The sequence below is a fragment of the Pogoniulus pusillus genome, chromosome 11, assembly GCF_015220805.1.
Source record: "Pogoniulus pusillus isolate bPogPus1 chromosome 11, bPogPus1.pri, whole genome shotgun sequence".
Lineage (NCBI taxonomy): Eukaryota > Metazoa > Chordata > Aves > Piciformes > Lybiidae > Pogoniulus > Pogoniulus pusillus.
Window position 1 is genome coordinate 2,261,330 of NC_087274.1, and position 122,552 is coordinate 2,383,881.

At 45.0% G+C, this 122,552-nt stretch overlaps 7 protein-coding genes across 14 annotated transcripts in view; 5 read left to right on the forward strand and 2 right to left on the reverse strand.

Moving 5' to 3' along the window:
• Positions 1-402, reverse strand: part of UTP6 (UTP6 small subunit processome component) — a 10,341-nt gene extending 9,939 nt beyond the window's left edge. Inside the window, exons 1-2 of the mRNA XM_064150530.1 lie at positions 277-402; positions 115-199 (exon numbers count right to left, since the gene is read on the reverse strand). Coding sequence (XP_064006600.1) covers positions 115-199; positions 277-368 — 177 coding nt within the window. The 5' untranslated portion in view covers positions 369-402. The remainder of the gene's footprint in view (positions 1-114; positions 200-276) is intronic.
• A 10,743-nt stretch (positions 403-11,145) lies between these two features.
• SUZ12 (SUZ12 polycomb repressive complex 2 subunit) lies at positions 11,146-37,224 on the forward strand. The gene is made up of 16 exons (XM_064150531.1): positions 11,146-11,639; positions 14,414-14,460; positions 14,563-14,627; positions 19,975-20,043; positions 21,617-21,666; positions 22,697-22,782; positions 24,228-24,459; positions 25,518-25,620; positions 26,776-26,881; positions 27,755-27,932; positions 30,529-30,620; positions 31,063-31,206; positions 32,195-32,352; positions 33,123-33,321; positions 33,795-33,874; positions 34,685-37,224. The coding sequence occupies exons 1-16, from the start codon at positions 11,324-11,326 to the stop codon at positions 35,028-35,030; spliced, it is 2,271 nt and encodes a 756-aa protein (XP_064006601.1). The 5' UTR covers positions 11,146-11,323; the 3' UTR covers positions 35,031-37,224.
• Positions 37,225-38,085: 861 nt separating this feature from the next.
• CRLF3 (cytokine receptor like factor 3) lies at positions 38,086-52,446 on the reverse strand. Its single transcript, XM_064150533.1, has 8 exons — positions 52,108-52,446; positions 49,330-49,537; positions 48,471-48,558; positions 47,842-48,019; positions 45,762-45,984; positions 45,021-45,153; positions 41,323-41,435; positions 38,086-41,032 (listed from the first exon to the last, which is right to left on the reverse strand). Exons 1-8 carry the CDS (start codon positions 52,234-52,236, stop codon positions 40,779-40,781), a joined length of 1,326 nt encoding a protein of 441 aa, XP_064006603.1. The 5' UTR covers positions 52,237-52,446; the 3' UTR covers positions 38,086-40,778.
• Positions 52,447-52,947: 501 nt separating this feature from the next.
• On the forward strand, positions 52,948-70,665 carry ATAD5 (ATPase family AAA domain containing 5). Of its 2 annotated transcripts, XM_064150534.1 has the most exons (23): positions 52,948-53,158; positions 54,021-55,798; positions 56,105-56,192; positions 56,809-56,973; positions 57,476-57,608; positions 58,004-58,088; positions 58,557-58,738; positions 59,671-59,828; positions 60,116-60,269; positions 60,762-61,052; positions 61,224-61,320; positions 62,238-62,320; positions 62,420-62,565; positions 62,656-62,806; positions 63,341-63,499; positions 63,934-64,052; positions 64,792-64,885; positions 65,099-65,163; positions 65,746-65,926; positions 66,550-66,737; positions 67,021-67,838; positions 68,971-69,135; positions 69,317-70,665. In XM_064150534.1, the coding sequence occupies exons 1-23, from the start codon at positions 53,093-53,095 to the stop codon at positions 69,393-69,395; spliced, it is 5,445 nt and encodes a 1,814-aa protein (XP_064006604.1). In that variant the 5' UTR covers positions 52,948-53,092; the 3' UTR covers positions 69,396-70,665. The 2 variants fall into 2 exon arrangements, with proteins under 2 accessions (XP_064006604.1, XP_064006605.1); XM_064150535.1 differs by lacking the exon at positions 63,341-63,499.
• A 2,693-nt stretch (positions 70,666-73,358) lies between these two features.
• Positions 73,359-82,007, forward strand: ADAP2 (ArfGAP with dual PH domains 2). 5 transcript variants are annotated; one of them, XM_064150538.1, is made up of 11 exons: positions 73,359-73,601; positions 74,734-74,864; positions 75,518-75,609; positions 75,744-75,829; positions 76,150-76,259; positions 76,912-77,058; positions 77,762-77,845; positions 78,232-78,294; positions 79,533-79,610; positions 80,141-80,355; positions 80,494-82,007. In XM_064150538.1, the coding sequence occupies exons 1-11, from the start codon at positions 73,508-73,510 to the stop codon at positions 80,582-80,584; spliced, it is 1,191 nt and encodes a 396-aa protein (XP_064006608.1). In that variant the 5' UTR covers positions 73,359-73,507; the 3' UTR covers positions 80,585-82,007. The 5 variants fall into 5 exon arrangements, with proteins under 5 accessions (XP_064006608.1, XP_064006609.1, XP_064006610.1 ...); XM_064150541.1 differs by lacking the exon at positions 73,359-73,601 and adding an exon at positions 73,802-73,864 and having other exon boundaries at positions 80,494-81,132; XM_064150542.1 differs by lacking the exon at positions 73,359-73,601 and adding an exon at positions 74,538-74,571 and having other exon boundaries at positions 80,494-81,132.
• A 106-nt stretch (positions 82,008-82,113) lies between these two features.
• RNF135 (ring finger protein 135) lies at positions 82,114-88,214 on the forward strand. The gene is made up of 6 exons (XM_064150537.1): positions 82,114-82,892; positions 83,717-83,803; positions 84,358-84,549; positions 85,825-85,984; positions 86,768-86,869; positions 87,491-88,214. Exons 1-6 carry the CDS (start codon positions 82,545-82,547, stop codon positions 88,024-88,026), a joined length of 1,425 nt encoding a protein of 474 aa, XP_064006607.1. The 5' UTR covers positions 82,114-82,544; the 3' UTR covers positions 88,027-88,214.
• A 718-nt stretch (positions 88,215-88,932) lies between these two features.
• On the forward strand, positions 88,933-117,906 carry RHOT1 (ras homolog family member T1). Of its 3 annotated transcripts, XM_064150545.1 has the most exons (21): positions 88,933-89,105; positions 92,963-93,021; positions 95,666-95,747; positions 96,943-96,986; positions 97,778-97,831; positions 98,592-98,644; positions 99,166-99,274; positions 99,853-99,954; positions 101,321-101,419; positions 101,787-101,895; positions 102,829-102,949; positions 103,611-103,695; positions 104,804-104,949; positions 105,527-105,627; positions 105,871-106,001; positions 106,308-106,391; positions 107,119-107,238; positions 108,145-108,347; positions 109,689-109,811; positions 115,162-115,305; positions 116,732-117,906. In XM_064150545.1, the coding sequence occupies exons 1-21, from the start codon at positions 89,069-89,071 to the stop codon at positions 116,847-116,849; spliced, it is 2,124 nt and encodes a 707-aa protein (XP_064006615.1). In that variant the 5' UTR covers positions 88,933-89,068; the 3' UTR covers positions 116,850-117,906. The 3 variants fall into 3 exon arrangements, with proteins under 3 accessions (XP_064006615.1, XP_064006613.1, XP_064006614.1); XM_064150543.1 differs by lacking the exon at positions 115,162-115,305; XM_064150544.1 differs by lacking the exons at positions 109,689-109,811; positions 115,162-115,305.
• Positions 117,907-122,552: the final 4,646 nt, after the last annotated feature.

Here is a 122,552-nt window from a genome sequence, read left to right on the forward strand (position 1 = left end):
CGCACTGGGGCGCCGGGGTGGGGAGCCCACAGGCAGCCGCCTGCTGCCCACGGGTGTCACTGCAGAACCTCTTCCGACACGAGCCCGCTGGCTCTGCTCACCGGTACGGCCTACCTGAATATAGTTAACGAAGTCCTCCTTCCGAAGCGCCCTCCGCTGTATTTTGTACTCCAGAGCCGACGCCTTCCTCAGGATGGCCCTGCGGGAACAGGCAATCAGCGAGCGGAACAAAGTGGGCCGCGCCGCCAGCTCACCGCCCCCGGCCCAGCCCCTCACTTGATCTCCTTGTGCGTGAAGAGCCCAACGCGCTCCAGCTGCTCCAGCTCCGGGACGCGGTCCTCCAGCCGCTGCTCGATGCGCTCCGCCATGGCCGCGGCGGCAGCAGCGGCACCCACCGGCGCTCACGCGCCCGCCCGCCCTGACGCCACTTCCGGCCGCGCCGCACCGAGTTCCGGGGCACAGCCGCGGCGCCGCTCTGCCGCCCCCTGCCGGCCGCGGGGTGCGTTCCGCTGCCGGTGGGTTCAGCTCCCGCGGCGCAGCAGGAAGCCCTTCGCGGCGCGGCGGTGCAAGAGAGCAGTTACTGGAGCTGACTTTCATGAGATCATAGAATCACGGAACTGGAAGGCACCTCAAAAACCATCTAGTTCCAACGCCCCACCGTGGGCAGGGACCTCTCCTCCTAGACGTGGTTGCTGCAGGCCCCATCCGAGCTGGCTTTGAACACTTCCAGGGTTGCAGCATCTGACCAGATGCAGTAGTTGAAACCAATTCTCCTGTAAGCCCACAGACGTTACTAAAACAGGACTTAAAGAAGACTAGACTGGACGTGAAAAACAGCTTACTGAATGACCGAGCACGAATGAGATGGGAATTACTACACTTAAATGTTTAACTGGATTTAGTTTGCTGTTGCTGTGTGATGTTTGTCCTAGAAAAGAATTTTGTGTTTAGAGCTTATCTGTTCTGGTGCATTTGCATCACAAGATACCAATGAGAACACCAAATGCAGTGTGGGAGCTCAAAGCTAAAGGTTGATGTCAGCCATTACCTGGAAACCTCTGGGACATTCTATTCCTGTCTTCGTCTCCTCACTCTTTAAACACTGAGCTCCTTTGGCCGAAAACCAGCAGTACCTACATGAGAGACATCAGCAGAAACAAGACTTCTCCTGAAGCTTTATGGTGGGGTCATTCTACCAATCTGAAAATACTGGTTTCTGATCAACCTTCAGAGTTCTGCCTCCTGCAGTCAGTGAGGAACTTCGAAGCTCAGAACTCCACAACTTCAGTGATATGATGGAGAAGTGTGTGTAGCCTAAGGGACAACAGCAACCTCTGCCTTGAGTTGTGCCTCCAGGAAGAGTTCAGCATATGCATCAGCAGATAGGTATCTCCTGATACACCAGCAATACCTATCTGTAATATTGGACACGTGAGAGTTATTCTCATACTGTCCACACACCCATAACAATGAGTGTCCCACAACGTGTCTTGGGGCATTAAATCCCTTGTTAGCACTTGTCAAAGCACCACAATGTCACCCCATCCAGGCACAGAGGCACAGCACAAACCACTCTGCAGGACCCAGCCCTGTGGGACTCAAAGGAAGAAAGAATGGTGTGCACCAAAACAATAGACTCCCCAAGTTTCCAGTTTAGGGGCCCAGTGTTTCCCACTCAAAACCAGAGTGAGAAGCACTAAGATTTAAAGTACTGAACTTGTTGCTGACCTCAGAGGATTAGAAATAGATCACAATCAGACTGAAAACATTTTCTCTTCCCTCAGATGTCCCTCCTTCCCTATAGATGAAAAAAGGGCCGGAATGCCTTTCCTTTCCTCCCCCCCAGCAAAACAATCCTTAGAACAATTAACATAACGGACTGTCAGAAGTGCTCAACCCAAAGTGACAAACGCAGTGAGTGGCAGGCGAGCCCAGCCCGACCCACCAGAACACTGCATGCTGGATTTGTCATGCAAATCAAAATGGAACCTGACATGCTCTTTGTTCATTTTCCTTTCAAAAAATCTACTTTAAATGCCTCCCATGTGCCTTGTTTTGGAAGCTGACATTCCAAATGCATCAGCACAAATTAAGGGAGGGATCCATTACCAATAAAGACGTTGTGAAACGGAGAGTTTCAACAAATCTTATTGGGAGGACTGGAGGGACAACTGCTGCAGTTTGCACCTGTAGGGTCGTGCAAGTTTGCTGCTTTTATGATTTCTCTTCAGAAAAACTCCACCAGGAGGTCCTTGCAGAAGTCCTGGCAAGCTGTCTCAGCTTGGTGCTTCTAGCCTGCAAGCAATGGATAGATTGTGAATTAGGAGTAAAACCAGCAGGTTTGCTTTAACCTTGTCTGTATCCAGATGTGTGATGGTTAATGTGCACAAGGCAAACATTTCCATTGTTTAGCAGCATCTAGATTGATTTAGATGTAACTTATTTCTCTCTACCATTTTACTGCCCGAGTGCATAAACAATTACCAGATGTACAATGTTTTACAGTTAACTTATACTGTGTGGAGCTGCCTTTTAAACAATGAGAGTGATGTCCTGACCTCATGAGCATTGGGAAACTTCCAGAGACTTCAGCTGAGCCAGTGGATCATCCCTGGGGACACATTTTTAACAAAGCCTTCATAGCATTTACTGAGCACTCAAAAATATATGAAGGAACACATCTGTTAATAAAGCAGCTTGGAATTTGCTCTCAAAACTAGGCTAACCCAAACCTGGGACTATATTCACTTCCCTAGCTTTCTAATTAAAACAATTGCCACCACGGTTTGGTTTTGCCTCTGCCAAAAGCAGCACTCATAAATAACTCTGCACAAGCAGTGGTTTCAGCACTGCAGCTCCACTCTGAGCCTCCAAAACCATCTCTTTAGGACTATGCAGTGGGTCACTTGGACTGCTCCATGCCCTCACTAATGCTGGTACATGTCTTCATCCTACACAAAGGTGTTTTTTTCCATCCTGACAGACAAATGGTTCCTTTTGCCAGTGCATGGCTTTACTCCTGCAGCTTGCTGGCCCTGACCCTGCAGCATCAGATCTGAATAATTCCTAGAATTTCATTCACTCAATTTTCTCTTCTTCAACTACTGGTCAGGCCACACCTTGAGTACTGTGTCCAGTTCTGGGCCCCTAAATTCAAGAAAGATGTTGAGGTGCTGGAACATGTCCAGAGAAGGGCAACGAAGCTGGTGAGGGGCCTGGAACACAAATCCTATGAGGAGAGGCTGAGGGAGCTGGGCCTGTTTAGCCTGGAGAAGAGGAGGCTCAGGGGTGATCTTATTACTGTCTACAACTACCTGAAGGGACATTGTAGCCAGGTGGGGGTTGGCCTCTTCTCCCAGGTAACCAGCAATAGAACAAGGGGACACAGTCTCAAGTTGTGCCAGGGTAGGTATAGGCTGGATGTTAGGAAGAAGTTCTTCACAGAGAGAGTGATTTCCCATTGGAATGGGCTGCCCAGGGAGGTGGTGGAGGCACTGTCCCTGGGGGTCTTCAAGAAAAGACTGGATGAGGCACTTAGTGCCATGGTCTGGTTGACTGGCTAGGGCTGGGTGCTAGGTTGGACTGGATGATCTTGGAGGTCTCTTCCAACCTGGTTGATTCTATGATTCTATGATTCTACTATAGGCAAAAAAGAACTCCACACTTTCAGTCAGTGCCTACACAGAATTGTTACCAAACAGGCAAGACCTTTACTTTCTTCTCTGCATCTGCTCTGAGCTTGTATCTACATGAATCATATTTTTCCTCCTACTCATTTCAAGGCATTCTGTTTCTTCTCAGTTGCCTCAAGACCTAACATTTACACACGTGGAAATTCCGGTGAAGGGGAATGATGCCTCTGGAATGGTTTCCTTGCCAGTTCACATCTGGTACTCACTTCAAGATCCATCTGCTTATTGAGGATCTCCAGGGGCTTGTACAGTCGTGGCTATAAGGATGCCTTTTAATTTGATTTTGTCACCTGGCTGGTTGGTAAGGAGCTGACAGTCTAAGTGCAGCAGAGCACTTAGAACCAGTCAGTCATCATCTCCTATTTGTCAGTTCATAATCCAGGGGAATGCCAGTCACACTTCAGCAGTTTAAATCAGTCATCTCCTACATGCTCCCAAAGTGTCAACACTATGAAGAGTGTTGCTTAATTACCTTTAATTTTAAATTATTATTTCTTGCACATACGTTTGCACTTAGGGTTGTTGCCAGAGCTCTGGAGAGCAGAGTCATGCTAATCATAGTTTACCTCCCTAACCTGTCTGGGTTTGAAAGAGCTGAGACTGAGGCCTTGGGTGACTTTGCTGTATCATAGGGAGGTAAAGACAGAAACTCTGCAGAGCAGAGCCTCCAATCTTTGAAAGGCAAAGACTTCTCAGTACTAGCACCAATTAAACTGGCATGCCAAAAGCATAAATTATGCCATATAAAGATTTATTTCTCCTTCCAAAAAGTGGGATTGTGACTGGTCACAATTTACCCCCTGCTGCCTCTCACCTCTTTCTCTAAAAGCACTTTGACCACAGTCACGACAATAAGTGAACCATGGAGCATGGAAGAGACCTCAGAGATCATGGAGCATGGATCACTCAATCTGCAGGATCATAGATTCCCAGCAGCATTCCTAACCCAAGATAAACTCTGGTAAAAGCCTTCTGAAGCAACCTCTATCTTATAAGACCACAGATAATGTGTTCACTTTCATATGAAACACTGAGGAAGGTCTCCTGTGGGTGAGTTCTGTATCGCTGTGCTAACTGGGAGACACTGGGACTGCAGTTTCTGCCCTGATATTCCTGTTTAAATAATTGCTGATGATACAGTTCAAAATTCTCATTGCTTGGTTTAGCCACAAAAGAATCAATCCCTGTTAAAACTTATCCCCTACTTAAGGCTGAAAGAAATGTATTAACCAATTAATTAGAGGTTTAATTTTGCTATCTATTGACATAATCTTTGATCCTCCTGTATTTTCGTTTTGCTTGATTGACGCTTTCATTCTTGCACTGTCAACAGACCTTTTGGTGAGAAACTTCTATTTACAGCTGTAACTGACTTCATTCTCACCTTGTCCCAGCAGGTTCTCTTTGATCTCTGCCTGTCTGAGTTTAATCATTAAGTTTACATCAACAGTTTCTCAGTTGCTGTATCTTTCCTAGTTTCCGGGGCTCCGTTAAGAGAACACAATTCCTCAACTTCACTTAGGGTTATTTCTCTGTAGTGTTGCAGTGACCACTCCTCGTGCTGCAGCTCTGAAACGACTGTAGGAACAAGCATGATTCCAGTTCCACTCCCATGTATGAAGCACTTAGATGTCAAGACTTGGCTCGTTTTGTGCCCTGTGCATTTTGTTCGGAATCATACATTAAACACATTGTAGCCTGGGTGGATGTTGTGAATTCACCATATACAGCAGGTCTACAGATTTGCTGTAATAAAAGGCAAACAAGCCTGAATTACATCCTCTGCTGTGAGGACAGGCTGTGGGAGCTGGGGTTCAGCCTAGAGAAGACTCCAGTGGGGACCTTAGAGTTGCCTTCCAAAACCTGAAGGGATCCTACAGGAAGGCTGCAGAGGGACTTTTCATAAGAGTGTCTAGCAATGGACATGGGAAAATGGTTTGAAGCTGGGGGAGAACAGGGTTAGACTGGAGCTGAGGAAGAAGTTTTTCAGTACATGGGTGGTGAGCCCCTGGAGTAGGCTGCCCAGGGAGCTTGTGAATGCCTCCTTCCCGAGGGTGTTCAAGGCCAGGTTGGATGAGGCCTTGAGCAGCTAAGTCTAGTGGAGAGGTTTCCCTGCCCATGGCAGGGAGCTTGAAGTAGATGATCTCCAAGGTCCCTTTCAATCTAAGCCATTCTGTGATCCTTGGAATTAAAATGCTAAAAGCATTTTCTGTTCTTTTCTGAAGCTCAAGTTTAAAAAGTGGACTGATGACAAAGATCCATTTTCTCTCAGGACAAAAGGGACAAGAACTTTAATACAGCTCACCTCAGGCACCCTCAATTTTTTCAAACAATTACAAACTTGATTAAGATATTCAAAGTGAAGGGCACAGATCAGCAGACAAGCCAGATAAGATCCGATCTGAGTGCTGTGTGAGCTCAGCTGAGCAAGGACTGTCCTTCTGCACAGACTCCTTTTCCCACCTAGGGAGTCCTTAGTGATACATGGACTTTATTTCACATTAACAGAAGTAACACCACCTTCTTTTCTTTCAACAGGCACCTCCTGTTGCTTTAGATCTGATCCTAAAAGACTAAAGAGCTTGGTTTCAGTTTTGTCTTTAAAACAAATGGGCTGTTATCCTGCACTTAGGTTTTTACATTAGAAACCCTCAACTTTGTACCTCATCCTATGAGATGTGCCAATACGTTTCTGGGCTTAGACTTGAACCATCTTAAGAGCTGTCCTGCCATTCTAGAGCAAATGAATATTCCAGCCTGTTTTAGAGTTAGGCTTAGGGTTGGGTTAGGGTAACTATAAGCAACCTACTGGCTGAGAGCTGCGCGTTCTGGGTGCATTAAGATTCCCTGAGGGCCAAGTCCCTTGAGTACTGGAATACATTTGAGCAGCTCTGTACAAAAGCAGGCCCCAGCCAAAGAGATGAATGAGAATCACAAGTGGCTGCTCTGTCAATCTCCTGCACATACCACATTCATGGCTCTACATCAGCATATGTAGGTGGCTGGGTTAAGATCTCAGCACTTCCTTTTTCTGTGCTTCAGTACAGTTGCTCCCTCACAGTAAACTTATTTTCTATTTCCTTAGTTCCCTGCTAATAAAACAGGGTAGCATTAGACATTAACATGCAGAGATGCAAACCGAAACCGAGAGTTGCCACCCCAACGACAATATGATCCTGCCATACTAAGCATGCCCAGCACTATGCCAACCCACTCCTCACCCCCAAAGCTGTGGCTACTCCCTTCCTCCAGCTGCAATGTTCTGCAGCCTCCCTTTACAAGAGACTGGGAAAACACAGAGTGGGAGCTGACTTTTGTTTTTCCAAGTATGTAGGGAAGAGTAGATTTTCATTTCCACGTCTTGTTGCTGCTGATCAACATCAAATCAGGCTGCAAATTCAGAATGTGAACTGAAAGAAGAACTAATAACTACTGCAAATTAAATTAACTCAGCATCTAGGGAAGTTTATTTGTGTAAGCGAAAGAAAGAGGTGCCACTGGAATGGATCTGTATTTGGAAGACAGCAATACAGCTGCAGGACCCACGTATCCCCATCTATGCCTAGAGAGGTTTTGTTTGTCTGGGTAATACAGCATTTGTGCCTCTTCACTTCCCTCATGGAAAACCTGGGTTTGGTGGGCTGGGCAGAGAGCGGGAAGGAGAACCTACATGGATGGAAACAGAAAGAAGTAAAGTTTGGATGTAATCACAGAAGTGGAGTGTGTAAGGTCTTTTCCATGCTGGATGCCTTGAATCCCACTGCATGTGCTCCAGGCCAGAATAAAGAAGTACAGCTACCCAGAACACTTGCTGTGGGATTGTTATGCTTAGCAACACCCCAAAGAGCAAACTCCAGCTCCTTACCAGTGTGATATCATAGTGCTCCCCAATAAGCACTGGCCTTGGCTTTGGCCTGAATCTGTAAGGAATGTTTAGAAAAGATTGATCCAAAGTTTACATACAGTTAGTGAGCAGCAGGCTTTTGCTCTGAAGCTGTCTTTAAAACGAAGTTCTCAGAAGTTAAGATAGATCTGTGGTAGTATTTACTTAGTTACAAACAACCTACATGGACAGACCTGTGTTCAGAGAGGAAAAATTATAACTATACTGACAGAACTCTCATTTAGACCAAGTTCCAAGAGTACAGCTATTTACTTGTCCTTTAGAAATGAATTTACTTTGTAAATATTCTTGTGCTGAGTAGTTTTCAGGACTGGAAGGTGGAGAGTTAAGTAGCTGCAGGGGTACTACAGGCAACCAGGAAAAACAACTAACTGTGAAAGGAAGAAAAAAATCACCAAGCCTGCATGCCCTTTTCCATACATACCTCAGGAGGTAAAATCTGCTGAAGTTTAGCCTTTCAGGATGACAGGAATGCTGCAAAAAGCCTTGAGAAAAAGGTTTAGGAGTAGCAGATGTTTTTAATCTGCAGGAAACAAACCTGATATTCTGGATTTCAAGTGCAAATCCCACCAACAGTATGTGGAAACAAGAACGGATTGGCCATCTCAAGACACAAAATCTGCCATGTCACAAAGGCTCCTCTGCCAGCTACTCCTGCTTTACTACCACGGGTTTGCTCCAACAGCAGCTTTGCTTCACAAATGCTTGTTTCTTCCATTTGTCATACTAAACTTATCAAACTGCCCTTTTTGGCTTTATGTTAGGACATTTTCTATATTTACAGCGAAAGAAAATACACTACTTGTCATCATCTTGGACATGTTTAGTGTTACAAGTTGATACCCATTTCAGTAAGGTCCAGTTCACTGCTTGTTCACTGCTTATTCAAAACACATTTTCCCTGCCTTTGCAGATCCCCTGCTGTCTGCTAAATGTGCCCAGCTTCTTCCTCTTGCTTGCTATATATCTAGACACAAAATGTTTAAATTACTTGGCTTTTTAATAAATGCATCTGTGACATCTATAGGGGTCTGTATTACCAGGCAGGTCAAGGACACAACAGCCTCATGCCACAGCTTATTTCTTCTGAAAAAAAAACTCAACCCATAATGCTTTCCAGCTTTCTAAAAAGCAGTATTTATTTTATTGCCTCTAAGTGCACTAAATAGATGAAAGTTTCTGGCTGGTTTATGCCCTGTGCTCTTTCTAACCATCCATTTTAGTTTTGATACAGATAAATTCTGGTATGCACTCCCATGCACTAAGTACTTAAAATTCAGTTATCTAGGTTGTTCAGGAAAGAATCATAGAATCAAGCAGGCTGGAAGAGAGCTCCAAGCTCATCCAGTCCAACCTAGCACCCAGCCCTGTCCAATCAACCAGACCATGGCACTAAGTGCCTCATCCAGGCTATTTTTGAACACCTCCAAGGGAAGGCAACTCCACTACCCCCCTGGGCAGCCCATTCCAATGCCAATCACTCTCTCTGTGAAGAACTTCCTCCTAACATCCAGCCTATACCTCCCCCATCACACAGTGTCCTCCTGTTGCTGGTTGCCTGGGAGAAGAGACCAACCTGGTTAATACAGACTTTATTAGAAGAAACTTCTTCTCTGAAAGGGTTCTCTAAGACTGGAATAGGCTCCCCAGGGAGGTGGTTGAATTCCCACCCCTGGTGATGTTTCAAAGAGGCAGAGATGCAGTGCTGAGGAACACGGTTTGGCACCAGCCTTGGCAGAGTTAGAAAAGGGTTGGACTCAACGATCTTAAAGGTATTTTTCAACTACATTCCAAGTCCCCAATACAACAGTTCAGAGTTGTTGAGGCTCTTGCAGTTGAACACATCTCAACAGCACTCTGTACTCTAAGGACATAGAAGCAGCTCAGAGCAGAAGATCTAAACTCAGAAAATGAAGTCTCCGCCAACTAAGGAAAACAAGACTCAAGCTGTCAAAGCTCTGCTGCTTGACACTCAGTCCGATGCTTCTGTGAGGCTTGTATTCATGCATTCTGTGTTGCTCTGTCCTGCCCCTCACTCAAGGCTGGACTCTCATCCTTAGTTCCTCTACTCACAAGCAGATATGGCTCCAATGCACGGAGATTAATTGTCTAATTATCTTTCTTACTCCTGCTTAGAAAGTTGCCCTCTGGCTCCTCCTCCTGGTTTTGAGATTTAGAAGGATGAGCCACCAGAAGCAGCAGAGGATTGTAGACAGTAAAGTGGAAAGAGAAATGGAGTTTAGACAATAAGCAACTCCCAAGGACAGGCCTTTCTCACACATGCTGCAGTATTTGTTACCTTTTGTCACTCAGCACAGGGTATCACTGACCTCTCAGCCTCTGGCCACCTAAAGATGCTCTTCGTGTGGTGCACTGTTGCTGTCAAGTCTAGGAGTTCAGAAGACTGGCAAATGCTCAGCACTCATGCCAAAGTCCCCTGGTGTGACAAGTGAGGTCCTCAGAACGCACAGCGCATCAAACCCTGCAGTCTCCTGGATGCCTCCTCCCTGGGGCTGTTGAGGGCCAGGCTGGATGGGGCCTTGAGCATCCAAGTGCCCATGGCCAGGAGGTTGGAGTAGGTGATCTCTGAGGTCCCTTCTGACCCAAGCTCTGCTTCTGTGAAAAATCAAGGCAGTATTTTGCACATAGACCATTTTTTAGCCTACCTTGTACAACTGCTCTCCAACAGTCTCACAAAAGCAGGCAAAGGGAAGAGGATGGCTGTTGAAGTCTTTCATGTATTGAGCCTGGTAAGGACTCAGTTGAATACAGCCAGTGCTGAATTTTCCCACTGCACAGTGGGACTCCATCATGTTTTATCCCATACATGGCTCAGCCTGGGAGCTTACCCTGAAGTGCTTGGGCACAGGCAGGCAGCTGTCGGGACACTGAAGGTAGCTACAGCAGCACAATCTTTATTTCCCCAGGAGATTTGTGGGTCCTTAGTGAGCAGAGAAAGGGGGAAAAATCGGTGAGCAACATTTTGCCTCAGACTTAAGTCTCCCGGCACCAATGGGTGGTTTCTTGTGCTGCACTCTAAGGAAACCTCATGGTAATTAAAGCTGCAGGATACCGACAGGACTCATTTTTACCACAGAACCGGCACCGGTTTGCCCCCAAGCGTCTACTTTGGCTAATCTGACTCTTTCAACGATGTTCCCGCGGGCCGCAGAACGGCCCCTCAGCCGTGCGAGAGGCGGCTTCCCTCAGGCAAGAGACACATCAACTCTGTGTGTGGCCAGGCAGAAGGGGCAGGCCAAGCCCCGAGCTGCGAGCGGGCAGGAGCGGGCAGCGGCGGAGCAGAGCGGCGGCGAGGGGCGGGCGGGGGCGGCGCGCTGCACCCAGCATGCCCCGCGCGCGGGGCGAGCGGCCCTTTCCCGCGGATTCGGTTCAAAGGCGGGGGAGGGGAGAAGCGCCGAGCGGCGCCGCGGCGCCGACCAACCACTCGCTTCCAGAACCATCCGTGCGTCACGCGGGGGCGGGCCCCGCGCCCGCCACTCCGGCGCTGCGGCGCCATCTCCGCAGCCAATGGGCGAGTAGAGGAGGCGGGCGCGTCGTGGTCGTCGGGTTCGGCTGGTCGCAGCGCCGAGGAGAGCGGAGCGGAGGAGACTTAGAGGAGTTGGAGCTCGGCGCTTCCCCTCCCCCCGCCTCACCCCACCCGCCCCAGCCGCCCCCTCCCTCCCCGCTCGGTCTCCGTCCTGCCGGGGCCCTCTTGGGGGCCAGGCCCATGGCTCCTCAGAAGCACGGTGGAGGTGCGGGGCCCAGCTCGGGCTCCGCTGGCGGCGCCGCCGGAGGAGGAGGAGGAGGTGGCGGCGGAGGCGGCGGTGGCGGGGGGTTCGGGGGCTCCGCGGCGGCGGCAGCTCCCGGCGGCAAATCCGGTGGTGCCGCAGGCGGTGGCGGCAGCGGCGGAGGAAGCGGTTATTCGGGCGGTTCCTCGGCCTCCTCGGCGACGGCGGCAGCGGCGGCGGCGCTGCCCCCCGCGAAGAAGCCGAAGATGGAGCAGATCCAGGCCGACCACGAGCTCTTTCTTCAGGCCTTCGAGAGTGAGTACCGGGCCGGCAGAGGAAGTAGGGGCCCGAGCCGGCGAGACCTGCCGGGGCCGCCGCAGAAAGGGCGGGAGGAGAAGGAGAGGAGGGCTGTGGAGAGTAGGGGCTTCCGGGGGTAAACATGGTCGGGGGAGGGAGCTGGGGTCGGAGAGGAGAGCGAAGGGGAGCGGGGCTGGGGGAGGAAGGGGGCACCGCCGGGCGGAAGCGCGGGGTTCGGAGCCGGTGTGCGGGCAGGATGGCGAGAGGCTCCCGGGGCCCGCAGGGCGGGGGTGTGTGTCTGCGCCCAGCCGATGAACTTGGGTTTCTCTCTAGCAGTTCCCATCAGGCTTTCGGGGCGGCTGGTTCCTTTCGCTGCTTCAGCAGCCCTGGGAAGCACTGGGAGTTGGGAACGAGAAGCCTCTTCCCTCTTTGGTAACTGCCTTTCGAGCCCCTTTCAGGGGCAGGGTGCGATAAAGGCTCCCCTGTACTTGGTTTTTCTTTGTCTGGCAATAATTGTTGCTTAGTTGAGATTTCATATTGGAAAATGACCTTTGCGACCCTCCTGTCACCCTGTGTCAGTTCCAGAATGGAGGAGAATCCCCTTGGATGCACCAGAAAGATGAAGTTGTTTATGGCAGTCTGCTTCAAAGGCAGACTGTAGTAATGAACTTAGTGCACTAAAAGATTTCTGCGCAATCGCTAAGCATTTGAAGGAAATTTTTAATGCCCCTACTATATGCATGATCCTGTCCTGGGGTTGGTGCTGTCATTGCTCACACTTGCTAGAAGTGGTGACAGTCTTTGAGAGAGAGTGTGGGAGTTCTTGGTGGGGGTCTCAAGTCCTTATTAACTTGGAGCTCTTCGAACCTTAGCCTTGGTAACAAACTTTACGTTCAGCAAATGCTGTACTGCAAATAGGTCAAGTGGCAAACGAATTTTAAGAGGTTTGTGCAGTGTCCGAGATGAGGAGAAGAAAATTATTTTGCTCATTTCTCACTCTGTCAGACCAGGGAGGCACAGAGCTGTGCAGGTAGTGATGAGGAGTAAGTTACAGCCTAAATGTGTCACAGCTTGTTAACTTTGCTCTGTGAATCCATGGGAAAACTGCAGTGAGTAAATATTGGATTGAAAAAAAACCTGCAGTGCACATAGCATCGAATCTCATTCTTCGTGAGTGTTTTTGTCCCTTTTCAAGGTCATGTGCTAGAAAAAGATAAAGATTTATTTTAAGCTTTTGTTGAGTAACAAGGAGTTGTGAAAGGTCTGCCAGTCTGCAGGGTGAAAGGTGTGTTTCAGGGGTTTTCTACTTGGGAAAGCTGCAGTTGAAGCAGCAGGGCAGTGTCTTTAAATTGCGTTGCATCCTCGTGAATGTGATTTAATGTTTTCACACGTGTCTAAATTGTGATTATGTCATGGGATTTGGAGACCGAAAAGCCTGGGATGTTGCTTCAGGAGTTGTGACTGCTCCATCTTCACTTCCCAGCAAAGTACATGTTTCTTCATTTCTGTTCTGTCTTTTATCTCAATTTGGGAATACATATTTATATGATAACCAGCAGCGTTTTACTGAGTTTTGTCAGGCTTCTGAAAGGAAATATTGGACTTGTTTTAAGATTCCCATCTCATAATAGTACATATTTCTGAGAGTTGATTCTTCAGGGTCTTGGATTCCTAAGTGTAAAAGCGAGGCTGAATCGTATCTTTTTGAAGGGATAAAAGCTATAAAATGCCGTCCCTTTTCACTTCTAATTGCAGAGCTCCATAAATTGCAGCTATTTGAAGTGCATGTTTTGCAGACATAAGAAAATAAAAGCTCAATATTTCTTAAAAAATAAAGAGTTGTTTGTTCTCTTTCTGTGGGAAATGGAGGCAGTGGTAGCAGCCTTAGCATGGCCATCAATGCATTCTCCCTTCTCTGTCATTTTCTCTCTGCTAAATTTTGTTTTACCAGGTCATTTCCAAGCTCTTGCTGACATCACCTAGTGAATCTGGCTGTGTTTCAGTTAGAGAGGATTTCAGCTTAGATTGGCGTCCTTATTAGATACAACCTGATCCAGACAAAAAGGCTTTTTGTCCTCGTTTAACTGAATTGGTTAAGACCAAACTGAAGGTCCTCTTTTCCATAAGCAAGTCTTGATCTTCTGAACTGCAGTTATTACACCTCTTTGATGTGATACTACCCCTTCCTGTCAGCGGCGTGTATGGCTGTGTTATCCCCCTTCCCTCTGTGCTTTCAAATAGAGTTGCTTTCCCAGAATCAACTCTTTTTGTGATCCTATACATGCAAACTGTTTTGGAAACCAATTTCCTTGCTTAGAATGATGGCTGATGTGTCATAGTCAACTGACAGTCTCTGTTCTTGTTTTGGTACCTTGTGTGAGTGACCTTGGTACTTTCCAGAAGGAGAAAACAATCCAATACCAAATAGTCTAACTCTGTAAATTCGTTGTGCTGCTTTGGTGTCCTGTCATTGGCTTTGTGAAGAAAACTTTCCTATTTGACAATAGGTTGAAATATTTTCTTCTGCACTTTCATGATGTAAAACCTGTGAGAAACAGATTTTGTGGGAAGCAAGAGCAGTCATAGTTGAGTCGTGACTACTGATTCATGTAGCTTAAACAAGAAGTTGCTTTGTGTTGTACAGTAGATGGAGAAACCTTTGACTTGGAGCTGTTTGGACGTTGTGATGCTTCACTTAAATGATGACTTTTGTGGTAATTTTGTATCATTCTAAGGCTGCCTTCCTGGAGGTATGAGTTTTTTTTTGGATAACATCTCTGTCTTTTTCTTAGAACCAACACAGATCTACAGATTTCTACGTACACGAAACTTAATAGCAGTGAGTAATTTGCTCTTTATTGCTCCTTTACTTTGGACTTGTAGGAAATTTTAATTAAAGCATAACATTTATCTTACCTTTCCTTTTTTTTTTTTCCTACAGCCAATATTTTTGCACAGAACTCTCACTTACATGTCCCACAGAAACTCCCGAACAAATATCAAAAGGTAAAATTGTTTCTTGAAAAGCAGTCCTAAAATGTTAACCAAGTAGCACAAGTCTGAAAAATAGTGAAGGGTGAAACTCCTTTTCTCATGAGGTGTGTCAAGATAACCTTTTCTTTTGGAAGACCTTAATGCATAAAGCACTTTGCAGTTGTAAGTTGAGATGTAAGAGCTTTTCTGCAGCGTTAAGGATATGTGTGACTGTACACTTGTGACTTCTGTTGATTCTGGGCACACTACAAGTGGTTAACTGTCTGCAGAATCCCAGCTAGTTCATCTGTTTGCATTTTGAGGGGTAACAAAAAAACAAACCAAAGTGTGTAACGTCCAAGCTCTTGTAATCAGTGGGGCTTGGGCATAATTGTGTGAAACATTTAATTCTAAAATTATAACCTGGAAAGAAAACAACAAAGCCAATAAGAAAGAACAAACCCAAAGACAAAATTATTTGGTTTGTTAATTAGTCTTGGAATGATTTGGTAATTATTTCTGGAATTGTTTTACAAGCTGGAAGCTGAAGGAGGTTTATAGTATTTCACCAAAAAAATAATCCAGCAAACACTTCATAAAGGTGGCTTTGAGCTGTGGACAGCACAGAACTGGGCTTCGGTTTTACCATCGCAAAACAGCCCTTCCTATCATGTCAGGTGCTACAGCTGTGTGTCAATAGACTTTGTATAAATACTGCCGAGTGGAACATGCACTGTGCATTACTCAGTAGCAGAATCACAAAGTCCTCTCAGTTAACTTCTCCCCTCACTAAAAAGAATTTGTTACACTTTGGGATTTTTTTGTAGCCTGGACACTTACTTTGAAACGATTTAACACCAAAGTTCTTAGCTCTTGGAAACAGTTGCTGTGGAACTGGAGTACTTAGTTGTGACTGCTTAAGGGAGAGCAAGAAAATCTGATGATGCAGGCAGTTCTGAGTTAAACTGTATTTGTGTCTAAAGAAGGTAATATTTGAATGACTCAAGCAGTAGAATTTGCACATTTTTATTTAAAGCAGCTGTATTTGGCCTTCTTGGATCTCTTGGATATTGTTTAGTGTTCTTGCCTTTAGCTTTAATGCTGCAGGATAACTTTTTGTTCAAACTGAATCCATAAAATATGACTTCAGGTCCTTAGAGAATGATCAGATTTGATTTTGTTTTAAACTTGAAGTTGCTGCTTGCTTTTTCATACCGAAGTTCCTAATGTGAATTGTTTGCTTATTTGAAAATAGGGTAGAGCCAAATATAAAGCAATCGTGTTCAAGTGGTTTGAGTTTTGATTGGTTTTTTCTTTAACTAGAAGGGTACAACAGGAAGTTCTTGCTTTTACCTTCTGTTAACTGATATGTGATCGAGTGTGTATGTTTTCACCTGAGTCTGTTTCTTTGAGCATTGGCTGTAGTTGCTGGGAAGAAAGAAATGTTTCAAAGTTGGCTGCATGAGCAATGATTAATTTCTCTTTGGAGCACAGTGGTTTTTATTAGTTCCCTTGACCAGTTGGTTTAGAACTGTGATTTTTGGTGCTCTAGTAGCAGGTTAATGGCCGCTTCACTCACTTGCTTTTCTGACAGTGCTGTCTCGTTGAAATCATTCTGTTGATTAGTTCTAGGATGATTAAGTAAAACATTTCAGTCTGTGTTCTTCATAAAAGCATAATAACACAGCAGAGCCAGGGTAGTTAAGAGTGGGGAGAGCAGAAACTAAAGTGCAGTGTTCTCCATTGGGTCTTTAGCTTCCACTTCTCCATGCTCTCTCAGGGCCTTCTCTTGCAGCCTGGTTAAAACCACAGAAGTTGAAGGCAGTTTGGCCTACTTAGATGCAGTGGCAAAACAATCTCATGTGAACTTCCCGAGGAGGTTAGCAGGAGAGTTGTTTGCTAATCTGTGCTGGTAGACACTTTCAAATGTGCGCCAGACCTTTATTGCCATCATTAATTGCCATCCTGTTCACTAGATATGATTGAGGGAGATGATCCTGGTGGAAAGGGGCTTTTAAAAGAGGAAAGATGCCCCAAATAGAGAACATCTTAAAGCTTTTATATATATGAAAAAGAAAAAAACATACCTAGCTTCAGTATAGTAAAAATAGTGGAGTTCTCTTTACAAAGAAGTATATTTAGGAACTGCCTCATTGTTAGCCTGCTGATGTGGCCCATGACTGTACTTGTTGGTCTGTCTGTTCCTCTAGAACGTCTTAATTCTGCCATTTAAAAAATGCTGATGATTATTGTGATTGCCATTTCAGTAAACAGTGTCACATGTTGTGGTGTTGAAGCTGTGGAAGTGTTCAAAGCCAGATTACATGGGACCCTGAGCAACCTGGTTTACTAGGAAGCATCCCTGCCTATGGCAGGGATTTGGAAGTAGATGAGCTTTAAGATCCCTTCCAACCCAAACCGTTCTGTGATTCCATGTGCAATGTAAAGAGGTTATCTTCAAACCTTAGAGACCTCCCCTATTGCAGCAGTTCCATGGGGTTTGTCTTTAGCTGTAGTCTGAGAAAAATGTTAGACAAATTTATCCCTTGGAGATAAGGCAGTGAAACTACCAAGAAATTATCCATTGTTCTTGGTCTCAGTATTTAATACTGAAAGTTTATAAAGGACCAGAATGAATCACAGAATGTATCTGGTTGGAAGAGACCTTTAAGGTCATCCAGTCCAACCCTCAATCCAGCACTGAAGAGTCGCCATGAAACCACATCCCTAAGTGCCAGGTCCACTGTTTGAACACTCTCAGGGATGGTGACTCCACTGCTGCCCTGGACAGACCATTCCAATGTTTGAGAACCCTTTCAGTGAAGAAATATTTCCTAATACCCAGCCTAAACCTCCCCTGGTGCAGCTTGTAACAGTTTCCTCTAGTCCTCTTGATTGACACCAGTGAGAAGAGGCTGCCCCTCCCTTCTAACCTCTCTTTAAGTGGTTGTAGGGATTAATGAGGTCTCCCCTCAGCCACCTCTTCTCTATACTGAGCATCCCTAGCTCCCTCAGATGCTTCTCGAAGGTGCTCCAGGCCCTTCATGAGCCTTATTGCCCTTCTCTGAATATGTTCCAGCCCCTCAGTGTTCTTTCTCTGGGCAACCTGATCGCGTTGAGGATGTCCCTGCTGACTGCAGGGGGCTTGGACTAGATGACTTTCAGAGGTTTCTTCCAACCCAGACCATTCTGCGATTCCTGTATTAAGAGCCCAGAACCAAACACAGCACTCCAGGTGTGGCCTCACCCAATGCTTAGAGAGGAATGTTGATAGGGAATAAGTATATGGGAGCTTGGGCTAAAAGTTAATGAAGTTGCTGCTCATCATTAGAGAGGTGAATTAGGCTTTGGTCAAGTGATAAGTGATGGAGAATGAAGTGGGATTTCCTCCCGTAGGGCTGTCTGCAGGTGCTGTGATGTTAGTTGACCAGATGATGGTGTTGGAAAGAAGTTGCTAGCTCGATAAAAGTAGGCTCCCATGCAGTACTTGGATAAAGGGATCTTTTTTGTAGTTATTGGCAGGCTAATGGCATGCTCAGATGTGACTTTAATACTTGGTTAATTATTACTGGGCTTGACTGGAGTAGGAGTGGGTGGAGAAAGGAATGCGCAGGATGCGCAGACCTGTAGCACAGGTAAGTGCTGGTGTGGGGATGGTTGTTACAAAACCTTCATTTTGGCTGTTCTGTTGGGGGGGGAAGCAGCTACATAAAAATAGTACTTCCATTTAAAGGGATGGCTGTGTTTGTGTTCTTACAATTTGCTACCAAGAGGTAACACTCTTGGTGGTTTTTGTTTGCTCTATTTAGTTTTTCTGAGAGATTTTTCAAGAGCACTCTTCTTTGTCAGGACTAACCTGAGGCTGACATTAGGAAAGGTCCTGTTGCTGTTCTTTCTGCACTGGTGATGCTTACAGATACTAAGCTGTGGCAAACGTTGGTGTGTTTCATAAAGGAGCTTTCCCCCATTCCTGAAGCATGTTCATCTCTAAGCTGATTTCTGGCTGCTTTCATGGGTCACAACTTTACTCTAGAGCTGTTTTAAGCTATTCGTTAGTCTGAAGGAAGTCCTCTAAAGCTAAGCATACTCCTTACTGTTCTGCAGGACAGTGAATGATTTAGGTGAACTTGGACAAAGTGCATGCAATGACTTTTTTACCTTAGGATCTGAAACTTTCAACAGATTCCCTGATCTTAACATCTCCAGTTTTAAAGCTGAGTGAGTCATTTCTTGAATCTGTCTGTGTGAACCTTAGGCTGAGTAGAGCTTTGAATCAGTGATTACTTAATACACAAGTCATTCTGTTTTTTCTCTGTTAGCTGACAGCAGCCCCATACTTGTGTAGGGTTTGTAGTCTAGTGTTGCTTTTCAGCCACCCCGTGGTTCGTAGCTAAGTCATCCAGACGCATGAGGTGCTGCGTGTAGGCAGTGTGTGACATCAGTGTTTCTTCAGTCAGGATATTTCTGTAGATGCTGCTTCCCACTTCCCCAGAGCACCTTGTTGTTCCCTCGTGAGAAATCCAGTAACTGGCAACAGCATATGTTGTTCTTATTTCATTTTTCTAAGGTGGCAATGTGGAAAAGGGTGGCCTGGCAGCTCTGTTGCTGTCACTCAGTTCAGTGCAATTTTGTTGGCATCTAGGTCCAAGCATTTGATTTTCCTTTAAAGAAAAGTTGAAAGGCTGCTCAGTTAACCACTGAATAGCTTCTGTTCACGAGTGAACTGTATCTAGGAATGAACATTAAACTGCATGTGTGGTAGAACAGGCTGGACATATGAGCACGAACATACTGATGTATGGTTTGAAGTGACTGTTCCCTGTGCCATTGCTATTGGTCATCATCCCCTCCCTTGGTTCCTCTGAGTGTACTGCAGAAGTAGCTTCAGGATTTGTTCTTAGTATTGTGTCTGTAATAGAACTTGGTGGAGAAGGCAGGAAATTTTTACAGCTGGTTCTGAAACAGTTTTGTCAGATAAGCTTTGAAGTGTTTTTCATTATGGTGATGAAGGTTCCAGTAGTACTGATGAAAGAGCTGGTGCTGAGTTCCTAGCTAAGTGTCACTAAAGGGGGAAGATTTCCTCTGCCCAAAGCTGATGTGTGCACTGGGAGGTTTCAGCATGGTACTGTTAAGTGACACCTCAAGAGCAGTAGGATTTCTTCTGGGTTTAATTATTTCTATTACTCTGATACTGCTTGAGAAGCTGTTTCACTCCAACACGACTGTGCTACATGGCCAGAAAAGATGCTTGCTGAAGAGAAGGCTGAAATTGTGTGCCTAGGCACTTTAGGAGTGAAAGTCAAGTCAAAGTTTACACTTGACTGGATTTTCTGGGAGTAGTGGCTGTGTGGAACTCTTCTTTTCTGCTTTTTCTTCACAGGAAAACATTCAAAGTAGATGACATGTTATCAAAAGTAGAGAAAATGAAGGGAGAACAAGAGTCTCACAGGTACTGTCCTGCAGGTATTTGTATGTGTGTACAAGTGAGCACGTGTGTGCTAAAGCAAATGTCTTTCTGGTTGATAAAACAAAAGTGATAAAGACTAGTTCTCAGAAGCAAGGTACTTTTGTTCTTTGTTTGGTCAGTAACTAACCTGTGTGTGCTTGAATGAAAAAAAGGCAGATTTGGGGAAATGAAATTACTCCCTTTGGGATTGAAATCATTCTCTACTTGCATGTTGGCTCTTTTTTAATGTTAGAAAGACTAATTTGCCCTAATTCTATTTAATGTACTGATAATAGATTGTGAAAGGCAAACAGTCTGGAAAATTTTAACCAAACCCAGACATCTTAAGGACTAAGCAGAGTTGATGGAATGTGTGAAAACCTGCTGAGAGAAAGGATATTTTTGTGGTGTTTGCTTGTCTTTCACCCAGCTGTTCTTTTCCCATAGTGCTTGCAAATAGGTTGCTTCAAAAATTCAGATGCAGTTCAGTCTGAAATCAACTTAAGACATTTTATATTTTAAGAGGCTTTGTAGATTTATTGAATGTTTTTCTTAATTGCATTTTGCTCTCTGTATTGTGTATACTTGCTAAGTAAATATTCTCTTTTTAAAGATCTAGTTGAAGTAAAATGCAGTATTGGTTTTGGAGGGGGGTTGTGCTTTCAAAACTATTAAAAAAATGTACCTTTAGTCTAAAAATGGTCTGGAAAAATAACATGGGTGAGTGATGCAAGTTGGTACAGGTGCAGTGTTTTGAATGCTGAGGCTCTTGGGCACTTGGAGTAATTATCAGAGTGCTCTGGGGAATGTTTGTTGAAAAAAGGGTGTTGAGTGTCAGCTTGTATCTTCCCGAGAAGTCAGTGGAGTGCTCAGAATTGTAGCTGGGGTTCTAGTGTAAAAGATGAGGTTTTGTTTAATACTCTGTACTTCAGAAATGCTGGGTTTGAGCCCCGTGTTAATCTAGATCTAGCAGTGCTTGGTCTAAGCTGAAATGTGCTCCAGATTTAGCAACTGGAAACAAAATGGGTCTGTGGTCAGCAGAAAAGCAGGTTGTGAGCTATGAAACAAAACAGAAGCAATTACTCTTTTGTCTGAATCTGTTATGGATGATAAGTGCTTGATGCAACTGATAATCTTTATTGCTAAGGCTGCAGTGTCCCCATGGTGAATATTCTCCTTGCAAAACTTGGAAAGCTTATTAAAACAGAAATTTTCCACCAAAACTCATCACTGTTGCTGATGAATGTCTTAGAAATGTGTTTGCTTGCCTGTGAAGGGAGCACCTCATGTCTTCAGGCAGTGCCCCTTAGATTGTAGGGTTTGAATAGCTACATTTGGGGTTTGGGGGTCTACTTTTTTGTGTTTTAATGTATCAAATTGTGGAATACATGGAGAGACTCAATCTGTGGAGGGAAAACTGGACTCTAATTTTGCATCAAATGCAGCTGCAGCATCCTGGCAGTTTCCAAGATGGAAGGATGGACAGCTTTTTCCCCTTCTGCCTCTGGTGTAAAGCTGTGGCTGCTGTGAGAAGCAAATACTTCTGTTCTAACGTTTCCTTTCTTTTTCTGTTTAGCTTGTCTGCTCATTTGCAACTCACATTCACTGGGTTCTTCCATAAAAACGGTATGTTTGCTAATGCAGTCATTAGACTTCACTTGTGTAGCTGCTGCTCTGCTGCAGTGTGGCCTTGCAGACATGGGCTGCACTAGGTTTTACAGTATTCATAAATTAGATGATTTTGTGTGGGTTTGGATGTTTAGACTTTGTGACCTTACTGTTAACTGTAAAAGCCTTTCCCTCCAAGGGGGCATTGCATACAGTGAGAACCTGATGGGCATTTGTGCCATAGAAAAGGATGTGACTAATAAAAGGAAGGTATGCTGCAGTCAATAGAGAGAGTATTCAACTTGATGAAGCAGGCACAAGTGCTATGCTTGTCTGACTAGCAAGATTTATCTTCTTTATCTTAGTCTTTTTTGCTATGAGGGCACATTTCCAAATAATCTTTTGAAGTTGTACTTAAAGGTCCTCTTGCTATTCGGAGACATTTATGCTGTCAGGCAGTTCTTAAGTAGCATCACTGATCATGGTGCTGGTGGTAGCTGTCCTGGAGAGTCTAGGCTCTAGAAAACAGAGACTGGGAGCTAAGGCTTGTTTTCTAAGACTCTGTCTCAGGTTCTTTAAAGAGTTCTTTGACAGCTGCTCTGCACTTAATGAACCTTGCAGAGTCTTTAAAGCTTGTTTGTTTTAGTAATGTTTCATTCTCCTCTTTGGCAGCATCTGGATCTGAAGTTTTTGTGCAAACCAAATTCGAAGTTTGCAAGTTGTAAAGAAAAATACTTAGAGGAAATTTGCCTCATCTGTAATGAACATAATCTGACTGTCCCTAAATCTACCCATATCCTTTTCCTTCTCGTGCCCAAGGCAGCAGACTTACTCCTTTTTAAATTCTGGAGATCAGCTATGCCTTTTAATCCACTTGTGTCCTCCAGTGAGAAGTTGCAGTAAGTTTGGAGAGAATCAAAACTTAGAATTTGACTAAAGGCCTTCCTGCCCAGAGGTAGCTGTGGCTAAAAAATAATTAGGGGTGGATTTACACGGCGGGATTTTCTCTTCACCTGTTCAAAACTATCAAATATTTTTTTCTTTTTAGATAAGCCATCCCAAAACTCAGAGAATGAACAAAATTCTGTAACCCTGGAAGTACTGCTTGTGAAAGTTTGCCACAAGAAACGAAAGGTAAAACCCATTTGACAAACCGTTAATATATATTAAAGCAAAATGTCTCTGCCTGAGCCTGGAACATCTAATTCATTGACAAGGTAAAGGTGAAATGGTGCTTCTGTTGAGATTTGTTCAGTCTTTAATTTAAAGAACTAATTGAAGTTGGTTTCTCTTGACTGGGTAAGAGATTAAAAAGCAAATATAGATCTGGATTTCTTCCCTGCTTCATGAGAAACAATTGGAAAGTATAAAAAGCCATTTGGCTTCTGTGGCTTTTAGCTTGCTTTTGAGATTCGTTCATGAATTTCAGCCACCTTTAGTTTCACTTCAAATATTTCTTTTTTGTGTCACATCATTAAACTATTCATGTGTCTGTGGTGCCTAGAGGCTTAAGTAAACCAGGCAATCACAAAGTCTTAGTCTGTGCTTTTCAGAGTGTAGAAATTAAAAAGGAACAAGCTGTAGTTGTTTTGAATTTTTTAATTCCCAGTCATCTGCCAAGTCTTGTAGCTGTTCTTGCCTCTTGCCTGTTCTGTAGCCATGTTTTTTACATTGATCATCTCCATTATTGCAGATTTTAGCTACTATGAATCATAAACAATTTTCTCTTTTTGTTGTGTGGTTTTTTTTTTTTCCTTGAAGCATCTTGGAATTTGCTTGCTGTTTGAGCCATGTTTGTTTCACACCAGTTGGCAAATTATCTTCACAGCTATGGGAGTATGGGAGGCTCAGTAATGCATGCTGTAGTTTTTAACCAAAAAGGGAAAGATTTGCAGTCAAAGCTTTGTGTATTTTCCTTAAGAATGTTAAACTGTTTTGACATGTTTTTAAGAGTTAATACTGTTTCTAGCCAATTTTGTCACTCGTTATAGTATGGATAAATATGGTAAAGGCAGGAGGTGCTGATGGTTATTTGAAATGTTTTGCTGCAACTTTCATACTTAGGCCATCTTGCCTTGTTTTTCCAATACTGCATAGTGCTCAGTGATCTATTTGAGAGACACTGAATATAACAAATCCTAGGTAAGTGATTCTTTATCTCCCAGATAGCACAGAGTGCACTTTTTAATATTGGAAGGAGAAGATAAGAAGCCCTTGAGATACATCTATAACCAAAACATGTAATTTCTTTAGGTAAACAGAATTAAATTAGCATTAATGACCGCTCTACAATCCGAGTGCCCCATGCTAGTGTTAATTTAACCTCGCAGGGAAAGATGGCTGCTGCCAGGAATGGTTATAAAACACCACTTTTGTTTACCCTGGGAACTGTCTGTTTTTCCATTTAGAACTTGGGGTTACTGTCGGTTTAGGGGAGTTCTGATTAGGTCTGTCCTAAAGCTTGTTCTCCAAAAGATGGCAGGACAAGCATGATTCCTAAACCCACATACATGGAACCACTTAATGTCTTTGCTTTCTGTTCTACAAACCTAAACCTTAGCTTTCTTGTCTTCCTGCAGGATGTCAGTTGTCCTATAAGACAGGTTCCTACAGGTAAAAAGCAGGTGCCTTTAAACCCAGACCTCAGCCAAATCAAACCAGGCAACTTCCCATCGCTTGCAGTTTCCAGCAACGAGTTTGAACCGAGCAACAGCCATATGGTGAAGTCTTACTCACTGCTGTTCAGAGTGACTCGCCCAGGAAGGAGAGAGTTTAATGGGCTGATCAACGGGGAAACTAACGAAAACATTGGTAACTTCACTCTCTAAATATGGGCACTTGGTCTGCTGCACAAGGTTTATCCTGCAGTGCAGCACAGACCACTCTCTGCAAAGGGTCGAGGATAGATGAGTGGCTGAATTGTTTCCCTTTCTTCTTGGGCTTTTGCAAGATGAGCCTAAAATACAGTTGGTAGAAACTTCTGTTATTTGAATAATGCTAACACCAATATTTACTAAAGTGTGAGGCAACAGCATTGGAGGGTGGAGAGCTGGAGAGCCCTGTGGTCTCTCCAGCAGTATTGGTCCCCACTGACTCAGCCCTGGGTCTCTCATCAGCTCCCATCAAAACTAAATGACTAGCCAAAGCAGAAAATGCCTTCACACAGTTTTTAAAAGCTATGTCTTTAATCTTATCAAAATGTGATATGTTGCATCCCAAATGTAGAGTGAAAGCCCTTCTTTCTCACTGTTCTATAGCATAAGCTTAAGGGGGAGCCTTAGAGCTGCCTTGCAATACCTGGAGGAAAGCTGGAGAGGCACTTTTCAGAACAGGACAAGGCAGTTTGAGGCTGAGGGGAGAGTAGGTTTAGAATGGATCTTAGGAAGAGCTTCTTCAATACAAGGGTAGTGAAACTCTGGAATAAGTTGTGCAGAGTGGTTGTGGATGTCCCCTCCATGGAGGTGTTCAAGGCCAGGCCTGATGAGCAGCTGGGTCTAGTTGAGAGGCATTTCTGCCCATGATGGGGATGTTGGAGTAGATGATCTCTGGTCTCTTCCAACCTAAGCCATTCTGTGATTCTGTTTTAGAGAAGGAAGGTCAAATCCCAAATTCTTCATGCTGACAGAGTAATATGGCTAAACTGTAAATAGGCATGAACATATCCAAAGTATGATTAATAAAATGAGTGAATGTCTAAAATGCTTTAAGCTAAGTGCTCTTTCCATTGAGCTCTTCAGTAAATTGTGGGTCCTGTTCTCTCCTGTGCCACAGCTGACATAATAGCCAGTTGTATTTAAGAGTTGCATAGAATTTGTTTGCCCTTCTGAATTTGTGCTTCTGTAACTGGATACCATCTTTCTTATGTCCAGATGTCAACGAGGAGCTTCCAGCTAGAAGAAAAAGAAACTCTTCAAACCGTGAAGATGGGGAAAAGACCTTTGTAGCACAAATGACTGTGTTTGATAAGAACAGGTAACAATATCCAAAAGCAGTGCTGGTTCTGTTAGTGGTCTTAAGGCCATGATCCTCTATCTACATGCTTACCTTCTCACCCTCTTACCATTCTCAGTAGAGTAAATGGTGAAGAAGTTAATAGTTTGCAAGGTGCTGATGGAAAGGTTTCTCACTTGGTATGTTTATGACTTGATGCTGCTGGGATACAGTTTACACAGAAAAGAAAAGCCAGGCTGTAGTTTACCTGTTCCTGTATTTCACTAGAGAATGCTGAAGGCTCTAGCAAAAGACCCTTTCTGCAGGCCATCCTTGCCAAGGTCAAACTCTGTAACACTTTACACACGTTCCTGTGGAATTTATCTGCTTAGCAACACCTTGTTTACTTTGATGCTTCTCTAGCTTGTGCTCTGCTGTCAGGAGCTCAGTGCCTTTGCTTCAAAGTAATGTCTCAAAAATCTCATTTTGTAAATTGCTATCTCTGGCTGATCTCTGACACCTTTCAAATGCAGGTGTGTATAAAGTGTTTCCCTTTGATTCACAGCTGTTTCTTTTGCCTCTCCTGTACTGCTCAACTTGCAGCAACAAAATCAAACTCAGTGGAAATCAGAATTTCTCAAGCCTCCCTGAGCAGTCCACTGGATAGACTGAGATAGGGAGGGAGGTGAAAAAGTAGCACATTGGTTAACATGTTGGAATTGCCCATTCTGGTCTATACCAAACATTGGTTTGTGTGATTTTCAAGGACATTACTATGTTGAAGTCCTCTTAAGGTGACATCTGGCATGGCTCTGCTCTGAAGGTAGGACTCTTTGAGTTTTGGAGGCCTGATTAGGTTGTGTTGGTTTGCTACAACAGGGCAGTTAATAAAGCAGGAGTAAATAAGAGATGATTTGGAGTCAGTTTAGGTTTTACTTCTTAACAGGAAGATTCCCATCACAATATTAACTCTGCATTGACAGCAGCTTTCCTGCATCACTTGGGCAGAGGCTTCTGTAACATCAGGCAGCCTTTTCTGTTATGCATGGCAGTTACCTAAGGCTCTTGCCAAACAAATATGCCCACCTACCTGCTTGTAGTCTCGTGGAAGCTTTTTAACTGTGCAATATATTCCTCATTTCACTAGGAAAGAGTAGAATTGAGTTGCCATACTCAACACATGATTTGTCCTGACAGGCGCTTGCAGCTTCTGGATGGGGAATATGAAGTGGCCATGCAGGAAATGGAAGAGTGTCCCATCAGCAAGAAAAGAGCAACATGGGAAACAATACTTGATGGGAAGGTAGGGATTGTTTTAGTGGCTGCAAGACCTGTTTTCACTTCAAAGGATTTTGATGAAGGTGGAAAAAACAATGGAAAGTGTGGTCAGTGGCTGTTCCTCTGCAGCTGGATTTAAATGAACAGGAAGTAGTGCTTCTCTTGCAGGATGTGTGGACACGAATTTTAACTCAATTTAGGAATGTTTTGGCTGCAGCAGATAATTAATGAAGCAGATGTTAACTCCTGCAGCTAGGTAGTTTTCAATGACTTAAGAATTTCTGTCTTAGGAAATCAGGCATATTAAATGTTCATTATTGGAATGAATTTAAGTTGGACAAATCCAAAGGAACAAAGTGCAGAAGCAGAATGTTTTGGAGAAATAGAGAGTACCCCAAAGCTTTCACAGGAGTGATCTTACCTTGCATGTACTTTAAGAGAATGCTGGTGAAATTCAGTGATGAAAGGAAGGTGGTGTGTTGGTGGAGGAGGCAGTGTGGTGCAGACAGGAGTTGAGGTGAATCCACACTCGGTAAATGCTCCAGGGAGTAGATGTGAATAGAAGAAGGCTGTTGGCAGCAGGCTGGTGGGTGAGTGCTCTCTTCTAGACAGGACCCACGTGTTCACTATTTAGTGTTTCACAAAGATCAATGTGTTTGCCACAGTTATGTGCATGAAGTGGTTGCTCAGTAATGTGCAGGAAACTGCACAGTCATCTTTGTCAGCTTTTCTCTTTTAGCGTCTCTAAATGTGTAAGCTTATGTTGAAGACACAAGGACTGAAGGTGATTAAACAGCTTCACCTATCCCCATTCTGTGACAGTTTTTTCATGCTTGTTTTTGTACACAGGAAGATACTAACTCTGCTGGTTTGTTGTTTTTTTTATTTCCCCCCTCAGAGATTGCCTCCTTTTGAAACATTTTCTCAGGGACCTACACTTCAGTTTACTCTTCGTTGGACAGGAGACTCAAATGATAAATCCACAGCTCCTATAGCTAAGCCTCTTGCTACACGGAATTCTGAAAGCCTCCCTCAAGAAAACAAATCCAATTCTGTTAAACCTACTCAGACTATAGGTAAGTAAACTTATAATTCCACCCAGGAACCAAGCTTCATGTAGCTTTTACATTTTGAGATACCAATTTGTGATCAATTGCTTGACTGCAGTTTTGTTAATACACTTTTTGCTTTGTCCCAGAGCTTAGCTCAAAAAAGGCTGCTTCTAATATACTTCTTAACACTAGACAGGAAGGGCATCTGATGAAGGGAGCAGAACATCTCTCTATTGAGGGACCTGGGGCTCTTTAGCTTGGAGGAGCCTGACTGGTGGCCTCATTCATGTTTATAAAAACATGAAGAGCAGTGCCAGGCTCTGCTCAGTGATGTCCAGTGACAGGACAAGGGGCAGTGGGTGCAAGCTGGAGCAGAGGAGGTTCTACATGAACATAAGGAAAAACTTTTTTCACAGTGAGGGTGCTGGAGCCTTGGAGCAGGCTGCTCAGAGAGGTTGTGCAGTCTCCTTCTCTGGAGCCATTCAAACCTCACCTGCATGTGTTCCTGTGTGACCTGCTCTAGGTGATCCTGCTCTGGCAGGAGGATTGGACATGGATACATTTTTTGAGGTCCTGTCCAGCCCCTAACATTCTATGATTTTGTGGCCTTTATGTCTTCTTGTTTTTTTTAATTCCTATTAGTTACTTGGCTTTTAATAGCGATTTGCTGTCTCAGGGTCATAATTAACCCAAATCTTCTCTTTGATTCTGAAGTCATGGTGGGGCTAGCCCAGGTACTATCTTTTGTCTTGCTAACAGTCGTTTATTGCTTTGGCTCAGGGTTGTGTTGGCAGTTAGGGCCAGCTGGCAGCTGGAAACTTAGACTGCACAGAAGAGAGCAGGCTGGTCCTGTTGTTTCCCCACCTCTGAGCACGCCTGGATTTTGATCTGGCACCTGGGTCACTTCCAAGCAGTCAGTATTTCTGATAGAAGCTGCAGAAGTTCTTCTGCTTCCTCTTTATTTCCTCATACCAAGTGTCTGCATTTTGAGTTTGTTGGAGGGCTGTAATTTGTTAGGCAGGTTTAATGCTCAGACTTGTGGCAGAAATGATGGCATGTCAACTGCCTGGAGAAGGTATGTGCTGCTTTACTGTGTGCTAGAGGCACAAGAGGGACATGGCAAGGCTGCACTGCTGATGGGACACCGTTTTCTTGCATCAGAGCAGCTAATTAAGCATTCCAGAAAATGAGTGAAGCAGCAGCAAGAGCAAAGATGTGCAGCAGACACCAATGCACCAGTGCAGTTGTAGTGCAACTTGCAGTGTTGTAGGCTGATTGTGAGGGTTGTGCTCTCTCTCTCTCTGAGGAAGGAAGGAGGAGAGTGAAAATAGTAGTAAACCTCTATCAGTTAGAGGTTCTGACAGTAGAAGATCCAGTGGCTCCTTCCTTAGGGTGTATGAGTTTGGTGTTGTCCTTTTCCTTTGGCATGTTGCCCAAGGCAGACCAGTGGAATAAAGACATCAAAGACTTTCTAAATGTGACAGCCTAAGCTTTGCTGTAACCACAAAGTGCTCAAAGTAACTGAGCCATGGAATTCTAATTTCTCTGATGTGGTGCAGGCTGAAGGGTCAGGCCTCTTCTCTTTTTCATACAGTAAGAGGGTGAAATTGTCATTGTTTTCCAAAATAATCAGTAGACCTGAGACTTACTTTGCCTCCTTTACCATTCAGAAGCAAGCAGTTGTTGCTATTTGTTTTCGAGTATATTTATAAACCTCCTTAGATTTCTGAACTTTCCTGCTAATTGCAGTCAGTCTTACTGAGATGAAAATGTGTGGAAGAGGCTCAGAGGACACTGAGCAGTAAACAGAAGCAGCAAATGTTTGAGGGGTCAGAGTTAAAGTTTCAGTGGTTTGTGTCACTTGCACCGCCTACTGCTGTTGTGGGACTTGGGCAACTCCTGATGTGAAATCAAAGCAATGCATTTGCAGTGCAGCCGGCTGACAGGAGGGGTGCTTCTTTATTTCACCTGCTTTTAGTTAAACCTAAAGAATTCTCTGCTTAAATGGAGTAAGAAAAATGTTCTACGTTCTCTGAAGGGTTTTCGAAAACTGGAGATTCATCTGGTGTTTAAAAGTGGTGAGTTTGCCTGCAGGCTGGTGAAAGAAGCTGAGCATCACTATTTCCTTGTTGAATATTTCCAGGGGACCTTAGAGCTGCTTTCCAGTACCTTAAGGGATCCTACAGGAAGGCTGCAGAGGGACTTTTCATGAAGGCATCTTAGACAGCGGGGCATGGTTTGAAGCTGAGGGAGACCAGGGTTGGAATGGATCTTAGGAAGAAGTTCTTCAGTATGAGGGTGGTGAGACTGCCCAGGGAGGTTTTGGATGCCTCCTCCCTGAAGGTGTTCAAGGCCAGGCTGAATGAGGTTTTGAGCAGCTGAGTCTACTTGAGAGGTGTCCCTGCCCATGGCAAGGAGGTTGGAGTAGATATCTCTGAGGCCACTTCAACCTAAGCCTAAGTAGCTCTGTGTTGTGAGCTACTATGTCAGAGTGCTCTAGAGCAGCTTATTTCCTTCAGCAGCTCGCAGCCCTTCTCACAACTTCAGGCCTGGGTAACAGACAACATCCTGGTTTTGCCCCTTCACCAAAGCAGTGTGTGTCTGTACACGTGTTTTTCAGCTGTGAAAGAATCCTTGCCAGCAGACCTTCAGACAAGGAAAGAGAGAGATGTCTTAAATGAGCCTCGGCAGAAGCTGCGAATATTTTACCAGGTACTGAAACTAAGCACTTGAGGAGAAGGAGCCTCTAAATATGGCATGGAATGAAAATGTTCCCTTCTCTGAGCTGGGGGAAGCTTCCATTTGGCTTTTCAGTGAGTGCCTTAAGGGCCTCAGATGCCCATGTTCAGAGCCATTCCACATAGGTCTTCTTACAGGAAGTGTTTTGCAAAACTGATCTTCCTGAGGGTGTGTCAGACGCCCGCAAAGACAAAGAGCATCTCTTGTCAGGCACCTGGAGGGGACAGCTGGTCTCCCTGTGGGGACAACATTCCTGAAATACCACTGTTCCACTACACTGAGCCCATCCATGCTCCCTGGAACTTAGTATCAGTGCAGAAGTCAACTGCAATGGCACCCAACTTGGCTTTGGGACCTGGGGGGTTGAGTGGCCCTCATTTGATGCTGACACTGCTGCTTGCTTTCCTCTCCCCAGTTCCTTTATAACAACAACACCAGGCAGCAGACTGAAGCCCGAGATGACCTTCACTGCCCATGGTGCACACTCAACTGTCGCAAACTCTATAGTCTACTCAAGCATCTGAAACTTTGCCACAGCAGATTTATCTTTAATTATGTTGTAAGTAATCTCTTTGTAGCTTAGCAGCCTGAAACCCTCTCCAGTCTGTCACAGATAGTCCCCATGCAGTGTTTCTGTTCAGCCTGGAAAAGGGAAGGCTCTGGGGAGACCTAATGACAGCCTTCCAGTACCTGAAGGGAGCCTACAAGAAGGCTGCAGAGGGACTGTTTGCAAAGGCCTGGAGTGATAGCATGAGAGGCAATGATTTGAAATGAGAGCAGATTTAGATGGGATGTTAGGAACAAGTTCTGCACCATGAGAGTGGTGGAACACTGAAACAGGTTATGCAGGGAGAGCTAATTAAGGCCTCACCTCTGGAGATGTTCAAGGTCAGGCTGGACAAGGCTCTGAGCATCCTGATCTAGGGGAGGATGTCCCTGCTGACTGCAGGGTGGTTGGCCTGGATGACCTTTGGAGGTCCTTTCTGACACAAACCATTCTATGATTCTATTGCTAGCCTGCTGAGTTGTAGGACTGTATCTGTAAGTTAAACACAGCTTCATTTGCATGTTACTTGAATATTTACATGTTACATGGAAGAAGAAGTGTTTTGGTCTTTAAAATACATGTTTTTAAATAGTGCTGACCACTGGAGGATGAATTCTGACTTCTCTGCTGCTTGGGCATTAACATACCTGTTCTATGTGATACAGAAAACTCTGTACCTTTGGTTGGAATTCTCTTGAAGCTTTAGGAAATCCAGAAGTATTTTCACTTCCAGGCAGCTTGTGAGCAGTCTTGCTGATGTTTTCCTTAATCTTGTAATTAGTTTTGGTTTGAGTGGCTTTATTTAAAACAGTAAAGTGGTACAGAGCAAGGAGCTTCAGTATCAGTTGTTTTTAGAGGTTTAAAGTAATTTGGATGCTGTCTAGAGCTGTGCCACGTTATTGATGGGTGATGTTTAGGGTATTCAGCATTGAAGAGATGTAAAGCCACTGATGGATTGCTGTTCCTGTTTGCTAAATGTGTCTGCTATTGTGTGTTTCAGTATCATCCAAAAGGTGCTAGGATAGATGTGTCCATCAATGAGTGCTATGATGGCTCCTATGCAGGAAACCCCCAGGACATCCATCGACAGCCTGGCTTTGCCTTCAGCCGCAACGGTCCTGTCAAGAGGACTCCCATCACGCACATCCTGGTGTGCAGGTAGGCAGGTGGGAAGCAGAGGCTGCCTGTCTTTGGGGGACTTCATAGATTCACAGAAGGGTTTGGGCTGGAAGGGATCTTAAAGCTCATCCGATCGCAACCCTCCTGCTGTGGGTAGGGACACCTCCCACTAGCCCAGCTGGTTCAAGGCCTCATCCAACCTGGCCATGAGCCCCTCCAGGGAGGGGGCATTCCCAACCTCCCTGGGCAACCTGTGCCAGTGTCTTGCTATCAAGAATTTCTAATCCTCAGTCTAAATCTGCCCTCAAGCCTCAATCTGTTTCCTCTTGTCCTACCACAAGCAGCCCTTATAAAAGGTCCCTTTCTGGCTTTCTCAGGATTTGGGAAACCTCGGGGTGTGTGGGTGTGTAAACCTATAGGTGCACGTAAGAGTGCCACATTCCACTGTCACTGAAGTGCAGTGATTTATGACTACACAAAGTGTTCCTGAGGGCTGTCAGTTTCACTGTGGTCATCATACACCTTTTCACATGAGGCATTTACTCTCTTTGGATCTGCTTTGTCATAAAACTTCCCCTTCCCAAATGCTGGAGTGCTTGTTGGGTTTGTCATGGGGTTTATTTCATTGCTGGTGGTTTATCCTCCAGAAACTCCTGCAAGCTAGAGCTTAAAAGAACAGTTTGAATTGCTCAGTTAGAGCTGTTAGTAGCTAGAGCTTAAAAGAACAGTCTGAATTGCTCAGTTAGAGCTGTTAGTGTTTGCGTCTTTGAGAGGGTGGTCAGCAGCAGTTCCTTTGCTCCCTCTGGCAGGCCAAAGCGTACGAAAGCGAGCATGTCTGAATTCCTGGAGTCTGAGGACGGGGAGGTGGAGCAGCAGCGGACATACAGCAGCGGGCACAATCGGCTCTACTTCCACAGTGACACTTGTCTGCCCCTCCGGCCACAGGAGATGGAGGTGGACAGTGAGGACGAGAAGGACCCCGAGTGGCTGCGGGAGAAAACCATCACTGTAATTATCCCTTTCGTGCACCTTTCTGGTTGTGGTTTTCCGGTGGTCGGCAGCTGTCGTAGGGAACAAACAGGGCTGGTGCTGTGAAAAAGGATGCGCCTGTGACATGGGAAGTTTTGTGATGCTGAACCACTGGTGATAAGAATTGATGGGATCAAAGTCTAGGTTTTCAGGCATCTCTTCAGCTGTAAAGATCAGCTCGGGCCATGTGTGTCCTAACAAGTTTTCACTGTGTGTGTACTCTCTCTCCAAGAGGAGATGCAGGTGTTGCAGTGGGGTGTGTCCAGAGCAGGGCAGTCATTGACCACCACAGGGCTCTGCACGGCACTGCTCTTTCCTGACCTTTCTAACTGTGGTGCCTTGGTAGCATGAGTTGCGTTTTCGATGTCGTCACTGCTTTGCCAGCAGATGTGCAGTTCTAATGGGTGTCTTTGTTTCTTCTCCTACCCTTTCTCCCAATCCTTTATCTCCAGCAAATTGAAGAATTTTCTGATGTTAACGAAGGAGAGAAGGAAGTGATGAAATTATGGAACCTTCATGTTATGAAGCACGGGTATGGTACCATGCTTAATTCTGATACAGCTAAATTCTGGTATGGATCTGCTTGACCATTTTGCATTGCAATTCGCTAAGTACTTAATTCATAGAACCACAGAATGGCGTAGGGTGAAAGGGACCTTGGAGATCATCTACTCCAATCTCCCTGCCATGGGCAGGGACACTCTTCAGCTAGACTTGGTGGCTCAAGGACTCCACAACCTCCTTGGGCAAGCTGTTGCAGAATCTCACCACCCTTGTACTGCAGAACTTCTTCCTAAGATCTGGTCTAAACTTCCTGTCCCTCAGCTTCAAACCGTTCCCCCTTGACTTCCTGTAGGGTCCCTTCAGGTATTGGAAGGCAGCTCTAAGCTCAGTTGTTTAGGAAAGGACATGAAGGGATAATTTGGTAACAAGCTTTTGACCAGGTAGTAAAGACTTTATCAGAAGAAACTTATTCCTTGAAAGGGTTCTCAAGGACTGGAGGAAGCTCCCCAAGGAGGTAGTTGAATTCCCATCCCTGGAACTGTTTAGAAGAGGCAGAGATGTGGGAGACATGGTTTAGCACCAGCCTTGGTAGAGTCAGAGAATAGTTTGGTTCTGTGACCTTAAAGGTCTTTTCCAACAAAAACAATTCTATGATTCTGAGTTCTTAAAACAGGTTCTTGCCTATGGTGGCCCTTTGGCTTTGGAAAGAAAGGGCACTGGAGATGTTGAGGTTCTGACAGCTACCATGTGCAGCTGCACTGCTGAAGCACCTCGCGGAGCGTCTTTTCTGGCTCAGGAGGTGTCGCAGGCGTCTAACGCAGGCTTTCTGCTCCGCCAGGTTTATTGCAGACAATCAGATGAATCATGCCTGTATGCTGTTTGTTGAGAATTACGGACAGAAAATAATCAAGAAGAACTTGTGTCGAAACTTTATGCTCCACCTGGTCAGCATGCATGACTTTAACCTCATCAGCATCATGTCAATAGACAAAGCTGTTGCCAGGCTCCGAGAGATGCAGCAGAAGTTAGAGAAAGGAGAATCGACCTCCCCGACGGATGAGGAATCATCCGAGGAGCAAAGTGGGACAACGAACGGATACAGCGAAAACAGCGCGAGGGAGAGGGCGTCGGAAGCGGAGAGCATCTCAGGGGTCACAAAACAGAGCAAGAAGCAAAAGCTCTGAAGTCAAAAGGTCATTTTGCCATTCGACGGACAAGCGTGGAAGTGACGTTCTAGGGTGCATGAGCTCTATGAGGAATTACACAACACAAACACAGAGGTTCCAAACAGGCACTGCTGGATGGAAATAAATGATTTCAACAAGGATGTCGTTTTAACAGGGTTTTAATTGAGTTTTACTTATGCAAGTCTTAGGTGTCTATTGGGTTTGGTGATGTCACGACAATATTCTAAGAGTTTGAGCATGAAGAGCAATATGAAAACCTTTTTGTAATTTTAGTAATTAGTGTCTTAAGGACTTTATGGAATTGACATAATTTAAATACCTGTCAAACCCTATTCAGATTGTTGCATCTGTATCTGGCTGCTTTTCCTACCAGGAAGTTGTGAGACATTGGGGAAAGGGAATTGGGATACAGTTTGGGCTTTGGGTTTTTTTTTCCTTTCCTTCTTTAGACACTCTCCAGTGAAGCTTTTTTTGTGACAATAAGGTTTCCCTATTTAAAGCCTAACCTCGATCCTTGTATTTGAAATCATTTATCAGCTGCTCAGCGACAGCAAATGAATTTTGGGTTGGTTTTTGGTTGTTTGTTCTCCACACTAAAGTTATCAAAGTTGGCAAACTTTAGCACTTCCTTTGTCTCGTGCCTGTTTGGAAGGATCTTGGCTTTTCCTGTTGCTGCAGACACAGTGAAGTACCACCTTGGCTTTTAGAAGTTCCCAGCAGTTTGGTTTTTGGTGGATAATTCTGATGTATTGATCACCCAGTGTGTACCATTTGAAACTTGAACATTAGCTCCTTTCTCTTTCGATTACACACTTAGCTCCGCAGACTCCGCCGCGCCAGCCCTCGCCCCGGGGGCCCCGGTCGAGGCCGTGCCATGCTAAAGCCCAGAGCCCATGGCCAGCACGTGGGCATGACGCCGAGAAACTTCTCCTGAAGTTCCTGCCTGCTGTTTTGCCTGAGTCCAGACTGCAAGCCCAGGCCATAGGTTTAGCTTTGGCTTTTCGAGATGCCACTCTTGAGGGAAAAATGCACTGTAAAATTGGACCAGAAAATGTGTTGCACTTCTTATGCAAGTATTCTGCCGTGTATTGTATTCAATACAGATCCTAAGATGCTGACTAAACTCTATTTGAGCAGTTTTGCACTGCTGTTAACACATTTTATGCATACGTTTACAGATTTTTTCCAATGGAAAGTGGTTTCACTACTGGTACAGTATCAGCACCGAAGGGTTTATTCCAGCAAGCACTGTGGTTGAGTGACATCACCTCAATTTTTTTATTCTCCTATAAAATATTGCATTTTTTCATATTCTTTATTTATAAAGGAACAATGCTGCTGTAAATACAGGTATTTTTAATTTTTTTATTTCATTCCATCACCATGAGATGCAGTTCCCTGGTTGTTGAAGGGGTTTATAAGCTTTCTGATGGTGTCTTCAGAAATTTATAAAGTGTAAATACTGAATTTCTTTTTTAATTTTTTTTTTGGATGGTCCTTAAGATGTGTTTAACTGTGAGACTATTTAACTAATGGTGTGGATGTGATTTGTCATCCAGTATTAAGTTCTTAGTCACTGATTTTGTGTACAAAATAGGAAAGAGGGAAACTGCAGCTTTCATTACAAACTTTCTCCAATCTGCCAGCTCTCCAAGTTTTAGCAAACTCCAGTTCTGCCTCTGGATAGTACATCAAGCATTTCTCTCTGGCTTTAATTTGCTAAAGCTGTGCACATATGTAAAAAAAAAAATAGATTATTTTAGGGGAGATGTAGTTCTAGAATTATTGCTTATGTCATTTCTTAAGCAGTTATGCTCTTAATGCTTAAAAGAAGGCTAGCATTGTTTGCACAAAAAGTTGGTGATCCCCCCCAAAATAGTAATGAAATTACTTCTGTCCAGTAAACTTTGTATGTCATGTCCAATTTATAATAAAAGCTGAAAAAATCCCTTTGTTTTCTATTTATAAAGATGCCTTTTCTATATGTACCAGTGGTAGGTTTTGCAGATCCCCTGTAAGCTGGCTGAAAGGAATTGGAAATGGTACAGAAGATGTAAAAACAAACCCAACCCCCAGCTGCTGCAGGAGGCCCAGCTGAGCTGTTGAAATGAACTGTTGTTTTTACATGAAATGTTTTATTTGAAATCAGCTTTTGTACATAAAGTTCAGTAATATAAAGTCTGCCACGATGGTTGTCGGTCCTTTTGTGTGCATGCAGAAAGGCCACCAGCAGCACCTTCTGTCACCTCCCTCTTCTGCATGTCTTTGGTGTTCTTCCTTCACCAGATTCTGATAAAGGTAGCTGAGATTCTCTCCAGGCTTTCTGTTGTATTTAAGCTGTCTCCATAACTTTTATCGTGGTTTCAGGTGGATTATAACAACTCTGCCACTCCTCTCTTGGGAGGAGAAACTACCAGAGTGCCCTGCTTACCAAAGCCTGCTCTCAGAAGCTCCCCTCTGCCCACAGATGGGAGATTTGGATCAGTTCTTCACATCCATGGGATAGTTTGGAGAGACAACTCCCAGGCCAGCACCCCTGCTGCTCCAAGTTGTTTTCCCCTTGAGAGAGACCAAGGAAATGGGACAGACTGCAGGTAAAGCAGGCTAAGGCAGTGAAGTAAAGCTGCCTGAGAATTTGAGTCCCTAGATTTCATCTTGAAGGAGTTTAAATAACTCTCCTGCTCGCTCAGGAAGAGTGTCCAGAAACTACTGTGTGAGAGTTGCACCCTTTAATGCAGTGGTAAGGGATGGGAGCAGTAAAACACTGATGGAACAGAGGAGAGCTTACAGATGCTGTCACTAACTTAAGGGAAATCTCTTCACAAGTGATGGCAGGCAGAGTCTGAACTTCAGCAGGAAGTAAAGGTGAGTGTGCAGGTGAGAAACCTGGAGAACACTGGGACTTGAGAGGGACACAAGATTGGAGAAAAAAGAAATTAACAGCTTCTCCCCTTTCTCTTTAAGCTGTCTGCAGTGCTCAAGAGCTCCTTTCCTGATGGGGATGCAGTGCTCCTGAGCTTGGTGCCCCAGGAATGAATTCACCAGACCATGCTCAGTTGAGGGACAAAACTTTATTTAAAAAAATTCAAATTTCACTTGACACAAGTCTTAGCTGAGGTAAGTGACTGTACTAGCTTAGGAAAACAACTTTCAGGACTGGTTTTCAGAAGCAGTTATCTCTGCTGCTTGCAAGGCTCCAAGAGCTACAGGTGAAAAACTATGAGTCAAGTTTCCCATTGGCTGAACTCTGCTGTGGAAAGAGTTTCAACCTTTTTCATTCAAGCCTCTGCTGATTCATTGCATAATTTCTTACTTCACTAATCAAGGGTCTTGCCCTGAGCCTTCACCCATCCCAGGTTTAAAAGGTGCAGCTCCAAGAGGTGGCTGAACAGTACCTGATTTGCAGTTTGGACAGCAAGGCTTACATGAAGCTACAACCCCTGGCCTGGGCAGGCTGCCCTCCTTCAATAAGCAACTGAAGTCAGACAAATGATTTGTTGCCCCCTTCAACTTTGCAGGACTGCAGGAGGCCCTGGCTGCTCTCCTTGAGTCACCTTCAGCTGCTTTGTGTGAACAAAGGGAGAGGACACTGCCATCTCTGAAGTACCTGAATTCAAGGTTTAAGCTCTCTTTTTCTCCCACCCAGGTCAATAGCCTGCAGTGCAGGTCCTGACTGGGCCCTCCAGAAGCAGGTGACAAGGTACCTGACTTGTTGGTACCTCATGTGTCGAAAGTCACAATTTTAGTTGCATATGGTAAAAGTCCTAAGTTACAACTAGTACCTGACACCTGAACTACGTTTCACAACCAGCACCACCAAGTGCAGCATGATGGAAGCTGGCTGCCAGCTGGAGTGCCAGCCTGCCCCTCCAACAGGACTGCTACTGAACAGGATTATCTACTGAGCCTTCTTGGCTACAAGAAAAGAATCGAATCCTAATGAAAGCACTGCAAATACCTCGGGCTAAGGAACACTGAAGTCCAAGGTAAGTACTCTTTCTTCTAGCAATGGAAGTTAAGCTTAAAGAAATCAGACTCTTGCAGGCCTTTTGCTGCTACCCCTGGACAATCTCACCTGCAGGAGTTACCTTAGGCCCTACAGTAAATCCCAGCCTAACCTGGCCATGTGCAAGTTCTTTGAATCTATCTGAACCTACTCATGACTCTTCCTTGTAATAGCATCAACACCAGCAGCTATTCCCCTCTTCTGACTTGTGCCCCTGGTACACATACTGGAGCAAACATCCAGGCAGGAGGGCTGAGCTTGCTGTGCTGACACTGAGTGTGGGGGACATTGATGCCAACTCAGCTTTTCATGCTGGCAGAGAGGGAAAAGGTAGCATGCTGGTACCGAGGGGAAGAGGGCAGAATGATTGTCTAGGTCTTACAAAAATATTGTTATTCTAACATGCTAAAATATATTGAATTTTAGGTCAGCTTGAGGTAAGGCAGCCCTCAGTGAGTACTGCTTTAAACTATTCTTTAAATCCAGTAGCACTGCAATCTTTTAACCAGGAACAAGCTCACCCTGGTAAGCTCATTCTAACTCTTAGTTGTTATGTAACTCCTGAATTAAAAGTCAATTAATGCATAACAATTCCTTGTCCCAGCCTACTACATGGAGGAGAGAGCTAAATCACCACCACCTGCTTCACTTTGACTGCCACAGGTTAAATCTGTGTCAGTGGGGCCTGCCTCAAGCCCATACTCAAACTCCATCTCCTCAGATGGACCCCTGCAGCAGCCCCTGCTCTGTTAGCTGGGCCTGTCCCCAGTGCTTGGCCTGTACACCTGCACCTGCCTGTGGGGTGTTCCCAGGCAGATTAGCAGGGACTGCCCAAAATCTTGCAGGCCAGAACAGCACTTCCCTTGCCCCTGTGATAACAGGAAGAAGGTTGCCTGTATGTCTTCAAAGGGCTCTGTGAGGAATCACAGCTGCCAATCTGTGCACCATGCCTGAGCGCTAATCACTAAGGCTTGCTGCCACAGGCCACACAGCTGTACCTGGGGGAGACCTCCAGGGCAGATGCAGGTACCCACCCTGCTCAGGTATTGGTCTAGTTTGAGGCAAGCATCTGCTGCATGAAGCTGCATCACCATGCAGCTGCTCTGGAAACTCCAAGTGACAGCACAGACCAGGTCAAGAAAGTTCTGGAAATAAGGCACTTAAGTGAGACACTGCCAGCCTGCCTCTGTATCTTACAGACGTGATGGCTCAGAGGTCCTTGCTCTGGGGGAAGGAGCAGTACCATGGGTGGGAGGGAAGGGCTGCTGCATGCAGAGCCCATTCTCAGGAGTAAGGCAGCATGGTGAGAGGAAGCAAAGCAGGACATCACTTGTTGAGTGGTATAAATAAAACTTTGGTCCATTACCACCCCCCTGAAGGTCTACAGGCTTGTATCCCACAGCAGCAGCATCAAGCAAAGGTAACTACACAACCTGCGTACCCTGAGACGAGAGTACAACGAAATACTGACAAAAATCAAGTCTGGTGGAGAAGAGGGCAAGGTCCTAGGGACTGCTTAAAGTACTTTGCCTACACAAGTGCCTGTTCCTAGCTTTTTCCAGAGTATCAAATCCAATGCTTCACAATTGCTTAAATGAATCCAGTAGGAAGGACAATACCGTGGAGTTCAAGTAGTATAAAGACAGGGGTTTGTTAACAGCTTGTTGGTGTCAAACAGCTGGAAGCCCAGGTTTGAACCTTACCCTTCAGAGCAAGAACAAACAGCCCTTTGCTTGCTACTAAAACACCAAAACCTTCCAGCCTGGGTATGAAAATGAACATCCAAAATACAAAGAGACACAACACTGATCAAGTACCCAGTCAAAGACCACTTCTCTGTTGTTGGAGCTGATGGTCACTCGAAGCTTGAAGTTTCCTCCCTCGCTGCTGGCAGGCCCCAGCTGCACAACTTCCATGTCGAATGTCACCGTTGATCCAGACGTCACAGCAGGCAGCTGGTTTGTCATCTCTTTTCCATTCACAAACACTGCCCCTGAAACAGGCATGGTACTGAGTCTTACTGCTCACCTCCTGTGCCTCGCACCAGGCACTGCTCCATCTCCCTGCTTTTTGCAGGCAAAGAAGACAGCAGCTCTGCCACCTCCCTTTTTGTCACCCAGTAACTGCAAGCAGGAAAAGGAGATCCCAAAGGATTCTACCTGCATCAGCAGTAAGGACATAAAAAGCAAATGAAATTGCTCCCCCAGAAGTACAAAGCAGCAGGGGCTATGGGTTTTGGGAAAGAAAAGGATCAGGTCGTTGAGTGCTGAGGCTGAGACTCACCGTTGGTGCTAATGCAGACAGCTTTGTCCCGCTGCAAGGAGTCGAAGCCGTTCTGCTGCTCCACACACACCCCCAGGCTGTCCCGCCTGTCTGGCTGCCCCACGGTCTCGATTCTACCAAGCAAAGAGATCAGTAAAATCCTGAGGCTTCAAATGGAACCACACAGTGAAATCCAGACGGTGAGAGCCTCTGACACCAGACCTCTGCACTGCACTCCAGGCCTTCCAGTTCTGCCAGCAGCCTCTCTGAGCCAGGTCCACTCAACCTCCCCAGAACCTGAACCTGCTTCCTGCAAGCTTCCGTTGCTACTGGAGAAAATTCTCCACTGTCACAGGTCAGTTTCCTGAAATGGTTTCTAGTTGTCTGAAACAACCAATGTGTGCAAGACTACAGACCTCTCTAGGAGACAGCTGGTCACCAGCATCTGTGATGGCAAGACAGTGGCAGATCAGCAAGTAGTGAACAAGCTTGTTACACCCCAAACACACACGAACCAGCCCAAGGGGGTTTTGAGCTTTGCTGTCTTCTGCTGTGAAAGGCTGGAAATAGGTTGTTGGGGGTGTGTGGGGCTCAGTGCAGAAGTGCAGTAAACATACAATGCCTAGAAGAGCATTTCCAAGTCTGGCTGCTGCTCAGCTGCATTTAGGGTTTTGGTCTTGGGAAAGAAGCTGTGAGGAAAAAAGCAAACAAACTGCAAAGGGGCTGGGATGCAGTTCCCCCAGACCCCAGCAGCTGAGTGAGGCTGCACAGTTGGCACACTGCACTGGAGTCCTTTCTCTTGCACTGCCCTCCCTCTGAACTGCTAAATCATACTTTGGGGAGAGCCTGAGTGACTGAGGAAACCCCCATGGGCTTTCTCGGAAAGTAAAGCAGTGGTTATGCACAGCCTGGGAGAAAGAGCAGCACTGGTATGTGGTTGTTGCCAAACAAGAAAAGCTTCCACAAGAGCTTTTAAGAACTGGAAACTGAACTGGGCACTAGGCTGGCACACGATGGGTTAACACTGTTGAGACAAGAAAGATAAAACTGGAATCATATTTTGCTTTTGCACTCCATTAGGGGTTTCAGTCCCCTGGGAACATCACTAAGATAGCAAAAGCCTTGTGCTGGAAAGCAAAACACCAACAAAGAAATAGTATCAATATCCCAGAAGCCTTTCCTCTGGGAGTGACCCACACTGTTTTCCCAAAACAACTCCTTTTGGTGCTCCAGGCTTGAAACTCTGCCCCAGCTTCTGGTAGAGCTGTACCGACAGCTTTTTATCTGTTGACTGTGTGCACAAGGTAACATTAATTCAGTGCATCCCTAAAGGATTCTTTCTTGAGTATTGGGCAGACAAGTGTTTGAACAGTTACAAGAATGACAGGCCCCACAAGTTGCGGCTGAGGGAGCTGGGGTTGCTCAGCCTGGAGAAGAAAAGGCTCAGGGGAGACCTTATTGCTCTCTACAACTACTTGAAAGGAGGTTGTAGCCAGGCAGGGTTGGTCTCTTCTACCAGGCACCCAGTGACAGAACAAGAGGACACAGTCTCAAACTGTGTCAGGGTAGGTTCAGGCTGGACATTAGGAAGAAATTCTTCACAGCAAGAGTGATTGGCATTGGAATGGGCTGCTCGGGGAAGGGAGGGAGTCACCATCCCTGGAGGAGTTTAAAAGGAAGCTGGATGAGGCACTTAGTGCCATGGGTTAGTTAATTAGAAGGGCAAATAACAGGTTGACCTCAATGATCCCAGGGCTTTCTTCCAACCTGGTTAATTCTGTGAAAAAAGCCTCATTATAAAGCCATGAAAAAGCAGGAATTCTCTCAGGTCAGTCTGGAGCAGGTCACCAGTCCTCTCCTTAGGGCATTTTATCTTTTCAGCAAGGAGTAACCAGCCCAAGCAGAGTGCAGAGCATCACTGCACAATCTCCTCAGCTTCCCTTTACTAGGCAGAGTTCTCCTGTCACATTTATTCACCAGCTTCAATTCCTGAGACTTCAGGTGTTTAGAAGCCTGGAGAACACATGGTAATAAGGTAGCTTCAGTGGAAGGCTGCTCAGATCCCTTCTCAACACGTGCAGTGCTGCAGAGCAAAACCTTGCCTCTGCCACTCCAGCACACTGAACCAGTGCGACCACCACCAGCTTCCATTTGTCTCAGCACAGAGAAGCAGCTCCAGGGGTGATCTCCTGTGCCTCCTTTGTATTAGTTTTGGTAGGGTTGTGGTGGGGTCCTGACAAAGTCAGCATGATCTTCACAGATCAAATCCCCATCCTGGCTGGCTGAAGATTCAGCACCAGCTGCACAGCAGGTCACTGTGGTTCCTTTGCCCTTTCCTAAGGGCAGCTCCCTGAAGGCTGCAAAGGAGCAGGATGAGTCTTGACTTAGAGCAATGTTTTCCTACAACTTGTCCAACTGCCTCACCTCAGAGCCTGGCTTCAAAGAGCAGATACAAAGCACTGCACCTATCACAGCTTTGCTTTGCACTGTGAGGTTAGTGCCTGTCCTGAATGCACGAGAACACCACAAAGCTGCTTCCCAAACATCTGTGATGTGACCTCTGCACATCTGGTTTGCTCTGCAGGCCACTCACCCCTTCTGAAAACACTTCTGTTTCACCAGATGGAGAAAGCCAAGCAAAACTCCCTGCTCAGGAAAACCTCACACACTTGCAAACACGAAGCTATTCTCAGACCTTGGAAGAGGAACACAACTGATCTTAGAGGCTGTCTTCAACCTTAAGGTTCAGGCCACTACAGTTCTGGACATAATCTTGTTAGTGCTCTGCCATTCTGAAACCATCTCCTCCTGGAGAGGACTCCTGGTTACCAAAATGTAAAGCAAAAGATTTTCATGTGGAACCAATAAGAAAAAATAAAAGGCATTGGTCTGACACAGAACCAAGGCAAACCTCAAAGCTCTGCCTTTAATTTCACAGGCACTTCTGAGCCAAGAGATGTTAAATCTAGCAACAGAGTCAATGAAAGCTTTAGATCTTTTTACCTCATCTCAGTTGAATGCACCCTCATACTAGGGCTGTCTAAAGCTAAGACAGTTTGCTACCAGGAAGGGAGAAATGAAACACCATAGAAAAAGTTAAATAGTATCAGGAAGAGCTCCCTGGAGTGGGGGCTGCCCACTGCACAGCAAGGAGCTTTATTTAGCCAGGGAAAGACAGGACAAAGCTCCAGAGGCTCTGAGATCTATAATTACAACTGCCGAGGTTTTTAATGATGCTGTGTCAAATGGAAAGCTGGACTGCCACAAGGTGCCTTCTCCACTCATTTCTAATACCAGTTTCAGGCAGTAGATCAGCATTAATGATCTCAGACGTTAAAGACATTGGTGCCAGACTGCCAGGGTGACAAGGAGGCAGTGCTGAGCCTTCACTGCCTTCTGTTACAGCTGCTACAAAACTCTGGGAAGTTTGACATTCCACAGACTTGCTCAGCATGGGCTGTGTTTTGCCACCCCCAGGAGTTCTCTCTGGTCTCTGTTTTAGGTCCTGCAGCAGCATCAAGTGAGAGCCAGGAAGCAGAAGTCAAGAGAAGGAAGTTCAGAGTGCACACAGACGTGCCGCTGCTTTGCCTGCGGCTGAGCCGCTGTAGAACCAACGGGGCTCAGGACAGATCTACACACAAACCCGACGTAAGGGACTAGAGAAGGCAGGCTGGCTCCCAGGAGGTGCAGCAGCCCACGGCTCCCCAGAAAGCACTTGCCTGAAGGTTAACGTTTGCCCGCAGACGTAAGTGGGAGCCTTGGAGTAGAGCACGCCGCAGGACTGGGAGTCGTTGCGAAGCGCGATGTTCCTCCGGCTGCTGAGGCTGTAGCCCTCCAGGCCAGCTGTCCATTCTTCAAAGGGAAAAACAAACATAACACAAAGCCCAAACGAGCTGCAAGAGCCATCAACCTCAGCTTGCCCATCTACTGTCTCTGCAAAACCAAGTCAGCTGCAGCAGCCACTCAGCTTAAGCTTCATGTGAGGTAAACCATGTGAAGATGAGGCTTTGTCACCTTCTGAAGCAGTTATTTCTGCCTGGAGCAATTTGCAATTGTAAAAGTCAGCTCCCAGCTCCCAGCGCTCCCCAGAAGTTCACACTCTATTGTCATCTCTGTGAGGTCACGTTGAAGGCAAAGGCAACTCTTCATTACCCACTGCCCTTAAAATTGTGCAAGTGAAGAGAAACTCTTTCTCTCTCTCCAAGATAAGAGCTGCTTATAAGCCTAAGCCATCAAAAATGCTTAAGCAGGGGTGAGGGAGAAAGAAAGAAATGTTTTGCTCCTGGCTCCTTGCTGCTTCCCAAGGCTAAGCAGGGAGTTATCTGCTGGAAGGGCTCCCTCACTATCCACCACACCGGGGACAAGGGATAAACTGCAGGATGAAAGGACAAGTGGTCATCCATTACACACACCCCACGGCTGATGGCAGGGGCTCAAGACGCACAGCAAGAGGACAGTACCATGGGGAACCAGCGTGGTGCGGCCGCTCTGCGGAATGCTCCAGGGGCTCCACTCCTGCCGCCCGTCGCCTCGGGCGCAGACTCTGAACTGGTAATCCACATTGGGATCGATGTGCAGCACTATGAACTCTGTCTCTGAGCCCACATACACATCTTCAAAGTGACTGGCAGTGCCCTTGCGATACTGCAGTCTGTAATCCTGAGGGAGGAAGTCATCATCCACCTAGAGAGACGTTCAGTGCATCAGTGAAGGACCCCTCTGCGCTTCCTTTCACCTCCAGAGAGGCACACACCGAGGGCTCTTAGCAGCTGGTGTTAGAGAGCAGAAAGCAGGTCTTGAAAGATAATAAACTTGGTGCCTGAACCACCCAACACAAACACAAATAGAGGAAGGACTCCTTCACTCCTTAAAAAGTACCTAGAGGAGGAACACTGAGCAGAAGGCTTTCCAGTCTACCAGACAGTGTAGGATCCTTCAGCCACAAGCTGAAGGCAAACTTGCAGAAGAAATTCAGCTCCAATTTTTAACAGCAAGGGCAAACCACTGTTACTTTTCATAAACTGTTTCAGGGAGTGGTTTCCAATTCTTTGAAATCCCTAAATCAATCAAAATGGACTTAACTCCCACTCCCAAAACAAGCTCCACTGTCTCCCAAGCATGATGAAATTCAGAGGTCTCTTCTACACAGCACAGAAAAATCAGAGCCCATGTGACAACAGTGCCCACAGATTTCTAACCTGAGCCCACACCCTTTGCAAGGTAAGGGTGGCTGAGCAGGGGCTGCCTGTTGCTACAACACCAGCAGACTCTTTCATGCTGTCAAGGAATGCAGAGCTGCCCAACAGCTCAACCATGTCAGAGCACAGCAGTGCTTTACTGCATTCAATTCTGGGCTCTCCAGTTTAAGGACAGGGATCTGATGGAGAAGGTCCAGCAGAGGGCTATGAGGATGATAAGGGGACTGGAGCACTGACTGAGGAGGAGGGGCTGAGGGACCTGGGGCTGCTTAGTCTGGAGAAGAGAAGACTGAGAGGGGATTGAATCAATGTTTATAAATATCTGAGGGCTAGGGGCCAGGAGGGGAGACAGGCTCTGCTCACTGCTCCCTGGGGTAGGACAAGGAGCAATGGATGGAAGCTGCAGCACAGGAGGTTCCAGCTCAGCACAAGGAGGAACTTCTTGACCATAAGGGTCACAGAGCACTGGAACAGGCTCCCCAGAGACGTTTTGGAGTCTCCTTCTCTGGTGACTTTCAAGGTCTGTCTGGACATGTTCCTGTGTGATCCTGCTCTGGCAGGGGGGTTGGACTGGATGATCTCTTTGGGTCCCTTCCAGCCCCTGACACTCTGTGAGCCTGCACTTAAAACTGGGGTCTGTGTACTGAAGAGAAAGGCTGCTTGGTTAGCTAATGGCAGTCTCTTCTCTTTCTACCCACTGCAGCCCCCCAAGAATACAAACACCTTTAGGTGTAAAAGAACAGCTTTAGCCTCATCTGGGTCTGCTGTTCTTCAAAGGGAACAGAAGTACCACCCCAGCACGGGAGCCCAGCCCCACCAGGAGTGCCTGACCACACTAACCAGCTGCTTGCTTCTGCAGCACATATGTTTGTGTGTGGACCACCTCTGCCAGAAACAGACATCAGGACTTCTTGGTCCTGTTTGCACGACAGCATCACAGAGAGAGTCCTCTCCACTACTGATTGGTTTAGTGGGAAGTAAATGAAGGAGGCATTTGCTGCTTGCCCAGTGCCTGCACTTGCTGAGGCCTGGGAAGCCCAGAGTAGCAGGGTTTTTGGCTGCCCCTTCTGACTTTGCCACACAGAGGAAAGGAGACAGAGCAGCATTAGCATGTTGGCCCTTTCCACCTCCAGATGGGAGCAGGTAGAGGCCAACTGCAGGAGTCTGACACACAGGTGTCACTGCCAGGCAGACACAAAGCCCTGTGCCAACCACAGCATCACCAAATTACCCTGCCTTTAAACGAGGCCATTATGGTAATTTCTAGTTCTGGAGTTTCTAACTACACACTGAAGTAGAGAATCCAAGTCTGAATGATTTTCACCCAGGACAGTCTACTCACCTTACACCACCGGACTAAAATGCCTCCAGGCTTCTCAATGAACTCTTCTAGCTGTACAGGAGGGCGAGAGGCCACAGTTCCATGTCTGAATATCTGATTCTTCAGTATAGTGAGAAGGCAATCATCCAACTGAGCAGATAAACAAGGCACATCAACCAAGGAAGGCACTTCTGGCAAGCTGAGAAAGGAAAGTTTGCTGTAATGAAAGGGGCCAGCTTCTACAAACTCACTTTTTCACCCATACAGTTGAATCTGTGCAGATTGGCAGAGGGAGAACAGCTGCAGAAATTGGCATGTGCATTTCAAAGTTAAGAGAGTCAGCGAGCGTCGCGTGTCAGCCCCAAGCAGACTGTTTCTCAGTAAATACTCTGAAATACAGGCTGCTCCACAGGGAGTGCCTCCATCCTTCCCAAACAAACAGCCCATATTTCTGCAGAACATATGCAGGCTGAAAACTCCTCCATTCTGTGCCTGCCAGCCCCAGGAAACAAACAAGACAAACACTCCAATGGCTGTCTTCATGCAGTGGAGCAGAAGGCTTTTGTTCCCCAGGAGAGCAGATCCCCTGCACAAGAAGGGCACACAGAAGCACCGCTGCCTCGGAGGGCCTCAGTGTCTCAGTGTCTTACCTATCGAGCTGAATATGTAAAGCTTTTTTTGTGAAGCTGCAGAGTTTCTCATTCTGTGGTCCCACATCTCCATGGACTGCACTCTCTCCTGGAATCAAATGGTGAAAATATTCCTATGAGAAAATGTCCAAGGGAGGGATTCTTTGCTTCAAATAACAACCAGTTCTGACATGAACAACCAATTAAACACCAAACCCTCTCAGCACTTCTGCTAGACTCTTAGCTAGAAAACACAATTATAGTTAACAATATAAAGCCTAGCTGGCAACTTTTGAAGCTCCCAAAGCTTCCTGCAGACACACCCATAACAGACGCAATAATTTGCCTCGGGTCTCAGACAGTAGCAGAACTGGGGTCAGATGCCAGGAATCAGGACTGTTAATCCCTTCCTCCACCTGCTTTCAAGAAGATGAAAGCAAAGCACCTTCACTGATCAGAAGACAAAAGCAAAGCAGGAGCTTAAAAGCAAAAAATCATTTCAACCCTCCTTCATCATGCCACAATCTGAATGGTAATGGCTGTCATGATGAAGGCAATGATCCATGCATGGGAGCATGGAGATCAACAGGAGCATGGCCATGAGCTTTCCATATAAAGCAGCATGCCACACTTCAGCTAACAGCGACGTGTGCCCCACTCCAAGCCGATGACTCGATGGTAATTTACCACGCAAGCAAGCCCGGTCCTCTCCCAACTGGAGGATTCAAAGACAAGCAGATGTCATAATTGGCAGCACTACATCTACCCACATTTGTGTTGAGAGAAGTCCAAAACAAGCCAAATAGGCTGGTGGCAGCAGTCTTTGAGAGAAGACAGACTAGAAGGTGAGGCCAAGACTTAGTGCCTGGTCTTGCCTTACCTTCCCGGAGCAGCTCATCGGCCGTACTGACTCCGTGCTCTATCAGCTTCTGGCATTCATCCAAGGGTTTGATGCTGTCTTGTTCTATAGCATCCACTTCCTGCAGCAGGGACAGCAGTCGCTCATCCAACAGCTTCTTTAGAGTCCCTTTCAAATCATTAAAATGTTGCTCAAGTACATCTCTGGTCAGTGTGGCACTTTCTCTGATCTACATTCAAGCAACAGGAGAGAAAGATTCAGGACAAAGGCAAAGGCCACACACGTCTGTTTTCTGAACCACCTTCCCTGCATCTGCTGATGAAAAGCTTAAAATAAGAGACCTCTGGCAGGTAACAAACTGCTGTAGTCCCTTTTAATTCACATGCAGTAAGGAAGGAGGCAAAGAACCTTGGCTGGACAAGGGGAATAACATATTAACCAAGTGAAACACAAACCAAGTGATGTGTCACTTGATCAAGCAAAGTCTGCTCTGTAGATCTTTCCTCTGCTGCTTCTCGGCACCGCTGTAATCCTGTTCAGAAACCACTCTGCCACCATATACAGATAATTTTCATTGGAGCCATTAGACTTCTGGGAGCTCAGGAGCACTTTCCCAGCACTTCCCTACTACTCTGGATTTTTCAAATCCTCATTCAGCTCCTTTCTTCTCAGTCTTTTTCAAACAGCCACCACTGATTTATCTGTGCTCAGGGGGTTACAAGAGAGGGTGAACAGCAAGCTTGGGTTGATTCTGGAAGAACTAGACCACAGAATTCTCTAAGTGCTTATTAAAATGCTTCCAAGCTTGCTGAATCCGACTTTTAGGGAAGAAAGTTCACTTGAACACCCTTGAGCTAAAGTTGCAAAAGTCTGTAGTAAACACCTCCCTACGAACAGCTTTTCTAAGTGCCAGGGACAAGGAAACACAGCAACAGCACAGGGCCCTCCGTGTAATTTCTAGATCTTTAGAAGCACAGGCACCCAGCACAGGAAGCTCTCCGCTTAGGTGAAACAAATTTCCTCTTCGACTAACGTTCACGAAGCTCTGCAGCTGCCACACAGCTCGGTTTCCCTTCTCTTGTTATTTCAACGCTTGAGGGAAAAAAGGAAGTACTGAGCTTCGTGAAGGGCCGGGGTGGAGGAAGACTGAGCAGCCACTTCTCCAAGCCCACCCCTTCACTACGTGCAGATACAACTCCTGCGAGGCAGCTCTCAAATTGCAGCTCCAACCAGCGACACTGTAGAGGAAACACAAACCCCTGAACATACAAAGCTGCCTGAGCTTTGCTGAAAATCACATCCCATTGCGCCAGAACAAAAGGATGCAACAGAAGTGATCTCGAGTGCTTTTCCTATCATATCAACCCACCACTCCCAAACAACAAAGCTTCTGCTACCTGAGCCCCAGTCTAAGGCGTGCAGCACTTCTGAACGTAAGGAACTCTTGGATGCACGCTGCACAGCTCATTCTCTGCGGACAAAACAGTATGTAGGCCTGAAGGTGGAGAGGCAGAAACGAGCCACATGCAAAGCCCTTCCCCCAGCGAGGGCAAGGCGAGCAAGGTATCATGATTCTATGATAAGGTAAGCTGAGGAAGCGCTGGCAGCCACCGCAGCCAGGCAGACAAGCTCCCTCGCAGGCCTCTTTATCTGGCAGCACTCTGAGGTGACAAGGTTTGGATTAAAGACTGTCACAAACAATTCACGTTCTCAAGCAGCTTGTGGTTTAAGACAACTAACCTGATGCACAGTGATCGCCCACACTGACTCAGTGGCAGGACTCTGACCTAGCAGATCGCTGTGCTAATGAAGCTGCCGCAGACAAGCTGCCAGGTCACCACAGGAACATCTCTGAGGGTTGGGGGAGTTGGTGTTTTTATTTTATTTAGCCCTTACAGAGCTAAGTCAAAGATGGGTTCCAGCTTGCAAAAACTGATATGCTTAGAGGATGTGTCAGGAGAGAAGCCAGCCTTTCATCATCTCCCTGCCCACACTGCCTATCTCCCCATCCATCTCCAGCACAGTGGGTGAGTTACCAGTCCCAGACAAAACTCTCCTCTGGCTCCAGCACACAGCTGCAGAAAAACCAGCTAACCTGGAATGCTGGCAGCTTAGATGCGACCCACAGGCTACGTGACCCATGGAATTTGGTGCATGGGGACAGCACTTAGGACACCAACCACACTGGAGCCTAACTCTCCTAGGAAGGTGTCTTGTAGGTGTGAGCGGAAGGTAACAGGTATCATCGCACTGCCTGTGGAGAGACTTAGCATCCCGACTGCTATAGAAGATGCATTTTTTCACAAATCTTTATTCTTGCCTAGGACACCACCCCAGAAAATTAGGCCCCGATGATTAACAGCCTTCAGCTCATACTCCTTCCTTCCTTTACTGCATCCCCCCATTCCCAAATCCTGCTCCACCTCCAGCACCCAGAGGCAATACGTTGGATGAAGATCGCGGAGAATCACCACGACTACCACCCACTCCACGAGGTCCGGCGGGACGCCCTCATCCTCCTCCTCCCCTGCTCAGCGTACCCTGCGGAAGGGTGATACAGGAGAACACGGTCCGGGCGCCGCTCCGGGATGGCAGCCAGTCCCCCGGGGCTGGGCTGCTCCGCCACCCGCGCCGCCGGGCTAGAAAGCCTTAGGGGTCCCGCCCCAGGCCACCGCAGAACGGGAGGTGCGAACGAATCTCCTCCGGGCCGCTCGCCCCGTCCCGGGCTCGGCGATGAGAACCTCCAGAGAGCCCCACCGCCTCCAGCCCTCAGACAGGCAGTCCCGTCCCGTTTCCCACCTGCTCCCGTGCCTGGTGCAGCCCCCGCAGGCGTTGCTCTAACTCCCGCCGGTAGCTCCGCGCCGCCTCGATGCTCTCCTGAGCTTCTCGTAAGAGGAGCCGCACCTCGGCCTCCGCCTCGGCCTCCATGGGCAGCCGCGGCGGCGAGGCACCCGGCAGGGCGGGGCGGCGGGGACAGCGGGCGGGACTCGCTCCCGGAAGGGCCGCGCATCCGGGCGCCGTGCCCCGCGGGGCGGAGCGGGAAGCGCGGTGGGGAGTCGGCCCCGCGGCGGCGGGATGGGTGGGGGGTGGCCCCGGAACAAACTGGAGCGGGAGCAGGGGAGCGAGGTGGGAACAGTGTTCCTTAGAGAACCACGGCTCCCGTGAAGTTCATCTCCTGCGCTTTCTGTGCCCCGCCCTCCTGCCGTCACGCCCCTGTCCGCACGGCGGCGCCAAAACCCGACTGACAGCCGAGCCCTGGGGGCGTGACCAAGCCCCGACTGACAGCCGAGCCCTGGGGGCGTGACCAAGCCCCAACTGACAGCCGAGCCCTGGGGGCGTGGCCAAACCCCGACTGACAGACGAGCCCTGGGGGCGTGGCCAAACCCCGACTGACAGCCGAGCCCTGGGGGCGTGGCCAAACCCCGACTGACAGCCGAGCCCTGGGGGCGTGTCCAAGCCCCGACTGACAGCCGAGCCCTGGGGGCGTGGTCTCGCCGGCACGTGACCGGGCCGCGGGGAAAGAGGCGGGGCGATCGCCGGCGGGCCGCGTCACGTGAGCGCGGAGAGCGCGCGGCCGTTGGCAGCGAGGGCTGGTCACGTGGGGCTCCGTGGCCCCGCCCTCTTCCGCGCGGAGGTCCGAACTGCGTCCCGCGCGCGCCTTTCTGCCGCGCCGCTCGCGCCCTGTCAGGCGGCGGCCATCGGGCGGGCCGCGGCGGGGCCGCTCCATGGCACAGCCAGCGTCTCCCCGCGCCTGAGCGCTCCGCTCCCCGCCAGCGCCCGGGGCATGGTGGGCAGGGTCGCCGTGGCCGCCGCGGCCGCCTCGCTCCCCGAGAAAGACGGCGACGCTCAGGTGGGGACGCGGAGGCGGCGGTGGCGGCGGGGTCGAGGGCTAGAGCTGTGGGAGCAGAGACGGGCCTGGGGAGGTAGGCGGAGGATGAGCCTTTGTCGTTCGCGCCTGACACTGCGCGTCTGGAGTAGAGGGGGGAGACGTGAAGCGGTGCCCGCTTCGCGCCGTCCTTGCAACCTGGCGGCCGGTGCCCGGGAGCGCTGTCATCAAATGCCTTCTTGGGGCACCTCAGCGGAGTCCCCGGTAGCCTTGGGAACGAGTGGTTTGAGGTTCAGGAGGTGGGGTTTCGGTTTTTAGCGAGCCGGGAAAGCTCTAAAGGTTTTTGAGCTGTCTTCCGTTAGAGTCGTACAAATATTCTCTTTTATGCTTTGCACAGTGATAGGGATTCTATTATTTTTCCTGAGGTAGTTAAAAAGACGAGTTTCTTCCTAAGATATCTTAGACGTTTCCCCTATAGAAGGGTTATACATCTTTAAGTGACGTTGGAATTGTTTACTAGATACTCTACAGGAGGTCTGGTAAGCATCTCAAGGGAACTGCTGGATAGGTCGGATAAGTTGAAATACACTCCCTGAGCTCTACTGTTAGGAAGTCCCAGCACAGCTGTTCTGAAGCCCCCATAGTCCCTTTCAGTTGTGTTGGTGGGATTGTTATTTTTCCTGAAATTGCAGAGTCTTCATTTCAAGTTTTGACAGCTTTTGAAAACGTGGAGATAAAAGTTGTGTGCAGACACGAGGGGGGTTTACCCTCTGAGAAGTGCTAGTGTCACTGATACATACTGCAGATGCTGCACTGCTTTATTTTACTATGCTGTGTCATGTTGAGTTTGTAAAAAAACAAGGTTCATGTTCATTTTTTTTCATAGCCATGCAAGGAGCAGCGAGAGGAAGATGCTTCTGTGAAAACAATCACAAGATATTTCTCACCATTAGCAAAAGCAGTGGATAAAGTGTTGTCACCACCAAAACCCAACAACATATTGGATTATTTCAAAAAGACATCCCTGCCTGAGAAAGTGACATTCCTAGATGTAGCTGGAGAAAATAAGGCACCCTTGGGTGCCGAAGACAAAGAGTGGACATCACCTTTAAAACCACCTGTGAAGCGCAAGAGGAAAGGGAAAAGAGTGAATGCAAATAAGAAGCTAAGAGAGATGAAAGAATCTGAACATGAAATAGAAATTAGTAGTGATAACAGCAGAGAAACAACAGAACTGAAACAAGAGAGTAATGATTTTATTGCTGTTTGTACTGTATCTGGCCAAAAAAGTACAAGAGAGTTACCAGAAGATAGTGTGCAAAGAGAGAAAGCCACCTGCAGAAAAAGGGCAGAGAAAGTTGGTTCTAGAGGAAATGGAGGAAAAAGTAGGGTAAGAAAATCGAGGAAAAGAAAACAAAACATAAATATGGATCTGTCTGAAAGCTTTTCATCTGAAAACCAGCTGAATGAGAAGTGCAAAAAGGAAGGTGAAGATGGGAAAATGATCCTATCTCCTTCCACAGCTGAGTGTGACACTGCCATTAATGAGCTCAGTGCTGAACCTCATACCAGTGATAAGACATCAGAGATAAAGAATAATATAATAACAGTGTCATTTGAGGACTTCTTGAAGAGTCAGGGAGGAAATAGCATAGATCACACTGAAGAAGACACAAAGCCCACAATGGACACTTCTACAACAAATGTATCATACAAAAGTGATGTTAGTGACCCAGGAAATTGTGAGGAGTCTCAACAGCTACCTCTTAGAACAGTAACTGTCCTTGCACAAGTTCATTCCATTCCCCTTAGATTAGCTTCATTACCTAAGGAGCAAAAAGGTTCTAAGAAAATGGCTTCCATTTTTTTGAAGCAGAAGGGATGTGTCAGGGTGAAAGACCGTAGTTCACCCCTCCTGGACAGTGAGCAACTGGAACAAGTGACTCAGAAAAGAAAATCTAATGTAGTTATTGAGGAGGAAGAGTTGGAGTTGGCTGTGCTAGAGACAGCAGGGTCAGATTCTCTGAAGCCAAAATGTTCTCTGGAAGAAAGGCATCAGTTCATGAAGGCATTTAGACAACCAACATCAGATGTCATAAAAAGTGGAGTCAAAAAGACACCTGGAAAGCAAAAGCAAGTCATTGGAAAGCTTTCAAAAGAAAAAGAAGGACATGAAGATGACATTGCTTCAAACAAAGGATTAGAAAGTGGTGTATTGGAAGGTTGTGTGGACAAATGTACACATTCTAATCCTGAAAACAACAGAATTAAACCCAAAAAACCTAAAAAGTTTCAGAAAAAAGGAAACAGAAGAAGTAAGGCTTCAGGAACTAAGAAAATTCATGTTGCAAATGCTTGTAATGATAATGAAGGTCCGGATTTGGGAGTCAGTGTCCTTCCTAAGAAAAACACCTTAGACCTAAGAATTGCATCAAGTCCAAAAGTGAATGAGAGAAGGAGGAGTTTAAGGCAGAAGAAAATAAAAACATCCACAAACATTACACCTAAAAAGCCCAGGATTAGAAATCCTTTCTCTGAAGCTGAGTTGAGTGACTGTCCTCTACAAGCTTCTACACCAAAAGCCAACAAGCAATCCTTGAGGAAAAGCAACATGTATAAAGCTGAGGTGATTGCTGTGCCTTTTGATGGAAGCAGCCCCATCAGGTAAACATTTCAGAGTCTATTCCATTCTTCTGCACTTTGTTTGCCTGGCAGTACACTGAGAGTGAGAGACAATGGTGAACTGCTTGGAATGCACAGTGAAGCTGTACAGGTACCAATGTGGTAGGTATCAACACAGAAGAACCAAAGTTGGCCTTGTAAAAAAATCCAACTCCCCACACACAACAGAAAATCCCCAGCAACCATCATCTGGAGGGTTGCTTCTGTTTGCAGCACTGTATATTTGAGTGCTTTAGAAAAGGAAATTACCCTCTATTAAGCAGTAATACTTTTCCATTCCCCAATTAGGATGAGGTTTACACGTATAAATGCCAGCACAAAATCCAACAAAGCTGATGCACTGGAAAGTGAAGAGTTTAACACCAGAAGTACAAAGGTAAGTTATTTAACATTGTGTGTTTCAGTGTATGTGCAGGTAATGGTGTTAACACTCAGTGTTGAGGCAAAGTCTAATACAGGATGATGGTTCTGCAGAAAGAATCACAAAATGATTGAAAGGTCATCCAGTCCAACCCCTCCTGCCAGAGCAGGATCACCTAGAGCAGGCCACACTGGAATGCATGCAGGATGATTTTGAGTGTCTCCAGACAAGGAGACTCCACAACTTCTCTGGGCTCGCCCTCACAGTTCCCTTGGAACCTCCTCTGTTTCAGCTTGCACCCACTGGCCTTTGTCCTATCATAGGGCATCCCTGAGCAGAGCCTGGCTGCCTCCTGGCACTGCCCTGCACATCTTTATCACCAGGAATACAATATGGTCAACCCTCCGGCTCCTCTAAGCTATAATCAGCTGCTTAGATGGATATGACAAATTAAACTCCCTTGAGGTCTTCAAGCAAAGCCTGGATGAGGCACTCGGTGCCATGGTCTAGTTGACTGGCTAGGGCTGGGGGATAGTTTGGACTGGATGATCTTGGAGGTCTCTTCCAACCTGGTTGATTCTATGATTCTATGATAATTATTAGGTATTGTTGTTCTTTTGTACTTGAACAGATAAGCTCCACTGCTACAAATCTATCCAAAGCCAAGCAGCTGGTTGAGAAAGCAAAGACTCTAAGGCACAACAGATCAAGGACTAGTGAAGACTCACCCACTCCTGTGCGGCGCTCATCTCGGCAGCAAGCACTTGCTGAAAAGAAAAAATCACAAGAAAATGAGGTAAGCCTGTACTTAAATCTTAAAAATGTATTTTTTTGGTAGTTTTGTAATCCATTTAAGCACCAAGACTCTTCCTTATCTTGCAAATGCTTCTTTTAAAGAAAGAAATAGGTAGATATTGATGCAGTGGGACAGTAAATGTCAAATTGTGACCTAACTGCCAGGCATAGACTGGAAAGCTCATCCAAAAGCAGATCTGTAACCTGCCACAGGTGGTCACACTAGAAGTAACCATTTCTTAGTGGACAGCAAGGGGTCTCTTTCAAATCTCTAGGTTTTTACATAAGGAAATAGAGAGTCATTCTGGCCTTCACTGATATATTTGAGACCTTACTCTATATCCTTTTTCTCTGCAAGTGGTAAAGTATCAGATAATCTCCAAAATCTGTTGGCTAACATCAAAGCTGTCTGACAGTTTCTTAGTTTTCTCAGCACCAATCACTAAGTTGGTAAAGGAGAGAAGCAAGTCCTTCCTCTCTCATTTCATTTGTTTGCTCTCCAGGACTCAGTAATAATTTTAGATTCAAGCCATGATCCTCCAACTGTGCAGGATGGGAAGCAAAAGAATCTTAGGAGCTTAAATGATGTTCTGGGGAAGATGTCTAGAAACCTGAAGGTTGTGAAGAGGTCAAAAGGTAATTGGATTTTACTGAATGTGTTATAACTTCACTTCTCCGAAGCTGCCTTTGCAGCACATTCATCCTCTGATATATGAGACTCTAATGTAGGCCTTTTATGACACAAGGTAATACTGCTTTGATTTTTCTTTACTCAGGGAAAACTATTTGAAGAGCTGCTAATAATATACCACATTTGGCTGCCTCCTAATTTAAGGAGGTTTTAATGTTGCAGAAAATAACACCTACACTGATGAAGTAACTAGAAAGGGAATTAGAATTTTGTTCAAATGCTCAGCATGCCCTTGGGATAGGAGACTCACTGACGTTATTAAATAGAATGTATAGTGACAGAGAAGCAGGGTTAGAATCCTCTACCAGTGCTAATCATAACTTTTGTTTTCTTTTTAAAGCAAAACTGGGATGCTCACCTGCCTTCCTAGGCAGAAATGCTCAAACCTCTGCAAGTGAACCCATTGTGATCTTTGATGAGAGCAGGTCAGTTCGCAGGACTGCAGTGGCTGAAGAATTCAAATTTATGTCAAGGTTCCTTCAATGTCCTTCGTTTTACAAATTTAAATGTACTTAACATGAACATTTATTCCCCATTCCAATAAGTACTTTTAAATTTTACTGACCAATATGTTACTCTGCTTGCACAATTTTGGGGTTTTTTTGGAGAGCTGTTTTCCTCAAGTGCTGTTGTTTTAGATGGTTGAAAGTGCACTCAGTGAGCAATGAAAAACAAATCCTAAATTGCATATGAGGATAGAAAACCAGAGAGGAACATTTTTTAAGTGAAATTCTCTAACATAAAATTTGAATGTACATTTACTAAACTTCAGTTAATTTTAGCAGCTTTCCCAGACTTTAACTCATGTAGAGGTGAATGTGATTAAATTGTGATGTAAGCCTCACCTAGCTGGTACGTTACATTACCTTTTTCCCTGTCTGTTTTCATTAAAGCCAAGATGCATCTGAGAACTCTCAAGATGATGATCAGTTCAGAGCAAAACGTGAATTCTTGATGAGTGGATTGCCAGACTCCTTGAAGAGACAGATTGCAAAGAAAGCAGCAGCAATGGAAGCTTACTCCCTTGCAAGCTCCTGCTTTAGGACTGTTGTCCATGTACAGCAGAAGGATGACTGTAAGCTTTTATTCAGCCATTCTGTAAATGTGTAGCATAACCCCAGTAAATCTGTCCAGAACAGCAGGAATTATAACTAGAATAGCTGGAAGTTCTCTCTTGGTTTGTGTTGCAGGAAGACAAGAAGCTTCCAGTGAGATGTTTTTGAATACACAGTTAATTTGCTGCTGAAATATGCATAGAATCAACCAGGTTGGAAGAGACCTCCAAGATCACCCAGTCCAACCTAGCACCCAGCCCCAGCCAATCATCTAGACCATGGCACTAACTGCCTCATCCAGTCTTCTCTTGAACACCTCCAGGGATGGTGACTCCACCACCTCTCTGGGCAGCCCATTCCAATAGCAAATCACTCTCTCTGTGAAGAACTTCCTCCTAACCTATTATGTACATTTATAGGTGGGGATACAAAATTCTTAATACTTAGTCCAAAACCATTTGTCTTTCAAGTTCCAGTTTGGAAAATTGATATCACATTGGACTGGTTGTTGCAGAAACCATTTCCTTCTGTCAAAGGCTCAACAAGCAAAAGCACAGCCCATTTCTTTATATGAAGTGTAGGAGTGTGCTACAGTGTTCTTAAAGGGCATGACAGAAAAGCAGAAGGTAAAATAGAACAGAGTTTACCCTTGCAAACCAACCAAAAGAATCAAAATATAAGCACCTGCCCTACAGAGACCTGGTGAGTGCACAAGTTGCTGCTCTTTAGAATGAGAAGAGACCAGGAGAAACTTACCGGAGAAATGTTATGTGCAAAAATGTGCAAATTTGTTCTGCTTGTGGGAAGTGGAATTAATAAAGAAGAAAAGGTTGATGCAGTGTAAGCTAAATAAGTTTCACTTTGATATGCTAAAGCTGTAATTATGAGTATTTGCTCTTCTTGCTGTAGGATGGTTTCATCTGTTAAAGTTTCCTCTTGTTTGTGTTTGAAGGTTGTCCAATGTGGAAACTGAAATTGCCATCGTGTCCTCTCTTAACTAAGCTAAGGAAACTGAACACTGAAGTCACTAATGTCACAAAAGTCACTCTCTCACTTGGTGAATTTTCCACTGTGAATTCAAAACTACCTGGAAACCATTCTGCTCCTGTGGTCAGTACCTTCAAGTGGGAGGTTGTGTTGTGAGAAGATTGAATTTTTGTTTCTTGTTAGGACTTCCCTTCTGAAAAATAACCCTGTAGTTTGGATATAAGTCAGTCTTGCATTATTTTTTTCCCTTTTGTATAATTTACCCATTCTGCATTGCAATATTAAGCAATTTTCAAGGCTTTCTCTTAATTCCTGTGTTTACCAAGACAGTGACCATAGCAGTTGTACAAAACTCAGTGTCATTCTGTGTGATAGTTGCAAGTAGTAGTTTTGTGTGTTTGTTTTTACAGCTTTCTGGCCACCGACCAGTTTTTCCTGATGCATTCAGGAAAGATTTACTGGATGAGATCATGTCTTCAAATTCTCAATTTCCTGTGAGAAAATACTTCTACAAGTTCCTGAAAAGGCAAACAGAACGGCTGGGGTTTGAAACCAGTGCACAAGGTTAGTAATCTATGGCTGGGGTTTGAAACCAGTGCACAAGGTTTGCACTGTGTAGGAAGAAATAAACGCTCCCTCACATTCCCTCTGCCATGAAAAGGCAGCTTGGAATTTTGGTTTCAGTGAAGCACAGAATCCTAGAATGGCTTAGATTAGCAGAGGCACAAGGCCTCATCTAGCCTAGGGTTGAACACCTCCAGAGAGGACGCAACCACAGCCTCCCTAGGGAACCTATTCGAGTCTCACCACCCTCTGACTAAGATCCAGTCTAAACCTGTTCATCTTAAAAACCATTCCCCCTTATCCTCGTAAGAGTTTCTCTGCAGTCTTCCTGTAGGATCCCTTCAGGTATTGGAAGAAATTGTGAAGGAATGCTGCTCTTAGAAATAAATTGGTCCTCATATTTCAAAACATCTGGCCTAAATGATTTAAATATGGTTTAAACAATCATAGTTGTAATAGACATAGTCTGAAAGCATATTTTTGTTTACTTAGAGAGCAAAGAAGGCACTGCAAATCCTGAGGTAAATCAGAAACATTCTGACAACTGGAAGGAAACTAAGAGGAAAAGGAAAGAAACAGAAGACCACAAATCAAAAAGAAGGAAACAAGCTGAAGGTACAGAGGCTGAAATAAAATCTAGAGCATCCAGGAACCTTGTTTCTGCTGTTTCTGGAGGAAAACAAGCAGAGACACAAGCAACACACCTGGAAAGAAACAAGACTCAGAAAGCAGCTGTTATGATGGAAGAGACTGAGTATTTATCAGAGCCAAATGCACTTTCAGGTAACCACATTCCTGTTTGATTCCCACAGTGCAAAGAGAAGGAAACTATCTGTGATTCATGTCAGCTTCTGCTGTGATGCAGAAATCATGACTTGTCTTAATTTTGTACTGGACTTCATCACCTCTTTTGCATGAAGTAGTATCTAAAAATTGATTATGTTTCATCTCTAGGTGTTGAAAAGGAAGACATGCTCTGGACAGAAAAGTATCAGCCTCAAGAGTCCAGTGAACTTGTAGGGAACAAGAAAGAAATTGAAAGGCTGCACAGGTCAGAAGTGGTGGCATGGATCCCTTCTTAAAATAACTCAATCCATCATATTACTTAGTTATGCTGAAAGCAGTGAGGTCAAGTATTTCACAGTATGCTTGAATAACACTTACAGGGGGTGTGTTTGTGACCTTTGTTTTGGTTTATTTCCAGAAAGCTGCAGAAACAAGTTGTCAGTTGGTGTGAGTGACCTTTGGCCATGGTTTCTCTTACAGTAAGCCTGAGTAGCTTGTGTGATGTGGTACAAAGCACCCATGAAATGCTACACCAGGCTGGGGGATAGCGAGGAACGCTGAAGTAACTAGTGCCCTTAAAACTGATTTTGACTCAACTTGTATCAGGTTCACTAAGCTTGCAAACTATGAATGAGACACAGGAACTCACCAGTACTTGTGTGTGCTTCACTACAAGCCTGGTTGTGAGCTGAATGCATTTCCTCTGCTTCTGACAGTGGTTTAGCACTCAAATCCATCTCATGTACTGTGCTTTCAGTTGACTAAAACCCACCCAGAAAACTTATTGTGGCTGTTAGGCCGAATTTAAAGGTTTGTTTACAAACAAAGTATAAATGACAAAGCCTTTTCCACTCTTAAATAGTTTGCTGAATGATTTATTTATATGCAATCAACTAATAGAATGTGAAGTGACTAAGGAATCCTTTCTTACAAAAGAGTCAAACCCAGAGCAATTAATACATTTGATTTTGGCAACCTGTTATAGTGGGAGGTGTCCCTGCCTGCTGGGACAGGGTTGGAACTAGATGATCTGTGAGGTCTCTTCCAACCTAAACCATTCTATAAGGCACTTGGTGAGTTTGATAGGTGGTGTTTCCTACTTTTATGTTCTGTTACACCTGAGTTTGGTTTGTTTTATTCAGTAGTGATTTTTACTTTTTGTTCTGTTTCTTCCTTTTACAGTTGGCTAAAAGAATGGAAAAAAAGAGCTGATTGGGAAGAAAAAAGAAATCAGAAAGGGGAAAAGGAGGACAAAGAGCATCAAGGTGCTGACAGACGCTAGATTCACTGATTTTCTGTTAAAGATGGTGTAAAAGTGATAACTCTTTGACCAGTCCTTCTTTTTCTTTTAAACAATTCTACAGATTCTCTGGACAGCCTTGACTTCAAAGATAGTAAATCTGATCTTGAGGAAGAGACTGGCCTTTGCAATACGGTTCTGATAACTGGCCCACCAGGAGTGGGGAAAACTGCTGCAGTGTATGCTTGTGCCCAGGAGCTGGGGTTTAAGGTTTGTGAAGCCTCAGCACTCTCACTTGTAACTAGTGAGATGAAAGCATTCGCGATAGAAGGTGTCTAAGTTTTTGTAATGCCCTTGCAGATATTCGAAGTCAATGCCTCTTGCCAGCGCAGTGGCAGACAGATACTGTCCCAGCTGAAAGAGGCTACCCAGTCTCATCAAGTGGACAAAAAGGGCGTTAATGCACATAAACCTTGCTTCTTCAACAGCTGCAGCACTGCCAAGTCACCCAGTGAGTTTCACATTGGTATCTCTTGGGGTTTTTTAGTTTGGTGGTTGATGTTTTCTGGTTTGATGGCAGGTTTTGTGGGGAGGAGGGAGTTGCCTGTTTGGTTGTGATGGTGGTGGTGTTTTTTAGGAACTGAGTTCCCAAAACAATTTTTTGACAAATTGTTTTTAAAAAAATAGCAAATTTCAGCTTCCATGACTGTAATAATAAGAAAGGTTCAGTTGCTTAACACAACTATATACCAAATAGTGACTTTTCTCCAAATGACTGTCTGCTGACTATCTGAAATTACTTCTATAGTGGTAGGATAAAGTGCTAGGGCACTTGAATAGAAAGTTGAGCAGGAAGCATTCTTCTAACAGGAAAAAGGTAAAATAAGCAGAAATCAACATAATTAAAAAATGTATTCTCATCTAATCAAGTCATCTTGGCTGCTTGTCCTAGATACAAAACTGGTATTTGCTCAGAGTTAGCCTGAGAAATGGCACTTTGAGATAGCATTTCTAGCTGAAGTTTTATATTGAACATATCTTGCAGAAAAAATGTATTCTCCAAAGAAAATTGTCTCACCAAGAAAGCCTCCACAGTCACCAAAAGGAGCAGGAATAAAGCGCAGCTTGGCCCCCAAAACACTTGCAAACTACTTCAAAATTTCTTCCAAACGGAAAGATAATGGTGGTGCAGGGCAGAGCAAAGGTAGGGATTGCTCTTGGGTTATTGGTTGCTTCTGGAGTTGGAAAAGCCCCAGTATGGCTACACACACAGAAAGGGTAGAGCACACTTGTTACACTCCAGCTGCAGGCAAGAGATACTGAGCACATCTCGGGTACACTTAACCACTCAGGAAACAGTTATTCCTCTGTTGCTATGTGGCGTAGACAATCTGAAGTTCCATTGGCTTTTCTTAGTTGTTCAGAGTTAGCTTTTAGTTTAGTTTAAGATTTTCTTCCAGAGCATTTAGGTAAGAGAAGATAAATTAAAAACTCTCTACAAAAACACAGCTCAGTGCCTTTTTCAGCTTGGTGTGGAATGGTCTTTGTGCTGGGTGGTCTATAGATAGCAAAATGACTGCTGAATTAAATGGTGTCAATCTCCCTTTACTTCCCGCATAATTCTTTTCCTATCTATAGGAGATACTCAGCATTCACGTGAAGAAAAGAAAGATGCTCAAATTAAGTCAATAAACAAAGAAGTAGAAGGAGGAGAACCAAACAGGAAAAGTGCAACATCTCTCATTCTGTTTGAAGAGGTAAAGTTGTGTGACATAAGTTGGAGCGATGTGTCCTTGTGTTCTGTTTAAAGAATTTCACTTCATTTCCCTTCCTCCTTGACACTTCAAGTGTGATGACTGTCAGCTTCCTAGGAATTAACTCAGTGTTTAATGATCTCATCCTCCTGAGTCCTGTTTTTAATCCTGGATCATTATTTTACGAAGTTGTTTTAGAAGATAAAGGAATTTATAATCTGTTAGCAGTTGTTCACAGTCAGAACAGTGTGCAGGATTCTGCTGGTTTAATCCTTTGTGTCAGAAGTATTGGCTTATAATTTTCCACTACTTACACACATGGAGACACTTTAAAAGTCCCAATTAACACCCTCGTATCTAAGCCCACATGAAATTCTTCTTTTATTTTAACCTCTTACCCAAAAATGTCTTTGACTCTTAATCTAAGAGTATAAAATTGAGGCAAATAATGTAATTTTGAGTAAATATGAGTTATTGGTAAACAGTGTAAGTCATAAATATTGCCAAATGTGGCTTGATCCTACAGGTCACTAGTAAAATTCCATTAAAAACCAAACTCCTAAAACCACATGGATGTGGTCCTGGACAATCTGTCATTGGTGCTGTCCTTGCTCCTGCATGTTCCAGAAGCCTCTCTTAATGCTGAGTCTTGCTCAGTCATCACCAGTCCACCTTCACCCACAGCCTGTCCTGTTCTGTGGCTAAAGCTGTTGCTACTTTGCACTTGCTTTGTTCTCTGCAGGTGGATATCGTATTTGATGAAGATGCAGGATTTCTAAGCGCAGTAAAGACCTTCATGGCAACTGCAAAGAGACCTGTAATTCTTACAACCAGTGGTGAGTAGAGGTGGTGGCACCAGTTGAGAGGCAGAAAAACCTCTTCCAGTGTGGTGGTTTAAATTTTGATGATTGCTGCTAAAGGTCAAATTTCAATGAGGATATAAAGCAAATGTTTCAGTATTTGAATCAGGGTCCCGGATGCTCCGGTGGGTGAAGAACATAGCTTTGAACATAATGTCATGACAGTTCACTGATTGTCTCCTCATCTAGATCCAACATTCAGTTTAATGTTTGATGGCTGTTTTGAAGAGATCAACTTTAAAACCCCTTCCTTGGTAAGTCTGTGTTGCAAATCCAGACATGTCCTATGCAAGCAGTTGTGAGCTAATTCAAGTCAGATGCTGATGTGTTGGTGTAAGGTTATGTTGTCTGAGGTACCAGATCTGTTTCATCAGAAGGCTGTTTGGGGTGGGTTATGCAAGGATGTGCAAGAAGATATTTATCTTTACAGATAGAACTTCTATTATTAACCTGGGAGAGTTATTTTCTCAACTGTTTAATATTTGAGAGAATTACAATAAGAACATCACTTACTTTAGTTTTCAGGATTTAGTAGTTGAAGTGAAGTGAGGATTAGTCTCCTCCCTCAGCTACCCCAAGCAAAAAAGTACAAGTGGAAACGGCCTCAAGTTGTGCCAAGGGAGATTTAGGTTGGACATTGGGAACAATTTTTTTTCTCTGAAGGGATTGCCAAGCCCTGGAATAGGGCTTAACTCTCCCACATGGACTTGTTCAATTCTGTTCAATTAATTTAATACACTAATCTTTCTGTAGGAAAAGGAAATTACTTGCTTCTGTGTGCTGTTGAGCCTGTGTGGAAAGAGTTGTTTCAGTGGTCTGTGTCTAACTTTGTTTAGATGAATGCTGCCAGCTATCTGCAGGTGCTGTGTCTGGCTGAGAACCTGCGAACAGATGTGAAAGACTTAGCTGCTCTCCTAGCTACAAATAACTGTGATATCAGACAAAGTGTTCTCTACTTGCAATTTTGGGTTAGAAGTGGAGGTGGATACTTGAAAGACAAATGTTTGGCACATCATGGTAGGTCAATTTTATTTAATTTAAAAACCCCTCTATCTTAACATGAATTTGATTAATTCAGATCATTCTTAGACATGCAGGAAGAGTAGAGATTTGGGGGTTGTTGAACTAAGCTTGATTTGATTATTGCACCTACCATTTTGGTACTTAATCATCTTCCTTTCCTCTTCTGAGTAGCAAAAGTGGGTAGGAGCAGGAAGCCAGCAGTAGCTTCACTTCAACTCAGAGTCTGCAGCTCTTTAGCTGAGTTCTAGTTAATTCACCTAGAAGAACTGAAAAGGGAGAAATACTGGACAAGCAGGCAGGAAGTGAAGGGATTTGATCCCAAAGGATAGAGGAGTGTCCCCAATGGGTGTGGGGGGAAGATGGTGTGTAAGCAAGCAACAGAGACTGGGGTGTAAAAGGAAAAGAAGAGTTACTCACAAAGGGAGAGTGGGCAGATGAGTAAATAGATAAAACAGGGATGGTGAGCAGGGAGGAAATGGCTAATTTCAGCTGCCATATTCACCCAGACCTGCAGCAGGAGGTGGTGGTTGCAGTGTTACTTAGAAAAGTTGAGGCCAAGAGGATAAAAATCAACTTGGTGCAATTATTTCTCTGAGTAAAACATGTTCTCTGTGCAGGAGGAGAGGAGACAGATAAAGCAGAGCGCATAACCCCTTCTGAAAAGACTACTGATGCCAAGAGTGATCTCTCTCAAGCTGGTGCCTGTCTTCAGGAATCTCCAAAATGTGATACAGGCTGTGTAGAGACTTTGCTTGGCCTTAAGAATATCCTGTTGCCTTCAGAAGATTTGTTTACATTTCTTAAGGTATTTTTGTAGTGGTAAGGTAACACTTGGAATGGCTGCCAGGTACCTGGTGTGACTGTCACTATGAGCAGCAGTTTCAGGCACTAAATCTGTGTGAAAGTTTGTTGTAGAAGTTAGGGGATTCTGTTGGTATTAAACAAAACCTGAACTGGGGCAGATTCCTGCAAGCAAAACAGTCCATTGCCTCATGGATACAAAGCCAGGAGTGTGAGATTTGCTCTAATAACATTTTAATTATTTTTTTAAATATCTGAATGTATTTTTTTTTGCAATTATTTTACAGCACAAAATAACTCCTGGGGAGAAATGTAATAAACTGATGCAGCTTCTTACAGAATTCCAGCTGAAGAAAGTGGATTTTATGTACAACAATCTTGAACTGCTTCTTCCCTTACCAGTGCAAGTCCTTTCAAACCAGTCTGAAGCCTCCAGCTCTATACCTGAAAAGACTGCTGTAGTTTCTTCAAAATCCAGACCTACTAACAGTTGTTGCTCTAGAAAAAGTACCCTTGGGAAAAAGTCTAAAAAGTCTAAGAACCAGAAAAGACTTCAAATATTAGATGATAGTGATTTGTTTGATGCTGGACTGAATTATTCAGCTGAGTTCCTGACTTTGCCATCAGATACATCATATGCTGAAGTGAGTACAGAAAAGTCAGAATTGATGAATAAAGAAGAAAAAGACATTAAGACTGAAACTTCAGCAAATGAGCAAAGGTCTACTCTTGATTTCCAGTGTCTGAGTTCACTGGCAGAATTCGTGGAGAACATGTCTTTCTTGGACTGCTGTGTCAACACCAGGGAACCTCTGGAGTTTTGCAGAGATGAAGGATTTAGTTGGACAAATGGCAAAATCAAAACTGGTCTTTGTGATGAATTCAGTATAGAAAATACTGATTGGTGGGGTTCCCAGAGCTGCAGTGAAATACAGGCAGCTATAGAAGCACTCAGTTTTAACAAATGTTCTCTTAATATTTCACAACACTTGGAGTCTTCTTTGAGTACCAGTAGAACACCCAAAAGTGATCAGCTGGAGGGACCTGCCTTGCATGTCTCACACACAAGAGATTGTGTATCCTTCAGTCAGTCAGCTGATCTAAGGTAAGATTTTGCCAATGCTTCCAGAACAGAATGCAGTAACTTGTCAAGAAGAGCATTTCAGAAGGTGTAGGAGAGTTTCAGATGCTATGTGTACACACTCAGACCAATGTGAATCTCATCAGTGTGCCACTAGAATGCTGGGAGATGTTGTACACTGCTTGTAACTGCTTGGCAATCTCTGCAAAAGTGACTTTTCTTGTTTTGAGTGAGCTGACTCTACTGCTGGTCAGGAATGGTAGCCTCTATCTAGTTAGTTTTAAAATTAACACTGTCACTTCCCCCCCTCCCCAGATACAACCCAGAAAACTAAAGGAATGGCTTTACCAAGATAAACAGACATCCTGAAATGGGTTCTGAAAGCACTACACATGTACATGAATCATAGAACAGCTTAGGTTGGAAGTGACCTCAAAGATACTTCATGGTGTGTTAATTGCAGAGGTGGTGGTTGATGGTGACCTAACAAAATGCAGAGCAAAGTTGCTGCCAATGTTTTGTAGTACCTTATGGTAATGAGGACTAACCTTTAGTATATTCTAAAAGATGAAAGAATGCATTGCTGCTAGCAAGTGTGGATATGAAAGATTGTTTTTAACATAAGCAAATCATCATACCTGAAATGGGTGTAGTGATGGCTAAAGCCTGCTTGAGTGTCTGAGGAGGGAAATAACTCAGCCTGGTAATTGGGTCAGCATCCAGAGGAACAGGGTCAAAATGGATCCCACCATTCAACCTGCAACCAAGTTTGGTCACTATATCATGAGTGGTAGGTTGGATCTCATATTCAGATTCTGGCAAATGCCAGTCACTTCATGTTTTTTATCTGGAGGCCACAGATGCTTCTGGTTATTTTGTCTGACATATATCAGTAGCTGGTGAAGACCTGCCCCAGAGTAGATTTCCTAGTTAAAAGCACTGGCCAAACAAACTGCTGTTCTTCATGCTTCTGTCTGAGCACAGTTTTGTGGTGCTGTGTAAGCAGCAGACCATCAGAAGCTGCAGGCATCTGGTCCATTGGGGTGCAGTTTTGGCCATCAATATGTTTAATGGAGTTTAAAACCATTGAATTTGACCTTAAAGGGACTTGGATGTTCTTGAACACAAAACAATAAAGTTCCATTTTCCACTGCAGCATTCACAGAAAGGCACAGAAGAGGCTGGCAGTCATCAGAACTGTGTTTTCCAGAAGTCCTGTCAACATGGGTAATAAGCAAGCCAGCATCCTGGAATACCTGCCTGCTCTTCGCAGTATCTGTAGGTCTGAGAGCCTTAAAGAGCAAGGGAAGACTAAAAGAAGGTGAGGTTTGGTTCTCCTAACTCTTGCTAGATTTCAGTGGACGTGGTCCTTTAGAACTGTAATAAAACATGTTGGCAGTTGTAGACAAGAGAAGTGAACATTTGCCTCTCCTAATACTGAAAGCATGGCCTTGTATTTGAAATAACTTTGTCCTCTCACACTTTTACTCTTCTTTTTATAGATTCTTGCATTATCTTGAAGGGATTCATCTGGAAATACCCAGACCAATGCTAAATGGTCTGTCTTCAGACTTCCCTTAACACTGCTAACACCAGAAGTACCTTGTGCCTAATGGTGGGGTTCTCACCATAGTATGATTTTGTTGTTTTTTTGAACCTCATTATTTTATTGTATATTCAGAGCCATTTGTATATTAAATTTCTATAAGTATTTAAAGTAATGTATATAATCCATTGTCGTGATACTGCTCTCCACAGCTGAACTGTGGGTTTGTTTGGTGCTGGTCCAAGAAGTGCATTTATAATACTAAATGCACAAACAAAATCACCAGGTACTACTCCTTGCTATCTCCTTTGTAATTTGTGTCTCACATAGCCAGGAGTCCTTTTGTGACAACCAACTTTGACACCTTCCACAGCAAAGCTGCTCTCTTCTGAGGGGACTTGTTTTCTGTTCACTGCAAATTCAGAAAGAAGCTTAAGTGTTAAACAACTCAGGGTGGGAGGGGGCAGGAAGAGGATGTCACAAGTCTTGTAAAGTGTCAAGGAGTAAAAGCAACTCCTCACTAAGGTAAAGTCCTCGCAAAGCACTGTGCCTCCACCTACATACATTTCTATACACTCATTCCATTTCACTATTTACAGCTGCCAGATATGCCAGTGAAGCCTCTGCAAAGGTAGAGAAGTGATTACTGTAGCTCAAGAGGGTGTCAGAGCTTAGGCAGGATTTTGTAAGTAACAATTATTCCTGTATTTCTCTGGGTTTACTTCTAGTCTTGTATAGTGTGTCCTATTTTTATTCTTCCTTTTGTACTTGAGCAGACTCAGCCTGATTATTTGTGATTCAATCTCTTTTTATACATTTGTGAGACTTTGCTACACTTCTGAACATTTCAGTTGTATGAAAAGTAAGACTCCTAAATCTTAATGTTTGCAGCCCATGAAAGGGGTTTTTAGCAGGAACTATTCCAACCATGTCTTTTTCCACCTTTATATTGCAGTTGGATTGTTTCTCTTCCAACTGAGGCAGCTTGGTGCCCTGCAGTGGTCCTGTACTTACCTCATTGTCTCTGTAATAGTAAGGAAAGCCATTTTCTATTATGTTTAGCTCTCATCTTACATTTTTCATGTCTTTGAAGATGTTCAGGAATGAGAAATATTTATGAAAAGAGTAAATTATTTTAAGCTTCTTCATTGTAGATAACAATCTTTGTAGCTTAATCTTAGCCCCGAACTATCCGATAAGAATGAAATGAAGTGGCTGTTAAAGTGAGTTGAGTTGGTGTAGCAATGGTCTAAACATCTCCTGTACATTTTTGTAAAAAAATAAATAAAAACACTTTCAAAGGAAGGAGGTTGTTTACTTTCTAAAGGCAAGCTCAAGGGGCCTAGGTGCTCTCACAACTCTCCCTCCACCCACACAGGAGGGAAAGTAGCACAAAAGAACCCTATGGGTTGAGGTAAAGAGTTTTACTGGAAGCGATCCAATACCTGTTTAGAATCATAGACTCAGCCAGCTTGGAAGAGACCTCCAAGATCATCCAGTCCAAACTCTCACCCAGCTCTGTCCACTCAACCAGACCATGGCACTAAGTGCCTCATTCAGTCTTTGCTTCAATACCTCCAGGGACAGAGACTCAACCTCCCTGGGCAGCCCCTTCCAATGGCAAATCACTCTCTCTGTGAAGAACTTCCTCTTAACATCCACCCTACACCTGAGCCTGTTTACAGAAAAGCACAGTGCAGAAGCAGTGCCCAAACTCTTCTCCCAACTGCGCAGTGGCACCCCCTAGGAGAAAAGCTTTACACCTCAACCTGGAAACTGGGGGCGTTGGCTGGAATAGGAAACCTCTCCCAATCTGAACTTCAAGCCCGCTGCTACTTTGTTCCAGCCAGCACTTTTACTGTGAAGCTAGCGTGACAGCAGCATGGGATCAGTAGCAGCAGCAGCTTCAGCCCAACTCATGATCTCACCAGACTACAGTGGTGACCTACATCAGTTGGAAATAGGCCCCATAAGGTTTTATTAATGTAGGAAATGATTGGGTAATTCAGAAGACAAAGTAGAAATGGAGGACAAATTGCCTTCTTTGAAGTCAACACTCTGGTTCTAACAAGTGCCTTGAGAACCTTTTTATAGACTCTTAAGGCTGTGGTGTCCAAAATGGAAGGGAGAATTCAAATATTTCACTTGGTAACACACTTAGTTATGTGCAATTACCACATAAACCCAAGTCAAACTGGTTTGAAAGATAATCTACTTGTGATGATTCATTTCAGCTCAGCTAAACTAGCAACTTTGCACATGTTTGTATCAAGTATGAACATCTTTTGTATGCTAGAAGAAAGAAAAGCTTCCTTGAGGGATGGGCTGGTCTTGAGAGAAAGATCTGAGGCTGGTTTTGATTAACTCAGCTTAAAAGGAAATGCTTCACAAGACCACTCTAGGACTGCGGAAGTCACCTACTTTTGACTCAGAATGTCTTCCTGCAGTAGTTTGGGCTCAGCTTAGTGCTTTATCCTGCCCATCTTGTGTCTCTTATGCTGTTTCCACAGTGTGCAAGTGCAACCCAAGAAAAAAATGAGCTGCTCTTAGGAGCAGAAAACTTTTTTTTTTCAAAACAGAGGGAAACAGTCTCAGGCACCTTGGGAATGACTGAAGATACCTGGAAAAGACAAAGCCCAAGCTGTGAACTACCTCAACAGAAGAATTCAGGGAAACCAAAAGTAAAAAAAGGGAGTTTCACAATGACTCTGCACCTTAAGTAACAGCTTCTGCTATGGGTACAATTTAAAAACAAAAAAGCAGCAAAGGTTCTGGTGGGAATCTCAGCTGAGCTTCAAGCTTTTCTTGCCTTGTCCTGTCATTCCAACACTGCTTTCTAGAATGCCAGTGAAGGAGACATTATTCTGCAATCCCATGAGTAATACAGAAAAAGGCAGTTAAAGCCTCAGGCATGTGTGTGCAAGCCTGTGCTGCGCTAGCACTACTGCAGGGGAGGAGGAGGGAAGGATCTCTTTACGAGCAAAATTATCTCAGTTTCTAAAAGCCCTGAACCAAAGCAAGCTCTACCTTGACAGCTGAGGGCTGGGAAGGACATGTGTGTCCCTTGCAAAGCTCAGCGTCTGAGTGTGTCCCTGAAGCTCAGCATCTGAGTCTGACACAGAAAAATCCTGATGCTACAGAGCAGTGCTGGGTGGTTTTGGTGGTATGTTTGTAATGAATATAAATATCCACCTTGCAAATGTTGTAGAGATTCTCTTGTTTGTTTTACAGGATCTGGAAGAACAGCACAAATATTGAGCTAGCAAAAGAGATTCAGTGTGTGGCTTGCAAGAACATTCACTCTGGGCAAAATTAAAGCCATGTTTACATTCTAGTATGCAACAGTTCTTCAGGGGTGAGTGCCAAAAAACTTTATGTAGGTAGCTAAACACCTCCATTTCTCAGGTATTCTGCTCTGTATTTTATGGCTTCATGATATTTAAAAGCAAATGAAAGGTACAATGCCATTTAGTACCTAAAACGATGGAAAAAACGTGTCAGTAACTTTCAGCTGGTAAGATACCTCTAGTGTAGTATTTTATCTACAAAATAAGTGACTCCAGAGTGTTTTTAGAAGATTAACTATGAACTTAAGAACTGCATGTTACAGTGCACTAGAGTAATGCAAGTTAACCGTGCAAATTAACCTGAAACTAGTAGAAAAATAGTGTAATATCTCCTTCTGGTTTAATTAATGTTCTTGAAAATCTCTTCCTCCGTATTTTTTTTTCTTAAACTGAAGAGTCCCCCTCGTAATGCCTGCTCAGGGCAGAACCCCCTGCCAGCCCGGGGCAGGCCTCTGCTAGCTCGGGCGGGTGCTGTGAGAAGCCCGACACGGGCTGCGGTGGCTCTGCAGCAGGGGGCCAGGGCTGCCCGCCTGCGGCTGGCCCTGCTCACCTCGCTATCGCGGACGGCGACGGGCGGGTTCTCACCGGGCTGGCCCCGCCCGGAGTTTGGAGCGGGGCCGGGGCCGCCCCTCTGGGAGAGCCGTGCCAGGAGGCGGCCTGAGGGGCGGCCCAGCCCGGGACGCGGAGGGGGAACGAGGCGCGGACGGGGGACGAGGCGCCCCGAGGCGCCGGGGCCGCTCTCCAGTTCCTCATTTCGCTCCCGGGGACTCGGCTCCTGCGGAGCTTCGTGCCGAGCGGCGATGATGGACCGCGACCGCAACAAGACGCTGCTGCTGGAGCTGCAGAGGGCTGCCGGCACCGGGAACGGCTGCTGCGCTGACTGCGGGGAGCCAGGTAAGGGAGCTCCGCCCGGCAGCGACCCTGTCCCCGCTCCGCTCACTGCCCCGGGCCCGCCCGCCAGGTTTCTAACGGGAAAGTGAGGGGGCGGACGGGTTTCGTGGGCTGTCCGTCCCCGGCCAGCCCCCCTTGTGCCCGTCCCTGCTCGCTCAGAGCGGCCCCGCTGGCCCCTTCCAGGTACGGCAGCGGCGGGCGGCGGCAGCAGGTGGTTTCCCGGGCGGGCAGCGCCCCGCGGTCCGCTCTTGGCGGGGGCCATTCAGGTGGGCTCCAGGCAGCCAGGGTCGGGCTGTCCCTCAACCAGACAGGGCAGGAGCAGTGGCGGGAGCCCCACGGGGCGAGGAGAGGACAGCGTGGGACAGGAAGTGGCCTTAGCACACCAGCAGCTTCCCCAGAGTTATTTGTAGGCAGCGCAGGAGGCCGGAGGGGAGCGGGTGCGGTGGTTTGTTGGCGCTGCGGCAGTGGGAGGAAGGCACCAAAGTGCCTGCTTGAAGGCTGGCACCCTGTGCCCCTGCGGGATGGGAGGCACCCAAAGCGGAGCGAGCAGACAATCGGCAGCCGACAGCAGCTGGAAGAAAGCAACAAGTAACTTCTCTTGGGTGTGATAAGGGAGAAGCCTTGGGGTGACATGGTCAAATAAATGGTCCAAGGAACTGGCCTTGCCAGATGGCATGCACAACGTCTCTGAGCATCGGGCTCTCGAGGATGCAGCAGCAGGCAAGAGCAGCAGCTTTCCTGGGCAGAGTCCTCACTGTAGGTGGCTGTACCCCGATGTTCTCTCAGAGGTGCTCGCTGCCCTCAACATCCTTCCATTGCTAATCCAGCAGCAGCTGCAGCAGCTTTTCATGCAGCACTAATAATTGGCTGAGCTTTGACACCACTCAGCTGCCTGCACAGTCACAATAATTTTTAAGCAAATAGTGAAAGAGCCTACAAGTGCCGGGGCCACAGTCGTCACTGGGGAAAGCAGGTTCTGTTCTCTGAACACAGCGAAGTGACAGCCAGAAACAATGGGCTGGCATTTGATGTATTACGTGTGGAGCCTGGGCTGGGCGTCAGATGCACCTTTTCGCCCTTGCCACTAGCTGTGCCTTTTCCCTTCTCATGGTTAATTCTTCGTGTTTGTGTTTAGATCCAGAGTGGGCTTCTTACAAACTTGGAATATTCATTTGTTTGAATTGCTCTGGAATCCATCGCAATCTTCCTCAGATCAGCAGGGTCAAATCCCTTCGGCTTGACTTCTGGGAGAACGACCTTATAGAGGTACAGAGTTAAAAACTGTAATTCACTTTCTTACCTCCACGTTTCCATCACGATCTCCTCTGCCTCATAATTCCAGTGTCAACCGTTATGGACAGCAACAAAGCCATACAGAGCCAGGTTAACGATGTGTGTAACTGTAGTGGGGGGGGTTGTGACCTGCTTAATCAAATAACAGTGATAGGTGACCATGTTTCTAACAGCCTGCAGTGTATTGTAGAGCACACAGTAACTCCTCTCTGTGATTTAAAAGTCCACAGGTAGTATGTTCTGTTTGGAAATCCATATAGCCTCCTGAAATATTGGTTCAGCCTCTCATCTTTCCATTGAATTGTGTTAATAATGTAACCACAGTTACTGTCTAGGAGGAGATGAAGGTATGGGGGAAAAAAAAAATATAAATATTGGTTCTCAAATTGTTTTGATTTTTAATCAACAATCTCATGTTCCTTCCCTCCTGGTTCAGAACTGTAAGTACTGAAAAAGGCTCAGCCACCTAAAAAGTGCAAACAGCAGTGCCAGAGGGAATTTAGAAATGTGTGTAGAGGCTGAGCAGGAAGGGCACCTCTCCCTCTGGTACAGGTTTCATTGTATGTTGGTGACATGGCATTGATGCAGCAGCTGCCCACCTAATTGTAACCTCTTCTGTGTTTCAGTTTATGAAGAAGCATGGGAACCTCTGTGCCAAAGCTAAATATGAGGCCAAAGTCCCTCCCTACTATTATATCCCCCAGTCCTGTGACTGCTTGTAAGTTGATGGTGTGTTCACTGCTGCAAACCTTCACAGCTCTTGAGCTGCTGTTTCCCTCTACAGGTCTCTTTGGCTTCTTGGTGAAAATAGAGGCAAGGCAGATCAGCTTTATCCATGTTTTCCTCTTTCAGGGTTTTAAAAGAGCAATGGATTAGAGCTAAATATGAGCGTGAGGAATTTGTTGCCACCCGAGTCTGCCAAGATCCTTGTTCTGCAGGTAAAAGTTAGGATTGTCAGGCAGAAGGTGTTAGCCTTAAGGCCAGCAGCACACTGTTCTGTTTGCAGCTGTCAAGATTGTTAAGGTGGGCCTGTCACCTTCGAACTGCTGGATGCACAGGCTTTGTGCTGAGTCTGTCTCTGAGAAGCTGGCACTCAGACAAGTGCAAGGGTGTCTTCAGACCTTACAGTCCTCTCCTTCTCCACTGATGTTTTCGTATGAGGTGAAAATCTCAGCCAGAGTGGAGACTTGGAACCATTTAGACACAGCCCTGCTGTTGTGCTGCCCTTCCCTGACACATCTCTTGGTCTGCTCTGCAGGCAGCCGTGAAGGATTCCTCTGGAAGCGTGGGCGGGAGGGCAGGCAGTTCCAGAAGAGGCGATTTCTGCTCTCAGCAAGGGAAGGCTTGATGAAGTACTACACTAAAGAGGTGAGTTCCTCAGCCAGAGTTGGCCATAGGTAGCAGATCAACATCCATCCTCGGGCCCTGCTCTTCCCTGGCAAAATGCAGCATAAACAGTGTTGTCTGTAGGTCTGCAGCCAGGCCAGCCTGTGTTCGGAGGAGCCCAGATGTCTGCCCATTAATGTATGTGCTTTTTTGGATTTAGCCCCTTTCCTCATCCCTTATCTTAGTTCTGCAGCCTCCTTTTGCATAGTGAAAAAGGAAATGGGTGCTGGTAGTGGAACAGCAAGATGAAGAAGAGATCTGTTAGCAGCTGCTACCTCTTATGTTACCAAAGTAGTCTTTTATCAAGTGTTGAGCATTGACCTTAACACGTCTGCCTCCTGGGAGAGAGCGTAGCTAACTGTTCTCCAACCCAGGGGCTGGAGATAGAACACACTCCTTGCAATTCAGACATGTGCCTCTCAAATAGCAACCCAGCATCTGTCAGGGAGAGGGAGTCACTCTTTGTAAGTGATTTTATGTGTGTGTAACTAAGGCTTTACATTTCAGGTGTATTCAATATTCAGATACTTTAGATGCCTGCTTTTTCTTCAGTAGGGGTCCAGTTCTCCTACAGCTAATCTGTTCTCACCTTCCCCAAGAGCACTTTAATACAGTGACACTTTTCATTTCACAGTCCAGAGGCCCAAAAGCCATTATCAGCATTGAGACTCTGAATGCAATGTTCCAGACAGAGAAAATCCATCATGCTCATGGGCTGCAGATCACATACAACACAGATGGTCAAACAAGGAACCTTTTTGTCTATCACGAAAGTGGCAAGGTGAATACCACAGAGATTTGGGAATAAGCAAGATGTTTGGATGTTGGATGTGTGTTTTGGAAGAGCTGTCCTGTTTTCTGGTTTTATTTGAAGTCACTATGACTTTTAGAACATAGAAAGTTGCAGAATTTGGCACTAACAGTTAGTGACATCTTGCTCCTTGAGGCATATATTCAACTTCACACCCTGGATAGTCTTAAAGCTTCAGTGGGGCAGGTATGTAAATCTCTGTGAGGTAACTGACCGTTTTACACAGTTCTGTGGTTATATTCTTTGAAGCCTTCGTGACACACAGAGAAAATCTTGTTCTGCATTATTTCCAAGCAAAAAGTGACAATTTGAAGAAGAATGTCTAGGCATTTTGTTAGATTGCTGTTTCTTCCCTTGCCACAGCCCTTGGGTCTTTCTAGGTACAAAGGGTTTTAAACAAGCTGTAGCTGAATCAGCTGAGAAAGGCTGTGTGCACAGACTTGGGGGGCTGCCCAGGTGGAGAACATCTGGGACCTCCCTGAAGGAGCATTTTTAAATTGTTTTGGAGGCTCAATGTTTTTCAGGTGTCTGGGACAAGTCATTGACTCTGCCCCTTGGGGAGAAAGTACCCCTTTGCAAAGAGGTCACAAGGAAGGAGAAAGGCATTTTGGAGCGGCAGCACTCACTCCTCCTTGGTATTGTTGTCTTTCTGCTTGTTTTGCTGTTTTCCCAGGAGATTGTTGACTGGTTCAATGCCATTCGGGCAGCACGTTACCACTATCTCAGAACAACCTTCCCAACCGTCCCTGAGCTTGAGGTGAGAACTGAGCAGGGCTTGAAGCAATCTGTGCAAGCGAAGCATGGGAAAACGTTTTCTTGCTGCTTTTGCCAGTCAGGTGGTAGGTGGTCAAAACACAGCATTTGGGTCTTAGAAATAATCAGAAGGGGTAGAAGGAAAGGCCACACTGGTTAACATGTAAAATCACAGTCCAACATCTAAGGCCTAGAAATCTGAATGTGGCCCATGCCAAGTGTAATCTTTTGAAAACTTTATGTTCCCTCTTATTTCAGGCTTCCCTTTCTGAGCAGACAAAAAAGCCCAGACCCCAAAAGCCAGATTTGCTGGTGATTCACTTGGGCAGAAACAGAATAGAAAAGCAAGTTTGAATGAGATAATCTGTGTGTTTGTTCTTGTTCTCCTAGCTCATACCCAGGATCACAAGGAAGTATGTCAAAGAAGGCTACATGGAGAAAACAGGACCAAAAGTAAGTGCATGCAAACTTATCCAAAGGGATACACAAGCAGGAGTATTCCAGATGGGGAGAGTATTTGTTACTTCCATGGTGTTTACTAGTAGCAGTTTGATGATTGACTCTGTGCTTCCTGGGTCACTACAAGAGGTTATATCCAGACTTGTCATGTTCTTTGGGATCATGTTTTATTCTGTATGGCAAATAAGACTGGGAAGAAGAATCCTCCAAGGTGGATTGGCTGGCAGTGGGCATGCGAAGTCCTGTTACGCAAGACTGAGTGGGTTGCTGTATCTGCTAACTACAGCTCCAGAACTGCAGCTCCTGCTAGGATAGAACATCACGTGCTGGCACCTCTACTTCCCTGTTTCTCTTAAAGTCAGTAGCACATAGGTCGTATCTGCTTATGAACAGCAAAATAAGATTGAGCAAATTCACCACAGTGAAACCTATGGTTTGGTTTCAGTTTTTGTGGGACTGTATTTGGGCCAGTGCTCCTTGGAACAGGAGAGGAGATTTTAGGCACAGCTGAAGAAGGAGAAGATCTAAGGTCTTGTTTCAACGTTATCATTTCTTGTCTTGCTTTCCCCTGGGTGAGCCATGAGCCAAAGTCCCATTAAAGAGTTCAGTGGTGAAATGCTGACACTGAACTTGCTGGGGTTTGGCCCAGCTCAGTGCTGCTGTCCGAGTACATCTTCCTGCAGCTGCTTGCACGGAGAACACTGGCAGCTACAAGCATGAATGATGGTGTGGTTTCCTCCTGAGGCCTAAACTCTGCTCAGTCTGAAGTGAGCCTTGGAAGAGGACCCTTCAGTTCCATACTGAGCAATTAGTAGGTCAGTTGATGGTTGAATGAGTACAGCTGATGGATTTAGTACTCTTAAAGCGCTGCCGGGGACACCCCCTAGGCCAAAGTGTTGCCACTGATCGCACACTCTCCTCATTATCACTGCTAGCCCGGGGATCATTCTCTGCAGTGCTTTCAGTTATCTGTTTGCTGCAGCTTTCTTAGTCCTGATAATTTGATCACTGATAGAGCCAAACTTCCCTGCCTTTCCCAAAGGACTGTCATTGAATGGACCCAGGGAGAAAGTTGCTGAGGGCTGCACATAGCAGGGACTCACCTGTAACAGGGATGAACGAAACTGAACTCAAGCCCTGAGTTATTCAAGCAGTCCCAGGGATGTGCCTTGAACAGGCCAGACTGCCCTTTTGGACTTATTCTTTAAACAACTTCTACCTCCTCCTTGCAGCAGAAGGAGGCCTTTAAGGTGCGCTGGTTCTGCCTGGATTCTCAAGAAAGGAACCTGATGTACTTTAAAAATCCCCTGGTAAGAGAAGTGCTCTTTGCTATTCCACAAGCCCCTGCATGAAGATGGGTAGGGAGCAAGAGTCTGTTCTCAGCCAGCTCTTCCAGTGGCCACGCAGGACTGAAGCAGTCCATCTCCAAAGCTCATCTCCTTTGTCAGTGGGGCTCTTTGAAGCTGAGATCTTTGGGAGCTCCAGGCCTTACTGTGCCTGTGAGGCCCCTTCTGCCAGTCCTGTTGCCATTGTGCCTGTAACCACAGGATGAACAATATGCAGAGCCTTGACGACCCCAATATCCTGTTCCAGCCATGGAAATGTCCTTCCTTGCTCTTTCTGAACACCTACCAGCCAGCTCTGTGAGGGTGGGTCCCTACCTCTTTCTGAGAATGCTCCAAGTGGGAAAAAAAAATCTCTCTGGCATGTTTCCTGCCACCTGCCTCCAGCTCAGTGTCCCCTTCACCCATCTCCTGTTCCATGTCAAAGGACAGAACCACATCCACTGGAGCTGTGCTGTCCACTGGGTAATGGCTTCCTTCTGCTTCTTTCCTTCTAGGATGCATTTGCACAGGGCCAGGTGTTTATTGGGAAGAGGGATGAGGGCTATGAAGTACGAGCTGGCCTGCCGCAGGCGGTGCGGGTGAAGAAGAGGAAACCTGCGATCACTGTGGTGACTCCGGTGAGAGAGTTTGTGTTCATCTGTGAGAACGACAGGGAGCAGAGGGAGTGGATCGATGCCTTAGCTGGAGTCATGGCCCAGCCTTTGACTGGGTAAGACTAGCCCTTGAGTTCTGGTGAAGTGCACTTCTGGGGCTCTGCTCAGCATTGCTCCTGGCCTCTTTCTGCTGGCAAGGATGGCACTCCAGGTCCTGCAGTGACTCTACAACAAAGGGTTTCTTCCTTCAACAGCCACAGGCACAGGAAGGGTGGCAACAGAGAAATGAGTACAAGAGAGTGCAGATGTTCAGAGGCATCTGTGCCTCTGCAGAACCTTGCCTGAAGGGCCTTCTCTCTTCCTACCCTTCTCTGCTTTTGAGCAGAGGAGGCCTTCATACCTGACAGGGATGAATCATCCAATGATGTCTTATGGAAAAGCAGAAGTGGCAAAAGTCTGACCCCAGAAGGGCTGGCATGCATTTCCTTGAGGACTTCTGTGGGTGCTGTTACATCAGCTCCTCCTTTTCTTGCCCTGGACTGATGTCAGAAGGATTCCTGTACATCCTGAAAGACACACCTGACCATCCAGCCCATAGCATATATCCTGCCAGTGAATGGTGGCACATGAGTGCATAGTGACTAAGAGACAAAGATGCCATCTCCTCTCAGGAAGCTGCAGGGTGTCCTGTTGGACAGAGCTAGGCTACCAATTCATGCTGGAGTCACTGGATGTCCTTCTCAGGGAGAAGCAGAGCTGGACAGCTACATTCCAGCTGGCTGCAGCTTCTGTGCAGATAGGGACATGGTTATTTTCAGCAGAGTAGGTATAATGTCTTTTACAGTGTTACATTTCTGGCACAGTACCAAATAAAAGTCAAATTTGAATTGTGAGGGACGCCGTAATGGAATCACTCTCCTGACAAACACTCCTAGCTCCTTGCTTTCAACAGTCTCTGCTGTTTGACTTCTTTATGGGTGATAGATACAACACGTGAAGACCAGTCTTTCCCAAAGCAACACCACAGTGCCCCAGCAAACACATCCTGAGCATGGGATGGACATTGTTTGGATGGCTCAGGTCCTAAAGAGCAGATGAAGATTAAAGAGCAGGGTTAGTCTGAGCAGTGAAAGGCAGAAACTAGTTTTAAAAGTGTTATCTTCAGTGAGCTGCTTGAAGACACTCAATGAATAAGGACCAGTGCTGGAAGTGGAGGGCAAGGGCCTCCTGATCAGGTACTAGTTACATCCATTCTGTGCAGGAGCTGATGAAGATCCGCACTAGCTGCTGCAGGACACTGTTTTCTTGCCTCAAACTCAAGACAATAGATTTGGTTCTACCAAGCAGCCAGTCATTCTGATATTTAATTCTTCTTTTCAGATAGTCTTAGTCTGCAAATCAAGAGGAAATCCTGCAGACTAAATTTCTGGTGGGGCTTCCACCTTTTGCTGACGATTGGCAGGCAGTCTAATACACCCAGAATAGTTCTCTTCTGCAGAATGAGGAAGTGCCAATACTTGCAGGGATTAGCGAGATTAACTCTTGTTTTTCCCCCCCACAATGGTGTAGAAGAATTGTTTGAGCTGGATCATCAGTCAGCTCACCACCACCTAGCTCTGAGCAAGCTGCAGTTTTTCTTGCTTCCCTGTATTCCTGTCCAACCTGATTAATTCTAGCTCACCTGCTGCTTCAGTAAACCTTTTCAGCAGCCTCGTCCTGCAGCCCTTGAAATCAAAAGCAAAACACCTTCTGACTTGACGAGGAACAGTGTCAGTCCTGTCTGGCTTGGCATACGCTGTTACTTTGAGATGAGATGAGCGACTCGGGATGACCTCGGAAGGGTTCAGTCCCTCCAGGAGCCTGAAGTCGGCACGGACAGGGCTCTGCGAGCCGCTGCCTTGTTTCCCGGATGGGGCAGCGGAGCTGCCGAGTCAGCAGCTCTCGTATCGCTTCTTACAAAACCGGGGAATTCCCCCAGAGTGAAACCCTGCAGATGCCAGCAACGTTTTGGAGAGTCAATAGAAGTCAAGGCCGGGGCACGGAGAGCTCTGGGGCACGGAGAGCTCTGGGTCTCGGCTGATTTTACAGACAACTGCAACCCTCGGACCAAGCCTCCAGCCGACGCTGGGCAGTTTGTGGCTGCTGTGGGAGCTGCGAGCTCAGGCTTGGCCGTGGGCACAGTCCCGTCCCGGGGGCGCGGAGCAGAGCCCTCCAGCTCCCGCAGCGGCCGCCCGCCGCTCCCCGGCTGCCGGCGGGAGGAGGCGCCCCGGAGGAAACGAAACTCGGCTCCGCCCCGTGCCGGGCCATGGCCGCTGCTGAGGGCCTGGATGGGCTCCTGGGCGAGCTAGACCTGAGCTGCTCTTGCTGCCTGCAGCACTTCACCGACCCCGTGCGCCTCTCGGGCTGCGGCCACAACTTCTGCCGCGCCTGCATCACCCAGTACGGCAGGGGCAAGCAGCGCGTCAGCTGCCCGCTCTGCCGGGAGGGCTTCGACCTGAAGGACCTGCAGCCCAACCGGGAGCTGGCCGTTTTGGTCAGCTTAGTCCCGCTGTGGGTCAAGGAGGAAGAGCTGAAAACACAGGATGAACCGAAACCCTCCGGAGCTGTTGCCTGCAACGACTGGAGCTCGGCGGGGCGGCGAGCTGGAGAGAAGGTACGGCCGGAGGCAGCCCGGGGCACCTCCCCGCGCACCCCCCCAGGCTCTGGGGCTCCTCCCCTTGGACCATCTCGGTGCGGCCCGGGGCTGCTCCTCGCCGTACCTCCCAGGTACAGCCCGGGGCTCCGACTGGCGGTAACCCTCGGGAGGGAGTCATGAGCGTGGGGGCATGGCTAGGACCGAGCACATTGTATCTTTCTTTTCTCTCCTCCCTCCCCGGAGACTTCACATTTCCCATGCTAATATTATCACAGCACAACCATGCTGTGTGTTATGTGCAGATTCGGCTGTGGCGGCGCTTGGGGTTCTTTGGTGGTGTCTGATACTCTGAGGACTGAGTAGATGAGTTGGAAGAGCTAATCGTGAACTGTTCTTCGTGCTGGGTTTATTTATTGTCCTTCCTGAAAGGACACAGGAGGCTATTGTACAGTGCTACAGCTCCACCCAGCTGAATAGCACAAATCAGAACTGGTTCGTTGTCTACATCTCTGCTTAAAATAACTGCCAACTTCGGTGGAGATGAGAAGAATCTGTTGACCTTCATCACTTCAGCACATATGTATCTAAAAAGCCTTCTTCAGTTTCTGCAGCTGAGCAAAATGCTGGAACTCACAGTGTTTGAGCATGCAGTTGATGGCTGTTGCATGTTGACTTCATTGTGACTATTCCCACTCAGAATTGTGTTCTCTAGACTCCCCCTCAAGCAGTCCAGTGTTTAACTCATGTTGATGAGATAGAGATTTTTGTTACCCTGCTGCTTTAACCAAGACGTGCTTTTGTGGAGGGTTACATAGATAAAGGGTCCAATGTGTCACTTTAAGGAGGAAGAAATATGGGACATCTCCAAGCAACTCGAAATGGCTACAGAGACCATCCAACTCTTGAGGGAAGATCTCATTAAAGCAAAGGTACACACTGTACATTCATTACCCACAGTGAGATTCTGTTTCCACTGCCACTTGGAGCTGTGACTGGCTCAATGTAGCCTTCCAGCCCGGAAAAGGGAGCTGACTTCAGGTATTCTTCTCTTGCTGTCACAGCTCTGGTTTTGATGATGAGAATGGGCTATGGCACCAGCTGAATGAATTTCTGTCTTGGTGGCACAAAGGCCACTGAAATTGTCGTTGCTGCCCTTTTCTGCCTAGCCCGGGAATAGCCTGAATGCTTCTGATAGTCTTAGATGCAAAATGAAAATCATAAAGAGGGAATATTGATCTTTTTTAAGTTGTCCAGCAAAGCCTGCAGGTCGTAATGCAGTCAAGATCCTTAAATACCCCAAACCTTGTTGCAGGTACTGCAGGATAGTGTCAGAGACTTTTTATTCTGATGAATGGAGGCAGCAGTTTCTGATCTGCAGGGGTCAGTCAAAGAGCACCTTAGATGGACAGTGGATTCTTGATTCTTGTATTCCACACCTCTTCTTTCTGACAACACAATAAACTCCACATCTTCTGCCTTTCAGGAACATGCATCTCAGATCAAAAGCCAGGTTGCTAAAGATTTCTATTGCATGAAAGAATATGTTGAAAGGCAGGAGAGAAACACACTGATGTTCATTGAACAAGAGCAAAAAGCAGCTGAAGAGAAAACTGAAGAGACTATTCACCAGCTCTGTGTTGACATGAACAATCTCCTAGACATCAAAGCTGAAACGGTAAGAGATGAGGTGGTAGAATATCAGTGGAAACTCTCAGACTGAACGTCTTGGGTAGCTGAACATATACAGAGGAATTTCAGGTTCTCACTGGTACCAGTCCACAGACATTGCTGTTGCCAGGGAAAGTTTGGAATAAGAAATTCAGAAGTGGGAAAAGTATTAAGAAAGGCATTAGGGCTGCAGCTTGGAACCATCCAAAGATGTCAGTGAACTGGAGTGAAGTGCATTGCTTAAATCCAGTCCCGAGTCAAATCTAAGGCTAAGATCCATTGCTATCTTTTTCTTGTGATTGGGCTGAGACACTCAAGGTCATGGGCACAAACTATAGGTTGGACTGGATGATCTTGGAGGTCTCTTCCAACCTGGTTGATTCTATGATTTTATGACCAGATCAGATTCTATGATTCTTTTCCAGACCATGTATATACTCATATGTATGTAAGTTAAAGAACTCACACACTTACGAGGTACTTTCTAACAACTTTCTTCTGGAAAATACATCAAGATCTCTCAAATGAGGCAGTTGAAGCACTTCAAATTCCCCAGAGCCTGTCTGGATGTTGATAACAACCATTCCAATGATGCCAGTTAGCCAGCAGGAATTTGGAGTGAGGCTTACTGGGTGTGAGGGTGCAGAGAGGCAGAAATGGACTTCCAGGGCCAAGGCCCAGGGACCTACATTGGGATTCACCTCCTCTAGCTGTGTATTTGTATCTGTCAGAGTCCCATTATAGGCATTGCAGAGAAATGAGGACTTCCAGAGCATGAAACTCTGGCCTATGAGACACCCACCCATAGAGGAGATGAATCAAGCCTTCAAAAGGCTTCTTCTCTGCACAGCCTGAGGAGGCAGACAAGGAAAGCAAGCTCAGATGTAGATTTCCATAGTTTCTGAATTTAAGCAAATAAGGCTTACCCTTTCAGGAGACTTTATGCTAGGTCTCATTCTTACACATTTAAAAACTTTTGGTTTAAAAAGAGAGTTCTGTGGACTTCAGGAAATTGTAATATGTGTAAGGAAAATGAATTCTGTTCTTAGTTTTCTTGGGCAAAGGAAATTATTTTGCTTTTGTTAAGAATAAATTCCTCTTTCCTACTTTCCCTAAGATTTCAGGTTAGTTCTCTCAGGTAGCTTCCTACAAAGGAAGGTCTCAATACACACAGTCAGATTTTAGAGAGCTCACTGCTGGCTCTCCTGTATCATCTGATATGCCAGCTGAAATAACTGCTATTGTTCACATCTTCCCCTTCACCCTTTTATGTTGTTATCAGAATAACTTGCCTGACAGACACAGGTACAAAGGCTCACCTTCAAGAGTGAATAAAATTACACTTGATGAGAAGCTTCATGTGGTCAAAAGTGCTGTAGAAGATCTTAAGAGAAAGCTGGAAATTTTACTTCTGGAAAAGTACACTTGGAAGCTCCCACCAGGTGAGTTTTCCTTGTTTTGAAATCTCTTTTGCAAAGGGGTTGGACCTAGCAGGGTCCTGCATGTAGCCCCTCCTCAACTCAGCCACTGGCATGGGAGGGTTGGATGGCTGCAATTTGACCCCACAGTAAAGGTTTGTATGAAAGAACTATTCTTGCAAACAGGTGGGGCTGTAAATGGAAAACCAAAGCTTCAGAGAAATCAGGTATGATTATTCTAAAATCCCATGCAGTTTGGGAGACAACTTAAATAATTTGTACTTCTTTCCTGGGAGCCCAAAGGCAAGGAACTGGCTGGCACAAAATAGAATTCATTTAAATAGCACTGGTTTGTCTAAATAGAGTAATGTAACAGCAAAGTCTTTGCTAAGGGCAGACATAGAAATCCCTCCCACCAAAAGCTGCATCTAAGCAACAGAGTCATAGAATGATTTGGGTTGGAAAGGACCTCCAAAAGTCCAACCTCCTTGTAGTGAACAGGGACATCCTCCACTACATCAGGTTGCTCAGAGTCTTGTTGGGCCTTAACTGAAATATCTCTAGGGATAGAGCCTCAACTCCCTCCCTGGGCAACCTGTTCCAGTGTTCCACCACCCTCATGATAAAGAATTTGTTCAGTGTAGCTTTAGACTGGGGATGAGCTTTGCTTTGGAGTTTTTCTCCTCCCAGCAACTCTGTTTTGTACTTTAACCTCTAGCTAGGTTTGTTTAATATATGTTTTCCTTTAGAAGCTTAAATACTTCCTACTTACCTTTTGAAGGCTTATTTATTTTATTTCTTATTTAGTGCAATCTCCAGACTCAAATCAGGAGAAAAGTGCCTGCTCATCATCTCCAGAGCCTGAAGCTCAAAATCCAAAACCAGTGGTTTCAAGCCAGTTCTCTCAGTGTAAGTAACAAGCCAGCCTGACTCTTCAGTAACAGCATTCAAGGGACTGCAAATGGATTTGATGAAGGAAATTGTGTTTACAAATGTCAGCAGATCTGGCTGCCTACTGAATCCACTGTGATGGGGCTTGGAAGGGCAGCATCTAGCACAGCCCCTTTTCTAAAGCAGTGTCACCCCCAACAGGTTGCCCAGGATAACAATGTCCAAGTGGGTTTGGAATCTCTAGAGAAGGAGACTCCACAACCTGTCTTGGCAGCCTGTTCCAGTGCAGACTTCTTCCACAGGAAAGAAGTTTTTCCTCATGTTCAAATTGATCCTCCTGTGTTCTAGTTTGTGCTCGTTGTCCTTTGTCCTGTCACTGGGCACCACTGAAAAGAGTCTAGTCCCATCCTCATGCCCCATGTCTCTCAGCTTTTTCTCCTCACAGAGATGCTCCAGGCCCCTCAGCGTCATTGTAACCTCTGCTGGGCTTGCTCCAGCAGTTTCCTGTCTCTTTTGAACTGGGGAGCCCAGAACTGGACAAAATACTCCAGCTGTGGCCTCACTAGGGAAGCATAAATACTGGTATGCTCTGCCTTCTTGGTGCCTGCAAGTGAGAATAGTTTCCTCTCTCTCTTCTAGGGGCAGATGATGTGACTTTTGATCTCTCCAGGGTACATGAGCGCTTAGCAGTCACAGCCCAGAACAGGAAAGTGATGGTCTCCAGCAACCCAATTGATTATAAACCATCACCCAACAGATTCTGCATCAGCCAAGTGACGTGTTCACAGAGCTTCTCTACTGGGTGCCACTACTGGGAAGTAATTACCAAGGACAGCGATGGATGGGCTGTTGGAGTTGCTCATAACATGATTGGTAGAAGAGATAAACTAGGAAGAACAGAGCACTCCTGGTGCATAGAATGGCTAGGTGCCAAAAAGCAGCTGTCAGCATGGCACAGGGACCAAGAAACTTTATTACACAAGGATAAACCAGTGAAGGTTGGAGTTCTCTTGGAGCTACAGAAGATGACTCTGTCATTTTACTCCATCACTGACAAAGAAGTGCTTTTGCATGCTTTTGAAATCAACACCTCAGATCCTCTTTACCCTGCTTTTTGGCTATATAATCTAGAAAAAAATGGATCTTTAACTATAAGTAGCACAAACAGGAGATAAAGCCTATTCAGAAAAGGGACAGTTTTGCTCATGACTGCTTCAGTGTTTAGCCCAGGAGTTTACCAAGGAGTGAAGAGCTCCCCAGATGCTCCTGGAAATCAGCAACTGCTACTTTGTCTGCTCCTCCTTTCATCCTGCTGTGCTCTGATCTAGCCATAATTCATTAAAACAAGTCCAGTGTATCGTAATGGTGGTAACCGTCCCTGTGGGAGCAAGGTGGATTTCTTAAGCAGCTTTAAATAGTGCCAGGATAGCCCTTGGAAGGCACACATGCACCAAGGAATCGCTGAGGTAGGGAATAAGCCCTTCTCATGAACCCTGTTTTCTTATAGTGGTGGTAGAGCTACGAGAGGAAGCAGCTAGGCCAAGGGACATTAGGGAGTTGGGGAGAGATAGGCATGTGGAACCACACTGTGACCTCCCTGAGATAGGAACAGCGACAGGAACCCTCACCACAGAAACTTCAGAATCAAAGGGACTCGGTATCCCACCCACACCAGGTTGTGGATACAGGGTACTGAAAATTAGCAGTGAAAGGAAGCAGATCTCCATTAAGGAAGGCAAGAGAGGGAGCCCACTGGTGAAGCCTTCCTGCTTCAACGAATGGAGGTTTCTCGCTGGTAGGCTTTTGTTCTGCTGAGGGACTTCAGGTGCCCTGACGTCTGCTAGAACGCAGCTCCTGCAGTGTCTCGGTAACTCCCAGGGCCAGCTAACAGGCAGTCCTGCACGAGAAGACGCAGTACTGGCCTTGCTGGTCACAAACGCGAGTGAACTCATCCCTCCCGGGCGGCCCTTCGGGCGCTCAGCTGCAATCGTGGCGGCGCGGCGCGGCCCGGAGCGCCCTGCGCAGCCGCACGCCGGCGCGGGGGCTGCCGCCGCTTGTTCTGTCCCTCGCGAGCCGCCGTAGCCGGCCCGGCTCGGCGGCAGGGAGGAGGCGGCGCGGGGGGGCCCGCGGCGTGAGGGGATTCCAGGCCTCAGCGGCTCCGCTTCCCCCGCCGAGCCCCATGTGAGGCGCCCCGCGCCGGGGCCAGGGAGCGGGGCCATGAAGAAGGACGTGAGGATCCTGCTGGTGGGAGAACGTGAGTGCGGGAGGGGCCGGGCCGGCCTCAGGGCAAGGCGGGGGCCGGGGCCGCGGGGTGGGGCGGGGGCCGTTAGGGTGAGGGAGAGTCGCTGTCGCCATGCCGCCGGCTGTCAGTTCTCTGATGGCCCTCAGCCCTTCCCGGGCTCCTTCTCCTTGGGGCGGGGTGCCTGGCGCGGGGCACCCGGGGGACAAGGGGAGCCTCGGCCCTGTGAGGCTGGCGGAGGTCGGGCTGGGAATCTCGGTGACCGCTTCGTGCTGGAGTAGAGGCGGGAGGGACGCGCCGGCGGGCCCGGGAGCCTGTGTCTGCGCTCGGCCCTGAGCTCCCGGCTTCTTCCGTCCGTCCGCTACGTGCCGGGATCGCAGCGTGGAAGTCAGCTGGCGGAGTTGGTTTGCGTCCCGGCCGTCCCTGGAGATGGGACCGCGATGAGATCCTTGCCCTGTATTTGGCCATGTCCTGTTTAAACTTTCTGTTTGTTGTTTTTTTTTTGCGTGTGGAAACCAAACGTAAATCTTTCCTGTTTAATGAGCTCGGAAATCAGTGGCCAGATATGCCCCGGGCGGTTATCAGCCGGCTGCTGCGGGCTTGTGGCTAGGACAGGGCCGGGGAGTCCAGATCCCTGCTTCTGCCATTAACTTACTGTGTGACCTTGAATAAACAGCACTTACCGGGACATGCATGCCAGAGGTACAGGGGGGTCCGTGCTGCTTCTCATGTTCTTAAAATAATGTCCTTAAGTTCACGTTTAGGTACCCAAATAAGTGGCAAGCTTCTTACCGATGCAAATAGCAACGAGGAAGTGCTGGTTTGCTAGGTGTAAAGTGTGCTTAAGTTACTCACAAGAAAAGAATACAGAGTAATTACCAAATGCTATTAGTAAAATTACCTAATTATACTGAGAATGTAGCACTGTTAACAAAGCTTTCACGAGAATCGAATGCCTGGTATGTTTATAGTACAGTTATTTTGTACTGTGGGTGTGCTCTGTCTGTGCTGCCTGGAAAGATCCTGTTCTTTAGAGAGGAGTCTTCAGGGAGGTGATACTATGCAGAAAGAATTAACTCATTCGGCTCATATATTATTAACTCGTCAAGCTTGTATTTGGCCAGTTCTGCAAGACTCAGTTTATTTAGAGATGTGTTTATGGATCTAAATACACAACTGAACTCCTCTTCAGAATATATGCCTGACTGAGCTTCGTTTCTGTGGCAGTGGTGGGTTCTGAACTGGCACTGGGCAGAGGTCTGAGTCAAGTGTAACAGGTGCTTTGTTTTGGCAGTTGGGTTCACCCTGCGTTCAGCTGAACCTTCAAAGATACAAGTCTGTTAGATATGGCAGCACACAGAACACCATGCAGAGCAGAGGCTGAGCATCTTTGTGTTGTGTTTTTGTTGGACCTGTAAGAAACAGAAGGGAGAAAATTGTTTTACACGTGGTAGAACTTGTTGGTTACACTGTTGGTACTGTTCTGTACACATCTTTTGTATACGTGAGTCTGAAATCACAAGTCAGTTTAGACCTCGTAATACTTGCTAGGTGATAACAGCAGGCCATTAGGTTCAGCCTCTGAAATATCCTATGAAGACCTTTTGTTTAAACATGTTTCAAAACACAGCCTTTTCAGTCCCCAGAGGTCTTCATTTTAGCTTTAAGCTTGTTTTAAGCCCAGTACCCGTGGTTCAAATACTGATTTTTAATAGCCAATAGTTCTCAGAATGTATTCAGCATGTTATTTTATGCAGCATGACCTGAAAGACTAGGAGGAAAAAGATTAGTTAATTATCACAAAGGGCGATGCTGTGCTTCTCATCCTGCTCAGCTCCTATTGTTCAGCCTGTTGTTTCTAAGACTATAAACAGAGTTGGAAAGGCAAATGGGTGACCTCGATTCAGTCAAAATAAACAACATCTCTACACTTCAACCTACGGATTTCCATTAGAATCCCAACTCTAGGACACTTGGAAGTATATCAGAAGCATATAAGCACTGAGCATCTTTGGTAACTGTTACTCCCTAATCTTTAATTTTCAGTCCTATACAATTAATGAGCTGTGTTTCTGTACCTGCAGAGCCAATGGGCTTGTCACAGGTTCAAATTAAAGCTGGTTTAGTCAGATGCAAAATGCACTGCACTGTTTCCAGTAATTATCTAACTTTGCTTGCCTGTCAGAGAAGTACTTATCTCTGCAAACAGGAGGGCTTTTAAAGTTATTCTGTTTCTGTCAGGGTGAAACTGAAGATGTAGTTTATGCAGAGAGACACCTGGCAGTGTAAGTTACAGCTTTAGCTGTATGAGTATCTTTGATGAGAGCACAGCTACGCTGCTAAGAAACCTGCATCTTGCTACTCAACAGCTAATACCACTGGGGAAAGATTAATATCAGTTCTCCCAAAGGAAAACAAAAGTCTTTTCCTCAGGCTACCCTCTTTGCTTTTTATAATTTTGTAATACTTTAATTTACCAAGGTGAAGAGAAGCTTTTATTCCTGGATGTCAGAGGGCCCCTTGTTGCTATACCAAAAATAGTCTTGGATAAGCAGAATGTGCTTTGACTAGATCATCAGTTCAGTAATGCCATTTTCACTCATACAGTTTAATCTCCTCTTCTTCCTCCAGTAGTCAGAATGATATAGTTAAGTAGACAAGGGTAAATGCAGTGGTACCAGCAGAAGAAATTCTGTCAGTTAGTGATGTTTTCTGTTGTGTTCAGCACAAGGACTGGCAGTGTCTACAGCTGATAACACATATGTGCTAGCAAAGGTGCTGTGCGTCCAGGACAAAAGGGGCTGAATCAACTTGCATCTTGCTGGAAATACATAATCCCAGATAATATCTGAATATTTGGGGCTTTAAAAAAGCAAATAAAGCACTGATAGTCTTTAAAGGCTTTCAGAGGAACAAGGCATTGACTGATGAAGGGGTTTAGAGAGGGAAAACCTGAGAGAAGTTATCAAACTTAATTTTCAGGGGTCACATCAAAGTTTCTCCCAAAAATCCAACTGTTGCAGCAGAAGTCTGAACATTGCTGGGAGATAGATTTTCAAAACAGTAGAACTAGGATCTAAAAAGACTCCAGCATGTAAACTGTCAGACATCCAATGCACAGTGAAGTTTTGGTCACTACTTGGATCTTCAATAGTTGGCATCATGCAAATTGTATTGCAGTGTATTTGCCGCTGTAGCGTTAACGATGCATTATGTAGCATTAGGGCAGAAAAGCTTCCAAAGTTGCAGGTATTTGGTAATTCATTTTATTGAGTAGAGCTGAATATTGAAGAAGAGATTATATTTTTCTTGGATTAAGGAAACTGACTTTGGAAGGGTTGGTGTTTTGAGATGTTTTCACTCTTCACCTTATTGGTATCACTGAGATTGTGCTCTCCTTTCAAAGTAGTCAGGCTAGTCTGTGGAGATTTTGCCCATTGGTGCCAGAGCTGTCTTCCTCCAGCTCTTAGGACTGAGGCTCAACCATATCATGGGTACTGTAAAGTTCTTAACTGCTAAATTGAGAGCCCTCTATTTATTGAGCTGTATTAATGCATTTCTGGTTTGTTTCGAATTTTGGGTTGGTTGTTGAGTGAAGGTTTAAACCTGCCAATAATTTTGTGTGAGAAAGAGCAGGATTTGATTCCTATCTGGATGAAATGCTGAAGTGTGAAATGGGTCTTATGCCTCTACAATAAAAGAATTATGAAGACTGTTATCATCCATATTTAAGACATTTAAAGAGCAGATAAGAAACTTTTAACATGGGCAGCTGGAAAATGTTTTTAAGTACTTCCCATTTTAGGATGTGATGCAGTTATTGAGCGTGACAAAACCAGTTTATCTAATCTCTGTTTTTAATGCTTTTGCAGCCAGAGTTGGGAAGACCTCACTAATTATGTCTCTTGTCAGTGAAGAATTTCCAGAAGAGGTAGAGCATCCTTATTTGCTTGCTAAGTTTTATTTCTATCCTGTGGTAGAACTTGATCTTTGGAAGGAAAAATTAACAGGTTCTGCTTTAAAATAATGTTTCCTTTTAAGAAAATAATAAAGTCTAAAACTGCAGTGAAGACTTCTGGATGAGTGATGTACATTAGTTTATAACTCTGCATGAGGATTGGGAATTTAAATTGTATCCAAGTTCCCTTCTTGTTTTTCACAGGGGTAAAGAAACTGGTTTTTCTATATGTGAGGAATGCTGGTGGGGCAGGGGAGGGATGTTAAGCAGTTGAAAATGGTCATAAATGGCAACATATTTCAACATTATAGACTTATAAATGAGAAGGTGCTGAAAGAGGCAAGGGCCTCAATTTTTTTGTGTGTTGTATTTAAAGAGAAAGTAGGTTGCAAAATGAATGAGGAATTCAAAGTCCCATTGTATACCTTACACTTAGACAAGTTTTGTGACTAGACACTGCCTTCAGTTCTGTTTTTGAAAGGTGTTTTACTCTTTTGAAGTAAAAACCACTCTTACTGCTTTCTTCCAGAAGAGGAGTAAAGCTACTTCTACATTTTATTCCTTTAAAAGAGACACATGTAGCTCTTTCCATCATAAAGAGAAGTGCAGCTGCTGCAAACAGTTAAACTTTTTACATATAAGCATGAATGTTTATTTCTTCTGATCACAAGTCTTAAAATAGACGTCATGTGCCCCCCTTTGAGGCTACATGTGCTGTGTTTAATGCGAATCAGAAGGTTACCAGAGTTTGTGAGTCAAGATTAGATTATTAACGTAGTTGAATGTAGCTCCCAACCTTGCAGGTAAAAAGGAGCTCCAGTTTCTCTCCTTGAACTGCTCACAGACCCATTTCTTTGGCAGGGTGGTTGTTGATAGATTGAATGAACTGTAGGCCTCTATTCACTTCTCAGCCTCTTCCTGCAGTTTTCTCTAAAGAGAAAGGAGGAAATTCTTCAGCATGAGAGTGGTGAAAGCCTGGAATAGGTTGCCCAGGGAGGTGGTTGTGGCCCCATCCCTGGAGGTGTTTAAGGCCAGGCTGGATGAGGCTCTGGCCAACCTGTTCTAGGGTAGAGTGTCCCTGCCCCTGGCAGGGGGGTTGGAACTGGATGATCCTTGTGGCCCCTTCAACCGTGACTGATTCTGTAAAAAAAGAAGAGGCTGTAGCCAGGTGGGGTTGGCCTCTTCTCCCAGGCAACTAGCAATAGAACAAGGGGACACAGTCTTAAGTTGTGCCAGGGGAGGTGTAGGCTGGACACAGAAATCATAGATACTGTGTGCCAGGGGAGATCTAGGCTGGATATTAGGAAGAAGTTCTTCACAGAGAGAGTGATTTCCCATTGGAATGGGCTGCCCAGGGAGGTGGTGGAGTCACCGTCCCTGGGGGTCTTCAAGAAAAGCCTGGATGAGGCATTTAGTGCCGTGGTCTAGTTGACTGGACAGGGCTGGGTGCTAGGTTGGACTGGATGATCTTGGAAGTCTCTTCTAACCTTGTTCCTTCTATGATTATTTATACAAACACAAAATCTGCCTGAAATCATGGAAATAACTCCCAAAAACTGCTGAAAGAGGCAGGTCCAAGTCCTGCAGGGCAGTCATGCAGAGCAGAGCTGTATGGGTGTGTGGAAAGGATATCTCAGACTCTGAAATAGTGTTTGATATCCTGGATACTATCAGTAATTATTCCTGATGAAGATATATGGAGAGCCTGAAGCTTTACAGAGAGCTTCAGGTGATTGGCTCTTTTCCTTTTTCTAACGAAGGAAAACAAAAGTATCATGAAAGTGTAATGCCAGCAGGTAAAAGGCAATAAATAAATAGCTGTGCAGGAAGTTTTCATTAAGATTAGTTTAAGCTGATTCTTCCTGAATATGGATTAGTGCTCTCTGGAAATAAAATGACCAGCAGTAACAGCAGCTTTGCACTTCAGGCACACAGTTTTTATTTGTGTGATACCCAGATCTTTCTGAAATTAGTGCTTTACACTCTATCAAAAGTAAGGAAGTTGTCAGGTTATGACTATGTAAAAATTGTGACTTAAGTTTTGTCTGTCATGCTTTTTTGCTATACCTTAATTATTTTAATTTTAACAACTCCTGCAGTGCTCCTGGGCTAGTTCTTGTACTGATTTCAGCAGGTGTGAGATGAGGATATCTTGTAGGAAAATTAATTCATTTATCCACAGATTAAACAATATTCAATCTGTCAGTAAGGGCGTGCTAACTCTGATCGTACAGTGGCTTAGGTTGGAAGGAAGCTTAGAGATATCTACTCCAACCTCCCCATCATGGGCAGGGACACCTCTCAACTAGACTCAGCTGCTCAAGGCCTCATCCAGTCTGGCCTTCAGCACCTCAGGGAGGAGGTATCCACAACCTCCCTAGGCAGCCTATTCCTTACTCAGTGAGGAGACAAATGGAGAGAGAGAGAGAAAGTAGCAGTGACCTTCAGCACATGGCCAAAAAACCCAAAACACTCCAAAAGTTCTTGAACCACTTAGCAGTTGTATTTAAAGCTGACTAATAGGCAGGTGCGTTACAGAATGTGACCTTTTTTTGACCATCTGAATTTTCTGGATTATCTCTAAAGGCTTTTTCTTGCTGTTTCTTTCCAACCTGAGGTTCCACCACGAGCTGAAGAAATCACCATTCCAGCTGATGTCACCCCTGAAAGAGTGCCAACACACATAGTGGATTATTCAGGTAAGGACTGCACAACACTGGTGCTGCTGAACCGCTTGGGTGTGGAATTGTCTAGCTCGAGCCTCCTCAGCAGCTGTACTGGTACTGATAGGAAAAGATTCAAAGCAGAAACTCATGGACTAAAACTACATCAAGTGATGCTGACTAATTCAAAGCCCAAAATTCACTGCGGTTGATACTTGCGTGAAAGACAGTGGTGGCAATATTCCAGTCAAGTCAATGCTCTGTGGGTGACAGATTTGCAGTTCAAAGCTGAGTGCTTTCATGGAATTCAAAACTACTTCCAGTAAAGAATTTGCTGGGATGCAGGGCACTTTACTTTCTATTCTGTGCCTTTCTGCATTTTTGAGTCTGAACACCTTAGCCTTTTGTGATAGTTTTCATTTTTTGATCTATTCTAATCCTGACCTTGCTGAAGGGTAGATAGGCTCAGTATCAAAGTTCATACTCCGTCATTAAGTTGTGAAGCTATTGCACAGCCAGAAAAATCCTTGTCCCATTATTATAATAAAGAATTAGGCCCTGTTAGCAAATAACCTTCCTGTCTTCACTCTCCCAGCACTCCTGTTAGCAAATAACCTTCCTGTCTTCACTCTCCCAGCACTCCTGTAGAAATACCTTTGGGATGTATACCTATTTAGAACGAAGAAATAATGCAGTTGTTCTTATTTGTTGTTTTTTTGTTGTTATTTGAGCTGAAATTTACATGGAGTAAGTTTTTCTTTCTGTTGGGTGAAATAATTCATGAATTGGGTCTGCAGAACGTTGGTAATGAGGGAGGGAAAAAAGGCACTGCAGTAAAATTAACACATACCATTTTCTGTTGTAGAAGTTTATGTTATAGAACAGTGTTGCTGATTATTATCCCAGGAGGGGGCTGTTGATAAATGTAGAGGATGCAAACAATAACCATTCCAGAAAGAATCTGTCTACAAATGTAGTTGTTTCCTCTTTAAAATAGCTGCTATGAAATGTGTGTAATAGACTGTTTGGGTCTGGGGAGTTAAGGGATCGATTTCATTCAGTGTTACAGTAGAAACACTCTTTAGTGCATCATGTCGAAAGGCATTTAAACACCAAGAACTTTCACAAGGCTGTCTTCTGAGCATTGTGAAGTAGAGCAGTTCCTGAAGCTTTTCAGTTTTGTTCACAAAAATACTTAGTGTTAACAGATGATTTGTTCTGTTGAATGCAGAGGCAGAGCAAAGCGATGAGCAGCTTTACCATGAAATATCACAGGTAAGGGTACTTGAATGGTTACTGGAACATGCTTTCTGCTTTTAAAGAGTTATTTGCTTTTAAGTTCGTTGTGTTAGGTTGCAGTTTGAACTGAAGACAAAAAATACTCTCCTTTCTGTTGCCTGGCATTTCATTTTGTTCTGTTTTGTGCCCTGTGCTACAGTAACTCTTCTGCTATTTAAGAAAAGCAGGTACTGACACTTTGTTGGTGAATTGAGCTTAAGTTTTGTCTTTCCAAGTGCAAGGGCAGAATCTAAATACCTTTTAATCAGTAGGCCAAGGGTCTAACAGCTTTGTAAGAAGTAATGCTATCCTGGAAAGATCTATTCCTCTTTTTTCTGTCATGTTGTAGTATAGAATTTTTGAATGGCACAGGGTTCTTGGTAATTTTGTCATTCCTTCTGTTTCCTATTTTCAGTTATTTCTGAGCACCTTTGCACATAGTCTCTGCAGTCTGTCATGCTGCCATGTTCCATTTCTGGCATTTACTTTGGTGCTTGAGTGGAGGCAGCAAGTTATGATTCTCCAGTTGAGCTTTTTTGGTAGCATAGGTCTCACTGCAGGCGTAAGCTGTGAATGTTGCACTGCAAGACAGGCTTTTTGGCACTTCTCAACATAGAAATTGTTTGATTTAAGCTGTTGTTCAGGCTACAGATAGCTTAAGTCAGAGGCAGAGCTTTTAACTAATGGTAGGGTGTTCTTACTCTGTTATTATGTGCTTCTCAATTGTGCCTTTTGCTCCTGGGCCCTCAGACTGGAATTTCAAGCCTTTTGTTTCTTGTCCTTTTTAGGCGAATGTGATTTGTATAGTGTATGCTGTTAACAACAAGAATTCTATTGATAAGGTATGGTGACACTTTTTACCCAGTTACTGCTTGAGAAATTGCTTGTGCACTGTGTTGGCAATGTGGAAACTGGATTGGATAATTAAAATGCAGAAGGTGGTGTTTGAGATCAGGTTCAGAGAATGCACAGGTGTATTATTGCTGAGTTTTCAGTCATTTCAATCATCTGACAAAGTCACTCATTAATCAACTCCAGATTTCAATTGTTTCCTCTTTTGTGGGTAAACATCACATAGATGTTAAACATGTTAGGGATTGGAAGGGACCTTGAGAGATCATTGAGTCCAACCCCCCTGCCAGAGCAGGATCACCTGGAGTGTGAGGTCACACAGGAATGCATGCAAGCTGGAGTGTCTCCAGGAAAGGAGGCTCCACAGCCTCTCTGGGCAGCCTGCTCCAGGGCTCTGTCACCCTTACAGTGAAAAAGTTTTTCCTTATGTTCACATGGAACCTCCTCTGCTCCAGCTTGCACCCATGGCCCCTTACTTGGACCTCACTGAGCAGTGCCTGACTCTGTCTTGCCAACACTGCCCTGCACATCTTTATCAACATGAATGAGGGCAGCCCTCAGGTTCTTCTTAGCTGAACTCAAGAGCCCCAGCTCCCTCAGCCTGTCCTCAGAAGAGGGGTGTTCCTCTGCCTTCAGCATCTTTGTGAGTTTTGGGAGAGAAGCAGTAGCAGTCGCAGTCACACTTGTGCACAGCCCAGTCCTCTTCCCTCTGACAATGTCTCTTTCATGATTGTTTTTGCCTCCCTGTAGGTAACAAGTCGCTGGATTCCTCTCATCAATGAAAGGACAGACAAAGACAGCAGGTGCATAAGTAAAGCTGGGACGTGTGAATTAGGCTGCACATCGATGGGTGGCAGTGGACAGCGTTGAGGATCTTAATTGTTTAAGATAACCACATTCTGAACTTAAAGTTTATGTAAGAAGCCCAAGCAACAAGAGATCTAAAGTATGTAGGTCTGGTGCATCTGCCAGCAATGCTATTTGGTTTGAGCTTCATGGGCAGCTTTTACCAGGTCTGTTGACACTTGTTATGGTACAACTGGTTTTGGTTGTGTGGTCTGTTGTGGGCTTTCTACTGATGCTAGATTTGCGTAATCCTAGTGTGATCAGTTCCTTGTGTATCATCAAGCAGCACATTTCTGTCTCAGGGTATCACAACAACTGACTGAAATCTGCTGCTGTTTAGCTTGTTGGCTGCCAGTGATATTTAGTTACATCATGGCAATGAGATGATGGCTTTTGGTGGGAGGCAGGGTGCTAAATTAGGATTAGATCTTTTCATCCTTCTATCTTTAAAGCTCTTAACCTTGTTTTTTGTTTTCAGATTGCCTCTTATATTAGTTGGAAACAAGTCTGATCTAGTGGAATACAGCAGTATGGAAACAATCCTTCCCATCATGAATCAATACACAGAGATAGAAACATGTGTAGAGGTATGCAAGACTTTCTGAAGTTAGAATGACTAACAAAAACATCTCCTTGCCAAGCGTCTGTGGCAGCTTTTTAATAGAACAGTTGTTTGATTGGGATTTCTTTATTGTTGTTGTTGTTGAAAATAAAATATTCAAATGTAAGTCAGCATCATGGTGAGTTCCTGTGGTATCTTTCTGTAAAGATTATCTAGCACTGTTGGATAATTAGAAGAATTTGACAGTAGCATTTAATATTTAGAGCTTACTCATAACTTTGCCTTTAAAATACATATTAAATGTAATATTAAGCCAGACAGGTGTCTGCAAAGTATTGAAATGGAATTATGCCGTTGGCCAATAGGCCTCTCTTTTTAAACGAGGTACAACTTCATGGTTTCTCTGTTCTTGGTATGACATCACATTGCAGTGCAACCTCCTTTATTAACTGCTGAAGAGATGCAGGGCTGGATGTTTTCCAGATAGCACTGGACCCACCAGAGGGGGCTAGACCCTTACAAGTTTGATGCTTATTTAACTTTCAGAAGAAACCACCAAACAGTCCAGGAACTGCCTAATCAACCTAAGGATTTCTCTTGCAGTGTTCAGCCAAAAACTTGAAGAATATATCTGAGCTATTTTATTATGCACAGAAAGCTGTTCTACATCCCACAGGTCCTCTTTATTGCCCAGAGGAGAAAGAGGTATTTGTACATAGATTCTAAGAACAAATAATATAAGGGGAGGGAAGTTAATTGCTTTCCTGTTCTTTCCTTTTGCGTTTCTCAGTGTGACCTGTTCCCACCACTCTCCCTCCACATGTCAAGCATCACATTCCAGAACCATGGTGATTGTTTGCTGTTGCATTTATTTGATCTTTCCTGAAGACAGATTTTCTTGTTGCCCATGTGAACTGCTAAGTAAAATGAGAAGCTAAACGTAGTGTGAACAAGCTCATGTGTTCATTTCAGTTCTCCTGTCTATCTACCTTTCACAGTAATTCCATTTATTTTGGGGAGAATACTACAGACTTGGCCTGATTTTAAGGGAAGAGCTTTTCTGAGCATCTTGTGAGACTCTGGCAGAAGGGATGAGAGTCAAGTGAAGTAGCTGGTGTTTAAGTATCACAGGTAGTTAGCTGAGTATATTGTGGAGGAGTATGTTTTTTAAAAACATTGCTATCCTGGGCAAATAAAATCTCTAAACATAACTCCCACAGTGCTGGGCAGTAGGAAAGTTGCCTCAGTCATGAGTACTTGAAATAAAAACCCAGAGAATAACTGTTTTGATTTCTTCCATCAGAGTCATCTTTATGAGTTAGTAATACTGTGATAAAATTATTGTACTGAAATCTCTTTTGGTTTTCCAAAACTAATCTGTGTGACCTCTGTGAAGAGAAGAGTCCATCAGCACTGTAGTTGTTGGGAGAGAATTGCCACTGTCTCTTTCCCTTCGCTTGGAAGGTATCCTAGCAATTATTTGTCATAGTGATAGTCCATATGATCAGTGCTTTGCCTGGTAGATGAATGAGTCCTGTGAAGATTCTCAGTGTTTGATGTTTGAAGACTTCTGAAGCCACAGTTGAAGTGCTGAATAGTGGCAGTGTGCTTGTTTAGGAGGAGTTGCCTGTAGTTCTAGAGCTGCTTAGTTTCGCAAGACCTTTTTTTCCCCTCCACCAGAAAATGTTTAGATGGAGGGGGAAAATCATTCAGTAATGTAGAGCTTTCTGTAGCAAGAAGTCTTGATTTTGCAGAACTGTTTTGTTGGGTTTTTTTAGTAACTAAGAAGTGCCACTTGCAGTCTGTGAAGGACTTGAGGCTCTTTAAGCAATTATAGAAAGACATTTAACATGGAATAATTACTTTAAAGTTATGGTGTAAATGTGCTGGGTCAAGATTTAGTTTCCTCTTGCTTTTTAGTTTTGTATATGCCTGTATGAATATCCCTGTTCTGAAACTGTGAAATGAAGGCTAGCATTAGTTTTAATGGGATTGAATTGCCTGATGTCATTTAGTGTGATCTTTTTATGTTCTAGCCTGGAAAGATACTGAACTCTGTTTTATTCCTTAGATGAAACCTGCCTGCATAAAAGCACTGACTCGCATCTTTAGGATTTCTGATCAGGATAACGATGGCACTCTCAATGATGCAGAGCTCAACTTCTTTCAGGTAACTCTTTTCCTTATATTTTCACCAGAACTGTGTCATTCTAGAACATCAGTGATTGTTTCTGAAGGAGCAGCAGTAAGGTGAACGCTAAGGGAACCAGGGCTAAATATAAAAGTCTCAAGTGAACATGAAAGAATCATAGAATCTGTAACGATGGAAATGGTTTTAATTTTATTTCTAAGTATTGTTCAAGAGACAGATCATGAAAGTGAACCAGTGCTTGTATTTAAAAACAAAATAACATTTGTACACCTTGATTTCCACCAAAAAACTGGGTTGTGCTGTGCTAGCTTATCAGCATGTGTTAGGTTCCTCTGTACACAGCACATGCTGCATCTCCTAACGTGCACTTCTTGGGTTTTGATAGAGAATTTGTTTCAATACACCACTGGCACCTCAAGCCTTGGAAGATGTAAAGAATGTAGTCAGGAAAAATGTGAGTGATGGAGTTGCAGATAATGGATTAACATTAAAAGGTAAGCCCTGTTTAACTCCTTAAAGGTAGCTTTGTGTCTCTCCACAGTTGATAGTCATTCTTCCATAAAAGAGCTTGTCTTTGGGAATGCGATCTCTGTCTTAAATCTCTTAGACTACAATAGCTGGGTACTCTGTGATATCAAAGGATGATCCAAGTGGGGAATGAGGAGGTGAATAAAGTAAGATCTTTCTTGCTTCTTGTTAGAGAGGTTAGAATCCAAGAGTCTGCTGCTTCCAAAGACCTGGTCTCTTAGATAACCTGTATCTTGTCTCTAGGCTCACTGTCTCCACCACTTGCCAGCAAGGTGTGGTGTCTGTCACGTTTTAACAGTTAGTTGTGCGGATTTGCTCAGATCAGATGATAGCAGTAAAAGGAGAAAAGGAAACAACAAACGTTTTCTTTCTGAGCATCAGTGTATCTGCTCTGCTTGTGCAGCTTACATGTGTGATAGGACTGGTGAGAAATTTTAGAGTGGTAATGGAGAGGTCTAGCCTTACTAACCAGTGAAGTCTCATTGTTCATTAAACCCTGCAAGGGGCTAAGCAAAAGTCTTACCCAGTTATACTGGTACAGGAAAACCAAAGGCAGTCGTCCACAAGACACAGGCTTCTTGTGAGGGCTGCTGTTTTAAATCATTGAAAATGTTGTTGTCCTTATTTTCATACAGCTAAGTTCTTCTAAATGTTAGTGCTGAAAGAAGCAAACAACAACAGAAAAGCAAGTGGGTGGCTCTTTGAAGGGTGCTTCTGCAAATAAGATCATTTCTGAACCTTCATTCCGTGTAGATAATGCTGCGGTGTCAGCCAGGAGGTTTAAAATCAGAATGTGTATTGCAAGCTTTGTTGTTTTCAGTCTGATTCTGATACTGTTAAAAATACTTGTTGCAGGTAAAGTACTTGAAGGCCTTGAGGTTTTGTCATTTGTTTTCCAGGTTTTCTTTTTCTACACACACTTTTCATTCAGCGGGGAAGGCACGAAACAACTTGGACTGTTCTGCGTCGGTTCGGATACGACGATGACTTAGAGCTTACGCCAGAGTACTTATTTCCCCCGTATGTGTCACTTGCTTGAGCTGTCTTTAACTTCCTTGCATTTATTTTATGCTACCTTCTGCTTTGCCAGGGGGAAAAGGTTGTTGTAGTGTGTTTAACACATCGTTATGTCAACTATCTCCCTTAGTCCATGACCACGCAGCCAAACTCATCATGTGACTGAAAATCAGGAAGAGTTCTCTTGCACCAAATCATGCACTGCTATCTCTGTAAGAGAGGTGGCAGAAGAGACTCCCAGTACAAACTTTGGGCATGAGTCTAGGCAGTTGCTTCTTCTGTGTGGCAACAAATTAAAAGAGTAGTCTGTACCTTGCCAGCTGTTTCATAGCACAGGAGGTCCTTTGCAAGTCCCCTAGTTAAAGTGAAGAGACTGACCAAATCTGCAGCTTTTTTTGGAATGTAACTACATCATGTTACATGTAACTACATGTAACAAAACCAAGCCAAACAAAAACCTGATCAGATTCCATGATAATACAATAAATATATCCTAATAGTAAATATGTGCTTTGATCTCTTTAAAGACAAGTTATTAAAGCTAAATGCAAAAGTCAAAAACCAAATGTTACCATTCCAAAGGTCTGTATTTTGAGTTTTAGTGTTTCATAAACACACTTAACATGTCTTATGTCTTGTATTTGTTTTTGTTTTCAACAAACAGGTTAAAAATTCCCCCAGACTGCACGACAGAGCTAAATCACCATGCATACTTGTTTCTTCAAAGTATTTTTGATAAACACGATTTGGTAAGCTTGCCATTTGAGTCTGTCTGTGCCCTTAGACTTAAGAGCCTTGCTTTGCTATCAGTTTGCTTTGCAAGAAGTGTGGTTTTTGTCATTCTGTTATTCAGAAGCTATCTCTGGCTTAAGCTGTGCAGTCGGCACCAGTCTGCAGTTTGTATTTCTGTCTGCAAGGGGAGATGTCAGTTAGAGTTGTGCTACCAAAGTTATTATTAACTAGCTGATATATTTGCTCCTTGTTTTAAAATAAGAGAGAAGGGTGGTTAGAGAGAAAGCAGCTGAGTGTCTTACAGCCAGTTTCTTGAATCTTGGAAGCATAGAATCATCAAATTGTTTGGGCTGGAAGAGACCTCCAAAGGTATTCAGTCCAACCTCCTGCAGTCAGCAGGGGCATTCTCCACTAGATCAGGTTGCTCAGAGCCTTATCGAGTCTCATACTGAATATCTCCACGGATGGGGCTTCAACCACCTCCCTGGGCAACCTGTTACAGTGTTCCACCACCCTCATGCTAAAGAACTTGTTCCTAACATCTAATCTAAATCTGCTCCTCTCTCATTTCAAATCATTGCCTCTCATCCTATCACTGCAGGCCATTGCAAACACTCCCTCAGCAGCCTTCTTGTAGCCCCTTCAGGTACTGTAAGGCTACTCTTAGGTCACCCCAGACCCTTCTCTTCTTCAGGCTGAGCAACCTCATCTCCTTCAGCCTGAACTCATAGGAGAGGTGTTTCTCCTCTGGACCCACTCCATCAGGTCCATGTCCTTCCTGTGTTCAAGGCCCCAGAGCTGGACAAGGTACTTCAGATGAGGTCTTGCCAGAGAAGAGCGAAATGTCAGAATCACCTCTCTTGACCTGCTGGCCACACTGATTTTGGTGTAGCCCAGGCTGCCATTTGCCTTCTGGGTTGCAAGTGCCCAGTACTTGCTTCTGTTTGGCTTCTCACCCACCAGCACCTCCAAGTCCTCTTCTTCCAGGCTGCTTTCTGTCACCTCGTCCCCTAGCCTGCATTGATAATGAGGATTGTTCTGACCCCGGTGTACAGCAAGTAGGCATCAGGTTAAAACAGACATGAGTTAAGTGATGTATGCCTGATCTCCTCCGCTTGTTTTCAGGACAGAGACTGTGCTTTGTCTCCGGATGAACTGAAAGATTTGTTCAAAGTCTTCCCTTACATGCCCTGGGGACCTGATGTTAACAACACTGTTTGTACAAACGAAAGGGGCTGGATTACCTACCAAGGGTTTCTCTCTCAGTGGACGTAAGTGTTATGTGTTACATGTGAGTAACTGAGACCCCTGGGTATGCTAATATTGTCTTAGTTAATTCTTCTTAAACTTCCACTCTTTCTACTAGATTTTAAATGGTTGAACATTGACCCAAGCAGTCATCTTTTCATAGGCATCCTCAGACAGCTTCTACAACCTGCTCAGGGTTTGGCCAGTATTTAGTGCTAACAGTGAAGTGTCTCTTCAGACTGTTGAAATCTCCCTGGAACCCTGAAGTTGTTCATTGGTCTACTCTTTAGAGATATTATGAACAGCAATAATCTATCATCAGGCATTTTCCTTATTGAAAATACAGCAAATAAGGAAGACATGATTTGCTGGGATGAAAAATGTGTATGTTGCTAGGCCTCAGGCAGTGCTGCTTCCATGGTGTTCTGCTGGTTGTTCAGACTGGAAAAAATGCCACCATCCTTCTTCAGAGTGTTTTGTCCTTTAGTACTATACAGTGTCAGGAATCCTGCATGTCAGTCTGGAAGGAGGAGGAAAAATCTGCTTCAGCACTGTGAAGATGCTAACAATTCAGAAACTTCTTTTTGTCCCCTCTACTAGACTAACCACGTACTTAGATGTACAGCGCTGCTTGGAGTACCTGGGTTATTTAGGCTACTCAATACTTGCAGAACAAGAGTCTCAAGCATCAGCAATTACAGGTAATAAAAAAAGTTAATTTGACACTACTTGAGTAGATTTGTAAATTTAAATTCCTAAGAGTAAATGGTTTCCACAAACGGTCTGTCTGGTTTCACTTACTCTTTGTTTCTCCTCGAGTCAGGCCTTGGGTTTATTTTTACGGATTGGTTTGTATGCATTTTAGTGTAAATGGAAAATTATGTCATGTTTTCACTTGTGTGCATCTTCATCTGGTGAAAAACATTTCTGCTTGTTTCCCTAAGTAACGAGAGACAAAAAGATAGACCTCCAAAAAAAGCAGACGCAGAGAAACGTCTTCCGATGCAATGTTGTTGGAATGAAAGGCTGTGGGAAAAGTGGAGTTCTTCAGGCTCTCCTTGGAAGAAATCTAATGGTAAGAAACCTGCTTATAGTCACCTGTAAGTTAAGGTTAAACAGCAAAGCAAAATTATCTTAGAGCTTGGCATATTATTGCTGAGTTTGCAGAGTGCTATGAGGGGATAGAGGATTATTGGGGAGGGGAGAATTTAGTTATTTAGCAAATAGACAAATGTCTACTGAGTGCAATAATTGTACATCACAGATCAGAGCTTTGCACTTACTTGCAGAGTAAACCACGGATCTTGTGTATTTCATTCATTAATAAATGGACAGAAGTGAGGAAGTTGCTGTGGTCTAACGTGGAGTTCTGCATTTTCAGAGGCAGAGGCAAATCCGTGCAGAACACAAGTCATACTATGCCATTAATACAGTCTATGTGTATGGACAGGAAAAATACTTACTGGTAAGGTTGTCTCATTATGTTTTGCATGTGACTGGTTACTCTTAAAATTCAGTCAATTATCCAAAGTCTTAGGCAAACAAATTTCTGGTTTAATTGTCTCCTCTTCATAAGTGTGGATTTCCCATTGATCCTTTTCCAGCTCAAATACCTTCTGGTTTTACATGTTGCTAATCATTTAAACTGAGCCTGTTCAGGACCTCTTGTTTTTGAGAGCTTTACCTGAATTGTGCAGAACCCAGACCATTGTGTTTATGCTGCAGGGCATCAAGTTATGACATATGATGAGTTATGAGCAAGCAATGAAGACTCTGTCACACGGGGTGGGCTGAAGTTAATCTGCAGTGGGTGAAATAACCCCTTAAAGCTCATTCCCCTGTGGTTTTCCTTCTGATGATAGGAATCTTTGTTTTCTGAGATCTGCTCCTCAGCTCCGTGGTTTCGCTGTGTCTGATGCACATCAGTTTCTATGGGAATCTAAAGACTGTTCATGTCACTTTTTATGCTGAGGTTGTGATTGCCTGCAGATGTGACGTTACCAGCTCACATATGTTGGCTGTGTGGTGAATTCCTACCTGTTTTTGGTTAATTCTGCCTACTGTCAGCCCATTAGTTCTACTGATAACATAAAAATGAGCCCCAAAAAACAGGAGAAAAAGAAAGTTGCACATTTCCTTTTAACTGCATAACAACAAAGCTTTCCTGCCTCTCTGACCATCTTTTTTTCCAGCTACATGATGTCAGCGACTCTGACTTCTTAACTGATGCTGAGACCATATGTGATGCTGTCTGCCTGGTATATGATGTCAGTAACCCTAAGTCCTTTGAGTACTGTGCCAGGATTTTTAAGGTTTGTGTAGTTTATATAAGCAAACCTTTACATTTATAGATATTTTCACTGGCTAAACACTTTGTGTCACTTACTGGTCCTGTCTGCAAGTTACAGCCCTGTAAGACATTCTTTATGAGTGCTGTTTATATGTGTCTGATGCATTAAAATGCAGATGTGTTACTCATACATCTGTTTGCCTATGTAAAATATTCTGCTTCTACAAATGCCTCACATTAGTACAATGAATTTATCTGCTGCAAGTAGTTCAGCTTGGGCCATTCCTGCTGAATCTCTGAATTCAGCTTGGAGAACAGACGGCTCCAGAGAGACCTTTTAACTGCATTTCAATATCTGAAGGGGCCCTTCAGGAAGGCTGGACAGAACTGTGTAGAAGGGCTTGTAGGAATAGAATCATATAATCAACCAGGTTGGAAGAGACCTCCAAGATCATCCAGTCCAACCTAGCACCCATCCCTATCCAGTCAACTAGACCATGGCACCAAGTGCCTCATCCAGTCTTTTCTTGAACACCTCCAGGGGTGGTGACTCCACCACCTCCCTGGGCAGCCCATTCCAATGGCAAATCACTCTCTCTGTGAAGAACTTCCTCCTAACATCCAGCCTATAGGATAGGATATGAGGGGGCAATGATTTGAAACTGGAGCAGGGTAGATTTGGGCTGGACATCAGAAGGAAGTTGTGCACAGTGTGAATGGTTGACCAGAGGTGTGGTAGGGGCCCCATCCTTGGGAAGATTGAAGATCTGACTTGAACTAGCCCTGGGCAGCCTGCTCTATTTGCAGGTGTCCCTTCTCACTGCAGGGAACTTGGACAAGACGACCTTTGAGGGTCCCTTCCAACTCGATGCAATCTGTGAATGTTTCCTACACTGTTGCTTTCACTTTTTCCCCTTTCCCTTTGCAGCAGCACTTCATGGATAGCAGAATACCATGCTTAGTGGTAGCTGCAAAGTCTGACTTGCATGAAGTCAGACAGGAATATAGTATTTCTCCTGCTGATTTCTGCAAAAAACACAAAATGCCTCCACCTCAAGCCTTTACTTGCAATACAGTGGATGTGCCGAGCAAGGATATCTTTGTGAAGCTGACCACCATGGCAATGTATCCGTAAGTACTGGAGCTGCTCTCACTGTCCTCCTGCATGGGTCATGCACAACACCACTGCATGGCATCGTTAGCCACGAGGATGGAGCTGCCTCACTGAGATTTAGCAACAGAGAGATAAAAGTGACTTGAGGAGAAGCTTCAAATGATTTCAAAGGGACAGCATTGGTGTGCATGCAGCATACAGCCTGTGCCAGCTGTTGTTGCTGAGGTGTTTTTTTAAGGCTTCACCCAGCTCCTGCTGCAAGCTGCAATGAATACGCAGGGTTCTGTGCTGTCCTTGCTGTGGGTGCACAGCTCAGTGTGTCAGTACTCAAATAATCTTGGTATTCTTGAGATCCTTGTGAATAAGCTGTACTGCAGCCCTCGTTGACAGTTAATTACAAGTTCAGGTTTTAGTGCACTGCTCAAAGCTTTGTGTTTTGGGTGTTTGGCACTGTGCTGCAGTTCAGGCACTGTGCTGCATCTTAGAGGTTTCTTCTTAATAGAATTTCTATAAACACCTTTTAGGGCTTGAGATAGAGGATAAGCTCACGTTCTTCACTGCACATCTCACTGTTGCTAAGCTCACTTTGCATCTCTTTTTTTGGTGGGTGGAGCTTTTAATATGGTGTTGAACCACATAAATATTACAGCAGATGGAGTCTAGTATGACAGCTGACATTTGCCTTAAATTAAATAGAACTAATGTCACTTTCACCCAAAAGAAGAGGATTTTTTAAAATTTGATTTCTTTTTAAATCATGACCTTATTGAATTCTATTTGTAAAGCTTTTTGTTTTGGTTTTGTTCTCTTGGATTTATTTTGTAGCACTGGAATACTGGGAAAACCACTAAAGTGCAGTATTGACCCAATGTCTTGTCATCAATATTCCTGCTTCTCCTTTAGTTTTCAAGCATGTGCCTTTGGTAGGGTGGGAGAGGTAGAAGTTCCTGTCACGTTGTCCAGTGTGCATTCCAAGTGATAGAAAATGTGGCTTACTTTCCTTTTGAAAACAGGGTGTTACCTATTGCTGTGCAGACTTCCTCTGAAGCCTTTAGATGCTTTCCATCCAAACCCAAACAAATTCAGCCAAGGTTTTCCTTCAGGCTGCATGCTTTGCTATTCAGATCTGTGTGTGGTGGGAATGCCCAAGCGCCCAACTCATGGAACATCCGACCTCAAAACTCTGCACAGCTGTAGTTATACCCTTGCTTCCCCAGTGTATTTTTTTTCCTCCACTCCTTACTCATTCAAATGTACCCTTTTTAATCCTGAATCTCTCTTGGTTGTGGCACAGCCCTAATGTGCACCTGATTTTATGAGCAAGATTTCAACTCCTGTCCTTCTGTGTGTTTTCGCAGCCATGCCCGGTTACGCTGTATGTGCGCCTGCAACAGGTGTACATTTTGCATCTGTCAGAACTTCCTCAACTCAGACTTGCTGCAATCTGTAAAGAACAAACTCTTCACTGCAGTTCTTAACAGGTCCTTAACTTTATTTACTAGGTACCAGGTGTGCTTTGAAAATAAAGGGTTTTCTGCAAAAGCAATTGGTAACCTTATGCACTGCAGGTTTTTCACTCCATAGCCACTGAATAGGCAGATGCTTCATTTAATAATTATCATGAAATTGTCAAACTTGGTTTAACTTTGAAGGTGCCTTTGGTCTTGTGAGCTTAGTCCAGTGATTTCTTTGAAATGTGACCAATTTGGAAGTTGATTCAGGCACTTAGTGATTACGCAAATGCTGTGGAAAATTAGGACTGTGTTTCTAGGGAGCCAGTAATGGACATGAAGTGGTGTCTGTAAATCTGTGTAATGTGTCTCTCTTGAGACATTATAGGTTTGCTTAGTATTGATCAGAGGTACTGCCTCTTAGATTGCAGTTGCACAAATGCTTTCTTTAAAGGCACAGCCTGACTCTAGCAGCATTGTATAACATTACCTGTTTGCATTTGCTAGTTGCTTGGTATTTGGGAACTCCTGGAATGTGTGTGTGCTGTGCTTGGTTTGCTCAGAGTGGCTATTTTGTGTAAAAAAACATAGAGCTTTAAACATCCAATTCCTCTCTGAATGAAACATAACATGTCAGAACGGTTAAATGTTTGCAGGCACTTTGGGAAAAGCAATTGGTAAAGAGAGAGAGCAGGTTTCCAGCATTGAAAACAGTGCTATACCTTGTCTTGTGTGTGCTGCAGGCAGCTTCTGACACACATGATTTACTAACACCTCAGCACGTTTCATCTCACCTCAGCAATTGGGAGTTCAAACCGAACAATTTCGTAGTGCAGTGGCTCCATCCTTTATAGCCTTCTTGAAGGCAACTATGATAAATGTGATTCTTGGAGGCAACTATGATAAGTGTGTCTACTTGAAGGCCATGGTTAGGAGACAAGCTGCTGGTCCAGGTATGTTATTACTTCTTGCTGCTTTCAGATGTCACTGCTCCAAGTAAGAGTGGCTGTCTCCTTTAAATGCAGGTTATGCACACATAGGAGGTCTGCTGTTACACCCACCTGCAGTCCTGAGCCTCTCTGGGGAGCACTACCTTATCCAGGAAAAAAGTATTAAGCAGAGAGAGTTCAGAGAAGGGTGAAAACTCATCAGCCTAGGAAAGATTGAATATCAGTGAGCCTGCTTGTGCTGCATCTCTTCAACAGAAATCCCTTAGACAAAATTCCCTTACAACAGCAGTCTCTGTGGATATTGTGCTAAAACTTCATTCAGCAGTCACTCCTAGAAAATCCCAACCCTGTTATTGAGGCTAAAATCACCTCTATAACACATCCTCAAGCTGTTATGGCTTGTTCCTCTTGTTTGTACCAGTGGGTTTTTGGAGTCCTGCATTAGATGTTGCACTGTCAAGGACTTAAGATGTTAAAATCTTTTTAGAAGAAGTCTTGGGATGCTGCCATTCCACACCTTGTCACTAGATAGTGTGGCAGAAGCACAGGAATCTACTACAGCCTCAAAAAGTTTGTCCTGTGAGGAGAATTCCTCATAGACTATTCCACTGAACCTACAAATTGGAAAAATGATTTGCTAGAATCTCTTTGCCTACAGTCACTGAGTTAGTCACCAGGGTTTGGTGACAAGTTTCCAACATGTTCACCTGGTCTCATCAGCTCTCTTCCAAGTCAGCTCTTCCTGTTTCTTGACCAAACACCTCCCCAAAGGTTATTCCCCATCCAGTATATGAACTGCTGTCTGACTGTGCGAAGGTCTCTGTGAGCAAGAGGGAATAGCTCCTAATTGTAGACCGACGAGGGGAGAGGTGGTTTCCTTGTTTAAACATGTCAGCTCCTTAGATGTGTTCTTAAGCTAATGATCTGTGATTAGGTCAGACAAAGGTTGGAATCAAGGAGGGCTTTCTGATGGAGTTTATATAACTTTTCTTATTTTGCCTTTACAAGTGCTTGCATTTGGTCAGATGGTTGGCAAAAGCTGACTACTGATGAGTGGAAGGTTTCTCAGGAGTACTTGTTCTCCTGGTCCCTTTCTGTCCTGAACCTTTGGGCAGTGGAAGTAGGTAAACCTGAAAATTCCTGCGTTATTTGTTGCTAGGTAATGCTTAACCACTAAGACAAAACATCCATTTGAGTTTGAATATTCCCACTTTGGCCGTTAAAGGAAGAACATTGCCTCTGTGCAACCGAGCACCAGCCCATGCCCACCTCCAGTTTCTCTTTCACAGACTTCAGAGGATGTCCCAAGGGTCTGCAGGCAACCCCAAAGGCATGTTCGGAGACATGGCAGTTCAGTTTGGAGATGTTTGTTATGCAGGAAGAAGAGGATTGTTGGTTTGAACTACCCAGGATCACCCTTTGTCGGTTCTTAGGCAGCACTGCACATGCATGTCTGAGACTTGTTCCTCTGCTATTCTTACATTTTTTGATTTGTTCTTTCCTTTAGATGTTCATTTGTATTTGTCTGGCTGGCACTTAATCTCTTTTTCTACATTGTTTTACCTCACTGTGAAAGCAAGGTTTCTGCTTATGTCATTCTAACCTTTGGATTTGGGGGTTTTTCAACAATGAGCTTGGATTTTTGGCTTTTTTTTAACTCCAGAGCATCAGTTTTAAGTGTTTTTCTGCTTTATTGGGTTTCAGTCATTTCACTTGTTGCCTTTTGCTTGCACAGTAGTGCCATTTTCCTGTGAGCTAAGTTAATTTCCAAACAACCGAACTCTAGTGCATGGGAATTGTGGTGTCCAGGTAGGCAGACTTCTCAGAGCATGTTTTTCTTCCACCTGAAGTTTTTTATACTGTGTAACAGAAGTGAAATTCTACTTGCACACGTTTCAGGAGTTCTTTGGAAGATTATTTTTCCTTTCCTGTGAAGTTTTCCTGTAACAATGGGAACGTTTTCAGGCTATACCCTAGCATTTTTGTCACTACGAGTACAAAGATTGTTTTCCAAAAGCATTCAGTCTGGCTGCAGAAATCTATCTCCATGCTTAGGTGTCCCCCAAACCAGGCCAGGGTACCACTGTTCTACTTGGCTAGCTTCCTCCTCTCAGCTGCTTGGTGCCCCAGACTGAGCAGAAATTTGAAGCAGCACCCCCTGATTTCTCTTCAAATAGAATCTATTGAATTAGCACTTGACATTCTTTACCTGTTTGTAGATAAGATGCACTTGGAGCTGTTCACATTTGAAATGATTAATGCATGGGGGGGAAGTCAAACTGCTGGAGTTGGTTTGCATCTGAAGAAAATATGTGCCTGGAGGGCAGCTGCAGCAGCTCACGCGTGCTAGGCGATGCTTTTGGAATCCAACTGCTTACGTTTTACTGTTGGAACCTGTTGTCTGTCAGAGCAGGCTGCTGCTGCTTGCTGGCTGTTTGAATCTGCTTATTTTGGTGTGAGTAGCCATGGAACTAGTTTGGCCTCACTGCTGGGCTTTTAAAATGCTTTTGTAGTTAATTCAGGAATGTTTTCCAGCTTTTGTGATTAAGCCTTCTCAGACTTGAGATTCTTCTGCTGCTGACACAGGCAAAGTGTCAGCACTGGCCCCTAACTCAGCAGTTCTGTGTGTAACCGTGGCAGGCATGCTCAGCTAACCTCTTGAGGAGTGCATGCTGCAAACTTTTTGAGAGTTGTTAAAGCCTCTTAAAAGAAAGCCTGCACAGATTTCAAAGATCTCAGTCAACAAATGGCAAATTGCTTGACTCACTAGGAAGAGTAGGTTGAACAAAATCTGTCTTTTTGTCCAAAACATACATTATAATCTGATTACTTTTTTGCCAAAGGCAATGTCTCTAGACTCGCTTATCTGCATGGAACTGGCTGTGTGGTTAAATACACACACCAATTGCCTTGGGACTTCTGAAAGATAGTTATTGTTGCTCCTAAAAGTTTCAAACACAGCTTTATTTATGGCCTCCTAAGTACTACTGTGTGTATATGGGCAGATCCATGTGGATGTTCTACCCTTGGAGAGAAGTTCTCTAACATAGCAAGGCAGGAATAATTTCTACTGCTGGTGAAATGTAGTTTCATAAACACAACTACACTGAAATAAAACCTGTCTGTTATTTGCTGAAGAGGTAGAGGTTTTCAGTATGCATCGAGAAGTTTTTCTGCATTATGGCCACCACTTTCAGGTCAGAAATCCTGTGCTGGGTGAAATCAGACATTGATCCTCTTCTCTTATTTCAGACAGGGTTTTTTTTTCCCCTTTAAATGCAGCTAAAGAGTATCAGAGATCAAAGTTGCAAACATGGAGTTTATGACAGCATAAGGAACATTTCAGGAAGAAAAACTGGATTTTTTTTTCAAAGCAATTTAACATCCACAGTGTTCTGCAGTTCAGGAAGGATTTTAGGATTTTGGATTTTTTTGAGGCTCAATCCAATAATTTCTTACTGAATTCAATAGATTTACTTCAGGTTATAAGGCAAAGCCCTGCCTTGATTTAGTTCAATTATTTAAATGAATCTGTTACTGGTAGGCTTAGAAAAGAGATCAGAGTTGATTTTCTCTCCCTTTAGACACAAAAAGAGGATTTTGTCATGACTGAGAATGTATTAATTGTTTTTAAAAGGATGAAGTATGCTCAGCAAGTTTCTTGCAAACTATTAAGTACAGACCTGTACCAAAGTCAAAATGAGGCAAATTATAGATAGGAATCATAAATTCTAGATGTGATAGTGCTTTATGAGGCAATGCAGAAGCATTCGTTTGCATTTTTAAATGGTGCTTTGCTCATTTAAAGGGGTGGGGTTTAAATTATATAAATAGTAGGACATTTGAATTGACCAAGTTGAACTTGAGAGTTGTTAGTTACACAAATACCCAACACAGCTTGTCACAGTCTATTGAAGTCATGCTACATACATGTGAGTTATTTTCTGTACACAGGTAAGATTTATAATTCACAGAGCTGAAGGCAAAGGGATTTAGTAAAACACCATGTGTTAGGGATAAATTGTAGCCTTGAATGGAATGATCAACAGTAATGAGATTTTGCCAGTTTTAAGGCTGATGTGTTGGAGTCATTCCTGTGGGAGCAGCACAGGGACTCCAGCTTGTGCCTGCAGTGCAGGAGTATTGCAGCATCCTCTGGACACATAAAAGTTGAGGCTTTGGGGATGGTTAAGTAGATTTCTTTGTCCTTAATGGCATTTAGCCACATAAAATCATATTTCACATAGGTCTCCAAAAGTACAAACTCTATTTGTGCCTGTTTTTCCCCAAGCACTACGTTTTTAACAACTGCACAAGAACCAGGGGCTAGATGGCTAAAAATGACAGGGCTTTGTTATTTGAGCATATTTGAGACCCTTGCTGTTGTTGAGCCATGCTATGAACTGCAAACTGTGCATGTGTGTAAAAAGGTTAAGATCCTACATAGATGAGTTGGGGGCCATGCTGTTAGCAGACGAGGAGAGCAGTATTATGCAGCAGGTGCACGCCGTCAACTCTGTAGAAGATTCCATCTTCATGGAGTCATCTCTTGGTCCACGTGTACTTGAAGACAGGTAACAACAGCCAAACTGAGGTGCCCTTGCTGTTGCCTTTGCCCTTTCTTGCCCTCAGCAAGCCGCTTGACATCTAGTTTGCAGAGAGTTTGTCAAGAAGAACTAATGCTTGCAGGAATTAATGAGTCTGGTCTGTCCCCTAATCCAGCAAGATGTTCTTAAATAAGGTTAGGGTTTTTTCAATTCCAGCTGTTTGTTTGTGCAGCAAAGAGCCTGTTGTTCAGCATGTGGTTTAACAGCACACTAATGATCTCTGTGGCTTATATTGCTCCTGCAAGTATCCACTAAAGAATAACCTGAACTGGTTTTGTGTATTTTGATAGCAACAATTCCTGCTTTATTAAACAGCTTCTATGCCGGAGCTCTGCAGGTGCTCTCTTGTGCACTCTGTATGCTCAGGACCTCTGTGTGCTCCTACTTCCTACTCCCTGAGTACCCGATGACGACTAACATAGGCTAAAATTCTTAGGCTAGGGGAGTTCTGTTCTACCTCAAACAAAAACAAACAAACCAAACTTTGCTGTCGTTTAGGAACTTCTTGTGCTTTGAATTATGGCATTTCTGGTAACTTGTGTTAAACAGTAGCTCCTGCTTTCTGGTAAGCTGTCATACTTGAGACTACTTCGGAGGATGGCCAGCGTGTTTAACTGAGCATGCTCACAGCCCTCTGCAGTATCTGGGAGAGTTGGGTTGTTGACTCTCTCTACTGTCATGCAAGATGTGGCTTTTTCTGTCATACAGTCACTTCATACTCTCGTTCCATCGTGTCTCTTTCTGTTGATGCCATTGTCACTGCTTGTTCACTGGCACTTTCTCCTAGCTTTCAGCTTGGTATTGGATGACTGTTTCTATTGCTGTTCTTGTGACTGTATTGGGAAGAAAGGGATTTACAAGTGGTCCTCCTTTTGATTCTAGCTTTTGGAAAAATATTGCTTGCTACTTGTCAGTAAACTTTTGGGGAGGGAAGAAGTATAAGTAGGTATTCAATGGACTGAGAAGTTTTTTCCCAGAAAGCAAACTCAGCATTTAAACCCAAGGGTTTTGCTGGACAGAATTGTTCTCAGTGTGGGTTATTAATTATTTGTAGCTATTTTTGTTCCCCTTTTCTGAATGCTTGCTGGTACTCTGCAAGAAGACACACTGCCCTCCCCACATTCGTGGTTAATGATCTGCTCCTGCATTTCTCTTCAGCTGTGTGAGCTCTTGACTTTAGGGAGGTCTACTCGTGCTCAGGGCTACACATCAAGTCCTAAGCTCTTAAGCAAAGCAACAGGACAGCGTTAGCGCTTGTCAGGCTGAATTGTGAGCTGCTGCTTGCCTGTGACAAGTGTAGTGATGAATTTCCAAAAGCAGAGTAGCGTAGCACAAGCTGTCTGACGTTGCTGTCGTGGAATTAACCTGGTTGTGTATGTGTGCTAAATTTTAGGCACGTGACACAAGCGGACCTCAAGAGCTCCACGTTCTGGCTCCGAGCAAGTTTTGGTGCTACTGTCTTTGCAGTGTTGGGTTTTGCTATGTACAAAGTGCTACTAAAGCAACGGTGATCTGAGAAGAAGCACATCTGGCCCTACCAAATCAAAACTCCCCACTTTTATGTACATTCTGAATGCTTTAAATTCTGCTAGAAATATTTATATATGCAGAGTTACTTTATTAATATTTGTAATTCATGCATAAGATTATTTTAAATTATAGCTCTAACTAAGGTATTATTGCATAATGCGTGGAAAAAAAAGAGGGGGGAGGGAAATTGCATCTTAACAGCCAGCTTAAATGGCTTAACTCGTGAGGCCAAAAGGGAACCTGATGTAAATAACCTGTACATAGTAAAGCAGTAAGACATTGCTTCCCAAAAAGCTATTCAAAATGCTGTCCTTGGGTGTCTCACCATGGTGACATACTGCTGTATAGTTGACATTCATTTTCAGTAGAATAGGTTCAACTCAAGGAACAAACTTCCTTAAGGATTGCTTTATTTATTTCACATGAATCTGCAGTGAGTTAATCATTTTGGACTATTTAAGCTGTACCAGGCAGGATGGGTGATTTTCATTCTTACCTGTTACTTTTAACTCACGAACAAATTTCCCCACTAATTATGTATTCCAAGAAGATGTCACTGTTGCAGTCCTGGCCTGTGATTTTGTACCTTACATGACCAGGGACATACTCGGCAGTCTGATTTTTCTTTTAAAAGAAGAAACAGAAACCCTGCCCCCAGATCAGCTTCATCTGCCATCTGTAAGTTGTGTTTTTCATCTCCCATTATGTTGTGTTTTATAACCCTTCTCATCCGATGGGCAAACTTGTATATGATAAATGTTTATAATTCAACCAAGTGTTGCTGTTTAATTTCTCACCTCTGTCAGTCATCCCTGTTGAGAGCTGTGGATAAGATAAAACTGAAATAGTACACAGTGCCTATTCTGCTCTAGTATATTAGCTGCATGGGTCACAGTGCATTCTGTTACGGGCTGGAATTACCTAGAGACACAGCTTTTTTTAAAGTAAATCAAGTAAATCAAACTAATTCCTCATGACAAACCTATTTTTCCATTGCTGGCCTTTTCGAGTATTTCAATAAAATAACTGTGTACTGTGTTTGTGTTTACCTTTTGCTCCTTTTTTCTCCTTCCTCAGGCCCTGAAAGGTGGTCCCACCAAAATCTGCTCCTTTATCCTAGGGAGCAGTTGTTGGAGCTTAAAGGCTGTGCAGTTTCTCTTGAGTTATCTGAGAACTTCTGCCGCCAGTGGTGATAGTTTTGTGTCAGAAATCAAAAGCAAGTTCAAGGGTATTTTACAGGAGAAACACAAAGGCAGAGTCTGCCATGAGCTGTGCTTTCGCTGCCAAGGACAGAAGGGAGTGGGAGAGAAGAGTGAACGGTTCGGGGGTGTTTGTGGATGCTGATGCCTGTGTGGCGCTGACCTTGCAGCAGTCAGGCCAGAGCCGCTCCTGGGAAGCCTTCGCCCCGGGGGACTCCTGCGCCCCGGCGCGGCGCGGAGGGAGCCGGCGAGCGGCCGCCAGGGGGCGCGCTGCCACCGAGCGCTCAGGGCAACGGCTCCGCCCGCCGCCGGTGCTGGCGGCCGCCGGGCGGGGGTTGTCCTCTGGGCACCCACTGTGGTGTGTGATACGGCTCCTGAAGCCCAGCTAGCGGCGGGGAAGTGCCGTCATAGGCTGCTGGAGCGTCCCAAACGATCGCGGCCCCCTTGGCCCTCAGGAAAAGGCCTGTCCCGGCGGCTAGGGGGGAAGCGCTGCTGGCCTGAGGTGAGGCCTCGCCTTCCCTCACAGCGAGGCCTCCTGAGGCAGGCTGCCCGCCGGTGAATCACCGAGTAGATCCCTGCCTACCTTTGTACAAGTAGGCCTTCTGGTATGAGGAGCGGAACTGGCTCGGAGTGAAAGCTGGGCAAAGAGCACAAGTCCTGGTGTCTCACTGCTGCTGCTCCATCTGAGAACCCGCGCAGCTGTGCCACCTAGGCGAGGGCTGCAACCTTCGCTGGGTCCCTGGCCAAGCGCTCCGGGACCCTGTGCTGATTCTCCGCACTGTGAGGGGACAGTGTGTGGCTCAGGGAGCACAGAGGAAAAAAGCCCCAAGCTGAGCCATTGCTCTTGGGCTCTGGCTGCTGCAGCCTGGTCGAGTCTCTACACACTTGTACTCTTGTAACTGATTTGTCTCTTACCTCTGGTCCTGTCACCTTCCTGCCGGCTTCCTTCATTGTACTTTCCAAACCAGACTCCACCTCTTCTTCCTGTTCAGTCTGATGTGCAAATCGCCCAGCCATGGTGTAAAGTCACAGAGAGGACAAAGATTCACCCTCAGGAGAGACAGCCTTCGCCCCACAGCTTTGACCTGTCTGAGAACTTGTCAGTCAGGATTAATTATCAGCATGACTTGATTTTGTGTTGGAAATTAACCTTGAGTTAGTAATTGGCTTCCATTTCAAGCAGTTTTTTTGAGTTTGGAGTGAGCCTACCACTGTGTGCTGTGATCCCATCAGAAAAGGAGCAGAAGCACATCTTAGATACTGGAGGGCTTACCTGATAGCAGAGCTCCTTCTTGAGACAACCACCCTAGAAAGGAATAATGGAGGATTTAATTATTTCCCTGCTATAACAATACGGAATCGGCTGCAACCAATAACATCTACTGTGGCAGAAAAGAACAGCAGGTGGAAAGACTGGAATCTACTTTCTCAGTGCTGACTTGAAAAAGCTCCTGTGTTACTAGGGAAGGTCACAAGGATGGTCTTTAAACACAGGTTATCAATCAGAGAAGAGACTGGACATTTTTTCTCACTGTTTCTTCACTTCAGGAAGGTGAGTATCCATGAACTGGGGAGAAGCTAAAAGGCAGCACACAGAGTCTTAAATCATATTGATCCTAAAAGGTGAACTCGTCCCATGCAGAGCGTCATGGATACTGGAAGAGCCCTTTGCCACTGTTACCTTTGGGATGGAGCTGAAGCCTCAGTCTCATGCCACCTGTAGGCCTTAAAGGGGTTTTGCTATTTTTAAGTCTGATGGGGTTAATGTGACTGGTCTGATCCAGTCCCAGTTTGAATTTGCTATCTAACTGCTTGCTAGGGTTGTGTTTGGGTGAAGTGGCTTTGCCACTGATTAAAAATACTGCATTTTGCCTTAGCAATTGCCTTCCAGGGCTGGCTGAGCTCTGGGACAGTAATCAGGCTGGGTAGGCTGCTCCACTAGTTCAAACTGTAGGTGGGCAGTTTTGTAAATGCCCCTTGGGGCTACTTTGGCTAGAATCAGGACCTTTGATCAAACTGTTTTGATTTGCTCCAGGAGGCTTAGCTAACAGATGTTGACTGGGTCCCTGCTTTGGAGGGCTTTTTCTTGCATATTCATGAGCTGACCCTTTTAGCCGCTTGCAGTGCAGGAAGGACAGAAATCTCCAGTTCAGTGGCAGCTTTAGGAAAGGGTTGCCTACGTGACAACGTGAAAGTGGATTGGGGATTTATTATCTCAAGTTCTTTCTGTCTGAGTTTCTCCTGAAACCCTTCTGTGTCCCATCTGCCTCTGCTCCATGGTGGCCTGCAGGTCCCTAGTTCCTTGAGCAATTACTATTTTCCAGGCTAAAGTCACCAGGGTATGCAGTGGGGAGAAATTACAGTCTAAATTAAGAGGCTCACACAGACTGGGAAGATGATAATTTGTCTGTAACAAAACTCCTCATTAGAATACTGTTAATTTCCTTTCTGTGGCAATTATAGCAGTAGCTCATATGTGCAATGTGCAGAGATATTTCCCTGAAAAAAAAAAGCCAAATCCTATCATTACCACGAGTGAGAAGCATTCCTTAGAGGAGAAAAAAGAACTTGTGATTTTGCAGCAGTTTTCTCATGCAGTGGGAGTTTAGTGTTAAGGGTTTGGGGCTTCTCCCTGTGGTTTCTTGTGTTTGTGTTAGACTTCGTAGTTAGCTTTTTCCCGCTGGCATTTGGAACCAGAGGCAGTACAGAGCTCTCAATATGGCAATCCCCAGCTGTGTGGAACCTGTTACCCCCGAAATTCAGCTCATTTATTCTCTCTCTGCTTTAAAAACTCACCTCCCTACAGACATCTTCAAATGATTGCTGTTTCTTTCTGTTGGCGTAGCAGATTTTTGCTTACCCATCTGTTTGGAAGTTTTGATGAGGTTTAATTTTTTAATCAAAATGAGATTGTTGTTGGAATAGCTATTCAGTGCCTGGGATATTTTGGCTGGAGTGATGCTGTATGAGCAAAGCGGGTGAGTGCTCCTCAAAAGCACTGTGTTTGGTAGCCTGGTCTCGGGCTTTGGAAGAACAAGCTGGAGAGGCTCTAGAGAAGTGAGAAGCAGATGCTGTGCTGAAGGAATCCCCTTTAACCCTAGAACAGGTCTGCTTTGTTTAATTGATGACAAGTTTGGTCGTGAAGAGGAGAGAAACCATCTTGTTCATCATTTGCAGTGGAGACCCCTGAAGGGTTTTCTTCTGTTGTCATTTTCCTACCTGAATCTTGAGGTAGAAAAGTTTTGCTCTTCATGTCCAAAAGCCCTGGGTTTACTTCCTGCACTTGCTTTAGAAGTTTAGGCAAAATCTTCCAAGCATGGGAGGGGACATTTCTTTAACAAATCTCTTCTGGCTCAGATTGTGACCTGCCAGGCTCAGAACCTCCAACAGAGGGAATTTTTTTATCTTAGCACTCCCTGAAGATAAGATTCCTTTCTAGTGTTTGTTGAGGAGGGGGCAGCTAGACAGCAGTACAGGATAAGATTATCACCTTCACTCTTTTGCTTGTTCCCCACATATTATTTACAGGATTGAGTTCTGATGTTCTTTCCAAGGAATCAGATCAGGCGACAGAGGAAATCCTTCCCTTCACCTGACCTTGCTCAGCTGTGTGGAGAGATACTTTAGCCTTTGGTCTTGACCTTAAATGAGTGTCGGCCATGTAGGGTGCTGAGATGTAGAGACCTGCTGTTACCTGAAAGCTGTAGCTCATGTGGGCATATGAAGAGAGTTTGGCATCATTCTCCTTTTCCTGCAGAACTCAGAAGTTAGGACCCAGTGGCTCAGAACATGAGGTGTGGTTTCCCAACACCGTGGATCAAATTGAATCCAGATCGAGAGTAAGATGCAGTCTGGAGTTTGTGACAGCTGTGGATAAGAGACAATCTCTGATGGATGGAAGATCCTATTCCTGTCCTAGTCTGTCTGGATATTTTTTTTCCGTGTGTGTGCCGTCTAAAGAAATTTGTAGAGGAAAGAGAGGCTTCCAGTTTGGCTCTGTCTCTGTAGCTGAGGTGTGTCTGCTGTGCTGCTGGAGCTCTGCAGTGCCGGACCCTCTGCCCTGGCTGCCGGTGCCGCAGGGATTGGAGGCGCAGGCAGCGTGTGGCTTAACCTGGCTCCGCTGCCCTCCCCTGCCAGCCTGCTGTTTCTGCACTGCATTTGGAAAAGCTAAAAGTGCTGGAATTTTGCCTTCAGTCGAGGCATTCCTTAAGTTCCTGATTCAGGCTCCAGATGGTTAAGGTACCCATCTTGATATATAGGAGCAAATAATTTCGGTTAAAAATGTGACCCCCTCGCTGCGAGACTCTCCGGGGCAGGGAAGTTGGCTTCAGAAAGCCCCCGTAGCCCGGCATCTCAGCCACCTGCCCGCACTGGCTCAGGAGCTCCAGAGGGGCAGGACTGCACCTAAGAGCGGCACCGGAGCAAGAGAGGACTGGGACCTGCCGCAGGGGCTGTCCGGTGCCGCGGGGCCGCTCTGGGGAGGGA

What these genes read in the sequence shown, in the direction of transcription:
- SUZ12 (XM_064150531.1), top strand. Translation starts at nt 11,324, where the DNA reads ATGGCTCCTCAGAAGCACGGTGGAGGTGCGGGGCCCAGCTCGGGCTCC. An exon ending in CTTTCTTCAGGCCTTCGAGA is followed by an intron (nt 11,640 to 14,413) that starts GTGAGTACCGGG and finishes TCTTTTTCTTAG; the next exon opens with AACCAACACAGATCTACAGA. An exon ending in ACGCACATCCTGGTGTGCAG is followed by an intron (nt 32,353 to 33,122) that starts GTAGGCAGGTGG and finishes TCCCTCTGGCAG; the next exon opens with GCCAAAGCGTACGAAAGCGA.
- CRLF3 (XM_064150533.1), bottom strand. Translation starts at nt 52,236, where the DNA reads ATGGAGGCCGAGGCGGAGGCCGAGGTGCGGCTCCTCTTACGAGAAGCT. An exon ending in CGATGAGCTGCTCCGGGAAG is followed by an intron (nt 48,559 to 49,329) that starts GTAAGGCAAGAC and finishes ATTTGATTCCAG; the next exon opens with GAGAGAGTGCAGTCCATGGA. An exon ending in TTTTAGTCCGGTGGTGTAAG is followed by an intron (nt 45,985 to 47,841) that starts GTGAGTAGACTG and finishes ACGTCTCTCTAG; the next exon opens with GTGGATGATGACTTCCTCCC.
- ATAD5 (XM_064150534.1), top strand. Translation starts at nt 53,093, where the DNA reads ATGGTGGGCAGGGTCGCCGTGGCCGCCGCGGCCGCCTCGCTCCCCGAG. An exon ending in GTGATCTTTGATGAGAGCAG is followed by an intron (nt 58,089 to 58,556) that starts GTCAGTTCGCAG and finishes TTTTCATTAAAG; the next exon opens with CCAAGATGCATCTGAGAACT. An exon ending in TGTAATTCTTACAACCAGTG is followed by an intron (nt 64,886 to 65,098) that starts GTGAGTAGAGGT and finishes CTCCTCATCTAG; the next exon opens with ATCCAACATTCAGTTTAATG.
- RNF135 (XM_064150537.1), top strand. Translation starts at nt 82,545, where the DNA reads ATGGCCGCTGCTGAGGGCCTGGATGGGCTCCTGGGCGAGCTAGACCTG. An exon ending in AAGATCTCATTAAAGCAAAG is followed by an intron (nt 83,804 to 84,357) that starts GTACACACTGTA and finishes TCTGCCTTTCAG; the next exon opens with GAACATGCATCTCAGATCAA. An exon ending in TAGACATCAAAGCTGAAACG is followed by an intron (nt 84,550 to 85,824) that starts GTAAGAGATGAG and finishes TGTTGTTATCAG; the next exon opens with AATAACTTGCCTGACAGACA.
- ADAP2 (XM_064150538.1), top strand. Translation starts at nt 73,508, where the DNA reads ATGATGGACCGCGACCGCAACAAGACGCTGCTGCTGGAGCTGCAGAGG. An exon ending in CCCCAGTCCTGTGACTGCTT is followed by an intron (nt 75,610 to 75,743) that starts GTAAGTTGATGG and finishes TTCCTCTTTCAG; the next exon opens with GGTTTTAAAAGAGCAATGGA. An exon ending in TGTACTTTAAAAATCCCCTG is followed by an intron (nt 79,611 to 80,140) that starts GTAAGAGAAGTG and finishes CTTTCCTTCTAG; the next exon opens with GATGCATTTGCACAGGGCCA.
- RHOT1 (XM_064150545.1), top strand. Translation starts at nt 89,069, where the DNA reads ATGAAGAAGGACGTGAGGATCCTGCTGGTGGGAGAAC. An exon ending in GGGTTTCTCTCTCAGTGGAC is followed by an intron (nt 104,950 to 105,526) that starts GTAAGTGTTATG and finishes CCCCTCTACTAG; the next exon opens with ACTAACCACGTACTTAGATG. An exon ending in TCAAGCATCAGCAATTACAG is followed by an intron (nt 105,628 to 105,870) that starts GTAATAAAAAAA and finishes TGTTTCCCTAAG; the next exon opens with TAACGAGAGACAAAAAGATA.